General features: G+C 47.1%; 2 protein-coding genes and 1 pseudogene across 2 annotated transcripts; 1 reads left to right on the plus strand and 2 right to left on the minus strand.

Moving 5' to 3' along the window:
- Nucleotides 1-7,891: 7,891 nt before the first annotated feature.
- LOC147612337 (uncharacterized) lies at nucleotides 7,892-106,617 on the plus strand. The gene is made up of 5 exons (XM_086782952.1): nucleotides 7,892-8,257; nucleotides 14,051-14,183; nucleotides 81,841-82,088; nucleotides 105,881-106,064; nucleotides 106,188-106,617. Exons 1-5 carry the CDS (start codon nucleotides 8,136-8,138, stop codon nucleotides 106,377-106,379), a joined length of 879 nt encoding a protein of 292 aa, XP_086639078.1. The 5' UTR covers nucleotides 7,892-8,135; the 3' UTR covers nucleotides 106,380-106,617.
- On the minus strand, nucleotides 95,235-96,759 carry LOC147612338 (uncharacterized; annotated as a pseudogene).
- A 17,177-nt stretch (nucleotides 106,618-123,794) lies between the features above and the next one.
- LOC147612339 (uncharacterized) lies at nucleotides 123,795-125,875 on the minus strand. The gene is made up of 4 exons (XM_086782887.1): nucleotides 125,731-125,875; nucleotides 125,225-125,449; nucleotides 124,836-125,128; nucleotides 123,795-124,550 (listed from the first exon to the last, which is right to left on the minus strand). Exons 1-4 carry the CDS (start codon nucleotides 125,873-125,875, stop codon nucleotides 123,795-123,797), a joined length of 1,419 nt encoding a protein of 472 aa, XP_086639013.1.
- Between the last annotated feature and the right edge of the window lie 18,304 nt (nucleotides 125,876-144,179).

Below are 144,179 nucleotides of genomic sequence, written 5' to 3' on the forward strand. Positions count from 1 at the left end.
AAGTGAAAGGCCTAGTATGAAGTCACATTAGCAAAAGGATTTATCCCACATTGATGTACAAGCCCAAGGGTGTACCTCCTCATATAAAAGGGATCCATTTCAAGTAATGAATCAAATCACTTGCACTTATCTCAAGTACCTTTATATATCCAAACTAATTCATCTTGGTGTCTAATTGTACTTGAGTGCATCTTAATTAACACACTCTCATTATAAGTTTTCTTTAATTCTATCCACCTTAGTTTAGCATTGTGAATAGTATAGGATTAGTTTATCATTAAGTAGATATCATGTCATTAGGAGAGCTTGATCCATGATTCTCAACATGGTATCGTAGCCTAGGTCTAGCTCTCCTAGCTTAGCTTAGCTTAGCTTAGCTATAGCTCATTGGCAACACAAGTGATTTGGGAGAGTAAAGGAGTTGCACCTCCATTGAGTTTAAAGAAAGGTGAGGTGGCGACTAAAGCAACCGAAGAAAGTTAGCATACATAGCTTCTGAATAGCACCTCCTCTCCAAAGACTAGAGACAAGCGCCATAACAGAAAGAAAGAAAGAGAGAGGAATAGCAAGAGTGTGGGCAAGATAGCACTAACAAATTTTAAAATAGCATCTCCAGCGAAGCGTGTAAGGTGGTGGCACCATCAAGACCATGGTAGTGGTGATCTAGCAGTAGCACTGATGAATAGAGGCACATGAGAAGAACAGTCGCCACAACAGAATTGGAAGAGTAAAACAGTTGTCAACACAACAACAGAAGAAGGTGACGCAATGTGAAATCAGACAGGGGAAAGGAAGGAGCGACGATATCTTTAATCGTTTTTGCAGCATCACATTATTGTGACTGTGTGAGAGCTGGAGCAGTCTCGCAAACACCAAAAGAAAACTGGTGAGAAAACGAAAGCGATCACAACTAAAACCACGCCATTAAGTGGCGTAGCAGTAAAGCAGTAGCACAAGAGTAGTACATCAGCAAAGGAAATGGAGAGAAGAAACTGCAGGCACACAAGCAACATGCAAACACTACCGATGCCTCAGCAAGCAAAGGCTCGAAGCAGTGGTGTGGTCTGTAGCAGCGATAAAGTGATAAGGCTGTTAAAAAATATATAATTATTATTAAAAACAAACCCAAAAAAGAGAGGCATGGGGCATGTTCTCAGCACTATATTATAAGCTTTTGAAATGTGTGTTTTGAGTTTGATCATGGGCCTTCACGGTGGCGGTAGCATCAAATATTTATAACCATTATAATTTTCCATGGGCAAATGAGTTCTACATTGACATGTGTTTTCAAATGCACACCAATGGGCATCAACGTCATATTTAATGGTTGGATCATCATTGACAATACTCTTTCATCAAACAAAAAATACACTAAATCTGTCATGTTCCAACCATGAGTCAAGAATCATTGTAAAGAGCGGCCAAATGAGCACACTAACATGTGTTTGTGTGAAAGAAAAGAATGTAACCTGTATAAAAATGTCGCAACCACATGAGTATGCGGGCGTATGTGTGCAAACCATAAATGGAAAAATGCCTATGGCTCTAAAACTGTCCTCTAAAAAATATTGTGTCATACCCTTTGGCACCGATGATGTAGACAAGGTAGAAGAAATACCCAAAAATTTTCACCTCACTCTTAGAAGAGACCTTTAAACCTTAAAGATAGGTCAAGTCTCTATCAAGGGGGGGACCTCACTCTTAGAGATGACCTCTACGCCTCAAAGATAGGTCAAGTCACCATTAAGGGGGATGAAAATATGTTGTAAAACCTCACATCCGACCACCTTGAGTGGCCCAAAGATTTGGCACCAAGGGAGGGTGTTGAGAAATGTGGTGCCAAAGAGCACAAGAAAGAGATAGGGAGTGAGTTGAGTAAGCCAAGAAAGTGCAGAGCCTAGCATGAAACCACATTGAGCAAAGGGATTTATCCCACATTGATGTACAAGCCAAGCCCAAGGGTGTACCTCCTCATATAAGAGGGGGCCATTTTAAGCAATGAATCATATCACTTGCACTTATCTCAAGTCTCTTTATCTCAAGTCTCTTGCACTTATCTCAAGTCTCTTGCACTTATCTCAAGTCTCTTTATGTATCCAAGCTAATTCACCTTGGTTTCTAATTGTACTTGAATGCATCTTAATTAGCACACTCTCATTATGACTTTTCTTCATTTCTATCAACCTTAGTTTAGCATTGTGATTAATGTAGGATTAGTTTAACATTGTGATTAGTATAAGATTAGTTTATCATTAGGTAGATGTCTTGTCATTAGGAGAGCTTGATCCATGATTCTCAACACGTCCCACGAGAGGGAGGCAACTTTATAGCTATCATCTAAACCACTTGCAATGGTCATGCTATCATTACCCTTTACAATCGACCACACATTGCGTTTCCGTATGCTCTTTGAGCTTTTCTTATTTTGGACCTCTAGTTCTAATCCTTTACCCTTTTTAGGGGCTATGACAGCCTTTCGGGCTTACACCTTAGGCTATTTGGCTGTTGGCTTAAAGGTTGAAGTTGGAGGTTTTAGCTTCTTCACTTCCTTGGATGTTTCCTACTACCTTGAACTTGGTTTGAAGCCTTGTGATAGCATCAAGGGGGATTGTTTGAATATTCCTTGGAAACTACCCTCAACTTAATTTGGATCCTTGTGATATAATTAAGGGGATCGTACGAATAAGTCCACCTTGTACACTTAACAAGTTAAGGCTTGCTGATGTTTCGACCCACTAGGATGATTGTCACTCTATTAGGACAATCCTTGAAAGCATGATCAAATCCACACACTTGTAACATCAATGTGGGCCCTTACAATGGAAACATTAAATGAGAAGAGGTGGTATGTGTGATATGTTATTGAAGTCTCTTGCCTTTTGTTGCCATAGCTTCGAACAAGGAGGCATAGTCAATGGCTCGGGGTTGCTTAAGATATCCATATGAATTATATTGCTCATATGACTCATAGCTCTCATGTTCTGGACTCTCGGAGTCCGCTAGAAATACTAGTGTGATAAGAGGGTGGGTATGGCATTGGTGATGGTGGTCTACACAAATCTCTCAATATAGGATTATGATAAATGGGAACTGGGTTATGTACACTGGTTAAGAAGCATTTAGTATAAACAGTAGGGCTAGTGGTTTCTTTGGCACCAGGAGCATAGGTTATGATGGTTATGAATAATGGGTTGTATCATGGTTCCTATGGTGCCAAAGAAGCAACACTGTTGTTGTCTATAGACCTCAACATCATCGGACACTCTGCACTTGTATGGTTTTGGTGGTAGATTATGCAACCAAACCATATCTCTTCATGGGAATAGGTGTGGTTGTCTTGCTTCTTGAGGTGTTGGCTAGGGCTAGCCTTGAGGTTTTCCTTAGGGATATCCCTACCCTTGCTAGCCTCAACAATTTAGCAAAATTTTTGCCAACTTGTCCATGCTACTCATGTCCTTAACTAGGACTCTAGCTGGTGGGGCACCCTTAACTGTTGAGGTTTTGGATGATGCTTCCCCTATCTCTTTGTTTGGGTGGTCCTTATCTTGGAGATTGTCTATTGCCTCGTGTAATATTCATCGAAGATGTAGTTTCTAGACATTTAGAGATGATCATGAAGCCTCTTACTCTTGAGATTGATCATAAATCAATCAATCATATATCCAAGTTCACGCCCTCTCTAGGCTTATGGCTGTAGACTCAGGTACTTTACATAGGCATACTTGGGGCACGAAATTTTATGTACTAGGCCTATAACAGGGTTGATGTTCAAATATTTGGCAATATATGTCCCAATGATTACAAAAAAGATAAGAATTTTCCTTGGAAATTGTAGCTCATACAAATTGTATGACAAGAAAATCCTTAAAGTATATGAGTACAAGTCTTTAAGGTAGTAAAAATTGGTTGGTACAATATTATGAATACTTATCTCTAGACTCACGGCTCACATATCTAGGCTCACGTGTGTTGATTCGTGTCTTTTTTCGTGGGGCTGTGAGCTCGCATCTTCGAAATTGAGAGCTTGTTTAGCCTAGTTTTTAGACTTGATGGAGGGTGATTAAGGATCCTAATCCTATTTTATGGTTTTATGATTAATGAAAAGTAATTAAGGATATTAATTCTAGTTAATAGTTGTTATACAAGTAATTAAGTATTTTTTGTTATTTTTTGTTGGACATGCTTCTAAGCTACCAATTTAAACAATGTATTAAAAAAATGAAATTCATGAACAAAAATTAACTATCCCACTCTAATCCACACCTAATAGAGATTTATGCTTATGTTTTTAGGATGAATTCCACCCCAAATCAAAATTGCTTAGCTATTCCTTTGCTCAATGCAATGAAATCTAAGCTGCTTGGGCTCCAAAATCATGCAACTCACTAAGAAACCAGGGTTTTTCCCTTCCAAGATATGAAAATAGAATGCCCTAATACAAATAAATTCAAAACAAAATCAAAAGCAACAAAACTAACGGCTCCAAAATTGTATGATGTTTTTTGGAGTGTGATCTCATAATGAACACCAGGAAATATTGAGGCAATATTGGGTGATCCCAATAGCTCGGAATGGACAAGCCCTAGACTAGTCCCTGACGATAGCGCCAAATATATTTAAGTTAAGAGCTTACCATAGCCTTGTCGAAGCATGTGTTGCTATGTCTTGCCTTCTAGCCACAAACTGTAACTTCCCTATGTGGGTGCGCTAGCTCGTCCCCGTCGCACCCTCACTCCATTCACACTAGAATGCTCCTTTACTAAATGGGTGGAGGGAGAGCTCTCTATGCCTAGATGGAGGCAGCAAACAAGAGATGGCCCTTCACAATGGTTCTCTCTCACAAAAAGTGAGGAATGAAGTGGAAGCTAAAGCAAGAAGACAACCTACAACCAATAGCATCCATCCATCACATGAAAACCTCCCCTAAGAAGAGAACTTAACCAGGGTAAAGAGTCAACAATGCAACCAAACCTGGCAAAAGCCTAAGAATCAATCGAGCTCCACATACCAAGGTGCAAAACATGTCCACAAACCATGCTAATCAAATGAAATAGAGATGCCCAAGTCAATGTAAGGCCAAACACCAAGGTGCTGAAAAGATTATGTAGTTAGGCCTATGGTGTCCCTTTCGCGTTTCAACATGTGAAGGAATGTGATGTGTGTCCGAGGAGGGTTGCCAATCTCAAACTGACCATTCATAATTACCTCCCCATACAAACTTCACCTCCTTATTGGGAGCTCTTTGAGCATTAGATTTTGCAGGTTCCTTTACATCTTAATAGTTTGCAAGTATATCTTGGTGGCAATGGATAATGTAACAAAGTGGATTGGATGCCCCATTGAGTTGGTCAATGATAGGGTTAAGCACTTTGTATTCGACACCTTGTTAGCTCGTTATTACCAAATATTCCATCGTTTATCTTGTACATTCTACCCCCATTCCCAATGTAGTGCGAGTCAACAGGCAAGTGGAGAGAACTAACAAAAAGAGTACTAGCAAAGTGTTGTGTAAGTTGTTGCTCGAAGTGGCCAAGGAGCACTCTCACTAGTGGGAGCAAGCCTTGTTTGGGTTTCTTTGGGCCTAGTGGACTTCTTACAAAGCAGTAATGCAACACACCCCCTTTCAACTTGCTTTTGGCCTAGAGTCCATGTTACCTTTTGCGAGAGTGGGAAAGCCTAAAGACCCAAGTTTTGGAGCAACCTATGCAACTTGATATATGTAACTAGAAGTATTAGAAGAGACACAATAGCTCACCCGTATTATTGAGAAAAGTGGTGCCAAGCACACCAGTAGGAAATTTCCATAAAATGAATAGACCAAAGATCCTCCATCACCTTAAGGATTTGGGGTCGAGATGGCTAGACCAATTTGTGGAAACCTCTAGTTAAGCACGCATTGGTTTGGACATAACTAGGTTGGGTGATCTTCCCCAAGACTTGGCCCCTCACCCAATTTGTGGAAACCTTTAGTTAAGCACACATTGGTTTGGACATAACTAGGTTGGGTGATCTTCCCCAAGACTTGGCCCCTCACCCAATTTCTAATATCGTATTAGAGCCATGGATTGAAGTGTAACCTTTGAGCCATGAGAGGATCCATGTTGAGCCTCTGAGCCAAGCAGACACATTTAACCTTTGACCTAAGAAAAAGTAGACAAGTTAGCACCAAGGGGGTGGGGGGGGGGTGTTTGAGAAAAGTGGTGCCAAGCGTAGCACTAGGAGATTTCCACAAAATGGATAGATTGGAGGCTCTCTATCACCTTACAATTTCCAACACGTATATGCTACCAAAGTGGAGCAATGGCACTGAAGGCGCAACTGTCACATCAGGCATAGTTCAAAGGCTTTGCCTTGGTTTACAATTCTAAGTATCTTAAAAAGGCTCAAAAAGTGGTGTATGCTTGGCAAGGACCCTTCAAGTTGCAATCCTTCCCACGGGCATGGTGCAGTGATTAGAAACTCTCCAAGAGGCATTATTATTGTTGGTCAATGGGTTGTGTGTGGAGGGTTAGGAAGTGTGGAAGTGCACGCATCACCTAGAAGTTGGCTTTGGGTTAACATTCCCCCATTTTGGGTATAGGTCCATCCTCGAGCCTGAGTAGTGGAGGTATCAATGTGGCAAGGTGATGGAATCTCAGAGGGATTGTTGTTGGGGATTATCGACGGTGAGGAGGCCATGTCACTCTGGTGCCACTCCAATGCCACGATGACTTAGGCTCTAATAATCCCCATTTTGTTCCACTTTTTGACTTGGGTTGCTCACCTTGTCCCCAAGTAACTGTGGCATTGGAGCGGCATCGAAGTCACACAGCCTCCCCTCCCCAAGTAACTGTGGCATTGGAGCGGCATCGAAGTCACACAGCCTCCCCTCCCCATCTTTCTCGTTGACTTCTCCCTTCTCCCCTCCTTCTCTTTCTCGATCTCTTGTCGCCAAGGCTCCCCTACTTTTTCTACCCCTCTGTCCTTTCCTTGAAGCCTAACCCATGCATCCTCTCCCCTTGCTCTCCGCTCCATTCTTCCCTTACAGAAATGAGCCTCCTCTTTTTCTTTTCTTTCTTTTAATTTTTCCTCTTCTTATCAACCAATAAAATTCTCCCCCCTCCCCTTGTTTCTTTTTATCTTATTTTTTTCTAATTTTCTTAATTTTGTTTTTTATTTTTTTATTTTCAATTCCTATTACTCTATTTTATGTTTTTTTTACAAAAAAACTATCCCCCCCTCGTTTCTTCTTTCTATCTTTCCTTTTTGTTTTATTTCTTTTCTAATTTGTTTAATTTTATTTTCATATTTTTTATTTTTTACTCTGTTTTATGTTTTCTTTACCAAAAATATCACCCCCTTGTTTCTTCTTTCTGTCTTTCTCTTTTATTTTTTTATAAAAAATAAAAAACATCCCCCCTTGTTTTCTTCTTTTCATCTTTCCTTTTTTAAATTTTACTCTATTTTATGTTTTCTTTACAAAAAATATCCCCCCCCCCTTGTTTCTTCTTTCCATCTTTCCTTTATATATATATTTAAAATAACTCCGTTTACTTCTTCTCTTTTTTTCCTTTTTTACATCCCTTAACCTCTCTCTCTCTCTCTCTCTCTACGACATTAAAAACTTTTCTCATCGGGTGTGTGGGTAAATAAACAAAATGGGCTAACCTTTCTAGTGTTCAAATGTGGTAGAAGTGGTTAGTTCATGGAGTTGATTTTCCACACATCGTGTGTGTTCCAATCTCACTTCCCATCGGATAGATCGTTTTTTCCTCTTGACGACGTTAAGAGCTTCTTCATTTTTAAGGACTTTTCTTTTGAAACCAAGCAGATTTTTTTTTGTTTTTTTGTTTTTTTTTTGGGGGGCGGGCCTTCCAAGTCAAGCACGTAATTCTCCTTTGGCCATGTCGAACAATGCCCTTCCTCTAACTCCCTTGGCTCGTATCTCTGGCATCATGCAGGTTGCGATCTCCCCACTTGGAGTGTAGTTCCTCGTCGCAGGCCCACCTCAGTCTCTCCAACTCGCACCTCTCATGGGCGCAGTGGATTATCATCATTGACCACCATGATGACACCACTGCTGCCCTGTTTTTTTGGGCGATTGTATCGCTTGATTTACTGGGGAGATGTCACAACAGATTTAAGATAAAGTGGAGATGGACATGGAAAATGGTGCCCAGAGATGGTTCTTCGATTCTAGCTCATGGAAGCCCTCAGCAACTGAGTTTTCTTTCTGCCTTTCTCAGCTCCCTCATCCCCATCAACATGAGGTTACCAAGTACAGTTCTCCGCTCTTGCTTTTCCTTTCAAAAGAAATCTTTTAAAAACTTTCAGTGGCATTGAAATCAATGAGCTTTGAATAAACCAAACACGTAGATATAGTAGAGGCAGCTCCACCCTCCTCAAATTATAATTAATTTGCAGCCAGTATATCAAATTATAGGCGAGATAAAACCTTACATAAGAGATTCTCCATGGTCTGTGGTGTTTCCTGATGACGATCGTGGCTACCTCTCTGTGTGTGTGTGTGAGAGAGAGAGAGAGAGAGAGAGAGAGAGAGAGAGAGAGAGATGCATTAAGCGTCTACTGAAGAACCTAATGTGCCTATGAGACGAAAGTGATACAATAATCTCCATGGCATATCTCATCATGGAATGGAAAACAAAACATAAACATAGAGAGAGTATTTTTTCATCTCTTGAAGCTGAATAGACCTTATGAGGCCCAAGCATCTGGCTCTGATATTTCTGATGCAACATCTCAGCGATGCCTATAGTCTTCCCCTTTTGCAAGTTCATGTCCACACGTCCCTGAAGGACATAAGGGAAGAAGTGTATGTGGATAAAAACAAAAGATGGGCATTCCATGCTCAGTGTCTTGTACCCCCATGGGACATGCCCTATATGTCTTTTCGAGCTTAGGTCTTCCTCACATGCGAGAGTTGAGTTGGATGGTTTGCAAATTGTAGATTGTGCACTCTCTTTGTCAAGTATTGGAATATCCAACAATCTCTTCTTAATGTGGGCTTATGTGCAAAGTGTAGTAGCCCGCTCCCGGCCACCCCAAGAGAGCATCCCCCAAAGAGGAAGAAGAGGGATTATGTAAAAAATGGGCCTTACAAGAACCCCGCTCATTGATGCACGTGACATCATTATTGCAAAGCACCGCTCCAAATAGAGGCGCCGGGTCTAACGCGACGAGAACGGAATGTGATCCTTCGCACTCGATGCAAAGTGGTCTCGCAGTGGTGTTGGATGGACGTTGAAAAGATTTGAAGGACTTCTTGTGCCAAAAAGCCTACCCATAGAGGTCTTCATAGTGAAAAGGCTGGTTGAATTTATAGTTGAATTCCAAGGTGCTTCTTTTGGCAAGGTTACTAAAGATTGCATGGGAAGCATCTAATGGAAACATAAATGGAAACGGCTAATCTATTCACAACGGAAATGGAAACAGTTTTCTATGTAATGGAAATGGATTGAAACTGGGAAATGGAATAGCTATGAAACGGCTTGGCTTTAACATTATTTAGTACGGATGAAAAGTAGAATTGGGAAAAAACAACGAGTAAGGGAAAAATAGCAGAGAAACTTGGAGTAGATGAAGGAGATAATGAGAAAACCTCGGGAATATAAGTGAGGGGTATCTTGAGAGGAACAGTGATAGGAAACATGACTCTAGAGGAATGGTGTTTCTGCATTTGTGGCTAGGAAATCTTCATTCCTTTTTATCATCAGTTGCAAGGTGCCTACTCGGGGTGGACAAACAATAGTTTGCTAGAAGGGGCGGAATGCCACGTCAACAAACAAAACTAATGAAATTCTGAAAAATCTCATTTTAAATGATGAATTTTAAGTAGGATAGGCTAAAACTTTGAGAATTTATGTTATGTATGCATAGTTGAGTGGAAAATATAGAGGAAAAATGCATTTTTAAAAACATTTTGCCCTTTTTTAAAGGGTTTTTGGGCAGAACATTTCAGAACGTTCCCCTTGGCCGTTCCTTGTGGGGGAATGTTCCCCCATGTTTCAGAACGTCCAGGATTGGGAACGGCATTCCCCACAGTAACTATGGTGGCTAGTGACCTGTGCATGCAATGCTCGTGCTTGGCTCCTTTTTTCTTCTTTGAGAGTGGCCATCATGATGGGGTTTTGGGCTGGTTTCTGCTTCTTCCTCACCTCCTTGAAGGTCACATCAAGATCTTTCTTAGTCACTTAAACCCATTTTGAAGTGGCCTCAATCTCCTTCTTTGCCCGACATTTACTTCCTAAATCATTGGTTTGGTTGCCTGCACCCCTTGGAGGAGTTGCTTCTTTGCTTCATGAAGCTCCCTAAGAAGCTTTTCATTCTCCTTTTTGAGCTGGTCCAATTTGATAGACCATGCGTCCTGATGGGATTTCTCTTCAGCCTTGTTGGTGGGGTGTTTCACTTCATGGAGGGTTATGTTAAGATCTGCTATTGCTTTGTTATATTGAACTTTTATAGCTGCCGTTTCCAGATCAGGAAGCTCTCGCGTTTGTAAAATCTCCTTCTCATGATTCTCTTGTTGGAGAAGCAAGATCTCCTTGATTCTTGTTAAAGCATCTCAGAGAAACGTACTTATGCGCCCTGGTTTTTTGTTGTTGGCGAATTGTCCATATATGCCGCTGATTGCTTTCAAGGTGTCCATTCCATTTTAATGTGCGAGTCATTCTGCTGTTCCATGGGGGTTGGGGGGGAAGGGGGGGGCTGGCACAACAAGAACACAAGAGAGGGGGGACCAGGCTGTAGGGGTGTGTAGAGGTGGTGCAGTACACAGGCTGGAAAAGGAGGTGTGCAGATAACAGGGTGCAGGCTGGAGAAGGTGCACAGATGCAGGGGCGCAAGAGGCAGGAGCAGGGGGCTGCAGCAGCAGTTAGCGCCACGAAGCAGCAGCAACAGCAGCGTGTGGGCTGGTGCACACACAGTGGAAAAGAGGGGGGGGGGGGTTGTGTTGCTGCAGACCTACCATGGTGGCTTCGCGAGAGAGAGGAGTTTTAATAACATAGCCAAGCTGGCAGACCATACAATGGCATACATAATCCATATGATGGCATTGAAGTGTGGGGAATGGGACTTGAACCTGGTATCTCTCAATTGGGAGCCCGATGTGTAAACTGCTAAGCCAACACTCCCCCCCCCCCCCCCCCCCCCAAGAGAGAGAGAAAGAAAGAAAGAAAGAAAGATTTTATTAACGTCTTCCAAAAGACCGAACTCGGCCTATGAGACCAAAGTGATACAATAATGTCCATGGCATATCTCATCATGGAATGGAAAATAAAACAGAAAGAAAACATAAACATAGCTATCTCACTGGGGTGATACAAAACTGTCCATGGAAACTCATCATGGAATACTAAGAACATAGAAACATGAGAGCAACATCAGCTCTGAGTACCACTTTCCAAAATATCAAGCATGGGGCTAATGAGTATGGCCCAGAGGTCTCCCTCAGCTATGTCACGTGGAAAGGTAGCTCGATGGCAGTGGAGCATGTCTTGGATCTGGAGAGCTGATGAGGTGATCGTGGCCGACGAGGGGGCCGAGGGCGTCGGGCACGCTGGAGTGCAGATGCTCGGTCCGAGGTAACTCCTCTCGGGCGAGGTAGGTCCAGAGTAGCTCGTGGAGGGTCCACAAGATCCACTATGTCAGTGTCCTCCACCTCTTGGGTCTGGAAGAAACTGGTGATGGTTGGCTGGCGAGGGAGGGGCGGGGTGGCTGGGGCCGAAGCTCTCTCAAGAAGGTGTTCTTGTGTCTGTGGAGCTCAACCAGGAAGAGGCCCAGGCAACGCTGGTCCTGGAAGTCAATGATCTTGGACAGTAGACCAAATCCCTCACACGAAATAGACAGTGAAACCTCCCGCGGATCTCATAGTATACTGGGCAGCGGCATATGTAATGCTCCTCCGTCTCAACCTCTATGTGGCATAGTCGGCAGATTCTCTCCTCTCTGGGTCTCCGTATGAGCTTCTTGGCTCTGGAGATGCGCTCAGCTCTACCTATCTCCACTCTGAGGCGGTGGGATGAAACCCGTATCTAGCCAATTGCAATCCGCATAGCATGGGACATGTGAACACTCAAGTAGCCTGGCTGTTGGATGAATCCATCCTTAGTGAGTGTGAGGAAGTGATCTCTGTAGAAGTGCATCTTCATGGGGAGCTCCGGAGGTGTGATCCATGTGCAATGTGTGTAGAGGTTGAGAAGATCTAACTGGATAACCCGGTTGGTATCCTCATGAGACAGCTGAAGAAAAGGGGAGTCCAAACTGTACTGAAGGGGGGGTAGGCGGTCCATGCGGAGCCCATATACTGAGAACCAAGTGGAAACTAGTGCATACCATACTCTAGAGTGGCCCTCAAGTGCTAGCTGTCTGGAGGACTCCAGGGCAAGCCTCGGGTACCTATGGGGATCCATGTGATTGATGCGATGGAGGTATGTGACTGTTTGGAAGAGTGCATCCACTACCATCGGGGCTACAGCAAACTCTGCCTGGATAATCTGGTGTGGGACTGATGGTTTGTTGCGGATCATACGGGAGAACATCATGACCTGGGGCCTCTCAACTCGCTGCCAATCCTCATCGGATAAATCTGCCCCCAGAAGGCTGCTCCATACATCAAGGCTGGTGTGACGAGGGTGTCAAAAAGCCAGCCCTTCGTCCTGGGTTCCTGGAAATGTGCCTGGAAGCACTGCCGCTCAAGTAAGCTCAAGGCTGCATATCCCCGTGTCACTCCGGCATGTGCAGTGGGAACCATGGTAAAGCGTGGGCCACTGAAAGTGACACCAAGGTAGACATAGGATGAGACAATCTCCACAGGATGTAGTATGGGGATCAATATGCCTACCAATGTGGGACCAGCCCCGCCTAGTCCGTCAATGAAGCTCGAGATCTCATCAATGTAGAGGCCAAAAAGTGTGGGTGATAGAGGGCAGCCCTGTTTCACCCCAATAGTGCTAGAAATCTCCTGTGATATACCTCCTGGGGCTCTCACTTGTCCGGTGACGAACTCATAGAGGGTGATGATGCTCCAAACCATGTCAGATGGGACTCCGATCTCCTGTAGACGGTGTAGGAGGCGGGCTCGGGGTACAATATCAAAAGGTTTCCGGAAATCCCCAAAGCAGCAGTAAATCCTCTGATGTCGTTCGCTACCCTCCTCGATGATGGCACGGAGGATGAAGATGTGGTCAAGGGTAGAGTAGCTCCTCCGAAAGCCAGCCTGTCCTGAGGCTGTGCATCCCTGGCTCTCTGCAAATGAACTGAGCTCCGCCTCTATTATTGATCCGTAGAGTTTGGCCAATGTTTGGCTAATCATGATCGTCCTGTAATTATTAGGATCAAGGGACATCCTGTCATAGATAACGAGACGATGTGCAGCTCCTAGCTCTAAGAAATATCTCCCATACACTGTGACCTCCTCATGGTCCTGTGATGATCGCTGCAGCCTTGTGTCAGTGATGTCCAGCTCATGTAGTTTGATAGGGTCGTCTAGATCGAGTAGGGTGATGCTTTGTGGGGATTTGTGCTTCTTCACCACCTCCACCCAATCTTTCTTAGTGGTCTGCAGTTCTTCCCGCAGCTTATCACTCGCAGCTTTCAACTGCTCCAAGTCTGTCCTTAGACCCTCCTGACCGTAGCCTTTAGGGCTTCCATTTCTGCCCGGAGTTCCCCTATCATTAGGGCAGCCTCTGGCATTCTTGTTTGTTGCAGCTGGGTCTCTAACGTCTACTAGAGGCCGAACTCGACCTATGAGACAAATCAATGTACAACTGTCAATGTCTTTTGGATGTCCAGAGAAAAAAAAAGGACAAAATGAACATGAAATAAGCTATGAAAGTACTGAGCTAGTGGGGGGGTGTGATGGATGGAGCACTACTGCTAGAGGCTCAATATACAACCTATATGCGTAGGCTATACAAGAATGCAATGCAGATCTGTCTAGCTCCAACCAGTACCATAATGGGAGGGAGAGAGAGAGAGAGAGAGAGAGAGAGAGAGAGAGAGAGAGAGAGAGAGAGAGACTTTTTCAGTGATTTTAAATCTGTACTTGCCATAGGTTTATTAGGTTCGAGGACCAAAAACGGGCACTTATTAGTCGTTTGATGCAACACATGCTTATTCATATTCTGCTAAATATTCCATACTCAGATGTTGTCATCTTCCGGACAAAAGAAGGAAAACCATACGTGGTTTGTATTGTGCCTCAAAATTTATTGATGTTTTGTGTTTACTGCCATAAAAGTCTCTTTTCAACTGTTCAATTACAACTTATTTAATGTTATGTTAGGTCTCTTAAACAAAGACGCCAATGTCAGCTCTTTAGCCTTTTTTTCCCATTATGCATTAAAATGCATGTGATCTGCCACATGGTTCTCCGGTGTAGGGTTTGCTTCAGGTGTGGGGCAGGCTCTTACTTATTGCCTAGCCTTGCATCTACTACATGCCCATCTTCTTCTTGTAGTGGGGTTCACATGGCATGGTTCAAATGTCTATCCATAATCCATGGACGATATATAATGTTGCAAAATATGTCACGTGCACACCCTTCGGGGTGCACGGTGACAAGCTGGCATCTTCATCATCATTATATGCAGCATTAACATCATCATCACCAAGAGGGCTTGGGACCCCTGTCGGCAGCCAACAAAGCAGTGTCGGCAGCCAGCAGAGAGACCAAACAGCAGGTGGCAGGCAACTGCAGAAAAGGCAGCATATGTGGGCAGCAGTCGCAGCAGTTTAGGGATTTTATCCATATTTTCATGTCCACAACAGGCCGACAGCCTCTACAGCTGGCCGATTGGATGTCATGTGCACATACATGTGCAGGCTAATCCGTGAAGGGCAATAGATAAAGAACCAGATTAGAAGATCGATTGGAGCTTGTGCTGTTAGGTTGGGGCAGGAGAACTTTGTGGAAAATGACAGGAGGCTGTCGGCCAGATTTGGATGGAGTACTTCTCTGTCGGCTACAGCATGATAATGATTTATTTGTCCTAGACCTGACCGATAGCAGGTTGGCCAATCCATGAAGGTTTTTCCAGCCCTATAAAAGGGCACGCTTGCTCATGATTAGATTCATTCAATCCTTCTTGGATTGGGTCATAGACTAAGGGTAGTTAGGTGTTTTCTACCTTTTCCAAGACAGCCTATGGCTGCAGGACTTGTACTACCTTTTTGTACATTATAATATACTGAATACTCAGCTCTCTCTCCTCTGTATGTGTTTTGCATCAGTATGTTCCCAGATGGTGTTTGGGGCTGAAAGAAGATTCCCAAAGCTTCTGCATGTGACATTGGTATCAGAGCATCAGGTTCAGCAAGGCTATACACTGATTCAGTCCTAGATGAAGGTGCGTGAAACCGGCCTCTGATAGAAACCAGAGTGCGGTAGACTAGCAGTCACCCGTCCACTTGTAGTCTAGATATGAAAACAGAAAAGATTGGGTCTAGAGTGCTCAAATCTGAAAACAAAGCGACACCTGTTGGCCCCAAAGCTTGGCGCCCCTTGCGGTATTTCTTTATTCAATTCCAAAAGTATGAAAGGCTGAATACAACCAAAAATCAGCCAAGAGATTACACCTGTATGTCCAATCTGACGGCCCACAATCCCTCTTAGCACAGAGGATCCATGCACACAGATCTGTGTCTCAAATAACACACTGTGCCTCCCTCTGATCAGCCAAGACCACTAAGCAGGGCAGCCATGAGCATACATCTGGCATAACTCAAGCACATGATTCAACATCTCAGCTCATACATACATGTACTGTTCAACCTCTGTCTCAACCCTTGTCAATCTGCCATACCCCTCCTCTCACAAGGGGCCAGATAGCTCAAATCTGCAACAGACATCAAGCAGTAGAAAGAGAGAGAGATGAACAGATGCGGAGCTTACCAAAATCAGCCCGTGTATTTGCACTGGAGGAAGCAACGGTACCAATCTGTACTTGCAGGCACTTGTTTCCATAACCTTGCTTCACATCTGTGTATGTACTTGTCTTACCCTCCTCCTTGTGTCCAACTCTATGCTGTACTTGACTGTACAGATCTGAAAAACAGCCCTGTACCGGTCTGTACTGCCTCGGGATACGTGCCAGGAGTTGTCCTTGCATACGCCGCCTGCAGCCAGCACTTGTACTCGCCTGTATCTGCGCAGCCAGTTCTGTCCAGCGCCGCCAACAGCAGTTCTGTCGAGCGCCGCCAACAGTACAGCTGTACCTGAGCTGTCCGTACACTGTACGGCAGTCGTACAGTGCTGTACCTGCAGTGTACTTGTCTGCACAGCCTGTACCAGCAACTATAGCTTGTCCAGAACCTGTGCGCAGCTTGTCCAGCAGAGAGATAGGCCTGCAGCAGCTCCTGTGCGTAGCTTGTACCAGGAGAGAACCTGCAGCCTGTCCGTACAAGGCTGTACGGCTGGTTTGCACAGAGAAAACAGCAGCAACCAGAAAATCTGCAGCCGACTTGCTCTCTTCAGCTTTTCCACGCTTCCCCACCAAGGCATGTATGCTCCACGACTCTTTTTCCCAAAAAGAAGAGAGAGAGAGAGGAGAGAGAAGCACACACTCCAAAAGTGGAGTGGCCCCCTCTCCATAATAATCCTAGGGCCCCCCCACTTTAAAAGTTATTAAAGTCCCTAGGGGCCACTAAGGCCTAGGGGCAACTTTAATAAATCATTAAAAGTTTAATGTTCTAGTTCCCCCCTTCACACCTAGGGATGCCCACACATCTTTAACTCTGTCCGGGCACCCCCCATGTGAATCATTCAATATTCTGACTCAGCAACCACCATGCCCACACTTGTGCTGTTCCATTTTCACAGGGCCATGACATACCCCCCTCTTGAAAAATGGCAAGCGTCCTCGATTGCATTCTGGTGTTACAGCAAAATATCCAAAGTGAAATATACAATATGGCAAGATCAGCGTCCCAATCTCTCTAAGCCATGCACATGTATCAACATTCAATGCAAACCAATGGCATAGTAATAGTCCAAGTTGTATACCACTGTGAACCATACATATCCACAAAATCTCGTGTGACTAGTACACATATATCATAGAAGTCCCATAAACAGATGTACTGTCAGCCTCAGTACCTTCGGGTGAGATAAAAACTGCACCAAGCGACCTCTAGATGTCATCTGAGCCTGTCTGTATCAAGGGAGTGGAGGTGCTACCCCCCTCTTGAGCATCAGGTAATGCTCCAGACCCATGCTCTGCTGAACCTGAATGAGCCACAACAAGAGTTGGCTCTAACTCAAAGGCATCGAGATAAAGCTGCAAAACCTGAGGTGAATCTGTTAAGTCACCTTCCTCCATCCACTTCGCATCCCATCGGTGAATAGTTCTTGAACTTCACAAGATAGCGACGGGAAACTTTACCTCGTACCTTCCTTTCTTTATGTGCCAGTATCTGCTCTGGAATCAGAACCTCATCAAGTTCCTCAACTTCCGGCTGAGCCTCATCTGATACATCCTCAGGCACATCCCCACGGAAAGGTCTAAGAAGACTCACGTGAAAAGCATTGTGAATCCTCCAGTGATCTGGTAACTTCAAACGATAGGTTACCTCACCAATCTTTTCCAAAACCTGAAAAGGCCCATAATATCGCATGCTCAACTTAGGGAATAAGCGCTCTTTACCCTTCATCTTCTTGAGTCTAGCCTTTTCAAAGCGCAAAAGAACCCAATCACCCAATGCAAACTGTAAATCACGTCTGTGACGGTCTGCAGCTTTCTTTTGCTTCTGCTGAGTTTTCTGGAGTGCCAACTTAACCCTCCGATAAGCTTCATCCAAACTTTCCACATACTGATGAGCCTCAAAGATCTTATCCTTTGTATGCAAAATGGGTGGCACCTTCTTCCCTCCTTCTACAATCTCAAAAGGCGCCTTGCCTGTGGAGGTATGTACAGTGTTGTTATATGCAAACTCCACCAAAGGAAGATACTTTTCCCATTGTTGCTTGTGCTCTGACACATAACACTTGAGAAGATCCAACACTGTAGAGTTAGCCTCTTCTGACTGACCATCTGTCTGTGGATGAAATGACGATGAAAACTTGAGAGTTGTACCCATGTTGTCAAACAACCCTCTCCAGAACAAACTCGTTATCCGTGGATCACGGTCACTAATGATAGATGTAGGCAAGCCATGATACTTGAAGATGTTCGCCATGAACAACTTCACCATATGGTCCACTTTGATCGTCTTACGCACGGGAATGAAATGAGCCTGCTTACTGAACCTGCATATGATAGTCCAGATGCCATCATTTCCCGTTTGTGTCCGTGGAAGATCAAATACAAAATCCATGGCAATGCTCTCTCAAGGTCTATCCGGAATAGGTAAAGGCTGTAATAACCCTGGTGTCTTCTGACGGTCAAACTTTACCTTCTGACATACGATGCATTGCCTCACAAAGGCATCAACATCTCTTCTCAAGGTTGGCCAATAAAAGAAAGTCTCCACTGCTTTGACCGTGGCGTCAATACCTCTATGACCTGCATACGGTGGAGCATGACTTTCAATCATAACCTTGAGTCGCAATGGCCTGGTAACACACAGTCTGCCATGCATCAATAAAAACCCATCTCTGAGAGAATACTGCTCATGCCGCTGACCCTCAGACATCTGATCATACAACCTTTCAAAGTCCTCATCATGGGCATACTGCTCTTTCATTTCATCAAGCTCATGATGATAAGCAAGTGAAACTGCAGAGACCTGTGGCTTGCGTGACAAAGCATCTGCCACTACATTCTTTTTGCCTTCCACATGCACAATCTGGAAGTGAAACATTGACAAAAAGTTTGCCCAACGCATATGCTTCTCTGAAAGCTTAGTCTGCATGAGGAAATAATGCAAGGTCTGATGATCTGTCTGCACAGTGAAATCAGCCCCAAGCAAGTAGTGTTTCCATGTAGAAAGAGCGTGAATTACAGCCAACATCTCTTTCTCATAAACCTGTAAATGCTTCTCAACATCTTGCAAAACTCTACCCTCATAGGCTATGACATGTCCCTCTTGCATGAGAATTGCACCAATGCTACTTCCACATGCATCACACTGGACAACAAAAGCCTTTCGGAGGTCTGGTAACACCAATACTGGGTCCGAAGTAAGCTTTTCTTTGAGCTTTTTGAATGCTGTAATTTTCCGATCAGCCCATCTAAACGGAGTTGCCTTCTTCGTCAAGGCATGAAGAGGCGAAGCAATTTCAGCAAAGTGCCGTATGTACCGCCTGTAATAGGAACACAATCCTAGAAAGCTGCATACATCATGCACGGTCCTCAAAGTTGGCCAATTAAGTATTGCTTCCACCTTTGCTAGATCCATACGGACTCCATGCGCAGACACAATATGCCCCAAGAAATGTATCTCTTGCAAAAAGAACTCACTCTTCTTGCCATTAACAACCAGCCTTTGGTTTTTGAGTTCTGCAAACACAATGGCCAAATGCCTTCTATGCTCTTCCTCAGTTTGTGAATGCACAATCATATCATCAAAGAATGTGCCCACAAACTCTCTATGAGGCTTGAAAATCCTATCCATCATTCTGTCAAATGTAGCAGGCGCATTTGTCAAACCAAAGGGCATAACCAAGAACTCATATAACCCAAACGTGGTTCGGAATGCTGTCTTATGCACATCCTCGGGTCTAATGCGTATCTGATGATACCCGCTTTTCAAGTCAATACGACTAAAAACTGTGGAGCCCTGTAAGCGGTCCAAAATGTCATCGATCCTCGGTATGGGGAATCGATTCTTGATGGTATTCTTGTTCAGCGCCCTGTAATCAATACACATGCGCCAAGAACCATCCTTCTTCTGCACTAAGAGTACAGGTGAGCAAAAGGGTGATGAGCTAGGCTGTATCAGCCCTTTATTCAAAAGCTCCTGCACCTGACTCATAATCTCTTCTTGTTGGGCTGCACTAACACGGTACGGCGGTCTATTCGGTGGAGTACTACCAGGAATCAGATCAATGGCATGATCTTCTGGCCTCTCAGGAGGAAGTTCTCCTGGCAATGACTCGGAAAAACAGTCTTGAAACCCACATAAGAAATCAGTCCTGTCCTTATCTAACATTGACAAATTAGACTTAGACTCATCATCTTGTGCATCCTTTACATAAATCAAGTACGCGGAAAGATGCTTTTTCATTACTGATGAAATCGCCGAAGCGGATACAATAGGAATAGATTCCCCTTTGAGTTTTCAATCCAATATATGTTCTTTCCCTCTATGAGTCAGAGTGATTTTCCTATTGTAAGTATCCACCACCGCATGTACTCTGTGGCACCATGGCATCCCCAACAAAACAGCACAGCCATCCAAAGGCATGATGAAGAACTCTTCGCTGTCCACATAACCCTGCAAATGAAGCCGAAGCTTCCCAATGATAGGAGCAACGGGTTCTGCATACCCTGGACAAGCCATATTAGCCTCATGTAACGGCCCCATCTCCTCTGCGCGAATCCCCAATCGGCCAGCCAAATCTGGTGAAATGAAGTTGGCTCTAGCACCTGTGTCAAAGAAGATCAAGGCATTCTGATCTCTCACTTTGCCCCATGCCCTGCACAACTCTGTGGCTTCACCACCTGGCTGTTCCCCCACAAGATCAGGAACTAAGCCTGCAGAAGGCTTTTGTTTCTTTGGCTTGGGCTCTCCTTTATTGTCAGAGTCCTTTTGGGACTTTCTTTTGGGACAATTGAATGACATATGCCCCTCTTCAGTATAGTAAAAACACTTATGAGCATCTCTCAAAGCCTGTCTTTCCTCAGAAGTCCTCTTGGGCATTGGCAACTTCTTATACTTTGTCTCTGAAGACCCTTTAGCATCACGAGAAGCATGCCCAAATTTTTCAGCTTTCTTGCCCAATTTCTTACTGGCTTTAAACCCAGATGAACCACCAGTGAGTAACGCATTAGCTGTCATAGCATTTTCAATCATCTGTGACATGTTCATTACTCGTCTTTATACAATTATCTCGTACCTCTTTGGGCAGCCCACAACAATACTTCTCTACCTGCTCAGACAGTGGCACCGCACGATAAGAAGCCACTGGGAGTAAAGCTTCCCAAAAGTTCTTGTTATAATCCTCCAAATTATCACACTTTGAAGCATCCAATTTGTGCCATGCGGTCATTACATCCACCTCAAATGTAGATGTGAGCCATACGGAAGAGAAAACCTGTTTAAATTGGACCCGTGTGGTGGGTGCTATGCCCTGCAAAAGAAGAGTAGACCGCCACTGCAAAGCATTGCCCTTGAGAAAAGTGGCAGCTTTCCTCACCTTAGAGGACTCTGTGTAATTCCCACTAGAAAAAGCAGCATCAAACTGCTGTAAAAAGGTAAGTGCTTTCAATTTATCCTTGGCCCCACTGAATGTATCAAACTTCACTGCAGCTCCCCCTTCCTTGTAATCCTTCGCCTTTCCCATAGGCGTTAGATTATCATATGGAAGTGGTTTTGCAAGATTGCTGCCCCCAACATTCATGCCCATCATTGGGTCAACATTTCCCATTCCCACACCAGGCATACCATACATTCTAGCCATGTTTCCAAACATTCCATTATGCATACCTGGCTGCATACCACCAAACATATTGCCTTGCATCCCAGGTTGCATGCCTCCAAACATATTTCCTTGCATACCGGCCTGCATACCACCATACATATTCCCCTGCATACTAGGCTGAAAATTAGCTCCAAAAGGCCCGTGCATACCCATGCCTCCCTGAGGGTAACCCCCAGTCATAGATTGGAACACCGAGCCACCACCAAAATAACCTGGATGCATGTTCTGCTGAGGAATAGGTGGCTGTCCATAGAAGGAACTCTGAGAGTTTGCACCATAAGCATGCTGCATGTTCGGAAACTGGCCAAAAGATGGTTCCTGTGGGATGGCACCACTATGACTTGTGGAAGATTCTTAGAACGAACCTTCTTCTTCTTTTTATCGGGCTCTGTGCGGGATCTCATAAATTCAGCAAATCTCTCACTCTGTGTGAGCTGCATAAATACATCCATAACACTAGCCAAACGATCTTTGAACCGAGCATCATCATCCTCTTTACCACATGCACATCTTCTGGCTGTGTTACATCCTCATAAGGCTCAACATCTGCAGCCTGTTCTCCTGCATGAATATCCTCAGATACATCTCTCTCAGGAGAAGTCTCTTGCTCTTCTTCTTCATGATAGAAGTACTCATCCTCTGTATCAGACATGTTTGCTGAATTTTCAGCGATGGCTTTCTTCAAAGCAACCACGAGCTCACCCCCTTTAGAAAGTTGATGATTGGTCCCGGCAACGGAACCTTGAAACCGGCCTCTAATAGAAACCAGAGTGCAGTAGACTAGCAGTCACCCATCCACTTGTAGTCTAGATATGAAAACAGAAAAGATTGGGGCTAGAGTGCTCAAATCTGAAAACAAAGCGACACCTGTTGGCCCCAAAGCTTGGCGCCCCCTTGCGGTATTTCTTTATTCAATTCCAAAAGTATGAAAGGCTGAATACAACCAAAAATCAGCCAAGAGATTACACCTGTATGTCCAATCTGACGGCCCACAATCCCTCTTAGCACAGAGGATCCATGCACACAGATCTGTGTCTCAAATAACACACTGTGCCTCCCTCTGATCAGCCAAGACCACTAAGCAGGGCAGCCATGAGCATACATCTGGCATAACTCAAGCACATGATTCAACATCTCAGCTCATACATACATGTACTGTTCAACCTCTGTCTCAACCCTTGTCAATCTGCCATACCCCTCCTCTCACAAGGGGCCAGATAGCTCAAATCTGCAACAAACATCAAGCAGTAGAAAGAGAGAGAGATGAACAGATGCGGAGCTTACCAAAATCAGCCCGTGTATTTGCACTGGAGGAAGCAACGGTACCAATCTGTACTTGCAGGCACTTGTTTCCACAACCTTGCTTCACATCTGTGTATGTACTTGTCTGTACCCTCCTCCTTGTGTCCAACTCTATGCTGTACTTGACTGTATAGATCTGAAAAACAGCCCTGTACCAGTCTGTACTGCCTCGGGATACGTGCCAGGAGTTGTCCTTGCATACGCCGCCTGTAGCCAGCACTTGTACTCGCCTGTATCTGCGCAGCCAAATCTGTCCAGTGCCGCCAACAGCAGTTTTGTCGAGCGCCGCCAACAGTACAGCTGTACCTGAGCTGTCCGTACACTGTACGGCAGTCGTACAGTACTGTACCTGCAGTGTACTTGTCTGCACAGCCTGTACCAGCAACTATAGCCTGTCTAGAACCTGTGCGCAGCCTGTCCAGCAGAGAGATAGGCCCGCAGCAGCTCCTGTGCGTAGCCTGTACCAGGAGAGAACCTGCAGCCTGTCCGTACAAGGCTGTACGGCTGGTTTGCACAGAGAAAACAGCAGCAACCAGAAAATCTGCAGCCGACCTGCTCTCTTCAGCTTTTCCACGCTTCCCCACCAAGGCATGTATGCTCCACGACTCTTTTTCCCAAAAAGAAAGAGAGAGAGAGAGAGAGGAGAGAGAAGCACACACTCCAAAAGTGGAGTGGCCCCCTCTCCATAAGAATCCTAGGCCCCCCCCACTTTAAAAGTTATTAAAGTCCCTAGGGGCCACTAAGGCCTAGGGGCAACTTTAATAAATCATTAAAAGTTTAATGTTCTAGTTCCCCCCTTCACACCTAGGGATGTCCACACATCTTTAACTCTGTCCGGGCACCCCCCATGTGAATCATTCAATATTCTGACTCAGCAACCACCATGCCCACACTTGTGCTGTTCCATTTTCACAGGGCCATGACAGTGCGCACGTCCAAGGTACAGGAAAGTGTGTCATAGGCGGGCACGTGTAATACAGAAAACCAGTGGTCCAAATCACAGCATACATTTGACATCTATCACAACATGAGCATAAATCAACACATCTGTCACATACATCATGTACATATACATCCTGAAACCACATAAGATAATCTTGCACATGACACAGCACTAGGGGCTGAAGTTGGGCCAGCCCCCCCCTAAGGTATCTTTATTACCAACAGAGTGTTCTCTTGTACAAGATGAGGGTGCCCTCGAGTTCCACTCCTCGGCGAGCACGAGATTTATCCAAATCTGTGTAAAACAAAACAAAACAAGCTCTTGGTCACCAACTAGAGCAAGGTAGTCACCAATTGCCCAATAGAGAAAAAAAATCCTCGGTCACCAAACAAGGCCAAAGCAGTCACCAACTGCTGTCCAGATAAAGCCAACCCTCAGTCACCAACCAGGTAGTCACCAACTGCTGTCCCATGAAACCAAGCCCTTGGTCACCAACCTGGGCTTAACAGTCACCAACTGTTCCTTAGTTTCACGGCTCTCCACACGATTGTGCAATTTAGTAGCTCCAAACAGGCCCAAAGCAGCAATTAGACCAATCGTTTTGCATTCCATGAAGTTGGGATGAAGCCTGGCACAACCTGTATCTGCTCCATCTGAAGGAAACCCATGAAGTATGGCTGTGATTTGCTGTAAATCAGCACAGCCAGCCAAAAGAGAAGCAGTAGAGGAAGTCGACCAGCCCTAGGGAGCAAGTATGTATCTTGACTGGCTCTTTGTGGCTTGTGGGGAACCTGACCAGCAATAGAAGAGAGAGAGAGAGAGAGAGAGAGAGAGATAGAGAGAGAGCACTGTCGGCCAGCCCAGCAACCTGTTTTTCAGTAGCTGACCAGCCCTATTGTTCTTGCACAAGGAGGCGACCAGCCCTGTAGCTCTTGTGCATGGAGTCGGCCAGCCTCACCACTCTTCTTTCTGCTGTCCACAGCCCATATGCCCTCTACAGAAGAAGTCGACCTGCTCCATGTGGCTGCCCTAGCTTGCTCAACACCCCAAAAACCCAGAAAAGCAACTCGTGTGTGTCAAAAATAGCCCCCAAGGTCACTTTTAGCAACTCGTGGGTTTTTGGTCCATGCCGGGGTGCCAAATCTAATAATTGGTCCCGGTTCATTAAAATAGTCAAGCCCGATGAACTCTCTTATAAACTATAAGTTTGTCTGCCCAAACTTTAATGAATATGAACGTGCAACCATAAACTTTAGTAAACAAAGAAATAATAATTAAATAAGGTTGAGTGTGCACACTTACCACCTGCAAAACACATAAAATTCACCGCCTTAGTCCCAAATAGGTGTGCACACACGCGTCCACGGGGTGTCGAGGCGTTCCCGATGCCCATGGACATTCACAAGAAAAATACCATGCAATGTCCAGGCAAACAAAACAAGTCACACATGCAAGTGCATTTCACAAGCAAATGCTTGTGTGTGACGATTTGGATTAAATCTCCCAACTTGCCATCTTGTACACAAAAATTGTTGCGACCATGGGCACCACCCATGCTGGATCCAAATGCTGTACTCATTAGAGCCATTTCCCTTGCATGAGTCCAGCTAACTCACTAGGGTCACCAACCCTTGCATGAATGCATAACCACAGTAGTCAGAGTCACCAACTCTTCTTACTGACTTAGAATCACCAACTCTAATCACTCATTAAAGTCACCAACTCTTACATGAGTGAATCCATCATGCTCCAGAAAATCCTTTCGCATGGCACAGATCTCTGGAGGATTGTGACAAAGTGCACATGTACGAGGCCCAAGGAAAAGAACAAAGACATGGAAGAACTTCCCAGGAGGTTGGTTGGTGGTGTTCCACCCAAGGGGAATGACAGTCGTGTAAGTCGGGTGCCACTTGGGCACACCAAAAAAGGCTTTCAAGCAACGGTTCCACGGGAGGTTGATCCTCCAAGGGGAGGACAGACTCAATACTTAGGAAAAGAAGACCAGAGAAAGTGTTTAGGGATAGGGCGGGAATGGAAAGGGGGCTGGATGGAATAGATGCACATATCTTCATTAGAGTTGGAGTGGATTTGGAGATCAGGCAGTGTTTTCAGTGAAAAGGTTGCCAGGAAGGGAAGGATGACAGGTTGGGACTCCATGAATAGACAATGGGATGATGAGTCATCCAAGAAAAGAAGTTGGAATCCCGTCATCAAGTTTAGCAGAGGGGGATGTCATGTGCAGGCTAATCCCTGAATGGTAAGAGATAAAGAACTAGATTAGAAGATCAATTGGAGCTTGTGCTACTAGGTTGGGGCAGGAGAATTTTGTGGAAAAGGAGAGGAGGTTGTCGGCCAGATATGGATGGAGTATTTCTCTGTCGGTTGCAGCATGATAATGATTTATTTGTCCTGGACTTGGCCGACAACAGGTCGGCCAGTCCATGAGGGTTTTTTAAGCCCTTTAAAAGGGCACGCTTGCTCGTGATTAGATTCATTTAATCCTTCTTGGATTGGGTCATAGACTAAGGGTAGTTAGGTGTTTTCTACCTTTTCTAAGACAGTCTATGGCTATAGGACTTGTACTACCTTTTTGTACATTATAATATACTGAATACTTAGCTATATCTCTCTCTCTTCTCTCTCTTTTGTATGTGTTTTGCATCAATGTATTCCAAGATCTTGTTTAGGGCTGAAAGAAGACTCCCAAAGCTTCTGCATGTGACATTGATAACAATGTAACATGCAGAAGCTCGGTGGAAGAATCGATAACTTCAATACTCAGCTATCTCTCTCTCTTCTCTCTCTTCTGTATGCGTTTTGCATCAAGCATGTGCTAGGATGGTGTTTAGGGTTGAAAGAAGACTCCCAGAGCTTCCGCATGTGACATTGGCATCCCTCACATATATATAAGCAAAAGGCATAATTCAGTCCATCATCAAGTTCATTCATCAGATCTTGAAGTCGTCATTTAGCATCAAGTCAATATTAGCATTAGCATCATAGATTTGTTCACATATCTCATCTCAGTTGTAATCATTTGCATCATTAATATAGTTTCATTTGCATTCATCTAAATTCATCTCTACAGTAATTAAGTTAATTAAGGCTATGATTACTATGATCAACCCTCATCATGTAACATTGGTATGAGAGCATCGAGGGTAACCAACCTCAGCGCAATCCAGAGCATATAGTATCTTCAGAACATGTGCAGTCCAAAGCATATAGTTTCTTCAGAACATAAAAATATTCTCTCTCCCGTACCCCGGACCAGCTAGAACGCTTGGTCATTCTACTAAGCCACTCCCACCCAACCTTCATCGTGCATCGGGTCGGCTCCCATCTTCACCCGTGCGACTTCTGAAAGAGTGCACAGAGCGGAAGCAAAGTGGCACTAGAATGTGCTGAACAGAGAGTGCAAGAGAGAGATATGGAGAGAACTATGCTGAATATACTGAAGCAAAACAGTCCCAAGCAAGAGACACAGATAGTCTCATAAGTGAGAGAGCAAATATGTACAAGACTGAATGAGAAAAGAGAGGCCAGCACCCACTATTTATAGTAAGGGAATGCTGGCCGACTGGAGCTGCAAAACAGGCCGACTGGAGCTACTGGACCTGGCCGACTGGTAAATGCCATAAAGGCTGGGAAAAATCCCAAAAAAGTAGTAGAAAAAGGGGTGGCCAGCCCACAAGCAAGGGCCATGCAAAAGGGACCAAATGGGCACCATAAAAGAGCAGAATCTGGGGATGAATATGCTAACACTCCCTCTCAGCACCAGATGCTGAACAAACTCCGAGAGAAGATGAGGAGCCAAGGAAGCCTGAGAAACCGTCTTGGTGAACAAATCTGCAGCACTCTCCGCGGAAGGACAATACTCCAAACGCAAATCTCCAGCAAAAACCCGTTCACGAACATAGTGATAGTGAATCTCAATGTGTTTCGTACGAGCATGAAACACAAGGTTCTTGGCAAAGGCGATGCAACTCTGATTGTCACACCAAAGAAGAGTAGATTCGGTAGGAGGACAGCCAAGCTCCTCCAATAATCTCCACAACCATATCGCCTCACATGCAGCATAACAAACTGCACGGTACTTCGCCTGGGTAGAGGAAAGCGCCACAGTAGGCTGCTTTTTATTGCTCCAAGAAATGGCTCCAGACCCAAGTGAGAAAACACAACCAGTGGTCGAATGCCGTGTATCTTGATCTCCAGCCCAGTCTGAGTCAGACCATCCAACAAGAGTGCGTCCTTGGCCATAAAAGATGCCAAAATCCAGAGTGCCATGCAAGTACCGAAGAACTCTGAGAGCACACCGCCAATGTCCAGAGTGCCACGCAAGTACCGAAGAACTCTGAGAGCACACCGCCAATGCTGCTGACGGGGTTTGGATGAGAAAGAACTCAATAAACTGACTGCGAAGCATGTCCAATCGGGAGTAGGTCAACCATACCAAACAACCGACGAGAACCCGATACTGTCCCTGATCAGTCCCTGGAGAAGCATCAAGTGAAGAAAGCTTCTCACCAATATCCATAGGAGAAGATATTGGTTTGCACCTAGTCATCTGAAATCTGTCGAGAATCTCCCGAGTGTACTTCTGCTCTGAGAGAAGAAAACGCCCTTCGAGGTCTGCCAAATCTCAAAGCCAAGAAAATAATGCAAGAGGCCAAGATCCGTCATCTCAAACTCTGTCTCCAAAGCATCCATAACAGAACGGATCCGCATAAAATAAGAACCTGTAAAGATGAGGTCATCAACATAGACCACAATGATAACAATCAACCCCCTCTCCAAGGAGGATATAAAGGTTTGAATCTGCGTGAGAACGGCGCAAGCCGAGCTTCTGAAAGAACTCATCAATCCGCTGGTACCAAGCCGGCGGAGCCTGCTTTAGACCATATAAAGCCTTCTTCAGCCGGTACACATGATCCTATTTGCCCGGAACAACAAATCCTGGCGGTTGATCAATATAAACCTCCTGTGTAAGCTCTCCATTCAGGAAAGCCGACTTGACGTCCATTGGAAAACGGGCCATCTATGATGTCCTGCAAGTGCAAGAACGGTGCGAATGGTAGTCATCCGGGCCGTCGGAGCGAAGGTCTCATTGAAGTCGACACCAGGGCGCTGAGCATAACCCTTGGCAACCAACCTCGCCTTGTGCTTGTCCAAGCTGCCATCAGCTCGAACTTTGATTTGAAAATCCAACGCACACCAATCACCTTACGCTGCAGAGGCCGAGGCACCAAAATCCAAGTGCCATTCCGCTCGATAGCATCCAGCTCTGCCTGCATAGCACGACGCCAAGGCTCATGTGAAAGAGCCTCGTCTACAGAAGTGGGATCAGAAGGACCATTAATGATTGTAGACATAAGAGCATAATTAACAAGCATGTTGCCCTCGTGAATTTGTTTCCCTGTAACTCTGGAAGAACGCCAAAGAGAACCAGGCGGTGGAGCAGAAGGAAGCTCACGTAACCCAGAATCACGAACTGTCTGAGAATACCAACCAGGTATAGATCTGCTCGAACTCGCCGGAGGAGGAGCAGGGTCATCATCATCTGACTGAGTATGCTCAGCTGGAGGTGTAATAGAAACAGGAGGAGGAGGAGGAGGAGGAGGAGGAGGCGGAGACGGAAGTGAAGGAAGAAGAAGCTCACCACCCCCCTCTGAAGATGTAGGAGTCTCGTTGAACATCACATCACGGCTCACAACAACTTTACCGGCTTGAGGATCATAAAGATGATATGCCTTGGACACAGTGCTGTATCCGAGAAAAGTCATGCGCTGAGACTTCGAGTCCAACTTGGAGCGGTGCTCCTTAGGCACATGAACATACGCCGTACACTCAAATATCTGGAAATGAACAATGGAGGGCTTCTCACCATGGAAAGCCTCATGGAGTTTTGTCGGGAAGAGCAGCAGTAGGAGACCTGTTCTGAATGTAGACAGCAATGGAAGCCGCCTCAGCCCAGAAACGTCGAGGTAATGAAGAATGCTCAAGCATAGCAGGGGCCATCTCCATAATGGTCCTATTCTTCCTCTCGGCAACTCCATTCTGTGATGGAGTATATGATGTAGTAAGCTGTCTCCGAATGCCATGTGTCTTGCAATATTGCTGAAACTCCTGGGATGTGAACTCACCCCCTCCATCGGTCCTGAGAGCCTTGACCGAGTGACCGGTCTCTTTTTCCACCTCAGCTTTCCAATCACAGAAGTGCTGAAAAGTCTCATCCTTGGTCTTCAGAAAGAAAATCCAAGTATATCTGGAAAAATCATCCACCATCACGAGCATGTACAACACCTTACTCAAAGACGCGGTACTCATAGGACCACATAAGTCTGCGTCGCCTCCTTCGGAAAGGCAGCTCGGTGTTGCTTCCCCTGTAAACAAGAGGAACAAGCAGAAGACGCAGCCTTGATGGTCGGTAATCCCTCAACCAACCCATCCTTCGAAGCTTGCTAGCAGAAGCTGATAGCTCAAATGGCCAAACCGAGCATGCCAAAGAGCAGAAGAAGCACCAGAAGAAAGCAGAGCGGTCAACTTGTAGAGACCACTATCTTGGACTCCCTGAGCCAAGATGCTACCAGTCGCCTTATCACAAATGGTAATCTCATAACGAGAAAAGATCACCTACGCACCCTGAGCTGTAAGAGCACTCACTGACAAAAGGTTAAAAGCCAAATCTGGAATATACAGAACGTCAGAGAAGTACCTCTTGTCTTCGTCAGAACGGAAGATGGGGATAGTGCCATGTCCATGCACTGGCACAGAAGAAGAATCACCCAGAGTGATCTCACCTGATCTGGCAGTGAAGTCCTCGAACCAATCTCAATGGGGTGTCATATGAGCAATAGCACCACTATCAACAATCCAAGACCGTGACTGAGAAGTCACAAGAGCAAGTATACGTCGAGTACCTGCTAAGAATCCTTGTCGGAATCCTTGGAGTTCTTGTCAGAACCCCCTTTTCCTTTCTTTTGTTGAGTCTTCCCTTTATCTTGTGCTGCCAAAGCTCCATCAAGGCCACCAAAGGTGCCAGTCCGCTCCTCAAAGCGAGACTCAATCTGCATAACGAAGGGGAGAACTTCCTCCCAAGTAACTGGAACAGAACGAGGAGAAGAAACAAGAGACTGAAAGTATGGATCAAACCTCTCTGGAAGTTTGGAGAGCAGCTGAATAGCCATATCCTCTGTGGAGATGTCCTTGCCACAAACAGCAAGCTCGTCCCGGAGATCTTTCATCTCCGAGATGAAAGCAGATAAAGATGGAAAGGCAGAAACTGATAAGTTCATAAGTTGCTTTTCCAACGCCAAAATCCGACCCGGAGACTTAATCTCATAGAGATCTGCAAAAGCGTTCCAAACTTCATCTCATAGAGATCTGCAAAAGCCTTCTAAACTTCATGTGCAGCATCTGCTGTATGCACATGAGAGAGAACAACATCCTGATAGTTCAACATCAGAAAGGAGAAAACGTGTCGATCATTCGACTGCCAAATATCAATCTGTGCCTGAGTTGCACCACCGGAAGCAAGGGTGGGAGGGGTGGCATTGGCCGGTGTAACAAGCCAATCCCAGAGATCCACGCCACGCAAGGCCGATTTCACCTTCACCTTCACCTTCCATAGGGTGTAGTTGGAACCATCCAACTTGGCAGACTCAGCAAACATATGAAGAGAAGTCGGTGTAGCCATCACAAAAGCTTGGGCTCAATCTCAAAAAATGCACAAACTCTGAAGAAGAAGTGTCCTCCACAGGTACCAAGAGTGCCACCAAAGCCTGCAACACCACAAACCCCCTCTGCAAAGGGGAAAGGCCATTGGAGAGGAAAACGCAGCACAGAAGGCTGCTGTCCTGAAGAAAACATGCCGCCTATGTCCAATCTCCAAGTGGGAAGAAAAACGCTGATCAGAAAACGCCTGATGGCTGCAATTGGAGAAGCCAAACTGGAAGAGAAGTGACCAGAAGGTGCTGTCCAGAAAACGCAGCAGCAAGGGCTGTAGATCTGAGAGAAAACGCAGAGGAGAAGGTGCTGGAAACAGGGCTGAATCTGGGGCAGCAAAGAGGTTGCTAAACTGGGAGCGATGATACCATGAAAGAGTGCACAGAGTGGAAGCAAAGTGGCACTAGAATGTGCTGAACAGAGAGTGCAAGAGAGAGAGAGATATGGAGAGAACTATGCTGAATATACTGAAGCAAAACAGTCCCAAGCAAGAGACATAGATAGTCTCATAAGTGAGGGAGCAAAATATGTACAAGACTGAATGAGAAAAGAGAGGCTAGCACCCACTATTTATAGTAAGGGAATGCTGGCTGACTGGAGCTGCAAAACAGGCCGACTGGAGCTACTGGACATGGCCGACTGGTAAATGCCAGAAAGGCTGGGAAAAATCCCAGAAAAATAGTAGAAAAGGGGGTGGCCAGCCCACAAGCAAGGGCCATGCAAAAGGGACCGAATGGGCACCATAAAAGAGCAGAATCTGGGGATGAATATGCTAACAACTTCCACCTTAGCTTTCGCTTTGGCCAGATGTATTCCATTCATTCAATAGTTGCTTCTGCTCAGATAAATCTAGTATTAAAGATTTAACAGGTCATCATTACAGGCTTTAGCCTATATTTGCATTAGTAACCCTTCGTTTGCATTTGCATAGCATATAGGCTTGCATCAGCATGTAGGTCATTTTGACCCGCATCTCATTTAGTCATGCATTAATCCTTTGCATTCGCAAGGTAGACAAGGCCAACCTTGGTTGTCTTGAAGAAGTTTGACATCCATCATCAAAGGGGAAAGTGGAGTTTTGTGCATCACTTGGTAGCAAGAAGCTCTCTTCAACATTGCCATCAGTTAGCGCATGTCCCGGCAAATAAGTGGGTCTTGCGTATGGCAGCAGGAAGGGGTTGCAACACTCACCTCAGGAGGTACGGAGTTTCATGCTTTCCAGAGAAGGTGCGTGAAAGGTTTCAATAGGCCAATCAATGGTGTGTTGAGTTTTCTGTGCAGTTTTAGGCCCACATCGCTAGACAAGTTCCCGCAATTCAGGACTCTAGGTTCAGGTATTCCTCAGTTGCTCTTGCATAAGCCTCAATCCCCACAAAAGAAGAAGTATGGGGTCAGTGGCGTCATGTTAGCAGTCATCTCCTGTCTGTACATTATCTCACAGAGGGCCTTTGTTGTGGGTGTGCCCGCCTAGGAGCATTGTTCAGTGTTCCTCCATTTTTTCCCCACTTTCTGTGTTTTTTTCTCCTGTTTTCAGCGGTCGTGGGGGAGTAGATGCTGGCTGCCTTTTTTTCTGGTCTGGCCGATTGTGATGACTTGGCCGACCTGAATTTTATTTGGCCGACTCCTGTTTTTTGGCTGTGAGCAGTCGGGACTGCTGTCGGCCTGTTTTGGGTTGGCCGACCAGCAGTCCTGGACCATATATATAAAGGGGCTGCCCCCACACCTCATAGTATTGGGTATTCTACTGGATCTTGTATATAGTGCAGAGTTCATATAGCTTCACTCTCTCTCTTCTACGTTTGCTCTTCCACACACAGTTCAACGTTTTTCATGTTGGTGGTTCTCTTGCGTTTGCTCATCTTCATGTTGGTGTCTTGCTACGTTGTGCTCTCAGCAGTTTGTCTCATATCCGTTGTGTATTCCGACATGGTATGAGAGCCCCAGGTGGCTTGAAGGTTGGAGACATTGGAGAGCTTGCGGGACTGTTTCTTGAAGACCTTGGAGCTTGTGGGAGATTTGAAGAGCTTGCGGGACTGCTGGTTTTTTGGTGCTGATTGGAGATCTCTTGGGCTGTTCGGGACTTGGAGATTGGTAGAAGGCGGCTATCATCGTTGGACAGCCACCTTGCATATTAGTTGCAGCCTCTTCTTGATTTTTTTTCCCACCCACCATCCCTTCACAAGACCAGGTAGACTTGCTTGAGATGGCTGAGAAGCACGTGAAGATCCCTACTCTCCCCACGTTTCCCGTGGACCGACAGTTGGACGGGACCAACTACGGCATATGGAAGGTAATGATGGAGTCTGTATTGGAGTCTTATGACTTGGCTGATTTCATTAATCTCCTATGCTTAAGTGTATTGTTTATGATTTATATCCACTCTTTATGAAGGAATACTCATTTGTTATGGTTAAAACCTTCTTGGAAGGTTAAATCGTAGTTATAATCTCATTTTCTTACCCTAAACTCTAAGCTTATCAAGCTAGAGATGAAGGTTTATGCATAAACTAATTTTTATATTAAAAGTGAAATTTTGAGCATTCTCATTTCATAGAAAATGCGGGGAAACTATGGCAAAAATTTTATCGTAGTTATTGTTGGTTGTCACATGCACTCTGCACTCAGTGCATGGTGACAAACTGGCTCATCATCATCAGTGCAACATTTGTACATTATTAGAACCCAATAGGATGATATTTGTCGTACGCCGTGACCCCATTGTACATCCTCAGTCCCCAGGATAAGTCAGGCACGAGCTACGTAGGTCATTCCTCAGCCTTAGCGGGTCAGTCAGCCAGTCAAGTCTCTTAACCCATTTGGAGAGAATCATTCATGCATGTAGAGTCAGTAGAAGCCTTAGGGTTTGCATCAGAAAGCACTCTGCATTTTGCATAACATGCATTCATATGCCTGTGCATCATTTAGAACATCACAGAAGCCTTAGGAAATTTACTAGGATTTATCTGGTATTTTTTCAATATTTTAGGGTATTTTATTAGCATTTAATGTCATTATAAACATAAAAGTTTATTAAATAAATGACCAGCCAACTTGACCAGTCCCTATTTAGTATAAATAGGCTTCATAGGGCTTAGTCTTCCATTCAGTCTTCAGAAGCTAGGCGCCTTCATCCTCAGCCTTAGGAGCATCCCTGCCTTCAGCCCTAGACTAATCCAACCCTATTGGAGCTTCTGCGTTTGCTTCTCCAGCCAGGAGGTCTTGCGTTATGCTTCCAATCAGCATCTACAGTTTAACGCAGCAGTCCAACAACATCGGCAGTCCAACGCACCAGTCCAAGCACACTACAGTCCTTGCAGAGCTAGGCACAGCCATTCAGGACATAGGTGCCTGCACTTTCAGCACCTTTTCAGGCCCCAGTTCAGCAGGCATCTCTGTGTTTTGTGCATATACCATAGCCAGCAGGTGTTCAGTTCAGTCCAGTCCTGCGTTTACAGTTCCACAGTAGTCCTACCTGTGTTTTCAGTCCAGCATCAGTTCTACAACAGTATTCTGCCTTCTGTGTATCATCCTGTTATGTATGGTGTTGGTCCAGAAGAGACAGCCAGATAAAGAGTATGAACTAGATAGAGCTAGGACTTGGAGCACAAGGTGCAGTATTTGGATCGGAGAAGGACAAGGATGCACTGTCGGCTGCATGGCAGAGCTGTCGGCTGAACCAGATAAGACTTCAGGAGCTGTCGGCTGAGGCGGCTGCTGCAGGCATATCTATGTTTATAGATTTTATGATTATTTTTGTCCAGTAGGCTGGCCGACTGTTGGTCGGCCAGCACTCCAAGAAATTCCAAGAGGGTATAAAAGGCCAAGAAGCTCATTGTGTAGATTCATCCACCCCTTTATGGAGTGGATCCTTAGGGTCCCAGATAGGGACAGATTTTGGTGATGTTCACCTTTTCCAAGAGGGCAGCCAAGGGCTGTAGATTAGGAGTACCTTTTTGTACTATATAAATATACTGAATTTCCAGCATATCTCTCTCTCTCTCTCTCTCTCTCTCTCTCTCTCTCTCTCTCTCTACTCTCTCTTCATGTCTGCGTTTTGCATCATCTCGTTTCCAGTAGTGTTTAGGGCTGAAAGAAGACTCCCAGAGCTTCCGCGTGTTACATTGGTATCAGAGCTGTCTTGGGGATGTCCCCCTCCACAATCCGCACCTGGTGGTACCCACTCTTTAAATCAAGTTTCGAGAACACCTTTTCTCCATTCAGCCTCGCCAGAATATAATCAATTCGAGGCATCGGGAATCTACTCTTGATAGTCAGCTTATTGAGTGCACGATAATCAACACACAAAAGGGAAGACCCTTCTTTCTTTCTTCTTGACAAATAAGATCGGGGCTGCAAATGGCGACACGTTGGGGCGGATGAAGCCAGATTGCAACAATTCTTGGAGTTGGCGGTCCAACTCCGATCCCATTGCCTTGGAAAGGCGATACGGAAACTTGCTCGGGGGTTCTGAGCCTAGGAGGAGGTCAATCTTGTGGTCCTTCGGTCTGGACGGGGGGAGCTGGGGAGGGAGGTTGTCTCGAAGAAAAATCTTCTGGAACTTTTCATGGAGAGCCGAGTACTTCTCGGAAGCACTGGCCATCGTCTGGGTTGTCTGGATGTACATCGCACACTGTGCACCTTTCCTGACCACTCGCTTAGCCTGCAAGTGGCTTATGAGCGGAAAGTTCGGAATTTTTGGCTCACACTTAATGGTCACTGGGGCGTTTGACACATTCCAATTGATCTGGAACGTGTGCTTGTCCCACTTGACATCAGGAAGAAACTTGTGAAACCACTGAATGCCCAAAATTATGTCTGCTCCTACAAGAGGGGCAACCATAAAATCACGCACAAATTCTATGCCTTGAATAACTAACTTAGCACCTAGAGCTTCATACTTGACGCTCGTTGTCATGCATGTGCTAAAACCATCAACCGGTTTGTCCACCGAAGTCAGGTCGAAACGGGCACGCCTAGCGGCCTGTTCCGTGACCACATCCTCCGTGCTGCCGCTGTCAAACAAGACGACGACTCTTTGGTTACCTATGTAGTCAAAGGACTTGAGCAATTTGTTGCGCTCATACTCCTGGTCAGGGGCGCTCAAGCGCCCTTCTGCTTATCTTCGAGCTCCCGGCTAATAATTGCTCCAACTGAAGCACCGGGGTTTGAAGAACTAGGGGCAGCCAGTGGGGTCTGTGTGGGAGCTGAGCTCACCACGGAAGCTGTAGAGGCAGCGGCGGGGCTTTGGAGGCTTCTTAGGACAATCCCGAGAAGTATGTCCTTTTGTATGACAAAAGAAACATCTACCCTCCTCCTTGTACTGAGAAAGCTCCTTAGCACTCAACTTGCCACCTGTCTTGCCTGCCTCCGCTTTTTGGTCTGGAGTAAGCTTAGACGCATTGTTCGAGTTCTTGGAGCCAGAGGCTCTTGGGCTCTGTCCTGGGGAAGACCCCGTCTGGTTTTGGCCTTTGCCCCCTGAGGCGGTACCCTTGGGAGAAGCCGGTTGGGAAGTCTTGGGCTTGCCACCATTGTGCTTCATTTCTGCACTATGCGCAAGCGAGAGTGCGTCTTCAAAGGTGGCTGGCCTAAACATACACACCTCCCATTGGATTTGCATGTCAAGGCCATACAAAAACTGCCCTTTCTTGTCCGAATCTGATAAGCCTAATTGCAAACATAAGGTCGCATTCTATTGGCAAACTGAAGGACTGGTTGCGCGTTCTGACGCGCTCCCCGGAACTCGTCTTCGAGTTGCTCAAGGTAGTGGGGCGGTAGAAACCGCTGCTTAAGGTCGTGGACAAACTCGTCCCACACATAAGCTGCCATACCTAATCTGGTGTGGGCATGAGCCCACTGAGTCCACCAAGGAATGGCCTCACCTTCCAAGTACCAACTGGCTAAGATCACTCTGTCAGTATCTGTCTTTCTAACTGCGGCAAAGTAAGCTTCAAACTGATGTAACCATGAATAAAGAGTTGTGGGATCGAGTTTACCATTATACTTACTGAAATTCATTTTCTCGGGAAAATGATTGGAGGGTGCCGCTGGTGTCAATCTGGCGTCCAAAGCTGCTAGGTAACGCTCGTGTTCCATGCGTCGCATGGCTTCGTTTTCACGTTGTTGGATTTCCAATGCACGCATCTGCAACTCAAGCAAAGAGCTCGGCTGCGGTCGTGACCCCGCGAGAGGGTCCCTGTGTCGAGGATCTGGAATATGGGATACGGAAGGAGAGGGAGGAGGAGATGGAAAACGCGACGCTGGAGAATGGGTACGCTCTTCCATCCAAGATCTGCGCCTACTGCTCGTCCAACTTGGTTGTCTGGTCTTTGATTGCTCGCATCATCTGCTGGAACATATCTGTAACACTCAAGCCTGGTGCCCTAGCTGGGTTGCCTGGTGCACTCTGGTCCCATGGTTCTTGGTCTCTCTCGTCGTCGAAGCTCGCCATAGCAGGGAAACGCACTTCCCTTCCGGAGCGCAATCCGACCATCCACTATCTGTGTGGGAGACGTCCGGAGGCTGAAAACCAACCGTCCTTCGAGGGATAGGAGTCACTCTGAAAGGGGTAGTCCACCGGCGTCTGAAAACCAACCACACGAGCGAGAAAAAATTCTGGTTTCTTTGCTGAATCTTTGCACTTGAAGTAGGCTCTGATACCACTGTAACATGCGGAAGCTTCGGAGAAGATCGGTAACTTCAATGCTCAGGAATCAGCACACTTTTCACGACGGAATTTACGCACAAAACTGAATGAAGATGTGCAGAAAATAAAGAGAAAGAGGGAGAGATGGAGAGGACACAGTATTGGGTCCCAAATACCCTTTGCAGGGCCCCCACCACGGATGGTGTATTTGCTTTATTAGAATGATGTGAATCTGAAAAGAAAATACAGAAATCTTGACCTTTCTTGGCTGAGAAATCTCTGCCCTTGACCTGCAGTCCTTCACCCCTTTGCTTTAGCAACTCCTTGGCTTGTCTAGCCCTTGTTTGCCTTGGCTCTTGGTGAAATATGAGATAAAACAATGGGATTGTGGCTCATCTATTTATACTACTCCAGGATGAGCAGCCAGCCAGCATTAATCCAGGTGGCCAGTTCTAATTCTGTACCATGACTGAATATTAGCATTAAATGCTAGAAAAATTCAATAAAAGCTGCGCTTTTCTTCCCTTGTTGGCTGGGCTTTATGCGCATGATTCCTTAGGGGCTGGGGCATAGTCTTTAGGCTGTTTGGGGACTGGCAAGCATGTATGGGCTGCCCCATACTTGCCCTTACAGCCATAACCAGGCTGTACAGCTTGTATGCTTCCCCTAGTCTGCCCCTAGGGCTGTCCTACAGCTGTCCTACAGCCCTCCATGGCTGGTGGGTTCAGCCAGGGCCTTCCTGGCCCTCATGGGGGTGGTTTCACACCATCCCCATGCCCACACTAAGACTTGGGGTAGCCCTATGGGCTGGCCCCTTGTTCTAAAAGCAAACCCTAACTAACTACACAGTAATCTGGCATCCAATACCATACCAGATACACAGAATCACTAACATCATTCCAGAGGGAGACTCACAGCACGGACTGGCACTGTTTCATGTGTAGGACAGTGCACACCTGACCTTGGACTCCTGTGCAGGACAATGCACACCTGACCTCGGACAACTGAGATGGATCCCTGGTTGACTCATCCTAGACTAGGCTCACATGGGACCAGTTTTCCATCCCAGGTCCTGCACCTTCTGTACAGATATGTCTATGTGGCATCCAAGTGCAGGATGCACGTGACACATCCATACATGCAACAGTCATATGGTGAAGGTAACATATCATTCATAAGCATTTACAGCATAGTTACATAGCTTAGAACAGTCCACCGCAGTCCTTTCTCAGCCTCAGGTGTGCAGCCCTTCCTCATGTCCTTGGGAAGAGTGCATAGGCTCGAGATCAGTATATTGAGGTGTTTCTACAGCCGTGTACAGTTCAGCCAGGCTTCCCATTCTCCGAGATCTTGCGTTTGGCTTATCTACAGTCCACAGTCATTCTCTCTAAAGTAATAAAGCAAATACTATCTCGGTAACGAGATAGGGGGCGTTTTAGTGGGTAATTTGGGACCCAATCTGGTGTAAAGTTCTCATATATCTCTCTCTCATCTCTTTAAAGTTTGAAGTATTAAAGTGGATTGCTAAACTCACGAAACGCAGGATACAGAAGACGTGTGAGCATTTGTGTGACATGATCTTCCAATACAAAGACTTCCGTTGCATATTACATTGGTATCAGATTCAGATTGTCGACACACACCGTATCCTAGCGTGGGGGCATCCTTTGATGGTTAGATTGCGTTCCGGCACGACCACCGACTTTAACATCATGTCTACAGAAGAGAGTACTCATCAGCCGGAAGACGACGTCAGAATATGCAGCGGAAATGATAACCAAACTTAGGTAGACAAGAGCAAGTAGACTGCAGAAAATAAACAGCACAAGAAACACAGAGAGATAGGTGTGTAAACTCTTCTCTATACACAAGATCCCGAGAAAACTGAATGAATAAGTGGTGGGGGCAAGGGGCCTATATATATGCCCCTAGGAGAGTAGTCGGCCAGCATAAAAGATGCCCACGACTGCATAAATGCAGTCGGCCAGCAACAGAAGTGTCCACGACTGAGTGAATGCAGTCGGCCAGCAGTCCAGTAGCCCACGCATCACCTGTGTGCAGTCGGCCAGCCACAGGACTGCTGTTGGGACAGTCGGCCAGCCCTGGAGTGCTCCTGCCAACCTCTGGCAACCCTCCCCACCACTAGAAAAAATGGAAATAAATAGGAAAAAATACGGGGAGTGTGGAAAAATGATAAAACACCTTATACAGGGCGGGCACACCCACAACAGAGGCCCTGGTGTATAAATATAGACAGGAGATGACTTCTAATACCCCCTCTCAGCTCTTGGCTGTGAAACCAACCCAAGGGAGCTGGAGTGCCGCGTGAGCGTAGCCTGAGGTAGAGACTTCGTGAAGAGGTCCGCCGCATTGTCCTACGTCGAACAATAAAGTAGCAAGATGTCACCAGCCAAGATCTTCTCACGTACAAAGTGATACTGTATCTCTATATGCTTGGTCCGGGCATGGAAAACCGGGTTCCGAGCAATAGCTATACAACTCTGGTTATCGCACTGGATGACTGTGGGCTCCCTCTGTGGAAACCCAATCTCGCCTAGCAGCGTCCGCAACCATACAACCTCACAAGCAGCACCACAAGCAGCCCGGTACTCTGCCTCTGTCGAAGAAAGGGCAATAGTTGGTTGCCTCTTGCTGCTCCAAGAAACTGCTCTTGAGCCGAGGGTAAAACTGTATCCTGAAGTAGATCTCCTCGTGTCTGGATCTCCTCCCCAATCTGAGTCACTCCAACCTTGGAGCCTGACTCCATTCCCTCCTGTGTAAAAGAGTCCCAGATCCTTCGTACTCTGCAGATACCGCAAGATCCGCAATCCTGCGTCCCAATGAGACTTCAATGGCGTCTGCATAAAAGAGCTCAACAGTCCCACGGAGAAGCTCAAGTCCAATCAGGTGTTCAGCAACCAGATCAATGAACCAACCAACTTCCGGTACTGCGAGGCATCAACTGGCTCACAAGGATCTGTAACGGTTAACTTTGTGTTCGGGTCCATCGGTGAGGTAATAGGCTTGCAGTTCTCCATCCCAAAGGCCTCAAGCAACTCATGAACATACCGCTGCTGAGAGACGAAAAACCCCCTCTGGGTCTGCCAGATCTCCAATCCCAAAAAGAAGTGGAGTAAGCCTAAGCCGGTCATCTCAAACTCCTTTGACAAGGCAGCCTTCGTCACTCCAATGTGCTCCACATGACCGCCGGTGAGAATGAGATCATCCACATAAAGGATGATAAGCGTGACCATGCCGCGTTCCCGAAAGAGATACAGGTTCGGATCTGCAACCGATCTCTGAAATCCAGTCTGAATAAAGAAGGAATCAGTCTTTTGATTCCAAGCCTTGGGAGCCTGCTTAAGACCATACAAGGCCTTACGTAACCTGTAAACCATCCCTTCCGATCCTGGAACAATAAAGCTTGGAGGCTGCTCAACATATACCTCCTCCTATAGGTCACCATTAAGGAGCGCAGATTATACATCCATTTGATACACGTGCCACCTCTGAGAAGAAGCAAGGGCAAGAACGGTCCGAATCGTGGACATCCGCGCTGTCGGTGCAAAGGTATCCTCGTAGTCGATGCCTGGCCGCTGAGCATAACCTTTAGCCACAAGTCTGGCTTTGTGTTTGTCCACCCTCCCATCAGACGCATATTTGGTCTTAAAGACCCATTTGACCCATTTGACACCAATGACTGACCGCTTCGACGGCCTCGGTACCAACTCCCAAGTGTTGTTCTTCTCGATGGCATCAAGTTCCACCTGCATGGCTTTCCTCCAAGTATCCTGTGAAAGGGCTTCCTTTACGAAAGTGGGCTCTTTATCTCCGCATGATACGAGACATCAAAGCATAGTTCACCTGAAGAAGCTCCACTGTGTTGCTTTTATCTCGGACTCGATGTGATCTTCGAGGGCCGTCCTCTGTGGTCCACTCGGAGGGTAGCTCCGTGACACTTGACTCCCGAAGGGTGTCTAACAACCACCTAGGTACTCGAACAGATCGTGGAGCCTCCTGTGGTCGCGGGGGCTCTACTCCAGCTGCGGGCTCAACCTCCTGTGATGACTGAGGTGGATCAACTGGAATGATAGACTGGGAATCATCATCAGACTCCTCTGGATCTCCAAGAAGTGGCGGCTCCTCAATAGTGGATGCTGGAACATGCTCGTCAAAGACCACATCCCGGTTGACAGCAATCTCGTTCCTATCTGGATCATTTTTTTTTTTCCGGGAGAGAGATCCTACTAATAGTTAACATTACAACTCGCTCAACGTCCTAGCCACGCTGGTGTCGTGAGCTACAAGATCATCTACGCGGCCCTCTTGAAGAGGGCGACGAGCACACTCGACCACAGAGAGCGGAGGGGCTACACTGGAGTCCTCCTGGGAAAGGCGGCCAGAACACGATCGACGCCGAAAGGGAAGCTTATGGAGAGCGCGGATGAGGGGTGCCGCCGAGGGGTCCAAGCAGGGTTTGAACCCAAGACCTTTCGGTCCTAGGCAAACACTTTACCACTTGGACTATCACCTCTTTGGCCGTTCCTATCTGGATCATACAACCTGTATCCCTTGGAAAGAGAGTTATACCCCACAAATACCAGCTTGCGGGACTTGGAGTCAAGCTTCCCCCTCTGCTTCTTCGGAATATGTACATACGCGTCACTCCCAAAGACACGGAAGTGCGAGACATCAGGTTTCCTGCCAAAGTATGCCTCAAATGGAGTCATATGGGGTACTGAAGTCGTTGGAGATCGGTTAATGGTATGGACAGCCGTTGCCACAGCCTCACCCCAAAGTGGACGAGGAAGATCACAATGCTCTAGCATGGTCATCGCCATCTCCACCACAGTCCTGTTCTTGCGTTCAACAACTCCATTCTCCGAAGGCGATCCAGTATTGGCCAGTTCCCTTTTGATGCCATGATCTGCACAAAATCTGAGAAATACAGTCGAGGAGAATTCACCTCCTTTATCAGCCTGGAGAGTCTTGACCTGAAATCCAGACTCTTTCTCCACCATCACGTGCCAATCCTTGAACCGAGCAAAAGCCTGGTCCTTCTGGGAAAGAAAGTAGACCCACGTGAATTTGGTACAATCATCAACAAGCAGCATAAAGTAGAGAGATCCTCCCAAAGATGGTATCTGCTGAGGTCCACACAAGTCAGTGTGAATCAACTCCAATGGTTTCGAAGCCCGCCTGGAAGCCTGCTTCGGAAAGGATTCCTTGTGCTGCTTACCACGTATGCAAGAGCTGCAACGCCCTTGCCTACTACCAACATCTGGCAAGCCAACCACCATCTGGTTCTGGAAAGCTCGCCTCAATGCATCCACATTTAAGTGGCCAAAACGAAAGTGCCACAAATCTCCGACCTGAGAACCTGGCAATGTGGAGAGTGCAGAGAGCTTGTAGATACCATTCTCCACACCGCCTTCCCAAACAACCTGGCCAGTCTCACGGTCCCTTAGAGCAACTGAATGCTCCTCAAATTCCACCCGAAAGCCAGTCTTGCATACCTCATGCACTGACAGAAGATGAAAACCCAGAGCAGGGACATAAAGAACACGGGAAGCATGCTTGCCCCCCTTGCCGTCGGGAATAATCTCCATCCTGCCCTCACTATGTATCGGAATAGTGGAGTTATCGCCAATAAAGATGCGACCTAACTGCCGTTTCAGATCCAGAAAGAAGTCATGGGATGGAGTCATGTGCCTGGAAGCACCACTGTCGAAAATCCATTCCCGGGTATCCTTCGCGGTGAAGCCAACTGCCTCCTCGCTCGAAGATGATGAAGCATCGGAGTCCTCCATCTCTAAGTGCACAAATGCCGGAGTCTTTGCAGCTGAGGCTGAAGAATCAGCACTCTTCCCTGTCCGCTTAGGGCACTTCCTCCAGTAGTGGCCTTTCTCACCACAATCATTACAAGATCTTTCGGCCTTCAGCTTCTCTCGTTCTGAATCAGGCTTCTTCTCAGAAGACTTCTCCGGTGAAGCCTTCCCTTTGCCCTTGTTGTTATTCCGGCCTTTCGACCGTTGGCCAGTTAAGGCCTCCGAACCTCCGCTGTGAGGAGGGTTCGTGAAACGTTCCTCTTGGTCCAAGACCATTGGCACAAGCTTCTCCCAGGTAATGGTGCTGAGCCTGCCACTTGTAATCAACGAGGAATAGAAAGCAGAATACTGAGCAGGCAAGTGGGAAAGCAAAGTGATGGCCATGTCTTCAGATGATATCTCTTTCCCAACTTGTAGGACTTCCTGCTGAAGGGCCTGCAGCATGTTGATGTGTTCCCGCATCGTCAGGACTTTGCAGGGTTCATAACCCGCATTTGCACTTCCAAGGAGATCCGTTTCATGGGTGATACCCTGTTATACAAAGAAGCCAAGTGCTCCCATATGCCTCTCGCCAACGTCATGTGCTTCACATGATTGATCACTTGTGGTGTGCAATTTAGGAAAATAAACGACCGGACCCTGGCGTTGACACGATCCCACATGTGTGCCTGTGCCTCTTGGTCCTTCCTCGTCGATAGTAACTCCCCTTCCTCAGCTTCCGGCCGTGGAACCCCGATGATGATAAAATCAGCAAGGTCATATGACTCCAGCACCGACTCCATCATGACCTTCCAGATGCCGTAATGGGACCCGTCCAACTGACGATCCACTGGGAACGTGGGGAGAGTCGGAATCTTCACGTGCTTCTCAGCCATCTCTAGTAAATCTGCCATCGCGGAGAGTAACCTGAAAGGGTGGGTGGGTGGAAAAAAAAAATAAATCTGAAAACCTGCAAGTGGCTGTCGAGCACCTTAGCCCGCCTTCCTCTTGCACCTCTCTTCTCGAACAGTCCAAAACAGTCCACCAATCAGCAGCCTAACGCTCCCCCTCTTGCTCAGAAAAACTCCCAAGATCTATCTCGAGCCTAGGGCTCTGATACCATGTCAGAATATGCAGCGGAAATGATAACCAAACTTGGGTAGACAAGAGCAAGTAGACTGCAGAAAATAAACAGCACAAGAAACACAGAGAGATAGGTGTGTAAACTCTTCTCTATACACAAGATCCCGAGAAAACTGAATGAATAAGTGGTGGGGGCAAGGGGCCTATATATATGCCCCTGGGAGAGCAGTCGGCCAGCATAAAAGATGCCCACGACTGCATAAATGCAGTCGGCCAGCAACAGAAGTGTCCACGATTGAGTGAATGCAGCCGGCCACCCACAAGACTGCTGTTGGGACAGTCGGCCAGCCCTGGAGTGCTCCATTGTCAGTGCATGAGGTTTGCAAGACTGGCTTCTGGGTGGAGTTTGAGGAGCATTTTGTTGCTCTACAGGACAAAGAAATAGGCAAAGTTGTCTGGGAAGGCAGAGTGGAGAATGGTATCTACAAACTCTCAGCATTCTCTTCTCTGACAGGCAGTCAGATCGATGACTTGTGGCACTTCCGTTTTGGCCACTTGAATGTGGATGCGCTGCGGCGGGCTTTTCAGGACCAGATGGTGGATGGCTTGCCAGATGTTGACAACAGGCAGGGACGCTGTAGTTCTGGCATCCTTGGTAGGCAGCACAGAGAATCTTTTCTGAAGGAGGCTACTAGGTGGGCTTCGAAACCTTTGGAGTTGGTACACACTGACTTGTGTGGACCTATGCAGACCCCATCCTTGGGAGGTTCTTTGTACTTTATGCTGCTTGATGGTTGTAGCAAATTTACATGGGTTTATTTCTTTTCCGAGAAGGACCAAGCTTTTGCTTGGTTCAAGGAGTGGCATGTTATGGTGGAGAAGGAGTCTGGATTGCAGATAAAGACTCTTTGGGCTGACAAAGGAGGAGAGTTCTCTTCTAATGCGTTTGTGTGGAACATGGCATCAAGCGGGAGGTGGCCAATACAGGTTCGCTTTTGGAGAATGAAGTGGTTGAGCGAAAGAACCGAACTGTGGTGGAGATGGCGAGGACAATGTTGGAGCATCGTGATCTTCCTCGTCTACTTTGGGGAGAGGCTGTGGCTACGGCTGTCCATAGCCACAACTGATCTCTGACGACTTCAATACTAAAGATGACTCCATTTGAGGCTTATTTTGGCAGGAAACCAGATGTCTCCCATTTCCATGTGTTTGGGAGTGATGCCTATGTTCACATTCCAAAGAAGTAGAGGGGGAAGCTTGACTCGAAGTCCCAGAAGCTTGTATTTGTGGGATATAACTCTCTTTCCAAAGGCTATAGGTTGTATGACCTAGAGTGGAACGAGGTTGTTGTCAGCAGAGATGTTGTCTTTGATGAGCATGTTCCAGCTTCCACTGTTGATGAGCCGTCACTTCTTGGAGAATCAGATGAGTCTTAGGATGCTTCCCAGTCTATTGTTCCAGCTATACAGCCTTAGTCAGTTGTAGAGGTTGATCCCGAGGTTGGAGATGAGCCCCAGCACAGCAGCAGGAGGCTCCGCGTTCTGTTCGAGTACCAAGGTGGTTGTTAGACACCCTTTGGGAGTCAGGGGTTACGGAGCTTCCCTCCGAGTGAACCACAAAGAATGGACCTCGAAGATCGCAGAGAGTTCGTGACAAAAGTCATTCAGCGGAGCTGCTACAGGTAAACTATGCTTTGATGTCTCGTATCATTCGGGACAAAGAACCCACTTCCGTGAAGGAAGCTTGTTCTCAGGAGACTTGGAGGAAAGCTATGCAAGTGGAACTGGATGCCATAGAGAAGAATAGAACTTGGGAGTTAGTTCCGAGGCCGTCAAAATGGTCAATCATTGGTGTCAAGTGGGTCTTTAAGACCAAGTATACGTCTGATGGGTTGGTGGACAAGCACAAAGCCAGATTTGTGGCCAAGGGTTATGCTCAGCGGCCTAGCATCAACTATGAGGATATCTTTGCATCGACAGCGAGGATGACCACGATTTGGACCGTTCTTGCCCTTGCCTCTTCTCAGCGGTGGCCCATATATCAAAGGGATGTATAATCTGCGTTCCTTAATGGTGACTTACAGGAGGAGGTGTATGTTGAGTAGCCTCCAGGCTTTGAGGTTTCGGGATCAAAGGAGATGGTTTACAGGTTGCGGAAGGCCTTGTATGGTCTTAAGCAAGCTCCCAGGGCTTGGAATCAGAAGATTGATTCCTTCTTTCTACGGGCAGGATTTCAGAGATCAGTTGCAGATCCTAACTTGTATCTCTTTCGGGAACGCGGTTTGGTCACATTGATTATCCTTTATGTGAATGATCTCATTCTCACTAGCGGTCATGTGGAGCACATAGTAGTGACGAAGGCTACCTTGTCAAAGGAGTTTGACGAAGGCTATGGATTTTGTCAATGCTCATGGAAATGTTTATCTGTTACGTACCTAGGATTAGTGGTCTAATCTAGCAGGGTTAGGGGAGCCTTGGGATTAGAGGAAGTAGGCTGATACATGCGGCTAAGGCTCATGGTTAATAATACCAAGTACATTGGCTATTTATGATCGGACAATTATTTATAGCAGCAATAGTCACTGTATAAGTAAGATTTGGGTTATTATTGTTCACAGAGAGTTAATGATGGACGAGGATTACCGTCGAGAACATGATTGGATTTGACGGATCACGGACGGTCATGCCGAAGGCTGAGCTCAGTAGGTAGGCGTTGGTGGTATACCAGTGCTTACTAGCATGGTTCGTGGGATTGGAGCCTTAGCCTGAGGTTTGTGCGCGCGAAGCTACGGTTGGGTGGTGAGCTAGCCTGCACCCCTTTTAGGGGGTTTGTACTAATTATTGGTGTTTTGCGTTTAGGAGATCTGTGGGGTTATAACACTTGGTACGAGAGCAACCTAAACAGAAAAGATCACATGATGCACAGCTGAAGGTCTTAGTAAGCTTTTCCTATTTGCTTTTGATGGTTCCTTGTAGAGACCTGATTGCTCTCTCCCCTGGTTAAGAGGGTTCCATGGGTTTCACACCCACTAGGAGCAGAGGGAGTTTAGTTTGCTTAAGTACCGAGAAGCAGATTTTTGATAGCTTCTTGAGTGGTACTTAATGGTCCAGGATTCTCGAGTTCATGGTAGACCGATTTGAAGAACTAGATCCGGTCGATAGATTTGAAGGACTAGATCTGGATCATGTAGGGGTAATCTGAGAGAGAAACCCAAGATTAGCTGATCCCTGTGGGAATATGTGAATATGAAGCGGAAGCAAGTAAAGATCACACAAGAGAGATTAGACAGCCAAGAGAGATCCAACACTTGAGCCAGAAAGTATTGATTGAATTATGAATGAACAATGTCCATGCTTATATACATATCTGTGGAGGTAGTCGCTGTAGAAAAACAGCTACTAGTTTCGACAAATGGTAAAATGGCCTAAAACCCCATAGCGGATGATATGGAAGGAGAGTCTTCATCTGCAGTGGCCAATCAAGATAATTGGTTCCATCTAAGATGGATTCCTTGGGAAGTTGAGGAATGGATGAAGAGATAGGTCCAAACGCGCCCAAAACGTGTTTTCGGCCATTGGTTGCCCTATAGCTTTACTCCCGCGAAGAAAGCTCCTCAATCAGAGATCGTTTGCCAGTGCCTCCCGTAGAGCTCCCGACGACAAGGGTGTAGTCACCAACACAAATAGGGAAGAGTAGTTGAAGCTCTTACCCTCGTACCACTTCCTGTGGTTCTCTTGCTTGCAGCTCAGCCCTTAGCAACAGTTGGTGTAGAAGCCATGGAACCCTCCTCTTCAAGTGGTAGCAAGAAAACGCTGCAAATAGGAACCGAGGGGCTGCCTTCTCTCCCTAGAAGCTAGGTGAGCGGTTGGAAAGAGGTAGAAGGGTGTAGAAGCTGAGAAGGCTTGGCTAGAAGGGCTTCTTTTGAAGGGGGGGAGGGTGGGAGTGAAAAACGCAGAAAAGCGGCTGATATAGAGGAAAATGCAGCAAGGAACTGCTGTAGGAGAAAAAATGCAGCAAAGAAGTGCTGTCCAGGAGGCAAAAAACAGCCCCAAATCAATGCCAATAAAAAACGCTGATTTGTGGTTGAAGTAGAACGCTGATTTGTGGTTGAAGTAGATCTCCAAAATGCAGCCACCAAGGGAGCAAAGGAGAAAAAATACAGGCTGAAAACTCTTCTTGCTGATCTGTGGAAGAACAAGATCTCTGATACCATGTGAGAATATTTGAATATGAAGCGGAAGCAAGTAGAGATCACACAAGAGAGAGTAGACAGCCAAGAGAGATCCAACACTTGAGCCAGAAACAAAAAAGTATTGATTGAATTATGAATGAACAATATTCATAATATATACATATCTGTAGAGCCAGTCGGCTGTAGAAAAAAAGCTACTAGTTTGGACAAATGGTAAAATGCCTAAAAAAGCCTAAAACTAAGCTATAAAATAGATGAAAAATATGGAAAAAATGCCTAATTACATCAGGTAAATATCTGGATAAAAAGTGGCATAAAATGGAGTAAAATGGGCTAGAGATGTCATGTCCAACAATCTCTTGGGAGGTTCAGATGGAGATACACACCTTGGAGACATATACTTTGGTGTTCCATTTGGTATGCGATATCTGACAGGTTATTGTTTTGGATATGTGAGTGGGTCCGTGATCTTCTTTTGCGAAAAAATCCTGACATGTAGAGAAGAATTTGTTGTAGAGACCATTGACTTGGGAGACTAGAGAGCCTTCTTTGGCTGGTCTTGCCAAGGTAACCTTGACTTTGTTTAGATGAACTCTTGGATGCGGATGTACTTTGGTGTTTATTTCGTGACCCGTGTGTTGCCAAAGTGGGAACCCACGTCTTCTGTGGGGATCCTAGTGATTGTAGGCTACCTAGTGTGTACCAGTAGAGGATGCGAAGGATCAATAGCATGACTTTGATAGTTCCTTCGTGCATCGAGGAATAACATTGATTAGTCCCAGATAGATAGACGCCAATCAGAAAGCTTCGACGAGGGAATTTCGTCAGGTATTTGCTTCGATTGCAATCCGTGCATGTAACAACCAAGTACTAGTGGCCAGATTTGTGACTCCTTGTAGTTACTTATTACTTTCCTGCGCGATCATTGATCTTGCCTATTTTGAGTCACCAACAGTAAACTTAGATCATGTATTTGATCGAGCACATTTCATGGATGTAGTGCACAAGATCATAGGGACGGTTTATTCAGTTATCTTTCGACAGAGAGGTTCCGGCTTTAAGCTAGGGATTCAGTGTAGCTTCATGTGGGTAGTTATTTTTTGATGAGTTTGACTCACGAGGGAGTCTTGACTTTTGTCAAGAAGATTACATTGATGATGTTTCTTTGTGACCATGGATAACTTATTGTTGGCAGCATGGTAAGGATGGGCCGTTGTGTCATATTTTCCTTGAGGTGCACTAGGTTCACTGGTGATACTTATGGGAATGTGCAGATTTGGGTTCTATAGAGTAGAGATCCCTTTATAGACCTAGATTTAGGTTTATCTCGCGGAGTTGGATCGGTACTAGGTTTTAACCAAAGATGTTACCCAAGGGAGACATGATATGCAGACATGTGATATACACAATATTGATGGTATGATCTATGCTTGATTTCTAGATGCCTTTGGCTCACATATGTATTCTAGCCCAGGATCATAACAAATGTTGGATGGCATTTGTTCTTGCATGCTAGAATGATAGCGGGTTTTCCTTAGGGAGCCTTTTGTGTTGGAGATGCAATCCACACTTCTAGAGAGAACCAGCTCACGTGGTGAGACTGGGTTTGAATCTTGGCAAGTTGAGGTTTCTACAAATTGGATTACTGGAGGTCACCTAACACCTTAAGGTTTTAGGGTCTTGGATGGCTAGACCGATTTGTGGAACACCTCAGTTAAGCGCGCTTGCGTAGGAACACAACTGGGATGGGTGACCTCCCGGGAAGTGGGAGGATCCATGTTTCCAACATGGTATCAGAGCCCAGGTTGTGATGTTGGAAGCTAAGACCTCAACCAAAGTGTGGCTTGAGGGGGGGTGTTGGAGATGCAATCCACACTTTTAGAGAGAACCAGCTCACGTGGTGAGACTGGGTTTGAATCTTAGCAAGTTGAGGTTTCTACAAATTGGATTACTGGAGCTCACCTAACACCTTAAGGTTTTAGGGTCTGGATGGCTAGACCGATTTGTGGAACACCTCAATTAAGCGCGCTTGCGTAGGAACACAACTGGGATGGGTGACCTCCCGGGAAGTGGGAGGATCCATGTTTCCAACATTTTGGATACACCTTTGTTTCATCTCAAATTTTGAGATGAGAGAGGTTATCACTTATTGCATGTAAAATGGGATTCTTGGATAGAACTTGATTATCTGATGATTTTATCTTCTGGATGGGTCTTGAGTTGATTTTAGTGCGTAGATACAAAGGTGGAGGTGGGTATTATGGTTGGTTCCTTGGGAGAGTTTAGCAACTTCGTATGGGATTTATGGTTTCCTTCAAGAAACGATACTATTCCGGGTAAAGGTAGGATTCCTTAAGACTATCCTCCCCAGTTTTGAACTCAGGCTCATCAATTATTCTCACTCGATTAACCAACGGAACGAGCCACATGTGGGGATTTCATTTTGTTGGGATGACAGAGGATACCCCATACAGGTACTCCGATTTGTCTCATAGGCCGAGTTCGGTCTTTTGGAAGACGTTAATAAAATCTTTCTTTCTTTCTTTCTCTCTCTCTCTCTCTCTCTCTCTCCCTCTCCCTCCCGCTGCGCCCCCCCCCTTCCGCTGCCCCCTTCGCTCTCCCCTCCCGCTGCGCCCACCCCCCCCCTCCCCGCTGCGCCCTGCGCCCACCCCTCCCACTGCCCCCTTCGCTCTTCGCTCTTCGCTTTCCCCTCCCGCTGCCTGCCTGCTTGCGCCCATCTCTCTCTCTCTCTCTTTCTCTCTCCCTCCCGTCTCTCTCTCTCTCTCCATCACACCTGTTCGCCTGCATTCGCCCCCTCTGTGTGTAGCCCCTCTTTCGTCAGGCCTCTGTCACTGTTCACCTACATTCGCCCCCTCTGTGTGTAGCCCGTCTCTCTCGTCAGGCCTCTCTGTCACCGATTCGCTTCGCGCCCTTTTCCCCCACCTACCCTTGCTCAGGCCCCCAAGGCAGCAACATAATGGGGACTTGAATTTCGTCCATTTCTTCTCTTTCTCTCCCACATATTTACCTGCTCCTTTCAAGCATTCCCTCCCTCTACAATGGGAGGGTCTGTAGATGACAAAATCAGCCAGCTTGATCATATCCTTAGGGATCTTATCAAGGACCAGAAGAAGACATTGGACAGCACCATCACCGCCATCAAGAAGGACTTATTGACGCGTGATAGTATGCTCCAAGAACCCTGAGGGAACTCAAGCACAAATGGTCTCTTTATCTACTTGCTGAAAACTTGATGAGTGAATGATTTATGCAAGGGACTAAGGGCTGCTTATATATATGTTTTTACTGCTGGTCGGTGGTATCATGCTGCTGTCGGCCTGCTTCGTATGTCCATGACTAGTGAAAGTACAACATTAAATGCCATTGCCTAGCATTAATGTTGGCATTAAATGTTGGTCCAACATTAAATGCTAGCGATTGCATTATATGCTGGAATGACTGTTTACAGTCTCTGAATGCTGTCCGACTGGATGATTGAGGGGTATATGGTGTGCGACCACCATACACAAGGCATGTCCCAAGGTGGGGAGCCTTATGGGCTGGCCCATGCCCTAGATGATGCCTATATGCATATGTAATGCAACTATTCTCTGGGGTTGAGCTATCAGGTATTACTGTCCATGTTATGCTTTATGCTGATGACATCGTCTTGGTATCCGACACGCAGGTTGGGCTTCAAAGACACCTTGTGGCTCTTGATGACTTTTGTGCACAGCAGGGGCTCACAGTGAACCTTGGGAAAACCAAGGTTATGATCTTCCACACTTCACCCGCAGTCAGGAGCCACACTACTCTCACATTAGCAGGAGGGCGGGTCGAGGTGGTGAGCTCTTATGTTTACCTTGGCATCACATTTGCCAGCTCAACTGGATGCTTCTCCATGGCTCAGGCAGTCCGAGACAGAGTGACCGGGGGTATGTAGCTCTTGTTGGCCTTGAGCGTCAGTGTCATCAGGTACATTTTCAGGAACCCCGCACGAAGGGGTGGCTCTTTGATACATTAGTGACACCAGCCTTGATGTATGCAGCAGCGGTTTGGGCACCAGGGCTTGTAGCCTCCACATGGGTACAGCTGGAGAGACCACAGATCTTGATGCTCTCGAGGATGATACGCAGCAAACCATCCGTCCCGCACGACATTGTTCGAGCTGAGTTTGCTGCACCACCTATGGCAGTGGAGGCATTGTTCCAGACGATCTCCTTTATATACAGGATGAGGGAGATGCCCATGGAGAGATTATCCCGCCGAGCTTTTGAGGCATCCAGACAGCTGGCCGAGGCTGGACATACTGGATCTTGGTATGCACAGATGCTACAGTGGTTCTCACATCATGGGATAGACATTGAGCGGTTGCCACCTTTTCAGTATGATCAGTCTGCTCCACGGGGTTACCTCTCTCTCAATGAGAGGAACAGAGTGATGAGACAGGACATATGGCAGCACTACATACAGGAGACATGGACAGCACCAGAGAGCCCACTACCACCGAAGATGCTGAACTACAGAGACCACTTTATGAGCATCTCAGGGGATGGGTTTATACATCGACCACGGTACATGGATGTATACATGCCACACAGCTCTCGCGTTGCTATTGGACAGCTACGAGTCTCATCACATCAGCTAGAGATAGAGGCTGGGAGAGCGGCACGGGTTCCTAGAGCTGAGCGGATATGCAGATTGTGCCGCGAGGAGGTGGAGACTGAGGATCACTTTGTATGTAGATGTAGAGCCCACCAGGGGGTCAGAGATAGATATGCAGGATTGTTTGAGGAGCACTGTTCACTACATCAGTTGATGGAGGCCTCGGACCAGCGACAGCTTGGCAGACTACTACTAGAGCTTCATAGTTCTCGAGAGAGACTCCTCCAGACACCCGCTCCCACTAGGGGTGGGAGACAGTCCCAGCTCACAGATTTCTTCCAGAGAGCTATGCCAGTGCCAGCTGATGTACCACGTGGGGTGACCGCACAGAGAGTAGAGGAATTGAGAGCCAGGAGGAGACCTAGACAGACTGGACATAGAGCACCCCGACTCCGTCACCGAGAGATAGCAGCTATCCGAATGAGACACCAGATGGAGACAGAGGAGAGGCTAGCTCGCTTTCATTCAGACTCAGGGTACATGTTCACGCCATTCACAGCCTCAGCATCGGCGATGTATGATATCTTATATCCCTCTTATGGCACTGGATGGAGTTAGACATAGATCTGCATAGCATGCTTGTACTACCCCTTCAGCATATAGAGATGCATCTTGCCTTAGCACTCCATCCACATCCCCACCCCCCCTTATATTGTTTGTATATGGGCTCCACCGATCCATGATGATTCACAGTTGTATCCAGACACATGCACACTTTTTCTTTTCTTTCTTTTCTTCCGATGACCGGAAGAACAAATGTATTATTTTTTGTCTCATAGGCCGACTTTGGCCTCTCGTAGACGTTAATATATCTTTCTTTCTTTCTTTCTTTCTTGTAGTCTCTCGCATATGGATTCCTTGATCTTATCTTGATGATGATTATTCAAGCCTAATGCTTCCTTTTATAGGCCCAAAGTGGGAAAAGTCGTATTCAAGTCCGCTTCCTCCCACAAAAGAATGTCCTAAAAGTCATATTTTGTGTCAAAACGGTGCCCCAAAGGTGTGCCATCCGGGGTGCATGCTCCGGGCGCTTCTAAGTGCTTGTAGGGTTGCGAAATCAGGTCCAAATCTGCCCATAGGACTACTAGCAAGAATAATGTTACAACCCCATGGATCTCCTAAACGCAAAACACTAGTGATTAGTACAAACCCCCTAAGAGGGGTGCACGCTAGCTCACAACCCAACCGTAGTTTCGCGTCCACAAACCTCCCCCAAGCCAAAGGCTAAGGCTCCAACCCCACGAACCATGCCAGTCATCACTAGTATACCACCAACGCCTGCCTACTCAGGCCTTCGGCATGACCATCCGTGATCAGTAAAATCCAATCATTTTCCTGACAATAATCCTGGTCCGCCGTCACAAACCACGGAGTGAATAACTCTCTATGAACAATAATAACCCAAGTCCACTTATATGGTGGCTACTGCTGCTATAAATAATTGTCTCGTCATAAATAGCCAGTATACTTGGTATTATTAACCATGAGCTGTAGCCGCCTGTATCAGGCTGCTTCCTCTAATACCAAGGCTCCCCTAACCTTGCTGAATTAGACCACTAATCCTAAAGATTAGTACTAGGTACGTAACATAATTCCCCTCCTCATATGTTTCCACTCTTCGAAACAAAATCTGTCTAAGAAAGAAATCTGTTGTAAAAGCAACTGGCTCCCAAGTCGAAGACATTCCCAGTCTTGAAAATACAGGGAAACTCAAACTACATCTGACAACTAACTAAATAATCCGGTTCACCATTCATGCACTTTCCACTCATAACTCTACCATAAGAACTAACTACATTTACAGCCACTATCCCTACAGCTATCTCAATGGAACTAAAAACAAACTAACCCAAACAAAAGTCGTGAGGAACACAACAATCCCTCAATCCAACACCCGAGGAAACGGATAATCTGACATCACAGAGACAATTGTCGTAGCCAGTCAAATTACCTATCCTATCAGGATTGGGTAATTCCTCGTACCCAGGGGATAAAAATACCTTCCCTCTCTGAGAACCACAAAACTATCAGATATTTGAACACTCGTCATAAATGACCTCTTAAAGTGTTCCTATCAATACCATATCCAAGCCAAAACACCCACGATATAACTCTCTTGCTATACCATATTCTCTACCAAATGCACAATTGTGAAATTGGTCGTACATTAGGTCAATTCTTTCTAGGGAACTACATCTTCGAGTTCTTATTCTCAAGGGAGCTTGGGTTGACACCCATACCACACATAACCTATTCATTATCATAGGCAGATCCTGACCAATCAAATGATCTCTTCGTGTTGATATTGTGTAATGTTCCACCAAAACTAATGGATCCTCTCTGCTGCCTGGCAAACTGAGAACAATCATCATAAAAGGAACCTATCTCAATCGAACACTGACCGCCTAAAGTATCCAAATACTTCAAGTCCCAACTCAACCTACTGTGTCAAGGCAATTAAGATGCAAGTGAAATCTTTCCAACATCAACACTCTCTACTGGAACTGGGTGGAGCTAATATAATCCCACCAGTCAATACCTCACAACACAACTCTATATAACAACCATAAAAGGTGATAACCTAGACATCTGCCTCGTCACATGCATGGCCTGTAAACCATACATCTGCTACTAATAAACTGGACATCTGCAATATCAGAGGCTAATGCACTCACCCCATGAACTAGGCATCTAGCAATCCTAAATCTCGATAATTATCCCCTCAGAAGCTAAAACATTTGGCTCAACGGAACCCTATAAACCCGCACATGTGATACATCCTGGCGTCCCATACCACCAGAATATACCCCATATAAGTCTTACAATCCATCACTCCTCAGCTTGCAAGTCTTCCTCCAAAAGATTTCTTAAGGTTGCTAGTAATCTCTTTCGACATACAAATTGAATCTTCTTAGAAGAATAAATCTATCCGAGAACCCTGCTGATCTCAATATCAGCAAAATCTCATCTGAATCCGGATCTCTGGAAAATATATGCGCGCCTGCCAAGATCCTCAAAACTATCTTACTAAAGAAGCTTTACCTAGCATCTAGCAAAGCATAACTGCATTACCCAAACACATCTACAAAGCAAAGAAGCTTCACATCTAGCAAAGCATAACCGCTTTACTCAAAACATACTATGCAACTACATAACACTCTCCACACATCTGCAATTCTCAATCTTGTTCTTCCTTCCTTCTTGTAATTGATTTCTCAAATCGACTATAGCTTCTCCTTAGTCCACCAGAAATCCACCAAATAGGAATATATATGTATTTGGAAACCTGCATGTAGTGGATCCTAGAGTCCCATACCACCAAGACACATAAGATTAAGTCAAGAGTGATCAATTCCTTCCCAATCCTGCCTTCACACAACCAGACTCCCATCTAAAGGACACTGACTTTCAAGTTAGCCCACCACATGGCCTATATGATATACCCTCTTACTTCCTCCCATAATTATAAGGCTACCATAAATATAGAACACTCGTCTATGCCAATCTTCCCTCAAATAGAGATCATGAGGCTATCGTAAGTGTAGAACACTCATGACAATCCTGTCTCAAGTAAAATTGTGCCTATAGCAACTCACTGGCCCAAATCGTACCTACATAAGGCTGGCCAAATCCTGATTATGCCGCCACATGTAAACCCTACACGTGCAAGTTAAGTACAGAACAAAAAAACTGAATCTGGGTGTGCAGGGGATGGAGCTCTACTACTAGGAGAATGCAAAGCTATATGCATGGAGTATACAATCATGATATGCAACCTAGCTAGCTCCATCCTGTACCATACTGGGGGTATAAAATGGTATACATCAGTGAAGGGGGTGTCCATAGCTCCCTGAAGAACATGCCTGGGTGTGCTCTAAAGCGAGCCAGTCGCTCCGCACCCTCTCTGTGAAATTGAGCTCTGATCTCTGTCATCTCTCTTTGGTATAGGCGTGGTGTCCGAAAGCGAGGTGTCCTCTGTCTCCTGCGGGCTCTAAGTGTCTCTGCTCTCTGGAGAGTAATTCCCTGCCGTGTAGGGGCTGGGAGGGGGATGGATCTTTGAAAAAATGTAGTAATCTGTGTCTGTCGCCCCCCCTCTGGAGCTGTCTGAGCCTGTAATGATGTCTCTCTGTGGCGCTGTATGTCTAGAATGAATCTCCCCAGTATGCGTTGGTCTGCTGCCTCAAAGATCTGGCGTAGGGAATGTGGCTCTCTGAATAAAATGGGATATCTCTCTTTGATGGCTGTATATGCTCTGCATCTGCATACATAATGCTCCTCACTCTCCACCTCCTCTCTGCACAATCTGCATACCCTCTCCTCTCGGGGGATCCGTGCTGCTCTGGCAGTCTCAATCTCCAATCGGTGTGATGAAACTCTGAGCTGACCTATAGCCACTCGGGAGCCGTGTGGTAAAAAGCCCTCCATGTATCTAGGCCTCTCTATAAATCCATCATCAGTGATACTCATGAAGTGATCTCTGTAGTATAGCATCTTCGGTGGAAGAGGCTGTGTAGGCGATATCCATGTCTCTTGTGTTAGAGCTGCCATAGATCCTGTCTCAATACTCTGTTCCTCTCACTATGAGAGAGACGGATATGTGGTGCATCCCTGTCATACTGGAATGGTGGTAGATGATCCATGTCTAGGCCATGCTGTGAGAACCAATGTGTGACCTGTGCATACCATGATCCTCTGTCTCCTGCCTCAGCCAGCTGTCTAGATGACTCAAAAGCTCTGTATGATAATCTGTCCTGTGGCATCTCTCTGAATCTGTCTAGCAGGCATATAGTCTGAAATATGGCCTCTACCATCATAGGAGGCGCAGCAAACTCTGCTCGGATAATGTCATGAGGTACTGACGGTTTGCTGCGTATCATGCGTGCCATCATGAGGGCCTGTGGTCTCTCTATCTGTGTCCACCAATGGTTAGCAAGGCCTGGCGCCCATACTGCTGCTCCATACATCAATGCCGGTGTGACTAATGTGTCAAATAGCCACCCCTTCGTCCGGGGCTCCTGAAAATGCGCCTGGTGGCACTGTCTCTCTAGCATAGCCAATGCTGCATATCCCCGTGTCAATCTAGCTCTCGCTGCTGAACCCATGGTGAAGCGTGTGGCTGCCTGCAGAGAAGGTAACCCCTAGGTACACGTATGATGTCACCACCTCCACCTGGCATCCTGCGAGAGTGAATGTCAGCTAACTCCTGCCCTGTCTCGATGTATGAAAGACCATAACCTTGGTTTTCCCAAGGTTCACAGTAAGACCCCTCTGTGTGCAGAAATCATCGAGTGCATGTAGATGCTGCTGTAGACCACCTGGAGACTCAGACACTAATACAATATCATCAGCATAGAGCATAATATGTACTGAGGTACCTGCTAAATCAACTCCATCTCCGCCTCCCCGTGTAATGAAGTCAGCCACCTCATTAATGTATAACCCAAATAGCGTGGGGGAAAGTGGGCATCCTTGCTTCACACCAATGGTGCTAGCAATAGTCTCGGACATACCTCCTGGACATCTGACTCGCCCAAAAACCTGCTCATATAATGCATAGATGCCCCATGCCATATCTGCTGGTATGCCAAGAGACTGCAGGCGCTGAAAGAGCCTCTCTCGTGGTACTGTGTCAAATGCCTTGCGGAAATCCACAAAGCAGCAATAGAGCTTTCTCTTCCTCACTTTGGCCTGATCAATCATACATCTCAACGTGAATACATGGTCAGTGGTAGAGAAAGCTCTCCTGAAGCCTGCTTGCCCTGATGAGCGTAAACCTGCTCGCTCAGCATATAAGCTAAGCTCTTGCTCCAGCACTGCACCATAGAGTTTGGCCAGCACGTGGCCAACCATAACCGTCCTGTAGTTGCTCGGATCGAGCATATCCCCTGTTTTGTGAATTGGCACAATGGTGTGCATCGTCCACTCCGCAGGCAAACCCTCTGCTAGTGCCCTGTTAAATAGGTGTGTAAGAAAAGGAGCTAAAGAATCTACTGCATATATGAGATGCTCACCCTGCAGGCCCATATGGTCGGCGGCCCGTCCATGCTGTAGGCGGCGGATAGCTTCCTGTACCATCGAGTGGGTAAAGAAGCTAGCTGTGGTAGGTCGAGGCACAATGGTGTGCATCGTCCACTCCGCAGGCAAACCCTCTGCTAGTGCCCTGTTAAATAGGTGTGTAAGAAAAGGAGCTAAAGAATCTACTGCATATATGAGATGCTCACCCTGTAGGCCCATATGGTCGGCGGCCCGTCCATGCTGTAGGCGGCGGATAGCTTCCTGTACCATCGAGTGGGTAAAGAAGCTAGCTGTGGTAGGTCGAGGCACCTGTGGTGGCTGAGGTATAGGTGGCTGCTGTGGGGCATGGTATAGACCCTCTGCATGTGTGCCATGTCTGTGGGTCTGCAATAGGTGTCGGGGTCCGGGGCTCTCTGAAGTGCCGCCATGAGACATGGCTATCTCTACTCACGAAGAAATGAAAGATCTCTAGCTCGTGTATCTCTGCGAAGGCCCGCCTTTTGCGGCGAGTAAGTCTCCTCATCTCTCTCCTCGACTCGTGCTCTGTGATGGCTCCCAAGGCTCTCTGTATGCGGAGCCGTGAGTATAGGGTTCTGCACTCGTCATCATACCATCTAATCTGGGGCATAGTCCCAGGTCTCGCAGGCTCTCCTGAGTGTACACGATGTGGGAAGCTCTGTAATGCAGCCGTGTGTAGGAGTGATGCTAGCTGGGCTGTAATGGTATCCATAGATGCCAGGGGATCCATGAGTAGGAGCCCATCCTCTACTCTGCCAGTGTATATGTCTGCCATGTCATGTGTGAAGTAGATGGTAGTGTGTGGCGTCGGTATGTGGGGGACTGGTGATACTGGTGATCCGGCTAGTGAAAATGCCAAGTATGTATGATCTGCCCCAATAGGACGAGGTGGAATGGAGAATGAGGTGACAAGCTGTGATGCCTCCAAAGACCCCATAATGTAGTTTACCACCGTGCCTCGGGTCCGTGTATGACCCCCATGTGGGAAGCATGTCAACCCTCCTGATCCCGGCCACTGTAGCATCCCGTTATAAATAACGAGATGATGCTTGGCTCCCAACTCTAGTATGTGGTCCCCATAATGTCCTCTGTCTGGTCCACTGTCCTCTGATGCCCGACTAGCCCCTATCTCCTCTGGATCCACAGGGTGGAGGATCTCCATGTCATCATAGTCATACACCTCACACTGTCTGCTATGTGTGTGGGCATTGAAGTCGCCCGTAAGAAATACTTCCCCTAGTGTAGAATAATGCATAATCTCCTCTGACAGACAAGTGTATGGCGAGGCTCCTGTCTCCTCCTCCTGTGGCATGTCCTCTGTAATGACATAGGAGGATCTTGATGGAGAAAAGTAACATAGAGCTATGTATATAACCCTGTCCTGTGAGAGCTGTAAGCTGATCCACATGTATCTGGCCTCTGGATCCTGTGCTACCACTCTCAGTCTCCCCTGTAGCTCCCGTCTGAATAGGACTGCTACTCCCCCTGACCCTCTCGAGGTACCCTGGCGTGTGGTCCTCCTGTATGCTGACTCCCACTGGAATCCTTCTACTCGAGGTAGCCCTCTCTCTGGGCTCTGATGTGTCTCTGTCAGAAGTATGATGTCTCTCCCCACCATAACATGCTCCAGTCGTCCAGGCTGCACCCATAGTGAACCATTACAGTTCCATACTGCTATGTGTATCTCTGTCAGTGGCCTGGTCTGTGACCCATAAGCCCTAAACCGCTAATCCATGGGCCGGCCATCGATGATGACCCGACCATCTCGATAGAAGGCCTTCTTGCCTTCTCTCCTCGCGTGTAAGACTTGTGGCATGCAAGTTCTCCTATGCTCAAGCTGCATCCTCGTGAGATCATCATCCAGGAAAATAGGAGCTCCCTCTAAACCCCGTAGTATGACCCTCTTCCTCATGAAGGTGACCCTCTCCGTCTCTCCTGCAAACTGTAGGATGAGGGCTCGCTTGCGTGTTGAGTCTTTCCCGGCTCTCCATGCTTTGGTGAAGGGGAGAGGGTGCTCTTCCTTGTAGCCGAGCTTCATGCATAGAAGCTGTCCATCTTTCTCGGGAGTGGAGTCCGGTGTCTCGGCTATACCTGTGACTCGAATGTTGAGGCGGCGGGCATGCCTCATCTTCTCCTCCTCAATGGTAGTGTGAATGATTTGGTGTTCTTCCCTTTGAGTCTCCTGCCTCACTTCTTTACGGATGTTCTTCTTCACCACCTCGACCCATCCTGACTGCTTGGCTTCGAGCTTTCCCTCCATGTCCTTTGTGATCTCCTTGGAGAGAGAGAGAGAGAGAGAGAGCAACGTTGGTGGGTCGCAAGAGCTTCTTTGTAGCATGCAATAGGTTGATTGTCGTAACACGCAACAAAGCCTTCTGTAAACCTGTGAGTTTATGCAATCAACTTTATTTTAAGAGAGAAGAGTAGAGAGAGAGAGAAGATGATAGTCGACACCAGATTGGGTCCATTGAAGGGTCCCCCCTTGCAAGCTTGAGTATGTGCTTGTTTTACTTTGGAGAACTTCGTACAATGATGACTGTGGACTACCAAACACAAGGATGATGAAGAGCGAAGTTGCGAACACAAGCTAAACCATATGAAGCCACTTATGTGAATCCACAACTGCGGAGGTATGCACATATGCTGGCTAAAGATGAGAGGATCTTCTATGCTGCTTGGGATTGAAACATGGAGTGCTTGAGGTTACATAAAATGCTGAGCTAGTGTGTTAGATAGCACCACAGTGCAGGGTGCATGTGACATTCCCTCTTACCTGGCTTGGCGGTAGGTTCATGGCTTCCAAGTAGTCTGATAATATCTGCGGGTCTGGAAGAATTCTTCATCTAGCCAGACGGCTTCATGAGTGCCTCGGTCCTTGAACTTTGTGTAGAATTGTGTTTGTTTGCAACTGGAACCTTGCATATGTGGAGGAGGATCTGCTCGGCTCGATGACTTTAGCTTCGTCAACCATCTCAGGCCGTTGCTCAACTGAGACCACTTGCAATATTGGTCCAACATAGGGCTTCAACAAAGAAACATGGAAGACATTATGCATAGTCTAACTGTCTGGTAGCTTTAGCTTCATGGAGACATCACTTATTTTATTGATGATCGAAAAAGAGCCAAAGCTTCGACATGAGAGCTTGGGACAATGCTTGCCCAGTTGCTTCAAGCTCTGGTTCATGATCTGGAGCTTTGGCAAGGCGCTCTTTTACTGAGTCAATGATTCTTGAAAATGATTCTGTGGTCTTGTTGGCCTCCAAGGAAGGCAACACCATCCTCATAAGAATTGACGAGAAACGATGGCCAAATGCTGCGTCATAAGGAGTCCGGCCAATGAGTATCGTTCAAGATTACTTGTACCAAAGGAAGATAATGCTTCCACTTTGATTGTTGATCATGGCAATACGACTTGAGAACATCCAATGCCAGCGGATTATATATTTCTGTTTGGCCATCTGTCTGAGGATGGAATGCGTTGGACAACTGTAACTTGGTCCCAAAGTTGTCGAATAATGCTCTTCAGAAATGTGAACTTAACTTGGGATCCTTGTTAGATGTAATTGTTCTTGGCAAAACACATATGGGATACCAAAGGCGAAGAAACAAGCGAGCAATATCTTCTGCTGTGGCCGTTTGCTTGCACGGAATGAGCATGCAAAACTTACTGAATCGGTTAATTTTCATGCATTGTGTGTTCCTGGATCCAAACGCTGCTAGAAGAGCCCTATAAAATCCATGCTGATATCGTGGAAAGGTCCTTTGTGAATTTTCATTCCTTCTCATTTTTGGCTAATAAAATGAATGCTCTAACTTCTCCAAATGTACTGTTGATGACCTCCGACAAGAGGATTATGGGCATCGTGAAGAAGTGCCTATCACTTTTCCCTTATCACGGTTCTTGTAAAACAATCTACTGAGTCTCCAAAGAATCCTCATTATGTACCTTCATATTGTCTGAATCTTTTCCTTGTATTTCGAGCACAATGGACTCTTGTAGAGTTTGAATGGCACCTTTGTGACTTAGAGCATCGACAACGGGTTTATTCTTGCCAGGGATGTATTCAATCATACCTCCAAACTGTTGGAAGATCTGACTCCACTTGGCTTGTTTGTCACTCCATTGGGCACTAGGCATGCTTTGTAGCCATTTAAGTGCCGGATTATCTGTGCTAACTGTGAATTCCCTCCCATAAAGGGTAGATTTCCAATGCTTAAGAGCCGTCATCACCCCCAATAACTCTTTGTCATATACTAAATAATTATTTTCTGCGTCATTCAATTTATGGCTATATAAGCCACTAGGTGCCCTTCTTGCTGAAGGACAACTTCTATGGCTAAATTGCTGGTATCAGTGATCACCGTAAAAGGATCATCCGAAGAAGCCAACTTGAGAGCCGGAGACTCGGAGGCAACTTTCTTCATTGCATGGAATGTCTTGAGTGGTTTGCCCATAACGGACACTTTTTGTCGATGCGTCTTCACGCTCTTGAGCAAGTTTGTAAGAGGTGGTGCAAGGTTTGAAAATTTGTCCATGTGAGAACTGTATGCTTGACAGGGTCCTGCAAAGAGCGGATTTCCTGAGCATTCTTGGGAACATCCTTTTTAGGTTTAAGGCTAATCTCGTTTGCACTGATGAGATATCCTAGATAGTGGATTTCCACTACTCCAAATTCACTCTTTTTTGCATTAATATAGAGCTCATTGTCTCGCAATAGTTGCAAGACCTTTTCAACATCCCGTTCATGCTGCTTTGTAGTCGCAGAAAAGATGAGTATATCATCTAAAAAGATGAACACACTTTCCTATGAGCTCCACAAAAACCTTGGACATCATCTTGTTAAACTTTGTCATTGCATTGGTGAGCCCGAATAGCATCACCACAAACTTGTAGTGGCCGTGTTCAGTTCTAAAGGCTGTTTTTAGAATAAAGATTTGAACTTGATGATAGTCACTTTTGAGATCTATCTTCGAAAAGAACTTAGTACCATTGAGTCGCTCAAGAATATACTCAATCCTGGGCATTGGAAACTTGTTTTTGACTATGAGCTTATTGAGTGCCTTGTAGTCTAGGCATAATCGTGCAGACTTGTCTTTCTTTTGTACAAATAAAATAGCTGCAGAGTAAAGGGTGAGAATGAGGGCGAGATAAATCCAGCTCAGAGTAATGCTGCACCAGTTCGCTCTCCAATTGTCACATGCGGAAGCTCTTGGAGTCTTCTTTCAGCCCTAAACACCATGTGGAACAACCTGATGCAAAAAGCAAGCAAGAGAGATGGAGAGGAGAGAGAGATGGCTGAGTTTCAGTATATTCTATAGTACAAAAAGGAAGCACATCATGGCTAGCCATTGGCTACCCCATCAAAAAGGTGAAAACACCTAATCTAATGTCTAATCGATGACTCAGTCCACTCAAGACTGAATGAATCACAAGAACTCAACACAATGCTATTTATAGCCATGGAAAACCCATCTGGACTGGCCGACCTGTTGTTGGCTACCTTCATTTGCTGCAACCGACTCAAATAAGTCTCCATTAAAGTTGGCCGATAGCCTCTTGGGTTCCTCCAGTGTGTTCCTTGTCCACACCTAGCTGCTGCAGTTCCTAAATCAGGTCCAAAACCTTGTCTTTATCTGTTGCCCTTGAAGGATCGGCCCTGGGATCAACATATGTACATGTGCATGCACATGACACCAGTGCCTTAGAAAGGCGATAGAACTTAGTGGGGCGTTCTGTCTCGGGGACCAACTCAATGTGATGATCCTCAAGGCGACTGGGTGGAAGGTGAGACAGGAGATCATCCTTCAGCATAATATCTTGATACTGTGTGAGGAGACCATCCATCCTTTGCTTCAAAGGGGTTGCTGGTTGAACAACAGACTGCTGGCTATGAACATAAATCAAAGCACATTCGGCTCCTTTTCTGATGGCTCGTTGGGCTTGGATATGGGAGATGAGTGGAATGCTGGGAATGCTCCTATCCCCGCGAATCAAGATAGCCTTAGAAACACCATTAACAATTGTGAAAGTGTCCTGCCTCTAGTCCGGAATGGTTGCATACTCCCTAAACCACTGAATGCTGAGAATCATATCACACGCCAAGAGAGGTGGGACAATGAAGTCCCGCTGAAATGTGGTCTTTTGGACCTTGAATTCAAATTGCTGAAGGTTGTAACGTGCAACAAAGACTTCTTTAAACCTCTGAGTTTATGCAACTCTAAGAGAGAGTAGAGAGAGAGAAAATGCCATGCACTCTGCACTGTAGTGCATGGTGACAAGATGGCTCATTATCATCAGTGCAACATTGTACATTATTAGTACCTTTTAGGATGATAATTGTCGTACGCCGTGACCCCATTGTAATCATCAGTCCAGGATAAGTCAGGCACGAGCTATGTAGGTCATTCTCAGCCTTAGACAATCAGTTAGTCAGTCCAAGTTCCTTAACCCACTTGAAGAGATGCATTCATGCATGTAGAGTTAGTAAAAGCCTTAGGGTTTGCATTAGAAAGCACTCTGCATAATGCATAGCATTCATCCACTGCATTTAGACCATTGCAGAAGCCTTCAGATATCATCCAGCATTCATCATAATTTATTCAGTATTATTCCCATAATTTACAACATTTTTTGGGCATTTTTACATCATTTATTTATTTTATCCAAGAAAGACGTAGTCGGCCAGCTCTGTAGCCAGCCGACCAGCATCATCTGTCCATATAAATAGCTGAGCATATAATCCATTCATTCATTCATATCATAATCAGCACTGAAGCACTCAACGCTTCAAGCCTTCAGCACAAGGAGCATAAGCGATTGTAGAATTCAGCACATCAGCTTTCAACGTTTTCCTCATCAGCGTCTAGGAGCATCAATGCTTGAGCAATTCAGCCTCCATACAGTAAAACACAGCATCTACAGCATTCAGCCTTCAGTACCCCTTGCGTTTTCAGCATTCATTCAGTTTTCAGCACCCTTATATGCATTGTTTTGCTACGGCCACTTGGTGAAGGTAAAACTCAGCATTCATACTCATTTTCAGCATTCATACATAGTTTAGAACAGTCCCAATCAGCCCCTTCTCTCAGCCTCAGATTTGCAGCCTTCCTGCATCCATTGGGAAGAGTGCATAGGCTCGAGATTGGTCATCATTGGTGCCGTACTCTTGGTCGTCTGAGATGTTGTGTTTGGCTTATTGTTGGTCCACCGTCAGTCTCTTCAAAATAATAAAACAAATACTATTCCGGTAACGGGATAGGGGGCCCTTCAGTGGGTAATTCGGAACCCCATCCGGTGTACAATTTCCATCTCTCTCTCTCTCTCTGCTGTTCGCATTCGCCCCCTCTGCCTGCGCCCCCGTTTCCCACCCGCTTCGCTCTGTTCGCATTCGCCCCCTGTGCCCCCTTTTCCCACCCGCTTCGCTCTGTTCGCATTCGCCCCCTGTGTCTGCGCCCGTTTTGCCTGCGCCCCCTTTTCCCACCCGCTTCGCTCTGCCTCCCGCTGTCTGCTGTTCGCATTCGCCCTCTCTGTCTGCTGTTCGCATTCGCCCCCTCTGCCTGCGCCCTCGTTTCCCCACCCACCCTTGCTCAGGCCACCAAGGCAGCAACATAATGGGGACTTGAATTTCATCCATTTCTTCTCTCTCTCTCCCACATATTTGCCTGCTCCTTTCAAACATTCCCTCCCTCTACAATGGGAGGGTCTGTAGATGACAAAATCAGCCAGCTTGATCATATCCTTAGGGATCTTATCAAGGACCAGAAGAAGACATTGGACAGCACCATCATCGCCATCAAGAAGGACTTATTGACGCGCATGGGGAAGCTGGAGGCCGAAGCCGAAATATGGAAGGAAGAGAAGCTTACCATGCAAGAGGAGTGGGAGAAGGAAAAGCTCGCCATGCAGGAGGAAATCAACCTTTTGAAGGGCGAAGTGGCATCCTTACGCGATCGTCCACGGGAGGAAGGAGAGACTCTTGAGGTGGACAAAGAGGCAATCAAAGAAGAGATCACCAAAACCCTCACCCACACAATCGAGGGGAAAATGGAGGCGGCCCGCGAAGGATGAGTAGAAGTGATGAAGAAGAACATCAAAAAGGAGGTGCAAGAAGATGTACAAGTGATGAAGAAGAACATCAAGAAGGAGGTACAAGAAGATGGGAAGAAGGCACATTATAGGGATGGTCACATCTACATTGATGGGAAGAGGGTCGAATAGCGCCATCTGGCCTATGAGACACGGAGGAAACAACATGAGAACAAAGAGATACACATAGCAATCTGGAACTGTAAATGGAGTCCTATGGACACATCCAGGGAGACTTGAGGAGGTGATGGAGAGCCGGGATATTATCTTGATGACAGAGACACATGAGAGCCCGGAGAGGGGCTTACCACGGGTTGAGGGTTATCAATGGGAGTCAGCTCACCGACAGGGGATGAGACTGGCCACCTCCCGAGGTTCAGGAGGTATTGCAGTGCTTTTCAGACATGGGTTACATGAGCATGTTCGAGTCGTAGCACGAGACTCGGAGGCGAGATACATGTGGATTAGCTTACGCCTCTCGGAGACCAGATGGATTTATATCGCCCTTTGCTACTTTCCTCCGAAGGGGTCGCGGTTTGCCACCACCGAGGAGCCGGGTGGAGGAGAGGCTAGTGAGTCTCCATACTCTGTCTTATCTGAGGAGATCTTACACTATTCGACACTGGGAGAAGTCTTCTTGATGGGGGACTTCAATGCACGGACTCAGAGTAGAGAGTGCGAGATCTATGACTTTGAGGATCCCCTGAGACTAGAGCCGCTAGCTACAGAGGATACAGGGACCACTCGGATCTCCGTTGATGGAGGAGCTGACAGCACTGGATATGGGCAACATTTGCTGGAGCTTGGGGCCCGACACCATCTCGTTATTTATAATGGGATGACTCAGTGGCCAGATTCAGGTGGGTTGACTTGCTTTCCAGTGGGAGGTGGCAGTAGTACAGTGGATTATGTGATGGGATCCTGGGAGGCAGCAGATATGGTGTCTCACTTCACCGTACCACCATGCCCCATTGGGGCGGATCATACATACCTTCAGGAGCTTATTGGAGACCCACCCACCCATCATACAGCCACCACGCACTATTTTTCACTTCACTCAGGACCTAGCCGAGGTGTACGACTATCATGTTCATGATCAGCTATTTGCCTTAGATCCATCGGCACCCATGGCCATGCTCACCTCCCAGCTCTCACATGTACTGGACTCCGCAGCCGCGAGGAGTTTCTCATACTACATACAGACAGGACGGCCACCTACATCTGGGAGCATGCCCCAGAACCGATGGTATGATGATGAGTGCAGAAACCTTTACCGCAGTCTCCGAGTGCAGAGGGCCCGCGGGGAGATCACTCGGAGGCAGGCAGGCAGGAGGATGCATACTCTCACCCGTCGTAAGCGGCGAGCTTATGAGGAGGCTCAGTATTGGGACACATATCACATGCTCATGAGCAGAGATGCTGCTGCTGCTTGGAGGAGACTCAGAGAGCCCCGTCCTCCCACACCTATTGCCGATCCTCAGACCTGGCAGACATATGCAGAGAGACTTTATGATGTGCCTGCACAGCCCCCTATACCACAGCCCACAGAGCCATGCTCCACAGTCTCCACCTTCTTCACCCCACCTATGGTTAGGAGGGCCATATGCCGACTCCAACATGGACGGGCTACAGATCATACAAGATTACAGGGAGAGCATCTCATCTATGCTATTGATACATTGGTACCATTTCTCGCTCATCTCTTCAACAGAGCTCTGTCAGAGGGGTTTCCGGCTGAGTGGACGATGCACACTATTGTGCCGATCCATAAAGCGGGAGATGTACTAGACCCCGGGAACTACAGGACCATCATGATTGGCCATATATTGGCCAAACTATACGGGGCAGTTTTGGAGGCAGAGCTGAGCACTCATGCAGAGGTTGGGGGATTGAGAGCAGTAGGCCAGGCAGGCTTCCGTCGAGCCTTCTCGACCATCGACCACATTTTTACATTGAGGTGCCTGATTGATCAGGCCAAGGCACGGAGGCAACGGCTCTATTGTTGCTTTGTGGCTTTCCGCAAGGCATTTGATACTGTGCCCAGAGAGCGCCTCTTTCGGCGACTACAGACACTAGGCATACCTTCACACATGATGTCTTTGGGAGAGTCCGATGCCCAGGAGGCTTGTCCAACACAGTTGCTAGCACCATTGGTGTGAAGAAGAGGTGCCCGCTCTCCCCCACGCTCTTGGGCTCTATATTGATGAGGTGGTCGATTACATCACACAGGGAGGAGGCTCTGGGGTTGAGCTATCAGGTATTACTGTCCATGTTATGCTTTATGCTGATGACATCGTCTTGGTATCCGACACGCAGGTTGGGCTTCAAAGACACCTTGTGGCTCTTGATGACTTCTGTGCACAGCAGGGGCTCACAGTGAACCTTGGGAAAACCAAGGTTATGATCTTCCACACTTCACCCGCAGTCAGGAGCCACACTACTCTCACATTAGCAGGAGGGCGGGTCGAGGTGGTGAGCTCTTATGTTTACCTTGGCATCACATTTACTAGCTCAGCTGGACGCTTCTCCATGGCTCAGGCAGTCCGAGACAGAGTGACCCGGGGTATGCAGCTCTTGCTGGCCTTGAGCGTCAGTGTCATCAGGCACATTTTCAGGAACCCCGCACGAAGGGGTGGCTCTTTGATACATTAGTGACACCAGCCTTGATGTATGCAGCAGCGGTTTGGGCACCAGGGCTTGCAGCTTCCACATGGGTACAGCTGGAGAGACCACAGATCTTGATGCTCTCGAGGATGATACGCAGCAAACCATCCGTCCCGCACGACATTGTTCGAGCTGAGTTTGCTGCACCACCTATGGCAGTGGAGGCATTGTTCCAGACGATCTCCTTTATATACAGGATGAGGGAGATGCCCATGGAGAGATTATCCCGCCGAGCTTTTGAGGCATCCAAACAGCTGGCCGAGGCTGGACACATTGGATCTTGGTATGCACAGATGCTACAGTGGTTCTCACATCATGGTATAGACATTGAGCGGTTGCCACCTTTTCAATATGATCAGTCTGCTCCACGGGGTTACCTCTCTCTCAATGAGAGGAACAGAGTGATGAGACAGGACATATGGCAGCACTACATACAGGAGACATGGACAGCACCAGAGAGCCCACTACCACCGAAGATGCTGAACTACAGAGACCACTTTATGAGCATCTCAGGGGATGGGTTTATACATCGACCGCGGTACATGGATGTATACATGCCACACAGCTCTCGCGTTGCTATTGGACAGCTACGAGTCTCATCACATCAGCTAGAGATAGAGGCTGGGAGAGCGGCACGGGTTCCTAGAGCTGAGCGGATATGCAGATTGTGCCGCGAGGAGGTGGAGACTGAGGATCACTTTGTATGTAGATGTAGAGCCCACCAGGGGGTCAGAGATAGATATGCAGGATTGTTTGAGGAGCACTGTTCACTACATCAGTTGATGGAGGCCTCGGACCAGCGACAGCTTGGCAGACTACTACTAGAGCTTCATAGTTCTCGAGAGAGACTCCTCCAGACACCCGCTCCCACTAGGGGTGGGAGACAGTCCCAGCTCACAGATTTCTTCCAGAGAGCTATGCCAGTGCAAGCTGATGTACCACGTGGGGTGACCGCACAGAGAGTAGAGGAATTGAGAGCCAGGAGGAGACCTAGACAGACTGGACATAGAGCACCCTGACTCCGTCACCGAGAGATAGCAGCTATCCGAATGAGACACCAGATGGAGACAGAGGAGAGGCTAGCTCGCTTTCATTCAGACTCAGGGTACATGTTCACGCCATTCACAGCCTCAGCATCGGCGATGTATGATATCTTATATCCCTCTTATGGCACTGGATGGAGTCAGACATAGATCTGCATAGCATGCTTGTACTACCCCTTCAGCATATAGAGATGCATCTTGCCTTAGCACTCCATCCACATCCCCACCCCCCCTTATATTGTTTGTATATGGGCTCCACCGATCCATGATGATTCACAGTTGTATCCAGACACATGCACACTTTTTTTTTTCTTTCTTTTCTTCCGATGACCGGAAGAACACAGTTGTATTATTTTTTGTCTCATAGGCCGACTTTGGCCTCTCGTAGACATTAATATATCTTTCTTTCTTTCTTTCTTTCTCTCTCAAATCTGTTAAAGTTTGAAGTCTTAAAGTGGATTGCTTAACTCGCGAAACTTAGGATACAGAAGACGGTGTGAGCATTTGTGCGACAGGATCCTCAAATTACGAATACTTCCACTGCATGTTACATTGGTATCAGATTCGGCTTGTCCACACACACCGTATCCTAGCGTGAGAGCATCCTTGGATGGTCAGATTGCGTTCTGGCACGACCATTGACTTCAGCATCATGTCTACAGAGGAGAGTACTGATCAGCCGCCGACATCTCCCCTGAAGGAGACCTTGTCTTCTGATTATAGCAGACACCATAGCTCTACTCAGAGCTCAGAACTAGCTTCTCATGGAGCACCTCCAACTCTTGGAGGCAACAGCAGCACGTCCTCCTCCGCCTCCAGCAACCCTCGACTACATCTCCCTCTTCTTTCAGATGGAACAACAAAGAAGAGAAGACGAAGCTAGACGAAGAGAAGAAAAAGCAGAAGCTGAAGCAAGAAAGCAGCAAGAAAAAGTAGATAGACGAGATTGAGGAAGCCCAACGTAGGATTGAGGAAGACCGACGTTAGGCTGAACTTGCCGCTCGGGAGCACAAACGAGAGCGCGATTGAGAACGTATGTTACTTGAGCACCAAAGGGAAAAGGAGGCCATGCACTTTAGATACGAGCACCTCTCTTCAGTTTCCCTAGCCTCAGGTGCCACCAGCCAGCAGCCCGCGACATCGACTACCGTCATTTGAAGTCAACTGAATTTTAGTAAGTATGATGGTAAGTGTGATCATTTAGCAGTTAATCAGTTTATTCATCCTTTTATTGCTCATTTTCCATTAGCTAGGATCACAGATCCTCAGGACAGAGTCCACGCAGCGGCTCCCCACCTTACAGGTGAGGCAGTCACGTGGTGGTAGCATTGGTCTAGTCTTCATACAGACCAGACCACATGTGTCACATCTTTTAGTTGGGAATCGTTTGTTCATGACCTAAAGACCAGATTTCTCGCGCCCCAATATATGACCGACCTGGCAGATGTGTTTTATGGACTCAAACAGAACGGGTCAATAGTGCTTTAGTTTTTCGGAAAGGTTATAACCCTAGCACAACAGTTAGGGTCATCTGAGCAGGCCAAGATGGATGAATTCATCCGTGGATTAGATCCTAACATCCGGTTCACTGTCCGCAACTTTGAACCCAGTACATATGACCGGGCTTTGACTCTTGTTCAAAATGAAGAAATGAAGATGAATGGAGGCAAGCCCAAACAATCATCACAGTCCAGTACCAAACCCCAGCAACAACAATCTACTGCGCAGCCAGGGAAAGGTAATGCATCTTCTAAAGATACTAAGAAGGACGACAGTAATAGCTCTAGTTCAGGGGGTAAGAAGGATAAAGAATCTAAGCCTAAGAGAAGCCCTGAGGAAAAGGCTAAAGCAGGCATCACTGGAGGTTATCTTCCTCCAGAGGAGCAAAGGAAATACCAGTTAGGAAATATATGCTTTTTCTGTCATATCATAGGGCATGGTAAGAAGGATTGCCACAAATGGCAAGCGGAGCAAGCCTCCAAAGCACCTTTTGCCACAGTTGCCACAGCATCTCCAGCTCTTCCAGCCCCGCCTCAGCTTTTACCTTCTATGCATCCTATGCCATCTGTGGTATTTGATGCTAAGCAGGAGGGTGAGAGTGATGTTGCACAGAAAAGCCTCATCCGAGCTTATGGCTCTGCCAAGGGCCGACGGTTTGTAGTCCTATTCGACATGGGTAGTTCTGAGGACGCCATCTCTCCCCAATTGGCTAACAAGATGAGCTGCACAGTAGTGCCATATCATTTGGATGTGGATGGGTTCACACCTGGTCTCTGCACCCATATATCTTAGAAGGCACAACAGTTTGCCTTTGAAGTTCAAAAGGCCTCATTCCAACGAGATTTCATTGTCTCGTCTCTATTGGGGGGTGACATGATCTTAGGAATCCAGTGGGTTCGTCAATACGAGCCTATTCCCGATTGGGGAAAGGACACTTTTACTATCTGTAAAGGTTTTCTTGAGCCTGTCATGATTCGTGGGGATAGAAGCATTCTTGGCATCCCATTGATTTCGCAACTCCAGGCCCGATGAGCTATCCGCAAGGGAGCGGAAGGAGCACTACTTTATGTTCGTGCTCAGACAGCCTCTACCTCATCGGTAGCCCCTATCTCATCTTCAGTCCCACAGTTAGTAGACCTCCTGTCCAGACATTAGGACATTATACCTAGTGACGATCTTCCGCTCAGTCTCCCTCCATCACGTCTTGAGGACCATCATATCGATTTGGTCCTTGGATCAGAACCTCCTAGCAGGTTCCCCTATTGTCTTTCCAAGACTTTAGAGGGCGAGCTAGAAAGATAGTTATCTGAGCTCCTCCGAGCCGGATTCGTTCGGCCTTCTTCCTCACCATTTGTTGTACCCATCCTATTTGTCCAAAAGAAGGACAAGTCTGCACGCCTTTGTGTAGACTACAGGGCATTGAATAAACTCACCATTAAGAATAAGTTTCCTATGCCAAGGATTGAGTACATTTTGGAGCGTTTAGATAGTGCAAAATTTTTCACTAAGATCGACCTCAAGAGTGGTTACCATCAGGTCCTCATTTTTGAAGCTGACATTCCAAAAACAGCTTTTCGGACAGAGCGTGGTCACTACAAGTTCATAGTCATGCCTTTTGGGCGTACAAATGCACCAGCAACCTTCAATAAATGATGTCCAGGATTTTTGCAGTCCTCATTGGTAAGCGTGTCTTCATCTTTCTTGATGACATACTTGTATTCTCAGCCATTGCGGAGCAGCATGAGAAAGATGTGGAGAAAGTCTTGCAACTTTTGCGACATAATGGGCTCTACATAAACGCCAAAAAAGTCTATCTTCGGCGTTAAAGAGGTTTAATACTTGGGCTATATCATCGGTTCCGATGGGATTCGATTGGATCCCTCAAAGGTTCAAGAGATCTTGGATTGGGACATCCCTCAGATCGCCCAAGAGATCTGTTCTTTCGTAGGTCTTTGTCAAGCCTACAGCACCCATGTTCACCAGATTTCCAACTTTGCAGCATCTCTCACCGACTTGCTCAAGGGAGTGAAGACTCGTAAACAAAAAGTCTCAGTTACAGGCAAGGCGCTTGATGCATTCCGTGCACTCCAGAAAGCTGCCTCAGAAGCGCTTGTTTTGAAGTTAGTATCTTGGGGTTGAGGTCATTACCGATGCTAGCAATGTAGCCATAGGTGTAGTTCTCCAGTAGGACAATAGACTCGTGGCCTACTACAGTCAAAAGTTGGATGTCGCCGAAAAGAATTATTCAATTTATGACAAGAGCTTTTGGGTGTGATCACAGTGCTCAAACATTGGAAGCCTTTCCTTTATGGACAGGTTTTCACAGTCAAAACAGACCACCAAGCACTTAAGTGACTTCAAACCATGCCAAGTGCCCAGTGGAGTGATCTGCAAGCCAGGTGGAGTCAACTCTTTCGACAATTTGGAGGAATGATCGAGGACATCCCTGGTAAGCATAACCCAGTTTGCAGATGCTCTTAGTCAAAAGGCTAGCATCTTGGCAGTGCAGGAGTCTACCATTCTCGAAATCATGGAGAAGGACTTAGATAACATGAAAGACCAGTATGTTGACTCCCCTGAGTTTGGTACTCTGTATAATTTGGCTCTCACTTTTGAGCCTGGCCATTATTCAGTACAGAACGGTGGGTTGTTCTTCAAGAACCATCTTTGTGTCATTCGGGAAAAGCGATCAGCTCTTCTCCATGATGCCCATGACTCCTTAGGTTGAGGACATAAAGGTACCAACAATACCCTCGAGAAATTAGAAAGGTCCTTTTATTGGCCAAAAATGAGGCCTGATGTATATTCACATGTACAAGCTTGTAAGATTTGTCAAAAAGTTAAGGTTCCACATACAAAGAAGGTTGGGTTACTTCAATCTTTGCCTATCCCCGATGGACCTTTTATCGACATATCTATGGATTGGGTTACTTCAATCTTTGCCTATCCCCGATGGACCGTTCATCGACATATCTATGGACTTTGTAGGGCCTCTACTAGCATCCACCGGATCCCGCAACACTCAGTGTTTTACCATTGTGGATCGCTTCAGTAAGTTCTGCATGCTCATCCCATGTAAGCATACGGTCACAACTGAGGACGTAGCCCGTCTTTTTCTCAAACATTGGTACCCTATTTGTGGTTTGCTTAGCACCATCACCTCAGATAGAGATTCCAAGTTTACCTCGCATTTTTGGAGGACATTGTTCGAAAACTTTGGAACCAAGCTATAGTTGTCTAGTGCATTCCATCCACAGACAGACGGCTAGACATAAATCTATAACTAGTTGGCCTTTGATGTTCTCAAGTCATATTGTCATGACCAACAGTCCAAATGGAAACATTATCTTCCATTGGTCCAAGCTATCTTGAACGATACTCATTCATCCAGTGTCGGACGGACTCCGTATGAAGCAGCCTTTGGTCGCCGTTTCTCTTCTCTTTTGACGAGATTGATGTCTCCATCTCTTGAGGCTAATAAAACGACGGGAGCATTTTCCGAAATCATTGAGTCAGTTAAGGACCGCTTGACCAAAGCACAGGATGTTTATAGCAAATAGGCAAATAAGTCTAGACGAGATGTCACTTCAAGGAAGGGGATTGGGTCTATCTGCGTATCATTAAACAAAAATTGAAACAAGTGGGCAAACGTTGTCCCAAGCTTTCTTTCCGTAGTTTTGGACCTTTTCCAATAGTTAAAAAGTGAAGTGATGTCTCCATGAAGTTGAAGTCGCCTAATAGTTGGATGATGCATGATGTTTTTCATGTTTCTTGGCTAAAACCATATGTTGGACCTGAAGTATTTGATGTTTCAAATGAACATCAGCCAGGCGTGGTAGACGAAGCAGAAGTCATCGAGCCTGAGCAGATCCTTCTTCATCATTGGAAGCATGGTTCCGGTCTACGAAGTTTCGAGATCGACGTACACACGAAGTCGTTTGGCTAGACGAGGAGTTCTTTCAAGAGTACCCCCAGTTGTTGGCGGACTTCTTGGAAGCCATGAACCTGCCGCGCGAAGCTAAGCAAGAGGGAATATCACATGCACTCTGCACTGTAGTGCATGGTGACAAGATGGCTCATCATCATCAGTGCAACATTATACATTATTAGTACCTTTTAGGATGATAATTGTCGTACGCCGTGACCCCATTGTAATCCTCAGTCCAGGATAAGTTAGGCAGGAGCTACGTAGGTCATTCCCAGCCTTAGACAGTCAGTCAGTCAGTCCAAGTCCCTTAACCCACTTGAAGAGATACATTCATGCATGTAGAGTGAGTAGAAGCCTTAGGGTTTGCATTAGAAAGCACTCTGCATAATGCATAGCATTCATCCACTTCATTTAGACCATTGCAGAAGCCTTCAGATATCATCTAGCATTCATCAAAATTTATCCAGTATTATTCCTATAATTTATAGCATTTTTTGGGCATTTTTACATCATTTATTTATTTTATCCAAGACAAATGCAGTCGGCCAGCTCTGTAGCCAGCCGACGAGCATTATTTGTCCATATAAATAGCTGAGCATATAATCCATTCATTCATTCATATCATAATCAGCACTGAAGCACTCAACGCTTGGAGCCTTCAACACAAGGAGCATAAGTTATTGTAGAATTCAGCACATCAACCTTCAGCGTTTTCGTCATCAGCATCTAGGAGCATCAACGCTTGAGAAATTCAGCCTCCATATAGTAAAACGCAGCATCTAGAGCATTCAACCTTTAGTATCCCTTGCGTTTTCAGTATTCATACAGTTTTCAACACCCTCATATGCATCGTTTTGCTACAGCCACTTGGTGAAGGTAAAACTTGGCATTCATACTCATTTTTAGCATTCATACATAGTCTAGAACAGTCCCAATCAGCCCCTTCTCTCGGCCTCAGATTTGGAGCCTTACTACATCCACATTGGGAAGAGTGCATAGGCTCGAGATTGGTCATCATTGGTGCTTCTACAGCCGTGTACATGTCAGTCCGACTCTTGGTCTTCCGAGATCTTGCGTTTGGCTTATCGTCAGTCCACCGTCAGTCTCTTCAAAGTAATAAAGCAAATACTATTCCGGTAATGGGATAGGGAGCCCTTCAGTGGGTAATTCGGGACCCCATACGGTGTACAGTTTCCATCTCTCTCTTTCTCTCTCTCTCTCTCTCTCTCATAGGCCGACTTTGGCCTCTCGTAGACGTTAATATATCTTTCTTCTCTCTTCTTTCTCTCTCAAATCTCTTAAAGTTTGAAGTCTTAAAGTGGATTGCTTAGCTCGCGAAACTCAGGATACAAAAGACGGTGTGAGCATTTGTGTGAGAGGATCCTCAAATTACGAATAGACATGAGATTGGGTCCCAATTACCCAGTGCCCACTAACCCCGCCCCCGGGCCTTGCAAGCAAGAGTATTTGCTTGTATTACCTTGGAGAACTTTGTATAATGATGAGAATGATGACTGTGGACGTCCAAACGCAAGGACGAGGAAGACCGGACGTAGGTTGAACCATATGCTGAATCAATAGCACTCTAGAAGACTCTATGAAGTCACTTATGTAAATCCAGAACTGCTGAGGATATGCACATATGCTGGTTGAAGATGAGAGGATCTTCTATGTTGCCTTGGACTGAAGCACAAAAGTGCTTGAGGCTGATTGTTGAGGGAACTCAAGCACACATGTTATCTTTATCTGCTTGCTGAAAACTTGATGAATGAATGATTTATGCAAGGGACTAAGGGCTGCTTATATAGATGTTTTTAAAAGCTGCTGATCGGTGGTTATCATGCTGCTGTTGGCCTTCTTCATCTGTCCATGACTAGTGAAATTAGAGCATTAAATGTCATCACCTAGCATTTAATGTTGGCATTAAATGCTGGCCCCAATGGTTACAGATGCCCTTTTTCAAACTGTCACCTATATTCAGCATGTTTACACACTTGACAGAGATCGCCTCCCACGACTAGCACTAGAGTCCTCTATGCAATTATACTGCGAGAGGAGTCTAACATTAAATGCTGGCCGACTGCATTATATGCTGGAATGGACTGTTTACAACCTCTGAATGCGGGCTGATTGGATGATTGAGGGGTCTATGGTGTGTGACCACCATACACAAGACATCCCCCAAGGTGGGGAGCCTTATGGGCTAGCCCATGCCATAGATGACGCTTATATGCTTATATATGATTCTGTAATGCAACTACTGGGTTGACTTTGACATGCCTAGCCTCAGATGACTTCTACATGCTTGTTCTCCAAGTGGGTTAAGGGATTGACCCTGACACCTAAAGCTGGGAGATTGACCTACGTAGCTCATGCTTGACATGTCCCAGACTGGGGCTCACAATGGGGCCACGACATATGACAAATAATCCTAAAAAGGGTCGAGGCATCTGCCTCCCTCTAGAATAGCTTTCAGAAGTATGATTCTTACCCTTGTGCCATTAAGAGATATAAAGGTCAGTCTCCCACTGTGTAGTCGAGTGGTTAAGGGGTTGACATCTTAAATGTGGAGTTTGTGGGTTCATCAACCACTGCTCACTACAGATTGGTGCAACATGATGAATAAGGGGCTGGAGTCGGGTCAATGTACCCCAAATTTTCTTGGGACCAGGGATTGATGGAGTTGCACACACCAGGGCTAGAGTTGCTTGGGAAACCATTATCAGGCCTAAGCAGGAAGGGAGATTGAATATCATTGACCTTGAGGTGCAATGTAAGGCTTTGCTTTGTAAGCTTGTTGTTAGGGGCTTTCTTCCGGGCACTGAGCCGTGGAAGGACTTTCTCATGCAGCAGATCACGAAGCGTGTCCTTGTTTGCGGAGGTGAGTGGACTCTCAGCTCATGCTTTATTTTTTCGGATGTAGTTCACCGCTCCCCTTCATCCCTCCTGGTAAGGTCCCTCCTACGGGCTTGGGACTGCCTGAGGAGTTTTTTGGTACACATCCCCCCGCGTTCAGCGGAGGAAGTGAACCGGCATCCCATTCTGTGGAATGATTTGATCTTAGATGTGCATGGTAGGCCTCTTGGGGCATCTATGCATATTCTTTGGGCTGGCTGGGAGACCCTATGCCCCATAGTGCTAGCTTGGAAGAGGCTTCAGAGCCTCACCGAGGTACAGAGATTGGATTTCACGTAGTATTTGAGAGGCTCTAGCTGGAGGATTGCACAGATGGATGCAGCCATTCCCAACCACTGGATTACTGGATCTTTCTTGGAAGGCCGTCATCATTCTTGGTTTGGGGTTTTTTCTGGGACAGGTGTTCCTCTTCAGGTTATGGATCTCCCCTTGCCTAGGGAGGATGATGTACCGGTATTTTTTTTCTGTACAGGATGGATGGCGCTGGAAAGATGTGACGTGCAGGACCTTATTGAGGGCCCCCAGATTCGTCCAGTCAGAGTTGTTGGTAGGTTAGGGAAGCACGTCTTTGTTGACCCCCCTCCCCCCAAGGGATGATCACAGAGAGTGTTAGTCTTTGGTTGTATTGTGGCTGTCCTATCACACATTTGCATTGGGACCCCGGTGAGTGGGAGTGGAAGGATGCTTGTAACCTGTTGAAAAGCATGCCTTTTTTCAGTTATACGGTGTGGAATGCCAGACATCTTATCTTTGGACACATTCAAAGTGTCCCTACTCTTAGACCCCATTGGGAATCTTACGGCATTTCGACTGACATTCAGAGGTTATTTTGGCGGAGATTATGGCATTCTTATAGGAAGCCACAGATTTCCTCCTTTATCTGGGTTTCTCTTCATGGTGGCCACCAATCAGTGGAGGTCTGTTACTGGTGCTTGCCCAGCATGCCCTAGATGTGCAAGAGTTTCGGAGTCAGTTTACCATTGTTTATGGGAATGCAGGGAAGCACAGAGGGTTTGGTCTGCGATTGCACACCTCTTTGGTAGGATTAAGAGGGATGCTATCATTTCTTTTGGTTCTATCATTTGGTTGACACAGTCTGGGCATGATTCGAGGGGACTGACAGGAGCTTGGTCATTATGGTTAGGCAAGGAGTTGCTCGGCAGTGTTGTCTTCAGGATTTGCCACTTTCACACTTTGTCCCTCCGACACGGAGGTTAGATAGCTCTTGGGAGATTATTGCTAACATCTCAACCTGGAATATCTGGAAGTCTAGATGCACCGAGGCCATTGAGGGTACTCCCATTCTTGTTTCTCAGTGTCTTTGCAGGATTTGGAGTGATATTATTCACACCATTATGGCTACCTGGGCCAGAATCCAGGGATCTTCGAGGGTTGCGGAGAGGAAGCGCGGCCAGTTTATGAGAGAGTGGGACATTGGTATCTTTTTCACATATTCTCATTCGGGACCCTATTGGCAGCACAGGGCTCCTGATTGGTTGAGATCTCCACCTTGCTTAGTGTGAAATTTCCATTTTGTAAATTTTTTTCATACTTAATAGAAGTCTCCTTTCTGAAAAAATAAATAAATTTCTTGGGACATAGAGATCAAGTCTTTTATGGGAATTGGGGGAATGGTTGGGGATTTATGATGAGGCTTGTTTTTCATTTGCTGTTTGGGTTATGAATGTCAAGAAATTTGTATTAACATATGAATTTTGTTGACATTTGTACAGGTAAATTCTTTAAAAAGCACATCTTTTCCAAATTTAAATTTCAGTGTTTCTCACCATGGAGACTATGTTGCATTGGCCTCAGAGCCTGTTTGCCTCGTGGGATTGGATATTATGGTTGCCGATGCTGAAGAGCAGGGAACAGCAGAGGAGTATATTAAGAGTTTTAGGTCATGTTTCACAGGATTAGAGTGGAGGAATATCCATAGTGTGGGACCTGAACCTGGGCCCTTGGTTGACCAATTTAACAGGTATCCATCATTTGCAAAAACGGGTTTCTAGATTCAAAGAAATTTATGAAGGTTTTTGGTCATATTACCAAGTATAAAATGTGTGTGTGTGAGAGAGAGAGAGAGAGAGAAATAAAGTTATATTAACGTCTTCAAAAGACCCAAAGGTCTATGAGACCAAAATGATGTGTACATAGTGTCCATGAAATCTCGTCATGGATGAAATAAGAAAAAGCAACAGAAAACTAAAACTGAAAACTGAAAGCTAAGATCTGAGGCTCTGAAATTATACAAAATGAAAAATCTAGATCCTACTATGCCAAGAAGAGGGTACAATAAGTGATGGGATATGGGAGAGCTCAATAAAAACAGTCAATCAACCCTATATGCCGGGCAAGGGCCCATCCAAGATGTCCATCATGGGTGATACAAGAAGGCTAAAGATGTCATGTATCCACTATGATGTACTCTGGTGCCTCCCTACCCATCCCTCTAGGCTGGAAAAAACTGGTGATGGTAGGCTGAGAGGAGTGTTGTTGGGGGCGAGGGTCTCTGACTAGTGACTGTTTGTGTCGGCTGAGCTCCGGTAGGAAGAGTCCAAGGCACCTCTAATCTGGGTACTTCATGATTCGGATAAGGGTCCAAAGCCCTCTCTAAATAGACAATGAAATCTCCCTCTGATCTCATAGTAGACTAGGCACGGGCAAACATAGTGCTCCTCGGACTCAACCCTTGTCTGACAGAGTCTACATGTCTTGTCCTCTCTAGGTATCTGCTCAGCTCTGCAAGTCTCTATTCTCAATCTATGGGATGATACCATAAGCTGGCCAACGGCTATCCTCATAGCATGAGACATGAAGGCATTGAGATAACTTGATGTATGAAACCATCTGGTGTGAATCTTAGGAAATGATCTGTGTAGTACTGCATCTTGGTAGGCATTGGGCCTATTGATGTGATCCATGTGTTACATGTGTATAGCCCTAGTAGATCGTATTGGATCACATGGTTCCTATCCTCATGTGTGAGCCTAGTGTATGGGGAATCTGGATCATACTGAAATGGAGGGAGCCAACCCTTTGTCCTCAGCTCTTGAAAATGCACCTGGAAACGTTGCCTCTCCAGTAAGGCTAGAGTTGCATATCCAATAGTGAGTCTATCCTCTGTGTTACATGCACTGAGGTTGATCGTGGTAATGCGCAGCGTGGCCTTCTTTATACCTTTATGCGGTGAGATTCTTTAGCATCCAATTCAGAGATTAGAGAGAGAAGAGAATGAGAGAGTGAAGTAGGCGACACCTTATTGGGTCCCAAATACTAACCCCCGCAACCCCCCCCGCAAGCAGGAGTATTTGCTTATATTATTCTTTGGAGAATGCTTTACAATGTTTAAGTAAACAAGCGATATGAATGCCCAACGCAAGGACGAGGAAGACCGTACGTCGGCTGAGTATCCATCAATCCAAGGCTCTGCTGAAGACTCTTCGGGCCACTCTAGATAGCTGTAGGACTGCACATATGTTGGCTGAATGCTGAAGAAATTCTCCCTAGTTAGCCTAGAGAGAAACTGCTGTATGCTTTGCTGAATTACTGAATGAATGAATGAGGGATGAGGTGACTGCCAGATGTCATTAGGCTGCTGGTCGGCCAGATGGTAGCTGTCGCCCAGTTCTGGTGGACATGAAAAATGCCTAAAAATAACATTAAATGCTCCGCATAGTTCCTGCTGCCCACACGATCGGCTGCCTGGGGACAAATAGCTACTGGCCGACAGGGAACATGAGGTTTCCTCATGCTGTTAAGAAGAGGTTCAGGGCTGTAAATCAGCCCTTAACCTGATTGTCCAATGAAACACCTACCATGGGCATGCATCTAGTGCAAAACCTAGGCTAAGGCTGACTCCACTTGCACTTATCTGATGAATTCTCCAAGTGGTTTAAGAGGACTGGATCTCTAAGGCTCGGAGAATGACCTACGTAACTTGTGCTTGACTGTCCTTGGACTCAAGGCTCACAATGGGGTCACGATGTACGATAAATATTCCTACAAAAGGTACTACTTTTGTACAAAATGTTGCACTGATGTTCATGCCAATGTGTCACCCTGTACCCCAGTGCAGGGTGCACGTGACACTTTGCCACTTGTCTCATAGAGAAGCGTGGACTAGTAAAGGTAGCTCCGAGATAGACATATGAGTGCACCACCTCAACCTGCTACCCATGTAAGTGATCTCTGTACGGCCTGCAATTGGGTAGGAGGTATGGAATACCATAACCTTGGTTTTCCAAAGGATGGCTGATAGCTCCCTTTGTGTGCAAAAGTCCTGTAAAGTATCCATGTGCTTCTCTAGCACCTCCTTAGAATCTGAAATGAGTACAATATCATGAGCATATAAAAGGATGGAAACAAGAATACCTCCTAGAAAAGCTCCTCAGCCTCCATTTTTGTCAATGAAGTCTGAGTTCTCATCTATGTAAAGTCCAAAGAGGGAGATAGTGTGCACCGATGGTGCTAGAGACCTTCTCAAATAGTCCTCTTGGGCATCTCACTTTGCCAATAACTGACTCATATAAGGCAATGATAGCCGAGATCATGTGAGATGGGACGTGGAGATGCTGTTAGCGCTGTAGGAGATGGGCACGAGGCACTGTATCAAAAGCTTTGCGGGAGTCCACAAAGAAGTAGTATAGTTGGCGGCCATCTCCCAGCCCAATTGGAGTCGCAATATCCCACTAAGGATTCACCAACATGTACGTAATTCCATACTCAATGGTACCGTTGATGTACCTGAGCACACACATTGTTGCATTCCAATGACTTTCCCTTGGTTTATTGGAGAACCTGCTCAACACACCAACTACATAGCAAATGTCTGGTCTAGTATTGAACAAGAAAATCAAACTCCCAACAAGCTTCCTGTACATCTTGATGTCATGAGAAGAAAGCCTAGAGTTTACCTCCATTAGTGTACTTATTGGCTTGCAGTCTGTCATACCAAATGCCTTCAAGATCTCTGTTGCATACTTCTGTTGAGAAATGAAGATCTTGTCAAACTCCTGCCAACAAACCTCGATCCCCAAACAATAATGCAAGAGCCCCAAGTCTATCATCTTAAACTTGAGCCAAACCTTTCTCGTGTTTGTTGAATCAAGTCTTCATGGTTGCCAGTGATAATCAGGTCGTCCACGTAGAGAACAACTATCATATATTTGCCATCCTTTTTGAGTACATACAAGTTAGCATCAGATGCACTTCTAGAAAAATCAATATTTTTGAAAAAAGTATCTATTCATTGGTACCATGCCCTTGGGGCTTGTTTCAGCTCATATAAAGCCTTCTTCAACTTGCAAACCTTATTTTTTGATTCGGGCAGCTCAAACCCTGGCGGCTGAGCGACATACACCTCCTCCTTGAGATGTCCATTCAAAAAAGCTGATTTTACATCCATTTGAAAAACTTGCCACTTCTTATTAGCAGCCAACACAAGTACTTTGCGAATAGTGGTCATTCGAGCTGTCGGGGCAAAGGTTTCACTGATATCAAAACCTTCAACCTATGAAAAACCTTGTGCACCTAGCCTAGCTTTGTATTTCTCCAATGAACCATCGAATTTATACTTATCTTTTCACACCCACTTGGTGCCAATTACCTTTCATTTTGGTGGCCGATCAACCAAATCCCAAGTTTTGTTTTCGATGATGCTGCCATACTCTCACTGCATCGCTGCATTCCACTTTGAATCTGCCAAAGCTTCTTCTACATTTGTGGGCTCCTTCACTAAATCCATTATCTCAGCCATCAAGGCTATATTGACAATGTGTTCATAAGACTTTCTCTGCTCCTCCATTCTCTTTGATCTGCGTAAGTCATCTGGTGAAGTTTCTGCAACATCAGGTGGGGGGTTGCGATCATCAAAGAGATGCCTTACCCACGTAGGAAGTGGCTGTCCTTTAGGTGCAGGAGTAGGCCGGTGTGATTTTTGAGAGTCTTCATCATCAAAAAACTCCTCCTTCAGTTTTTCGGTGCTTGGGCTGGGCACATGGTGGATTATTTCTCCATTTGATGATAAAGCGAACGGATCCCTGTCCTCCACTGAATGTGGATGCTCCACAAACACCACATCTCAGTTGACCATTATATTCTAAGTCTCTAGATCAATAGCCAATATGTCTTCGACTCTGTAATGTATTGCTTTTGGCAGCAAGCTTAGTTCTATTTGCATCTGGTATATGCATGTAACATTCACAACCGAATGTTCAAAAATGAGAACATAAAGACTTCTTACCCAAATAGGTCTCATATTGATTCCTTTGAGGACTTTTGTGTAGGATCTATTGAGAATGTAAACTGCAGTGTTGATTGCTTCAGCCCAGAAAGAGTCTGGTAATCCTTTCCCTTTCATCATGTGGTTGCGGCGTTCCGTAACTCCATTTTATTGAGGCCTATGTGCAGCAGTGAGCTGGCGCTTGATGCCATGCTCCTTGCAGTATTCATTGAATTCACCTGAAGTGAATTCTCCTTCTCGATCCGTCCGAAACTTCTTCACCTTCTGTCCTGTCTCATTCTCCACAAATTTATACCACTGTTTAAACTTGCCAAAAGCTTCAGCCTTATCACGGAGGAAATAAACCCACATCTTTCTACTATAATCATCGACTAACATCATGAAGTAAGAAGATCCCTCTAATGCGGCAGTAGACATCTTACCACAAAGATCAACATGTACTAGCTCTAGAGGAGACTTTGCTCGATTGTAGCTCTCTTGTGGAAATGCCTTCCGTTGTTGCTTGCCCATCATACAAGCTTCACATGGTTCCTGCAATTCTGCAAATGCAGGTAAATTTTCCACCATCTCTATTTTTTGCATCTCCTTTAGCACAGGAAATCCGATGTGACCAAATCGCTCATGCCAAAGTTTTCGTGTCATTGTCTGCAACACAGCTGTAACAGCACTCAGCTCGTATAAATTGTTATTCTTCACAGCTTTGCCAACTGTCTTCCCATCAGCATCTAGAATCTCTGCTCTTGTTTTCTTGAAGCGTACTTCAAAGCCATGATCTGTTATTGCAGAAACTGAGAGCAGGTTTCTCTTTATCTGAGGCACATAGAGCACATCAGACTTCTTTTCTTCACCTCTAGCTGCCACAAATGGGATGGTTCCAGACTCTTTGGCTAGACATTTAGCATTATTATTTTTTTCAGAAAGGAGACTTCTATTAAGTATGAAAAAATTTTACAAAATGGAGATTTCACACCAAGAAAGGTGGAGATCTCAACCAATCAGGAGCCCTGTGCTGCCAATAGGATCCCGAGTGAGAGGACGTGAAAAAAGATACCAATGTCCCACCCTCTCATAAACTGGCCGCGCTTCCTTTCCGCAGCCCTTGAAGATCCCTGGATTCTGGCCCAGGTAGCCATGATGGTGTGAATAATATCACTCCAAATCCTGCAAAGACACTGAGAAACAAGAACGGGAGTACCCTCAATGACCTTGGTGCATCTAGCCTTCCAGATATTCCAGGCTGAGATGCTAGCAATAATCTCCCAAGAGCTGTCTAACCTCCGGAGGGACAAAGTGTGAAAGTGGCAAATCCTGAAGACAACACTGCCGAGCAACTCCTTGCCTAACCATAATGGCCAAGCTCCTGTCAGTCCCCTCGAATCTCAGCTGAGGCCCAGACTGTGTCAACCAAATGATAGAACCAAAAGAAATGATATCATCCCTCTTAATCCTACCAAAGAGGTGTGCAATCGCAGACCAAACCCTCTATGCTTCCCTGCATTCCCATAAAAAACAATGGTAAACTGACTCCGAAACTCCTGCACATCTAGGGCAAGCTGGGCAAGCACCAGTAACTGACCTCCACTGATTGGTGGCCAAACCACCATGAAGAGAAACCCAGATAAAGGAGGAAATCTGTGGCTTCCTATAAGAATGCCACAATCTCCGCCAAAAAACCCTCTGAATGTCAGTCGAAATGCCGTAAGATTTCCATGGGGTCTAAGAGTAGGGACACTCTGAATGTGTCCCAAGATAAAATGTCTGGCATTCCGCACCGTATAACTGAAAAAAGGCATGCTTTTAAAGGGGTCACAAGCATCCTTCCACACCCACTCACCGGGGTCCCAATGCAAATGTCTGATAGGGCAGCCACCATACAACCAAAGGCTAACACTCTCTGTGATCATCCCTTGGGGGGGGAGGGGGGGGGGTCAACAAAGGCGTGCTTCCCTAACCTACCAACAACTCTGACTGGACGAATCTGAGGGCCCTCAATAAGGTCCTGTACGTCACATCTCTCGAACTGCCATCCATCCTGTACAGGAAAAAAGACCGGTACATCATCCTCCCTAGGCAAGGGGAGACCCATAACTTGAAGAGGAACACCTGTCCCAGAAAAAACCCCAAACCAAGAATGATGACGGTCTTCCAAAAAAGATCCAGTAATCCACTGGTTGGGAATGGCTGCATCAATCTGTGCAATCCTCCGACTAGAGCCTCTCAAATGCTGCGTGAGATCCCATCTCTATACCTCGTTGAGGCTCTGAAATCTCTTCCAAACCAACACTGTGGGGCAAAGGGTCTCCTAGCCAACCCAAAGAATATGCATAGCTGCTCCAAGAGGCCTACCATGCACATCTAAGATCAAATCATTCCACAGAATGGGCTACCGGTGAACTTCCTCCGGTGAACGTGGGGGGATGTGTACCAAAAAACTCCTCAGGCAGTCCCAAGCCCGTAGGAGGGACCTAACCAGGGGGGATGTAGGGGAGCGGTGAACTGCATCCGAAAAAATAAAGTGTGAGCTGAGAGTCCAGTCACCTCCGCGAACAGGGACACACCGTGATCTGCTGCATGAGAAAGTCCTTCCACTGCTCAGTGCCTGGAAGAAAGCCCCTAACAACCAGCTTACACAGCAAAGCCTTACATTGCACCTCAGGGTCAATGATATTCAACCCCCCTTCCTGCTTAGGCCTGATAATGGTTTCCCAAGCAACTCTAGCCCTGGTGTGTGCATTTCCATCAAGCCCTGACCAAAGAAAGTTCCGAATAAGGCGACAAAGCTGGCCAATGCAGCCCTTATGAAAAATCCAGCACGAAGCGATAAACCGAGTCGTGGCTAGCAAAACTTGGTTAACCACCAAAGCTCTAGAGGCCAAGTTGAGCTTCCTCCTACTCCAGTGATGAAGTTTGCTTTTAATGCTTAAGAGCATTGGAGCAAAGTGTTGTGCAGGGGAGATGTCAACGCCCACCTGACAACCAAGGTATCTGGCAGAGCATCCTCTCTCAATCTAGGTAAAACCAACATTTGTACCCCAATCTACAAGAGGAGAATCACTGATCCAAAAACCAATTGACTTTTGCCAATTGATAGAAGCTCGTGCTGCCAAACAAAAGGCCTCCAAGGCTGTGCGGAAAGCACATAAACAAGCATGTGAAGCCTCAAGGAACAACGCCGTATCAGCTGCTAACTCAGAGTCCAAAAACTCTTCCTCCGTACATAAAGGCAGCCTGAGACCCACAACACTAGGGGCAGCCCGAAGAAACCTGCTCATAGCCTCAGCTACAATGAGGTACAGTAAAGGGGCAAGGGGACAGCCCTGCCTCACTGAACGGGAAATTTGAAAACGCTCACCGCGTCCCCCACAGGCTAAAATAGTGCTATGAGCCTCCCTGTATAGGCAAGACACACCTTTGATCCAGTTTTGGGAAAACCCCATGTATGCCTTAGTGCCCTCCAAAAAATCCCAATCCACTCTGTCATAAGCTTTTCAAAATCAAGCAAAAGAATGGCAAGAGGCTGCTGACTAGACTTTGCCCACTCGACAGCTTCCCAGAAAGAAAAGATGTTATCAAATATACTCCTTCCTTGGAGGAACCTATTCTGGGTATCATGGATAGTCCTTTGGAGAATCGGCTGCAACCTTATACTCAAGGCTTTAGCTAAGATTTTATATGCAGATCCAAGGAGGGTGATGAGCCTCCATTGCTGGATGTCAGTCTTGTCCCCACTCTTGGGGATAAGGTGAATCAGCCCCTCCGTGAGGTATGGAGGCATCATACCCGACAACCACATTTCCTGAAGGGCAACAGTGATAGCATCTCCAATATGATCCCAAAAAAGAATAAAGAAGGCGGGAGAAAGACCATCATCCCCTGGGCATGAACCACTGGAAAGAGCATGCAGTGCATGAAGGAATTCATCCTTCGAGAAAGGGGCATCCAGGGAAGAACACATAGCATGTGTAATGAGCCTGGGCATGCACTCCCAAACTTTCTGCCGTGCCACATCTCTCTGAGGGGAGGGCACCTCTGCAGTCAACAAAGACCGATAAAATTCTGAAGCAATACCCCTCACCTTATCAGGCTCAATCTGAACCTCACCCTGTGAATCCTGCAAGTACCTCACAGAATGCCTGCTATGGGAAGGCCTGTGCGCTGAAAAAAACTCTTTGTTGCATTTGCCACCCATCTGAGTCCAAAAGGCCTCGTTCGCATGAAAGGCGAAGTTAGCCCTCCTGTCCATGGCCAACTGTAGCTCTGCTCTAACTGTGGTCAAGAGTTCTGTAATCCAAGTCGCATGTGGATGCTTTTCATGTTCCCTCTGAAGAGCAGCAATCCTACACCTAATAGCTCTCTCCTTGTCCAGAGCCTCCTTCTTCTTAGACAAGGCAGTGCTATGATAATGATGGCTGGTCATGTGGTAGTCCCCTCTCCTGGCTCGGTGTGTCTCTGTGTAGAAGATGATGTCCTGTCCTGTGAAAGTCTCCCTGAACCCCTCAATGTCTGACCACAAAGTCCTGTTGCAGTTCCAGAGTGCCATCCTCAGATGTGTGGTCGTATAGACTATGTGTCCCTATTTGGGACGTCTGTTTGTGACGATGACTTGCCATCTCTGTAAACTGCCCTCTTTCCCACCTTACAGGCTGTGGCATGCTTATTTTGTTAGGCTGCACCTGTGTGGGAGTGAGGTCATCACCAAGATAAATTTTCACCTTTGCTGCTCTATGATCCAAGAATGCTTACCGGCTGGTGGTGTCCTTGAATTTGAGTAGTAGTGGGCGGGCACATGTGGTGTCCTTACCTTCTCTCCATGCATCCGTATGTGGTGTGCCTTCTATGCCCATTGTCACATGCACGCCCGTGCCATGGCTAATCCTCTGCATGAGCAGGCTTAATCCTTGTCTAATCATCAGTTAAAGTCAGCATCTAAGTCATCAGTTCAGTGGCATCATCATTAGCCTCAACATAAGCATCAGTAGTAGCAGCACATCGGCACCATTAGATCATCAGCATCAGCATTATCCTCATCATCATTACCATCTTCATCATAAGTATCAAGGGCTCTAGGGCCCTGTCGGCAGCCTATAGCCTCAGCAGCAGTCCCCAGGCAACAGGCAGCAGCATTGATGTCAAGGCCAGTAGGTGTGGGCATACAAAGGAGCCAAGTTCAGCATTTATCTCAGCATAAGGATAATTATTTGTCCAAGAACTGGCCGACTGCATTCAAGCTGGCCGACCAGCCCTTCTCATCATATATAAGCAGTCCTCATAATTCAACAATCATCAAGTCCTTTTCAGTAGTTCGTTCATCATCAGTCCCTAGTAGAAGTCTTGTAGAAAAGGGCCAAGGTCACCCCTATGGGGCTGAACAAAGGCCAAAGTCATGTACAAGCATTAAGCAACCTTTTTGTACCATATGAATAAAGAAAAACCCTGACACCAATCTCTCTCTTCTTCTCTCTTCTTTGTCTTAATCATGTTTAAATCAGCATCTTGTTCTTAATCAAGCTTATTGCTGTGGATCAGTACAGCAAGGCTTCCGCGCATGCAACGCCCATTTTTTGACATAGTATGGCTACGTTTGCCTTGGGAGACTCCCCTTCTTGGAGCCCAACCACACGCACATGTAATACCCAAATCTCCCTTCTCTTATTCTCCTCAATCGTATCATGAATAATAGTGGGCGTGTGTGGTGTCCTGTGTCTTGGTGACCTCTGTCCACTCCTCCTCAACTTCTTTCTTCACTACTGCAGTGCACCCTCATTCAATCTCCCTTTTGGTCTCCACAATGTCCTCCTGAAGCTTCACCTTGAGGTCTGCAACTTCAGAGAGGATGGAGGGACTGATTTCTCCTTCTTCCTTCTTGTAGTCGTGTATTTCTCCATTCAGCTTGGCAATCTCGTTCTTCATTCCATCCAATTGTCTAGCATGTTGTTCCTTCATCTTAGCCATCACCTCTCGTATTTGTGCCATCTCCCGTTCATGGTGATCTTCTTGGATTTCAGCAGCCGTAGGCAGTCTTTGGTAAGCACACCGTGTCCTTTTGATTCTGTACTTGCATTGACTCGGGCATCATTCTTGTGGAGCACTTTTTTTAGTTACCCTTGCAATCCGTCCCACCTACTCGATCTAGTCATTTTTGGCTTGGGCTACTTCTTGCCTTTCTCAAGTTAGGCTCAAGGACACTAGTGAAGACGGGAGTGAGCCCAACGCACGATGAAGTAAGGGTGGGAGTGGCTTTTGGTTGACGGTTCAACCATTGGTCTGGAGTTGCGAAAACCAGTATAGCTGCAAAAGTGATGGGGCGGCGAACAAGATGCGGAGAAAGAAAGATATATTAAGCGTCTACTAAAGACCCAATGGGCCTATGAGACCGAAGTGATACAATGATGTCCATGGCATATCTCATCATGGAATGGAAAAGAAAACAAAAAACTTAAATATAGCTATCTCACTGGGAGAGAAAGAAAGAAAGAAAGTTGTATTAACGTCTTCAAAAGGCCAAAATGACCTATGAGACCAAAAGGTTACATCATATCCATGAGGTGAGAGAAATGAAATGAAATGATATATTAACGTCTTCAAAAGCCCAAAATGACCTATGAGACCAAAAAGGTTACAACAATTGGTTGATCTGATACAATGTCTGTGTAAGAAAAGCTAAAACAACTAAACAACTAACTGAAACTGAAACAACAACTATGGGGAAAAGTAAGGTACTAGGAGCTCCTAATGGATAACATCTGGGAAGGAAAACTCTAGCAACAAAGGTAAGCATCATATACATCACTATCCAAAGATGTCTCTCATCGGTCAATGGCGGATATCCTCAATGTCCTCCATGGTGAGTACTCTGACTGGACGTCTCCCATGCCGTGCTAGTATGGTCCTGATCCTCTATTGTAGTCTCCGCGCCGGTGTCGAGATGGGCCTCTCATCCTGGGGTGCCAGGACCGCCTCAGCTCTATAGCCTGATCAATTAGTGTACCTCTGGTGCGGCTATACTCTGGGGCTAGCTGCAATGCCTGCTGGCCTGACTGCTCAATCTCTGGTCGAAAGAAGTCTGTAATCTGCCTTTGTAGGTGTCTCTCTCTCTCTGATCCCCTCCCTCTCAAGAGACCCTCTCCATGTCTATGCAGCTCCAACAAGTATAATCCGAGGCATCTCTGATATTGGTGTCTCATGACTCTGGAAAGTGGTACGAAACCCTCTCTAAACAGGCAGTGAAAACGGCCTCGTATATCATAATATATTGGATAGTGACATATGTAATGTAACTCTGTCTCTGGCTCCATCTGGCACAACTGACAAATCCTGGCCTCAGCTGGTACTCCTTTGAATTTGCTTGTCTCAATCTCTAGCTGGTGTGAGGATGTGCGCATGTGACCAATAGAGCAGACCGTACCCCATGAGAAAGATGAGTATCGATGTAGCTGGGTCTAATCACAAGCCCATCCTCCGTGAGCTAGAGAAGATGATCTCTATAGAAAGCCATCTTTGTACCAAGCTCGTGTGTCGGCTGTATCCATGTCCTCCTAGTGTCCCGCTGAGTCAAGTCCTACCTGATAAGTCTAGTAATCTTTGCCCGTGTGAGAGAGAGGGAGGGTGCATCCAGGGAGTACTGAAATGGAGGTAGCCTGTCCATACTAAAGCCATGCAGCTGGAACCAAGCTGTCATCTATGCATACCAACATGATTCGTCTCCCTGTGATGCCAACTGTCATGAAGACTCCAGGGCTAAGCGAGCATATCTGTCTCTAGGGAGAGCCCAAGTGCTATGTATAAAGGAGACTGATCGAGTGAGTGCCTCTACTACCAATGGGGGGGCAGGCATCTGTGCACGGGTAATATCATGTGGTACGGAGGCCTTGGCCCTAATCATCCGGGAAATCATAGAAACCAAGGGCCTCTCCATACATCTCCATCCATCAGTGCGACCAGGTCGGCTGTGGCGATCCACTGAGGGTCCCCATATCTCCACTCCATACAGCATGGCTGAAGTGATCAAAGTGTCAAAGAGCCAGAGCTTTGTTCGAGGTTCCTGAAACTGAACCTGCGAACACATCCTTTCTAGTCTCCCCAATGCTGCATAAGCTCTGTTCAATCTGGTCTCCGCTGCTCTCCTCAAGGAAAATAGTGGGCCACTAAAAACCACACCAAGGTAAGTATATGCGTCTGTATACTCCACTTTCTCCTGACCATATGTAAAGGTGGGTGCTGACCTTCTAACCCACTGTGCTCGGGTGTTAAACACCATCACCTTGGTTTTACCAAGGTTAACAGACAATCCACTGTCCTGTGCAAACGTGTGCAATGCATCCAAATGACGCTGCATCCCCTCTCGAGAATCTGAGATCAACACAATATCATTAGTATACAATAACAGCGGAATCCATGTCCCTGCTAGCTGTGCTCCTCTATCACCCTCCCGCTCTACATAGTCCGAAACCTCATCCACATACATCCCAAATAAGGTGGGAGAAAGGGGGCAGCCTTGTTTCACCCCAATAGTGGAGTGAACCATCTCAGATATACCCTGAGTAGTACGTACCTGCCCCACAACTGTCCTATATAAAGCCATGATTCCCCAAATCAGCTCTGTGGGCACTCCCATCTCCTGTAGTCTGCGCATCAGTCTGGCTCTTAGAATTGTGTCAAAAGCTTTGCGGAAATCCACAAAGCAACAATAAATCCTCCTGCCATATGATCTGCTCTGAGTGTCAAGATATGGTCAAGAGTGGAGAAACCTCTCCTGAACCTTGCCTGCCCTGATGCACGTATGCCCTCTCTCTCTGCCCATCTACTCAACTCTTGCTCAAGAATAGATGCATATAATCTAGCCAATGTGTGACCAATCATGATGGTACGATAATTCCCCTTGAAGATAGGCACAATCGTGGACATATTCCAAGTCTCATAGCAATAAGCTCTGCAAGCATATCTCTGGCATGAATAAAGTGCTCTGCTACCAAACCATCATGATCGTATGCTCTCCCAGTCCTCATCCTGTCAATAGCTTTCTTTACCATCTCAGCAGTAAAGAAAGCACATGTCTCTGGGCATGGCTCCGATGGGTCTGGCGCATGGGCGCCTGTCCTGGTGCTGTGTACAGGGATGCTGCATACTCACCCCAAATCTCTGTGGAGGTAATGGCTGGTGATGGTGAATGCTCATGGAATAGTCTCCATGCCTCGCTTGAGTCCTGACTCATAAATAAGTGATACAAATCCCTCTCTAACCGAGCAAGATAAGCCCTCTTCTTCCGTCGCACTAGGCGCCGGAAGGTAATCCGTGACTATCTGTGAGTGGTAACACCCATGAGCACTTCTCTCTGTAATCTGATCCTCATCTCTCTGCACTCCTCATCATACCAGCTGTTCTGGGGCATGTTCCCAGATCGTCTCCCTGTAGGCTGACTATGGGGATATGCCTCTAATGCTGCAGCATGAAACGTCTCTATCAATATCTGAGTGAGCTTATCTAATGGCCGTCCCGGCTCCTCGGCACATAAGCGTCTGTATATCTCATCCGTGTACATGGTGTCAGTCTCCCTCGTAAAGGTATAACGAGTGTGTGTGGAGACCTGTCCCAATGGAGGGGTGCTGAATTGAAATGTGAGAGTGAAGGACAAGATAGCATGATCCACTGCTACTCCAACCGGCCTAGTGCCTACCATAAAATCCTGAAAAGAGGGAATGAGACTGGGTTGAGCCATAACATAGTCCACTGTACTAGCACCATGCCGATGTGGAAAGCAAGTGAAACCGCCCGCTGCCGGGAATCTTTGTAGGCCATTCAGGATGGCCAATCCATGTGCAGTCCCGATGTCTATCAAAAACCGCCCATACTCAGTGTGTTCCTCATCCTATGAGAGTCTAGATAGGCCCATATCCCTAACATCAAGGTCCCTCAACATCTCCTCTGAGGTATCATAAAATACTGTCTGGTTATGGGAGGTCCTGGCATTGAAGTCCCCCAGGAGAATGATGTCACCATCCCTGGAGAACTCCCAAATGTCATCATCCAAAATAGAAAAGGGAGACTGCCCGCTAGGTGATGCATACACTGATGTACTAGGAGCAAAATAGCATATAGCAATGTAGAGATATCTGCCCGTCTTGGCCCTCAGTCTAACCCACATGTACCTAGCCTGCTCATCTCTGCGGACTGTATGTATTAGTGGCTGCAGCTCCTCTCTAAACAATACTGCCACTCTCCCTGAGCCCCGTCCTCTATGCTTTGAACAAGTCTCCTGTCTACAAGCTGTCTCCCATCGGTATCCACTAACATGTGGCATGGACTGTCCAGGAGCCTGAGCCTGATGCGTCTCAGAGGAGAAGATGATGTCCCTCCCAGTGAAACTGTCCTCAAAAGCCCCTACATCAAGGCGTAGAGATCCATTACAATTTCAAGTTCTCTAGAGATGGTAGAGTGGTGATTATGAAGAGGCGCTCTTCATGACGGCGCGAGACCTATGGGACTACACTCAAAGTTGAAGGCCACTTTCCCTCTCTCTCAAGCTGCGAGAGTGTGAGGTCATCTCCAAGAAATATTCTCGTCTTCTTGAGTGTAGGACATCTCTTCAAGAAGTCCTTCTTCGCTTCCATGGAGGGGAAACGTGTAACTTGGTTGAACACAATGCTAATCAATACACTTAAATACACTAAGAGTTGATGGACACTTGCTCAAAATACAAGAAGTAAATTGCTAAATTGACAAGACACACAATGAGCCGGAACGGCCGACCCCTCCCTCAAATAAAGTATATTGATCTTGGGAGAATCAAGTACATAGTGTCATGGGCATTTCTAACCAGATTTTCATACCAATGCATATGAATACAGTATTGCGAACAAGTGGTTGTCGATGTAGACTTGCAACCCACACTACCCTCTCAGGTGCCCATGTTCCCTACCATCTGCTCTCTATTGTTCCACCAACACATGGTAGCAACAATATGCAAGAGAGCACGTAGGACAAGTGAACACTACATAGGGTATGTGATCTTGTAATCCCGTTCCTCCCTTCTGCTACTTGCTCGCATATTTAAGCATAAAAGCTTACCAATAGCAAGTAGGAGTCGATGACAGCGGAAGTCTTCGCGATGGAAGTCCTTGGAGTGTTGAGATCTTTGATTTGTCGCCTTTCTTCGCGACAAAAGTCTTCAAGAGGATGAAGGCAACCTTGGGAAAGCTTCCCCTATGGTTCAACTTGAGAAAGGGTTTTCAGCAAAAAGACCAGAAATTACAGCAAAAATGAGAGCTGTTTTGCTGAATTTCAGTCATTGGGAGTGAGCAGGAGAGTGATTAGCACTTGGAAACACTCTTGGAAGCTTGGAAAACACCCTAGCAAGTTGGGTATGGCTATGGAGAGCTTGGAAATGGAGAGAAATGGTGGAAAAACAGAGTTTTCAACCTCCAAAAATCTTCATGAAGAGAAAACACGAATTTTCTCCTAATAAGTAAGTGAATTGGGGTCCAATTAGGTGAAGGGACATGGGGAGATGCCCATTTATGAGTAAAAGGGGAGGATCAGGACCTGGACATTGAGTCTTGTCTGCCTCGGGACTTCAGTGAGTGTGAACTTGGAAGTGGTCATAATTTATAAGTGACTTTTGGGCGACCAAACTTTAATGAAGTAGGAACGCACTCACTTATTAATATTGGCTAAGTCCTAAGGGCTATTTGAGTCTAGATTGGGTACTACTTACCACCTGTTTAGATGCCACAGAACCATGTCAGCAGACAGTTTCACACGCACGGTTCATGGGCAAGCGTCCCCTTACCGGAACTACACATTGGTCAAGCAAGCATGAAAACAGCATGCAATTTCAATTGCAAGCAAGCACATAAAGATGCTATGCAATGCAGCATTGGTATGGACAATCCCCATTCATGAGACTATACCAAAATAGACGTGCTCCAAGCAAGTACACGAGGTACCAGACCCAATGGAACACCAATCCACCAAGCATTTCCGGGCATGTACACGGAGGCACAAGTCCCAACAGAAAGCCATGTCTACAGTATCACATGAGTGGCATCAATCCCCGGCATAAACAACTACCATGGACACCAGTCCAATGTACATACATGATAAGAAAGCACGGGTGGACTAGCTTGTGTCTAGTTTTTGCAGAAGGTGAGAGTGCATTTATTATATCTAACACATGTGACAGGTTATGAAGACATCGGTCAAAAAAAGGCATCAGTCAAAAAAAGGCATAAAGATGTTGCTGGATGAGTAGAAGGCACCACATATTTGAGGAGACCAGATTCACGAGCACCAGATGGGGCTAGTACCACGATCATATGGAATATTTGTACCCCCAATTGAGGACAACTGTGATATAAGAGAGAGGGAATGTAACTATTTGGCCCTCCGAGCTTTCACATGAAAGAACTCATGCCCGGACACTTGGACAGCTTGATGGATACATGGGAACAGGGTTCCTAAAGTTGGCATTGGACAAAGCACCAGTCTTGGTGAAAAAAGCAAGAAAAATCAAAAAGTCAAACTATGTTGACCAAAAGCTGAGGGCACCATTGGAAACAAGACATCAAACTGGATCAAAAAGCTAAAAGCCACTTTTCCAAAAAGCAGCCCCAGGGCCAAAAAGCAAGGCCCTAAAGCTATAAAAGCACAAATCAAGAACTTTGGCTATTATTAATAATATTTGAAAGAGAAAAAGCAAAAGCAAGAAGATAAAGCAAAACAAAGCATGGCAAAAGCAGGCACCCCCAACAAGTATATAAGAAGCTTGCACTCTCTTGGAGATTCATAGAAGAATTTGTGGAGAACCACCGTGGAGAATCATCGTGTGAGCAAGGAGCGTCATCATCATCATCTACCTCTCTGCCTCCTTGCACCACCCCGCTCTGCCCCTGCCGAGCCAATCTTCGCTGAGTGCCACCTCGGCTGAGCGGCCTGCTGCCATTGCCCCAGAGTTGCCTCCGCCGACTGAACCACCACTTCCGCCGGAAGAACGCCTCTTTCGGTTGAGCCATTAGCGGCGCTGCCGCCCTAGAGCCGCCCGCCGCCGTTTGTCTCGCTGGTTTGCACCACCTCGTGTGCGCTGCCTGCCACCACTAGCAGTGCCGCTTGCGCCTCCTGTAACACCACCTACGCCGCCTTTGGAGGGCTGCCACCATCTAAAGGAACGCTGCCACCACCTCTTGGGGAAAGAACCTTGGGCAGCCTTGCACCATCTTTCTCTCGTCTTTCCAACATCTCTACCTCGGTGTGTGCCTTTGAGATTCTTTGTCCGGTCTTGGTGGGTCATCCTCGTGGTGAGAGAGATCATGTGCCTCGACACCGCCGACCTCGACATTGGCACTCTTGTTTGATATTGTATTCATTTGTTGTATTGGTCCTGGCTTGTAATAGCCCGTGGATTGTTCCTAAAATAAATTCTTGAAAAGGGGGTGGGACTTGTTCCCCCGCTCAATGTGGTGTACTTTGTGAAACCCCTATACCCATTTCTCTCTTCCCCTTCTCTCTCTCTATTTATATCTCTTGGACACGTGGTTGAAACCGTCACTGCACGCTCCGTTGGGCTTACAGGTTGAGAGGCTCAATTAGGGTTTAGGGGTGAAATAAAACGTAGCAGATGCTTCAATTCTGATGCAGGAGTTTAATTTTGGTCAAAGCCCCAAATTTTATGGATGTATAGGGCTTTAATTTGATGATTTTACTTAAAAATCAGAAAAGCCCTAAATTTTGAGATGCTGCATTAGCTTTTGTTCAATTCAGAGAACTGAGTTTGCAGAAAGCCCTATTTTTTTTTCCGAGAAAAGATCCTTTCATTAGTTATATAAAAACGCCCGTAGGGCTACAAAAGATCCTCTCTTGCTCACAAGAAAAACAGAGCAGTGAACAAAGCAAGGTAGCCCGGGAGACTCTCCCTAGGTGCTGCAAGATACAAGCATCAGTACAAAGAACTGAGGGGCTAAATCATACAATAGGAGGGGGGAAAAGTCAAACAGGTGGCCTGTAATGCCAACGGGGGGATCCTGTGTGTAGGGTATAGAAGGGGCCGCTGCGCCAGGTGGTGTGAAAGGCCTGGCACCACAAGATTGCCTCATCCGAGTCGCCCCGGATGCGGTCATACTGTCCTCGCAGGGTGTGGATCAACTCTTGCCAAATCCCCCGTACAGTCTCTGGTGCTGATGTCACAAATCTGATGCTGATGTCACATGTATAGGTGCAAGCAGCCCATGGTGGAGAGGCTTGGTCAAGCCATTGATGATGCGGAGACCTGCGGCGGGGAGCTGGACTCGCGTGTGTGCCTCAGAGTGAAGATGGCCTCGGTACCTTTGGCAGCACAGAGAGTAGGTGGGCTCGAGTTGAGGGCGAAAACAAGCCTGACCTGGCAAGGGGTCCGGGTGCCCTGCACCGCCTAGTGGGGCGGCAGCTCTCTTTGCCCCCCACCCCCCCCCCCCCCCCCGCGCGGTCCGCCCAGCCGGCTGAGCAGTGGCGCTCAGCTCAACCCTGCCGGCACGCTATCATGGGGGCTGCCAGGCGGGCGGTGCAAATGGGTGGAGCTGGCGATGCAGCCCAGACATCAGAGCAACGTAACACGCGAGGTCCAGAAGCGACGAACCCAGCTCTAATACCAAATGCTGGATCAGGCCCTAAGGTGTAGGCCAGTAGAGCTGCTATGGATGGAACTCCATCATGACTGTGGGTAGAGAGAGAGAGAGAGTGAGGTAATGATTGCACGACTCAGTATGATTGATTTATTGATATGAAGTACACCAAGTACATGCTTTTATAGGTTGCAAACCTTATCTTTAGACTCACATAAATCACACTCACATATGGCAACATGACACATGGCACACTTATCTTAGGCACACTTACGCACACATGGGGTGTTCACACCCATACAACCACATGTGGATGGATACACATACTAACAGGTATACGAGGTGGACATACAAGACATAAGAGACTCTGAATTACCCAATAGAGGAGAGGGCACATGTGAAGCAGGCTTGCGCTGGTAGCGCAAATGAGATGCGGAAGCGGCGGAATTGACGGGGGCTAGGGGGCGATGAACGAGATGTGAAGCAGAGAACGTAACGAAGGAGGACGGGCAGGCACAGAGCAGCGCTGGCAGCACGAATGAGATGCGGGAGAGAAAGAAAGAAAGTAAACAACTAAACAACTAACTGAAACAGAAACAACAACTATAAGGAAAAGTAAGGTACTAGGAGCTCCTAATGGATAACATCTGAGAAGGAAAACTCCAGCAACAAAGGTAAGCATCATATACATCACTATCCAAAGATGTCTCTCATCGGTCGATGGCGGATATCCTCAATGTCCTCCATGGTGAGTACTCCGACTGGACGTCTCCCATGCCGTGCTAGTATGGGCCTGATCCTCTGTTGTAGTCTCCGCGCCGGTGTCGAGATGGGCCTCTCATCCTGGGGCGCCAGGACCGCCCCAGCTCTATAGCCTGGTCAATTAGTGTACCTCTGGTGCGGCTATACTCTGGGGCTAGCTGCAATGCCTGCTGGCCTGACTGCTCAATCTCTGGTCGAAAGAAGTCTGTAATCTGCCTCTGTAGGTGTCTCTCCCTCTCTGATCCCCTCCCTCTCAAGAGACCCTCTCCATGTCTACGTAGCTCCAGCAAGTATAATCCGAGGCATCTCTGATCCTGGTATCTCATGACTCTAGAAAGTGGTCCGAAACCCTCTCTGAACAGGCAGTGAAAACGGCCTCGTATCTCATAATATACTGGACAGGGACATATGTAATGTAACTCTGTCTCTGGCTCCATCTGGCACAGCTGACAAATCCTGGCCTCAGCTAGTACTCCTCTGAATCTGCCAGGCTCAATCTCTAGCTGGTGTGAGGATGTGCGCGTGTGACCAATAGCAGACCGTACCCCATGAGAAAGATGAGTATCCATGTAGCTGGGTCTAATCACAAACCCATCCTCCGTGAGCTGGAGAAGATGATCTCTATAGAAAGCCATCTTCGTACCAAGCTCGTGTATCGGCTGTATCCATGTCCTCCTAGTGTCCAGCTGAGTCAAGTCCTACCTGATAAGTCTGGTAATCTCTGCCCGTGTGAGAAAGAGGGAGGGTGCATCCAGGGAGTACTCAAATGGAGGTAGCATGTCCATACTAAAGCCATGCAGTTGGAACCAAGCTGTCATCTGTGCATACCAACATGATGCGTCTCCCTGTCATGCCAACTGTCATGAAGACTCCAGGGCTAAGCGAGCATATCTGTCTCTAGGGAGAGCCCAAGTGCTATGTATAAAGGAGACTGATCGAGTGAGTGCCTCTACTACCAATAAGGGGGCAGCCATCTCTGCACGGATAATATCACCACTCTCCAAAATGTCAAGCACGGGGTTGACGAGTATGGCCGAGAGGTCTCCCTCAGCTATGTCACGTGGAAAGGTAGCTCGATGGCGGTGGAGCATGTCTTGGATCTAGAGTTGATGAGGTGATCGTGGCGACGGGGGGGTCGAGGGCGTCGGGCACGCTGGAGTGCAGAGGCTCGGTTCGAGGTAACTCCTCTCGGGCAAGGTAGGTCGAGAGTAGCTCGTGGAGGGTCCACAAGATCCACTATGTCGGTTTCCTCCACCTCCTAGGTGATGGTTGGGTGCCGAGGGAGGGGGCGGGGTGGCTGGGGCTTGTGTCTCAAGAAGGTATCCCTGTGTTTGTGGAGCTCAAGCAGGAAGAGGCCCAGGCAACGCTGGTAGTCAATGATCCTGGAGCGTGGACTGAATCCCTCACGAAATAGACAGTGAAACCTCCCGCGGATCTCATAGTATACTGGGCAGCGGCATATGTAATGCTCCTCCGTCTCAACCTCTGTGTGGCATAGTCGGCAGATCCTCTCCTCTTCGGGTGTCCGTACGAGCTTCCTGGCTCTGAAGATGCGCTCAGCTCTACCTGTCTCCACTCTAGAGGCGGTGGGAAGAAACCCGTATTTGGCCAATCGCAATCCGCATGGCATGGGACATATGAACACTCAAGTAGCCCGGCTGCTGGATGAATCCATCCTCAATGAGTGTGAGGAAGTGGTCTCTGTAAAAGTGCATCTTCGTGGGGAGCTCCGGGGGTGTGATCCATGTGCAATGTGTGTAGAGGCTAAGAAGATCTGACCAGATAACCTGGTTGGTATCCTCGTGAGATAGCCGGAAAAAAGGGGAGTCCAAACTGTACTGAAGGGGGGGTAGGCGGTCCATGCAGAGCCCGTATACTGAGAACCAAGTGGAAACCAGTGCATACCATACTCCAGATTATCCCTCAAGTGCTAGTTGTTTGGAGGACTCCAGGGCAAGCCTCGGGTACCTGTGGGGATCCATGTGACTGATGCGATGAAGGTACGTGACTGTCTTAAAGAGTGTCTCCACTACCATCGGGGTTGCGGCAAACTCTGCCTGGATAATCTGGTGTGGGACTGATGGTTTGCTGCGGATCACATGGGAGAACATCACGACCTGGGGCCTCTCAACTCGCTGCCAATCCTCATCGGATAAATTTGGCCTCGAGAAAGCTGCTCCATACATCAAGGCTGGTGTGACGAGGGTGTCAAAAAGCTAGCCCTTCGTCCTAGGCTCCTGGAAACGTGCTTGGAAGCACTGCCGCTCAAGTAAGCTCAAGGCTGCATATCCCCGCGTCACTCTGGCATGTGCTACGGAAAGCATGGTAAAGCATGGGCCAGTGAAAGTGACACCAAGGTAGACATAGGATGAGACAATCTCCACACGATCCCCTCTATATGTGAAGCTCAATCTGGATGTGACGGGGCGGGAGGTATTGAAGACCATTACCTTGGTTTTACCAAGGTTAACAGAGAGGTCCCGCTGAGTGCAAAAGTCATGTAAGGCATCCAACTGTCTCTGAAGCCCTTCGGCTGAGTCTAAGAGGAGGACGATGTCATCTGCATAAAGTAATATGGGGATCAATATGCCTGCCAGTGTGGGACCAGCCCCGCCTAATCCATCAATGAAGCTCGAGATCTCGTCAATGTAGAGGCCGAAAAGAGTGGGTGAAAGAGGGCAGCCCTGTTTCACCCCAATGGTGCTGGAAATCTCCTGTGATGTACCTCCTGGGGCTCTCACTCGTCTGGTGACGGACTCATAGAGGGTGATGATGCTCCAAACCATGTCTTGGCCAAGTGTGGCCAATCATGATCGTCCTGTAGTTATTAGGATCAAGTGGATCTCCGGCTTTGAGGATGGGGGGTGATGGTGTTGGTGGACCAAGAGGGTGGAAATCCTTCACAAAGGGCTCTATTGAACATGTAGGCTAGTAGGGCAGCTAGGGTATCATGGGCATGCGAGATGTACTCGGCAGTGAGTCCCTCATGATCCTAGGCTCGCCCATTGAGTAGTCTACGAATGGCCTTGAGGACCATGCCCTTTGTGAAGAAGGTGGAGGTGGTGGGACGGGGATCTAGTGGTGGGGGTAGGGGTGGTTGATGGGGGATATGTGCCATGTGTCCGGGCAGGTGATAGCTGTGGGAGGGCGATGTTCTCGGAGTTTCCTCCAGGTCTCTTTGCAGTTCGGCCCTAAGAAAAGTCCGTATAACTCATCCTCTTTCCGAGCATAGAACTCCCGTTTCTTGTGTTTGGTGAGCCGTTGAGAAATCCATTGCGCTTGGCGCTTCGTGATTTGCCCAATCCGTACGTCATGCTTAAGACGGGAGCATGTGGCCCGACATTCAGCATCATACCAATAGTCTGGGGCATGGAACCACAAGGTGGCTTGGCGGTAGACCGCCGCGTGCATATGAAAGAAGCGGTGGCGGATGTGTGGACTATGGTGGTGAGCTGTGCTGTGAGGGTGGATAGGGGGACAATAGGTTCCACATCCTGGAGTTGGCGGTAGATGTAGTTGGAGTAAACAAGGTCAAGCTCGTGATCAAAAAGGACGTGAGTGTAATGTGAGATGGGAGGTGGTGGTGGTAGAGGTACGGGTGGTGTGCAGGTAAGAGTGAAAGAGAGATAGGCATGGACCACAGTGCTAGTACCTCCTGAGTGAGGGAAGGAGGTGAGGGTGCCAGAGGAGGGCCATTGGGACATCCCGTTATAGATAACAAGACCATGTGCAGCTCCCAGCAATATCTCCCGGACACTGTGACCTCACGGTCCTGTGATGATCGCTGCAGCCCTGTGTCAGTGATGTCCGGCTCCTGTAGTCTGATAGGGTCGTCTAGATCGAGTAGTGGGACCTGCTGACTTCCCGTCCTGGCGTTGAAATCCCCGAGTAGGAGGACTTCCCCCAAGCTGTGAGAACTCCATGATATCCTCATATAGTGGTAGTGAAGGAGGACAGGCGGGCACAGGGCGGCGCTGGCAGCATGAATGAGATGTGGAAGAGAGAGAGAGAGAAAAGAAAGAAAGATATATTAACGTCAACAAAAGGCCAAAATTGGCCTATGAGACAAACAAGTAGTACAATGATGTTCCTCCAGTCATCAAGAGGAGAATGTGGAGAATGTGGAGAGAGAGAGAGAGAGAGTTGCTGATGCTGCCTTGTTTTTACCTTCATGAACAGATATTGGTGCATGAAGGAGTCATATATCAAAGCAGTAGGAGTTGGACTTGGCTTTGAATTGCAGAGGGCAGAGTTCTTTTTCCAAGATGGAAATGTATGGAGCAATGTCGCATACTTAAGGCTTGATGGAGTAGTAAAGAGGGATTGGTGCTTCCATCTTTGCCATTTTGGCAATAACCATTGGGTGCGCAATGTATACTGTTATCATAAACATTTATACAAAGCATTGATGTATTTGTATGGTGTTGATCCTTAGCTTCGTTTGTTAATTTATTAAGCGTTTTATGTATGTGCATGCTTGTTTTAGGTGTGTGTAGCAAGAGGTCCTCCTGCAGCTGCAGTGGAAAGCTTCAAAGAAACTCTACACATTGTAGACATGAATGCTGCAACCATGGCTTCTGCTATGGGGATGAACAACAAGCCTTTCTCACAAGTTACAATAGAGGATCTCCTCCCATGTTCCATATCAGACAAATTTTTGAAAATTAGGGAAAATTAAGTTTTCCTCTGCTCGTGGATTATATTCAGTAAGTCTCTTCTCATAGTCCTCTTCTTAAGCTGATTGGTTTGTTGCCATGAATGCCCACAAAGCACTAATGACCTCAATCAGCTCAGATATGAGAATCATACAATGCTATGAGTGTCAGACTCAGACTGCACTCAATTGTTAGCTTCTGCTTATCAGTGAAGGCTTCAATTCACTCAGTTCATTGTGCTCTCAGTAGGATCCATACAGAACTGGCTTCTTTTATATGAACCAGAAGAGCAATTTATTTCCACATCGTGCTTCATCTCTATCGATGTAATTTGTTTGGTGTGATCAAAATACTACGACGAATTATAGTGATTAGGTCACCTAATGCAAAATTAGTTCCTGAGAGGCCAGCAACCCGTAATTCATTCACCAACTATTTACCAACTACGCAGTGCTGAAGAAGGAAGACTTTATCTTGATATACTATAAAGCCTATGCACAGGGGTATGTTGCTTGCATCTTTCAAAAATGACATCACGATCCAAGGCAAGAGTACATTTGTGGATGTTAAGATGAAGCAAATTTAACTTCTTAATCCACTGAAAGACCCTGCTATTAGTTAAGAGAAAAAAACGTCTTACGGCGTAATACAACTCTGTTCATGACAGTGAAAACTGAGAAAAGAAGAGAAGGGGGGGGGGGGGGGGGACGAGCAAACCGGTGGCCCATAATGCCAGGTCCTCTTTGGAGTAGAAGGGTCCGGTGCTCCAGGTGTGGTGGAAAGCCACCCACCATCTCTGCATGCACTCTAAGTCCCTTGTTAGGTACTCCACGTGCCCCCTAAATAGGTGTTCACACCTATACAACCACATGTAGATGGATACTCACATACTAACAGGTATACGAGGTGGACATACAGGACACAAGAGACTCCAAAAAATCAGCGAAGGTGATATCTTATGAAGTGGCCTTCATGCTTCCGGTGATTTGGGCTCATTGGCACCACGTGATGCAAAAGATCACAGTGGCCATACTTGACGTGATACAACAGATCATAGTCAAGCTTGCAAATGGACCTTGACCACACATAAGATTCCTCAGCCCTCCTAGACTACACACAAGATTAATTTTCAGATTTTGGGGGGACGTCCCGCGCAGACAATCCAAATCAAACACATAAAGAGATAAAAATGGGCTACAAAGCCTAGTCTGTATCTATCTCTTACAGAGATAGTGAAACCGGCCTCTGATAGAAAACCAGAGTGCGGTAGAAGCAATCACCTGTCCACTTGTAGTCTAGATGAGAAACAAAACACAGATTGGAGCTAGAGTGCCCAAATCTGAAAACACAGCGACACCTGTTGGCCCCAAAGCTTGGCGCCCCTTGCGGTATTTCTTTATTCAATTATAATAAAATGAATGGCTGAGTACAACACAAAGACCAGCCAAGAGTTTACACCTGTAAGTCCAATCTGACGGCCCACAAATCCTTCTCAGCACAGAGGATCTATGCACACAGATCTGTGTCTTCAAACAACACACTGTGCCTCCCTCTGATCAGCCAAGATCACTAAGCAGGCCAGCCATGGGCATACATCTGGCATAACTCAAGTGCATGATACATCATCTCAGCTCAAACATACATGTGCTGTCCAAAACTCTGTCTCAACCCTTGTCAATCTGCCATACCCCTCCTCTCACAAGGGGCCAGATAACACATATCTGCAACAGACATCAAGCAGTAGAAAGAGAGATAGATGAACAGAAACAAGGCTTACCAAGTTCAGCTCGTGAAACAGTACTGGAGGAAGCAACAACACCAATTTGTACTTGCAGGCACTTGTATCCACAACCCTGCTTCACACGTGTGCTTGTACTTGCCTGTATCCTCCTCCTGATGTTCACTCTTATGCTGTCCTTGAAAATACAGATCTGAAAATCAGCACTGTACCCGTCTGTACCGCCTTGGGATACGTGCCAGGAGTTGTACTTGCACAAACAGTCCACTGTCCACTCTTCTACTTGCCTTTATCTGAGTTCACAGTCCTGTCCAGCATCAGTTTACGCGGCCTACAGCAGTTGCACTTGCTGTACCTGACTGTCCGTACACTGTACGGCAGTCGTACAGTATGGTACGGGCTGTGTACTTGCTGGCACAGCCTGTACTGGGCCTGTGCGCAGAGTATCCAGCAGTGGGCTGTGTACTTGCTGGTACAGCCTATACTGGGCCTGTGTGCAGAGTATCCAGCAGTGGGAACACAACGTTTGCAGCAGAAATCAGCAGCCACCTGTACTTGCACTGTACAGACTGCACACGTGGGAAGTGCAACTGTTCATGCAGAAGAAAAACAGCAGCAGTACACAGAAAACAGCAGCCGCCTTCCTTCTCTTGTGCTTTTCCACGCTAGTCTTCATGTGCTAGAGAAACTCCTCCACTTTAGCTACACGACTCCCCAAAAAGGGAAGAGAGAGAGAGAGGAGAGAGAAACACTCCTCCCCCAAATTAATCCCTAGGGCCCCAAACTTTAATAAGTTCCTAGGGCCACTAAGGCCTAGGGGCAAACTTTAATAAACATTAAAGTTTAATGTTTCTAGTTCCCCCCTTCACACCTAGGGATGTCCACACATCATAAACTCTGTCCGGGCACCCCCCATGTGAATCATAAAATATTCTGACTCTGCAACCACCATGCCCACACTTGTACTGTTCCATTTTCACAGGGCCATGACATACCCCCCTCTTGAAAAATGGCAAGCATCCTCGATTGCATTCTGGTGATACAGCAAAATATCCAAAGTGAAATATACAATATGGCAAGATCAGCGTCCCAATCTCTCTAAGCCATACACATGTATCATCATTCACTGCAAACCAATGGCATAGTAATAGTCCAAGTTGTATACCACTGTGAACCATACATATCCACAAAAATCTCATGTGACTAGTACACATATATCATAGAAGTCCCATAAACAGATGTACTGTCAGCCTCAGTACCTTCGGGTGAGATAATAACTGCACCAAGCGACCTCTAGATGTCATCTGAGCCTGTCTGTACCAAGGGAGTGGAGGTGCTACCCCCCTCTTGAGCATCAGGTAATGCTCCAGACCCATGCTCTGCTGAACCTGAATGAGCCACAATAAGAGTCGGCTCTAACTCAAAGGCATCGAGATAAAGCTGCAAAACCTGAGGTGAATCTGTTAAGTCACCTTCCTCCATCCACTTCGCATCCATCGGTGAATAGTTCTTGAACTTCACAAGATAGCGACGGGAAACTTTACCTCGTACCTTCCTTTCTTTATGTGCCAGTATCTGCTCTGGAATCAGAACCTCATCAAGTTCCTCAACTTCCGGCTGAGCCTCATCTGATACATCCTCAGGCACATCCCCACGGAAAGGTCTAAGGAGACTCACGTGAAAAGCATTGTGAATCCTCCAGTGATCTGGTAACTTCAAACGATAGGTTACCTCACCAATCTTTTCCAAAACCTGAAAAGGCCCATAATATCGCATGCTCAATTTAGGGAATAAGCGCTCTTTACCCTTCATCTTCTTGAGTCTAGCCTTTTCAAAGCGCAAAAGAACCCAATCACCCAATGCAAACTGTAAATCACGTCTGTGACGGTCTGCGGCTTTCTTTTGCTTCTGCTGAGTTTTCTGGAGGGCCAACTTAACTCTCCGATAAGCTTCATCCAAGCTCTCCACATACTGATCAGCCTCAAAGATCTTGTCCTTTGTATGCAAAATGGGTGGAACCTTCTTCCCTCCTTCTACAATCTCAAAAGGCGCCTTGCCTGTCGAGCTATGTACAGTGTTGTTATATGCAAACTCCACCAAAGGAAGATATTTCTCCCATTGTTGCTTGTGCTCTGACACATAACACTTGAGAAGATCCAACATTGTAGAGTTAGCCTCTTCTGACTGACCATCTGTCTGTGGATGAAATGACGATGAAAACTTGAGAGTTGTACCCATGTTGTCAAACAACCCTCTCCAAAACAAACTCGTCATCCGTGGATCACGGTCACTAATGATAGACGTAGGCAAGCCATGATACTTGAAGATGTTTGCCATGAACAACTTCACCATATGATCCACTTTAATTGTCTTCCGCACGGGAATGAAATGAGCCTGCTTACTGAACCTGCATATGATAGTCTAGATGCCATCATTTCCCGTTTGTGTCCGTGGAAGATCAAATACAAAATCCATGGCAATGCTCTCCCAAGGTCTATCCGAAATAGGTAAAGGCTGTAATAATAACCCTGGTGTCTTCTGACGGTCAAACTTTACCTTTTGACATACGATGCATTGCCTCACAAAGGCATCAACATCTCTTCTCAAGATTGGCCAATAAAAGAAAGTCTCCACTGCTTTGACCGTGGCGTCAATACCTCTATGACCTGCATACGGTGGAGCATGACTTTCAATCATAACCTTGAGTCGCAATGGCTTGGTAACACACAGTCTGCCATGCATCAATAAAAACCCATCTCTGAGAGTGTAATGCTCATGCCGCTGACCCTCAGACATCTGATCATACAATCTTTCAAAATCCTCATCATGGGCATACTGCTCTTTCATTTCATCAAGCTCATGATGATAAGCAAGTGAAACTGCAGAGACCTGTGGCTTGCGTGACAAAGCATCCACCACTACATTCTTTTTGCCTTCCACATGCACAATCTGGAAGTGAAACATTGACAAAAAGTTTGCCCAACGCATATGCTTCTCTGAAAGCTTAGTCTGCGTGAGGAAATAACGCAAGGTCTGATGATCTGTCTGTATAGTGAAATCAGCCCCAAGCAAGTAGTGTTTCCAAGTAGAAAGAGCGTGAATTACAGCCAACATCTCTTTCTCATACACCTGCAAATGCTTCTCAGCATCTTGCAAAACTCTACTCTCATAGGCTATGACATGTCCCTCTTGCATGAGAACTGCACCAATGCTACTTCCACATGCATCACACTGGACAACAAAAGCCTTTCGGAGGTCCGGTAACACCAATACTGGGTCCGAAGTAAGCTTTTCTTTGAGCTTTTTGAATGCTGTAATTTCCCGATCAGCCCATCTAAACGGAGTTGCTTTCTTCGTCAAAGCATGAAGAGGCGAAGCAATTTCAGCAAAGTGCCTTATGTAACGCCTGTAATAGGAACACAATCCTAGAAAGCTGCGTACATCATGCACGGTCCTCAAAGCTGGCCAATTAAGTATTGCTTCCACCTTGGCTGGATCCATACGGACTCCATGACCAGACACAATATGCCCCAAGAAATGTATCTCCTGCAAAAAGAACTCACTCTTCTTGCCATTAACCATCAATCTATGGTTTCTGAGTTCTGCAAACACAATGGCCAAATGCCTTCTATGCTCTTCCTTAGTTCGTGAATGCACAATCATATCATCAAAGAATGTGCCCACAAACTCTCTATGAGGTCTGAAAATCCTATCCATCATTCTGTTAAATGTGGCAGGCGCATTTGTCAAACCAAAGGGCATAACCAAGAACTCATACAACCCAAACGTGGTTCGGAATGCTGTCTTATGCACATCCTCGGGTCTAATGCGTATCTGATGATACCCACTTTTCAAGTCAATACGACTAAAAACTGTGGAGCCCTGTAAGCGGTCCAAGATGTCATCGATCCTCGGTATGGGGAATCGATTCTTGATGGTATTCTTGTTCAGCGCCCTGTAATCTATACACATGCGCCAAGAACCATCCTTCTTCTGCACTAAGAGCACAGGTGAGCAAAAGGGTGATGAGCTAGGCTGAATCAACCCTTTATTTAGAAGCTCTTGCACCTGACTCATAATCTCTTCCTGTTGGGCTGCACTAACACGATACGGCGGTCTATTCGGTGGAGTACTACCAGGAATCAGATCTATGGCATGATCTTCTGGCCTCTCAGGAGGTAATTCTCCTGGCAATGACTCGGAAAAACAGTCTTGAAACCCACTTAAGAAATCAGCCCTGTCCTTATCTAACATTGACAAATTAGACTTAGACTCATCATCCTGTGCATCCTTTATATAAATCAAGTACGCGGAAAGATGCTTTTTCATTACTGATGAAATCGCCGAAGCGGATACAATAGGAACAGATTCCCCTTTGAGTTTTACATCCAATACATGCTCTTTCCCTCTATGAGTCAGAGTAATTTTCCTATTGTAAGTATCCACCACCGCATGTACCCTGTGGCACCATGGCATCCCCAACAAAACATCACAGCCATCCAAAGGCATGATGAAGAACTCCTCACTGTCCACATAACCCTGCAAATGAAGCCGAAGCTTCCCAATGATAGGAGTAACGGGTTCTGCATACCCTGGACAAGCCATATTAGCCTCATGTAACAGCCCCATCTCCTCTGCGCGAATCCCCAATCGGCCAGCCAAATCTGGTGAAATGAAGTTGGCTCTAGCACCTGTGTCAAAGAAGATCAAAGCATTCTGATCTCTCACTTTGCCCCATGCCCTGCACAACTCTGTAGCTTCACCACCTAGCTGCTCCCCCACAAGATCAGGAACTAAGCCTGCAGAAGGCTTTGGTTTCTTTGGCTTGGGCTCTCCTTTGTTGTCAGGGTCCTTTTTGGACGTTCTTTTGGGACAATTGAATGACATATGCACCTCTTCAGTACAGTAAAAACACTTTTGAGCATCTCTCAAAGCCTGTCTTTCCTCAGAAGTCCTCTTGGGCAATGGCAACTTCTTATACTTTGTCTCTGAAGACCCTTTAGTATCACGAGAAGCATGCCCAAATTTTTCAGCTTTCTTGCCCAATTTCTTATTGCCTTTAAATCCAGATGAACCACCTGTGAGTAACGCATTAGCTATCATAGCATTTTCAATCATCTGTGACATGTTCGTTACTCTTGTCTTTATACAATAATCTCGTACCTCCTTGGGCAGCCCACAACAATATTTCTCAACCTGCTCAGATAATGGCACGGCACGATAAGAAGTCACTGGGAGTAGAGCTTCCCAAAACTTCTTGTTATAATCCTCCAAACTATCACACTTTGAAGCATCCAGCTTATGCCATGCGGTCATAACATCCACCTCAAATGTAGATGTGAGCCATACGGAAGAGAAAACCTGTTTGAATTGGACCCATGTGGTGGGTGCTATGCCCTGCAAAAGAAGAGTAGACCACCACTGCAAAGCATTGCCCTTGAGAAAAGTGGCAGCTTTCCTCACCTTAGAGGACTCTGTGTAATTCCCACCAAAAAAAGCAGCATCAAACTGCTGTAAAAAGGTAAGTGCCTTCAATTTATCCTTGGCCCCACTGAAAGTGTCAAACTTCACTGCAGCTCCCCCTTCCTTGTAATCCTTCGCCTTTCCCATAGGCGTTAGATTATCATATGGAAGTGGTTTCGCAAGATTGCTACCCCCAACATTCATACCCATCATTGGGTCAACATTTCCCATTCCCACACCAGGCATACCATACATTCCAGCCATGTTTCCATACATTCCATTATGCATACCTGGCTGCATGCCACCGAACATATTGCCTTGCATCCCAGGTTGCATGCCTGCAAACATATTTCCAGCCATACTGGATTGCATACCACCATACATATTCCCTTGCATGCCAGGCTGAAAATTGGCTCCAAAAGGCCCATACATACCCATGCCTCCCTGAGGATAACCCCCAGTCATGGATTGGAACACCGAACCACCACCAAAATAACCTGGATGCATATTCTGCTGAGGAATAGGTGGCTGTCCATAGAAGGAACTCTGAGAGTTTGCACAATAAGCATGCTGCATGTTCGGAAACTGGCCAAAAGATGGTTCCTGTGGGATGGCACCACTATGACCCTGAGGAAGATTCTTCGAACGAACCTTCTTCTTCTTTTTCTGGGGCTCTGTGCGGGGCTCTGTGCGAGATCTCATAAATTCAGCAAATCTCTCACTCTATGTGAGCTGCATAAAAGTATCCATAACACTAGCCAAGCGATCTTTGAACCGAGCATCATCATCCTCTTTACCATGCACATCTTCTGGCTGTGTTACATCCTCATAAGGCTCAACATCTGCAGCCTGTTCTCCTGCAAAAATATCCTCAGATACATCTCTTTCAGGAGAAGTCTCTTGCTCTTCTTCTTCATGATAGAAGTACTCTTCCTCTGTATCAGACATGTTTGCTGAATTTTCAGCGATGGCTTTCTTCAAAGCAACCACGAGCTCACCCCCTTCAGAAAGTTGATGATTGGTCCCGGGGACGGAACCTTGAAACCGGCCTCTGATAGAAAACCAGAGTGCGGTAGAAGCAATCACCCGTCCACTTGTAGTCTAGATGAGAAACAAAACATAGATTGGAGCTAGAGTGCCCAAATCTGAAAACACAGCGACACCTATTGGCCCCAAAGCTTGGCGCCCCTTGCGGTATTTCTTTATTCAATTATAATAAAATGAATGGCTGAATACAACACAAAGACCAGCCAAGAGTTTACACCTGTAAGTCCAATCTGACGGCCCACAAATCCTTCTCAGCACAGAGGATCTATGCACACAGATCTGTGTCTTCAAACAACACACTGTGCCTCCCTCTGATCAGCCAAGATCACTAAGCAAGCCAGCCATGGGCATACATCTGGCATAACTCAAGTGCATGATACATCATCTCAGCTCAAACATACATGTGCTGTCCAAAACTCTGTCTCAACCCTTGTCAATCTGCCATACCCCTCCTCTCACAAGGGGCCAGATAGCACATATCTGCAACAGACATCAAGCAGTAGAAAGAGAGATAGATGAACAGAAACAAGGCTTACCAAGTTCAGCTCGTGAAACAGTACTGGAGGAAGCAACAGCACCAATTTGTACTTGCAGGCACTTGTATCCACAACCCTGCTTCACACGTGTGCTTGTACTTGCCTGTATCCTCCTCCTGATGTTCACTCTTATGCTGTCCTTGAAAATACAGATCTGAAAATCAGCACTGTACCCGTCTGTACCGCCTCAGGATACGTGCCAGGAGTTGTACTTGCACAAACAGTCCACTGTCCACTCTTCTACCTGCCTGTATCTGAGTTCACAGTCCTGTCCAGCATCAGTTTACGCGGCCTACAGCAGTTGCACTTGCTGTACCTGACTGTCCGTACACTGTACGGCAGTCGTACAGTATGGTACGGGCTGTGTACTTGCTGGCACAGCCTGTACTGGGCCTGTGCGCAGAGTATCCAGCAGTGGGAACACAACGTTTGCAGCAGAAATCAGCAGCCACCTGTACTTGCACTGTACGGACTGCACACGTGGGAAGTGCAACTGTTCATGCAGAAGAAAAACAGCAGCCGCCTTCCTTCTCTTGTGCTTTTCCACGCTAGTCTTCATGCGCTAGAGAAACTCCTCCACTTTTGCTACACGACTCCCCAAAAGGGAAGAGAGAGAGAGAGGAGAGAGAAACACTCCTCCCCCAAATTAATCCCTAGGGCCCCAAACTTTAATAAGTTCCTAGGGCCACTAAGGCCTAGGGGCAAACTTTAATAAACATTAAAGTTTAATGTTTCTAGTTCCCCCCTTCACACCTAGGGATGTCCACACATCATAAACTCTGTCCGGGCACCCCCCATGTGAATCATAAAATATTCTGACTCTGCAACCACCATGCCCACACTTGTACTGTTCCATTTTCACAGGGCCATGACAGATAGATCGGAGAGTTCAATAAAAAGGGCTTTATTAGGTGCTGTCGTAGAAGTCTCTAGCTTTTCTAGTTCTTCCTCCTTTGAATTCGCATCTTTTGTGATCAAGTTTGCATGGCTCTTCTCTTATTCCTTGGCCATTCTCTTAAAGCACTTGCCTTCAGTATGCCCTAGCTTTCGGCAATATGTACACTTCACTGCCTTGCTTGTGAATTTTCTTCTTTGTTTCGAGAATAAGCTTTTCTCTATGTCGAGGATTACTGTCTAGGCCAGCGGCTATGCCTTGCATGGATGAGGAAAAAAGCACTGTCTCTAGGAATCAAGAGTAGTAGTTGCCTAAATTATGATCAATTACCCTATGGGTGATTTGATTTTTAGAAGATCACGCTCCCCCTGCGGGATAGGACTAGGTCTTACCTATGAATCGTATCCTTGAATCTCTGCATGGTCAAGGTGTCGATGATGAATAGGAAATTTTCTCTAAGTTAAGACTTAGTGGACCATCTTAAGTGTTTTCCCTATTTTGGAAGGGGGGAGCCTCATTCAAGACCCTAAGATATGCAATAGGATAGAGCAGATATGGGTGGGATTGGATTTTCTTTCAGGCTCTGCTACGTGCACATTGGATGAGGGCTTAGGGAAGATCAACAGTTTCTTGCAGAAGGCAGCCTAGAGCCAATTAGAGGGTTTTTGGGAGTAGGAGAGGAGTCTGAGGAGTAGTCTTGCCTCTTTACAGCGGCTTCATGAGAGGTCCCCGGATAGCCAGTGGATCGAGAGTCAGTTTGTCGTTGCTCGCATGGAGATTAGATCCATAGAGGAGAGAGGGGTGGAGTACAGGTATCATGCCAGGTCCTCTTTCTAGACTCAGGCCGACGACATAGTCATAGGGGATTTCCTTGAGATAGTTAGACCCACTGATCACAGGTGCCATGAGACTCAGGCCGACGACATAGTCATAGGGGATTTCCTTGAGATAGTCAGACCCACTGATCACAGGTGCCATGCCAAAGAGGCTCTTAGAGGGCTTGATTCACTTAATTTCCTAGGAGGGTGATGACAGATTGGAGATCCGACAATGGAGACCCATCACTCTTCTAGGGACAGCCTATAAGATCTTGGCCATGGCCATCAGCAGGAGACTTCATCCTTTTCTCCCAGACTTGATCCACGACACTCAGACCGGCTTTGTTCAAGATTAGAGCATTCTGGACAATAGCTTTACCTTCTGGGAGGCGACAACTTCGGCCAGGATGCGGCAACAAGACCTCATTGTGCTACTCCTAGACTTTGAGAAAGCTCATGATAGGTTGGATTGGAGCTTTCTGGAGGACATAATGAGCCGGATGGGATTTCCCATGAAGTGGATTCGTGGAGTCTCAGGACTTTGCTCAATCTCACATAGCCAGGTTCTCATTCACGGAGCCCTTGGCGAGAGATTCCCCCTCCCCCGCTCGGTTAGACAGGGCTGTCCTCTGGCACCGTACCTCTTCCTATTCGTCATCGAGGCCATGAGTAGTTTTCTCTCCACCCAGGAGACCGGGCTTCAGGGATTGTGTCTTTCCCTCTGCACGCAGGAGGAGCTGCTGGACTCGGAGTTTGTAGACGACACAATAGCTTTCCTTGCAGGAGATGTGGGGAATCTATAGAGATTTGCGGAGGCTATTGAGATTTTCTGTTGCGCATCAGGAGCATAGATCAACTGGCACAAGTCGTGTGGTTTTTGGGTAGGCTCAGCACCCGCCCCGACTTGGCGACCAGTTGAGGATTTCCAGTGGATCTCGAGGGGCACTCCAGTTCGTTATCTCAGTTGCCAGGTTGGCATTGATATCTCTCCCGAGCAGCAGCTCGCCCTGCTTCTTCTTGGAGGATTTTAGTTGTTGCACCTTGTAGAGGGTGAGGGTGATTGGTTTTTGGGCACGGGAATGGCATATTGATCCAGTACCGGCCAAGGTGGCCAGGGAGAGATTATGGCGGCTATGGATATGGGAGTGCTGACCTCTCACGTGCCTTTCGTGGGACCCGGGAGAGTGGACTTGGCATGATCCAGCGGATCAAGAGGAGACTCTGGATGCCCCCCTTCTTTGCATATAATGTGCGGCTAGGCCAGAGGATCTAGATGCCTGAGATTGGTTGGACGCTGGCAATAGCAGCACATTGGCAGTCTCAGGGCCTCTCACAACGTTTCCTATTAGATTTCTGGAAGAGACTTTGGGACAGCTTTCGGCCTAGAAAGATCACCCTCTTTCTTTGGCTGATGGCACATAGGAGTTTGGCGGTCGGTACTTGGCTGTTAGTTGGCGATCGACCAGCGGCTTGCTCGCGGTGCGCGGCCACCCCCAAGAGACTCAGTGACATTGCCTTTGGGATTGCCCGAAGGCTCAATAGATTTGGCAACGGATTCTCCGCATCTTCTCTATGGACAGGGCATCGACCCGGATCATCACATGGGGCAGTGTCGCTTGGGCCACAGAGGCTGGAGTGGTCAGGGCTTATGAGGAGGATGGGGGAGGGCTAGGCCTTCAGGTCTCTCACCTTCGTATTGCAGCAACACCAGTCACAACCCCACCTACAGGTGACTGGCGGCCAGGCTCATGCCAGAGATGGGAGATTTGCAGTAGTGTAGCAGCCTAGCACATTTGGTGTGCTAGATGCAGTGAGGCCATTGACGGTACCCACACTCCGCCGGCGGAGACCATTAGGAGCATATGGCTTGATATCATTCACACCCTCCACGGTCAGTGGGGGAAGTTACAGGGAGGTTCTGACCACATGTAGAAGTGGCGGGAAGCTTTCTTGAGACTTTGGAGGCCTGGCCCTTTTCTCATAGATAGAGGCGGCGGCTCCATTTGGCATTATAGACCACCCGTGTGGTTGTTCCCCCCCCCCCCCCCCCCCCCCCCCGGTGTATGAGATAGCCTTCTCCTCACAGAGCGGCCAGCCGGAGGAGAAGCGAGTCTTCCCCTTATGATCAGTTGATTCCCGCCCTTAAATGAGGCGAGTTTGTATTTAGCCTTTTGTGGTTGTATCTAGCCCTTTGTGGATGTTTTTCTCTAACTAATTGAAGAATCTTTCCCCAGGAAAAAAAAAAAAAACCCAGGCGAGCTGCCATCACTGATTTTAGCCGACTTATGCAAAGTGCGAACATAGCCATTCCTCTCATTGATACAGACATTGCAGCGAGAGATGATGATGATGCAGTGCCAGTCGCCGCTATGGTCACCGCCATTGTAGAGCCAGAGCTGAGAGTATGATAGCGAAGACAACATGTTGACAGAAGGAGCTCTCATTTTGGTAATTGTGTTGTTGTTGAATGTTCAGAAATGTTTTTTCATTCATTTTTCTGTATATATATGTACACTATATAGTATATTTTTTATGTTTTTATGGACCTTACGTATGTGACGTATCTCAAAATCTCAACCTGTACATGAATGCGCACCTTACCTTACCATACCTTTCTACGTTGACCTTCGTACTGGTTATCGCCAGATACATATATCTGAGGAGGATGTCTTTAAGACAGGTTTCCATACGTGATATGACCATTATGAGTTTCTCATATTACCTTTTGGGCTCTCGAAGCTCTTGCTACTTTTTAGCAGATGATGAATGATCTCTTCCGAGATTATTTAGGGAAATTCATTGTAGTGTCCCTAGATGATATTTTAGTTTATAGTCGTACCCTCGAGGAGCATGTTGAGCATCTTAGGGGTAGAATTCTAAGACGGGATCAACTGTATGCTAAACAATCCAAGTGTTAGTTCTTCTGTAAGGAGCTCACATACCTAGGTCATCGGATTTCTTGGGATGGTATGAGCATTGATCTTGAGTAGATTCCGAAGGTGTTGGATTGGCCAGTTCCTCGGACAGTGAGGCAACCTCGGGCATTGTTGGGATTCATTGTCTTTCTTAAAAAGTTAGTGAAGGATTATTCAAATCTTGTTATTCCTTTCACGAACCTTCTTTTAGGACGAGGACGTAAGTCCAATAGTCCTATTACCTATAATGAGAGGCTTGATGTTATGCCATAGCGTGGGAGGTGCACGTGATATCCGCCTTCATTTTAGGCCAATAAAATGTCATTTTACTAAATCATAAGTTCTTTGCCCCGCTGTAGGAGAGTCATGATCAAGTACTGAGTACCAGCCACCCTAACAGGTGATACGACTGTTGAGCCCCTGGTCTAAAACTGTGGAGCTCCCTACCTAAACCAGCTGCCAATACCGACTGAATTGCCCATTGGTCCGACACAGCCCTCTCGGGGAATCATATGAGTCAGCCCAAATTTGGGTGACACTCAAAAGATTCACCTCTCCAATCCAACTCAAAGCACCTGCAACCCGGTTCAAACAGCCCTTCCTATACTAAATCTCTAGGACACAAAAGATGTGAGAGTCCTCCTTGCCCCATACCCCATGTATGATGTACTGCACCACACCATTTCCACTTGGTGGAATTAGTAGTATACCACCTATCATGATTGTATATCTATAGCATGCTAGAAAATGACTACATAGTGAGCTGCATATGACTAGGATTAACTTTTCATTTCAGTTTTTCTTTCCATGATACTTCGGACATGGACTTGTATATAGATTTGTCTCATAGGCCAATTTGGTCTTCCGTAGACATTAATATATCTTTTCATTCTTTCTTTCTTTTCTACCCACCACCATACCTTCCTCTGAACTAACAAATGTACTTGATCGACTCATGGTTAATGAAGACAACAAATTTGGAACCATATAAATAGTCTCCAAATTTTCAATGCGTGTATCACTGTGTACTATTCTTTCTCTTGAGTATGCCACATGACCTCGCTATCATAAAGCTTCTTGCTTTCAAAAACAACAAGGCAGCCCCTATCGCATAATGACTGGCTTCAGTCTCAACCACAAATGGTTGGCCAAGATTTGGTAAGGCTAAAGTACGTGCTTCTTCCACCTTAAGCTTGAAAGTCTAGAGAATTTATGATATCATCATCATCATCATCAGCATCGTGGAGGGCCAGGGTATCCAATCGGCAGCCATACAGCTCTCACATAGTAGTCTGTGACCATTTGGGGCACACCTAAGCAGGCGGGCAGCCAGGCGCCAGTGTGAAGGCCAACAAATGGGATAACATTGAAGTAAGCGCAACGTTTTAAAGAGCATTTATTGCATATTTCTTGTCTAGAAGCAGGCCGACCAGCACCCTTTAGCATATATATAAGCATAATAGTTGCATTATTCATTCACCATTCACCCTTTTGAAGAAGTAGAAGTCAATAGAAGCATGTAGAAGACTAGAGGTCATCCCTTTGGGGTAGACCAACAACCTTGAAGATGTATAGACTTTTCATGTCACCTTTTTGTACCATATAATACAAGAAAACCTTGACACCAACTATCTCTCTCTTCTTCTCTTTCCTTTGTCTTAATCATGTTTAAGCAGTAATTAGGCTTCGGACGGTGGATCGGTACAACAAGGCTTCTGCGCATGCAACATTGATATCATAGCATTTAGGCTCAGCCACTAAGCATAGTCTCAAAGAGACGCACAGATCCATCAAAAGAATGTAGCTAGGGTAGCAGATGGAGTGGTGTGCAACAGGCGAAGCTGGAGGGAAGCATTCTCTGGGGGTATGTACTTAGAACCAATACATCATTAAGCTCTCAGATTAGTTCCAAAGGCCTAGCAACAAGCATGATCAATTCCCGCAGGTGACCCGCCTGCTGTGTTAAGGGAAAGGGATAGCAAGCATGGGGACAGTAGTGGAACAGATGCTCAATTCTTCAGCAAGACTTGGAAGTGGAGATCAGAAGTAGAAGATGATGAGACAAAGTGTCAAAGTCAAAGTAGAAGGTCAAAGTCAAAAGTCAGTAGTCCAGGGAGGAAGGATGACAAAGTGTTCACCCTGTCATCAAGTTTAGTAGGAGGGGATGTCACGTGCACACCTGTTCCATGGCATAATCCTCAACATGAACAACATGATCCATGATTAGGACAACCGTTAGGACAGCGTGTCACAAATACGAAAACGTGTGCACAAAAAATCTTATCCCATACATAACATCATGGCATAACACATAGGAATCTGACAATACATAATCATGCTTTGAAACCACGGAAACAACAATATGAAAACCTACACAAGACACAGCGCTAGGGGTTGAAGTTGGCCCAGCCCCTACCTCAAGTATCTTTATTACCAACATAGTGTTCCAATACAAGAAAGCGGGTGCCAGAGAGTAAACACTCTACAGGTTGGCACTAGATACATCTAGAATATGATGAAAACAAATTAAACAGTTGCTTGAGGCCTCAATCTCAGCCTTCCAAGACTTCCTTGGGCACAGCCATACGCTAGTACGTGATCACACCCTCTAGTAGTAGTGCTGTCCCGAATAACCAGCCATGAAAACCCTAGCACTGGCCACCCGAAGGTTCCACCCTTAGAGCCACATGCTTCACGCAGGTTTAGATATTGTTTGCCTTCAATTTGTGACGAAGAACCTTGCTGCATTGGACTGAACAGTACTGTTTTCAGCCCACAAACATGCTGTACAGGTAACCCCAAGAGATGAGATGGATGCCATGTTGTTTGCCTTGAACCTAGAGCCTTTGGAGCATCAAAACTCAGCCCTGAAATCTGCTGTACAGCAGTCGACCAGCCCTGTAGAGGAGCTAGAAGTAGTCGCCCGCTAAGAGAGAGAGAGAGAGAAAGAGAGAGAGAGAGAGAGAGAGAAGAATCGCTTCTATCTATAGCCGCTATGGGAGCAAGCAATCAGCTTTAAATCAGCCCTAGAAAGAGTCGACCAGCCCTGGAGAAGCTGTCTAGCATGCCAAACTGACACTTGTCAAGAACCCTAGAGTGTTCCACTCCAAAACAGCTGGAAGGAGACGCCTAGCTGCTTTTTGGCTTCTCCACCTCCCAGATTAGCAACTCCTGGAGTCAATTCTCGCATGATGGGCTGCCCACCTTGAGTAATGGGCAAGTTTCATTAAAAATTGATGCACTTGATGTGAATACTTTATAAACTGTCCGCCCAAACTTAAGTGTATGAACACTTTATAATTTGTCCGCCCAAACTTAAGTGTATGTGAACACCTCCACTCATAAACCTTAGTATAATAAAAAGTATAATAAAATTTAAGCTGCAAATTGAGTTTGGGGTCACTTACCACCTGCAAAACACATAAGACCATTGCCTCAGTCCCAAACGCGTGTGCATACACACATCCACAGGGTTTCCAGGCATCCTTGGAGCCCATGGACAATCACAAGAAGAAATACCAGGCATTGTCGAGGCAACTAAGACAAGTCATTCATGCATGTCAAAACACACACAAATGCTTAATGCACAATATTTTGGATTCCATCTCCCAACTTATTCATCTTGTACAGAACCTGTCTCGGGCACCACCCATATAGGTACAAAGAATGCTCACCAGGGTGTCCACCCTTCCATGAGACTTCATGAGCATGCCAGGAACTCTCATCAGGGTATCTACCCTGCCATGAAGCCCTTCCACATGTACTAAGCCATGCCAGGAACTCACACTAGGATATCAATCCTTCCATGGAGCCCTTCCACATGTAACAAACCATGCCTGGAGCTCACACCAAGATCGCAATCCTTCCATGGAGTCTTTCCACATGTACTAAACCATGCCTGGAACACACACCAGGGTCTATATACCTACCCTTTCATGGTGTTCCTCCACATGTGTACAGTCAGAAATATGACATTCTACCCGGCTTCTAATCAGTTGTCCGCATTTGAAAAGCGGCCAAATAAACCTATAGAAGATCCGGATAATCCTTGAAGTAGTCTTCATCTACCCATTTCGCATCTAGAGCAGGGTAGTTCTTAAACTTCACAAGGAATCTGCAGCTAAGCCTGCCACCAACAACTCTCCGTTCCTTATGAAACACAGTCTGTTCTGGTTGAAGCACTTCTTCAAGCTCATCGATTTGAAGTTGGTCCTCAATAACCAGCTCAAGCGGCTGAAGACGCACATATTTTTTGAGGAGGCTAACATGAAAAGAATTATGTATGCGCCAGTGCTTAGGCAAAGCAAGCCTGAAAGGCACCTCATTAAACCGTTCCAACACTTGGAATGGCCCATAGTACCTAGGAGACAACTTTGGGCACTTGCCTTCCTTGCCAAGTTGCTTCCGAAGGCGTGCCTTCTCAAACTTGAGAAGCACCCAATCATCCTCTTTGAAATCCACATGTCTGCGATGTTTATCTGCAGCTTTCTTATGTTTTTCCCGAGTTCTTTGTATGGCTGTCCGTACATGCGAGAAAGCTGTATCCAGATCTCTAACATACTCATCCGCAACAAAGATTTCATCCTTCGTGCGAAGGATAGGTGGAAGCGCCATCCTGCCATAAACAATCTCAAAGGGTGCTTTTCCAGTGGACATGTGCACCGTATTGTTATAAGCAAACTCCACAAGAGGCAAGTACTCCCAATCTGATTTTCGCTCAGCCACATAGCATTTGAGCAAATCAAGTGCAGCTGAATTTGCAATTTCACTTTGTGCATCTGTCTGAGAATGATAAGCTAATGAAAAATTTAGCTTTGTGCCCATGTTATCAAATAAAGCTTGCCAAAACAAAGTTGTGGTTCTCGGATGTGGATCACCTACAACAGTCTTGGGCATACCATGATGCTTGAAAATCTGTCCAAGAATATTCTTGCCATGGCTATGGACTCCCATGGCTGATTTGGAGTAGGCGACAGTTGAAGCAAACTGGGTGCCTTATGCCTGTCAAACTTCACTTTTTGGCAAACCATACATTCGGTCTTTGCGCATGTTTGGCTAGAAAAGTACCTCTCCAAAGCGTGCGTAGTGGCAAGAATTCCCCTGTCCTGAATATGGCGGTGCATGGCATTCATCCATCACCTTAACCCATAAATCCTTATGCACACATAAGCGATTTTGCATCATCAAATATCCATCCCGTATGCAATAGTTCGGGGTGGAAATGCCCTTCTGTAAATCAGCCCCTACAAGCTGAAAATCATCATTCATATCATATGAATTTTGCATGTCAGAAAGATCTTGATGATAGACAACAGTGATAGCATGCACTTGTGGCCTTCTAGAAAGTGCATTTGTCTTCTCTGTATGCAAAATTTGAAAATGAAACATAGAGAGGAAATTTGCCTATCTCATATGCTTCTCTGATAATTTAGTTTGCGTCAAAAAGTACCGCAAACTCTGGTGATCTGTTGTGACAACAAATTCAATCCCAAGAAGATAATGCTTCCACACAGTAAGGGCATGAATCACTACCAATAACTCTTTTTCATAAACGTGCAAGTGAAGCTCTGCATGTTGAATACAGCTGCTTTCAAAAGCTATGGCATGACCTTCTCGATTCAAAACAGCTCCAATGTTGTCTCCACATGCATCACACTCAACCGAAAAGGGTTTATGTAAATCTGGAATAATCAATACCAGCCCTAATACGATACAAGCTTTCAGCTTATGGAAAGCTTCCTTTTCGTCATCATTCCACTTAAAGATAGCTTTCTTCTTAGTGCGATCATGCAAAGGTGAGGCAATATGCACATAACCCAACTTTTGACTTGATGAACAAACTTCAACTCTAGCCAATCCTGGTGGATAGCCTATATTTTGCTTAGATCCATGCGTACCCCATCCTTGGATATGATATGACCAAGATAATGAATCTCAGATAAGAAGCATTCACTCTTCTTACCATTTATGTAGAGCTTATGCTGTCTAAGATCTTCAAAAACTATCACCAAATGTTGTCTATGCTCTTCTTCATCCTTTGAAAAGACAATGATGTCATCAAAGAATGTGTCAATAAATTTTCGGTGTTTCTTGAATATGCGGTCCATCATTCGATTAAAAGTGGCAGAAGCATTAGTAAGGCCGAAAGGCACTACCAAAAGCTAATATAGCCCAAAAACGGTTCGAAAAGCCATCTTATGGGCATCCTAAGGTGCTACTCTGATTTGATGGTAGCCACTTTTAAGATCAATGTTGCTAAAACAAGAAGCTTCTCCGAGTTCGAAAAGTCGTCTTATGGAGATCTATGCGCGGAATAGGAAACCTGTTCTTAATCGTGATTTTATTCAAGGCACAATAATCCACACACATGCGATACGAACCATCCTTCTTCTGTACCAATAAAAATGGCGAACAATAGGGAGAAGAGCTAGGGCATACTATTCCTTTCTCAAGCAAGTCGCTAACTTACATCATAATCTCCTCTTGTTGGCTGGCACTCACCCGATAAGGGGGTCCATTAGGAGGAGAACTACCTGGAATTAGATCAATGCGATGATCTTCGGGTCTCAACATATTCAACTTCATCTTTGACAATAACCAGTAAGAACAAGTAGACTTTTTCATTACTTTGGGAATATGTACATGATTGACAATAGGTATGGTGCTTTTTGGAGCACCAGCATCTATGACCACTTCTCTACCTCTATGCAAAAAGGTAATTTTCTTGGACTTACAGTCCTTTGGCTCCACACGAGCATGCCAAGGCATTCCCAACAATACATCACATCCCGTGAGTGGAGCAACCAAAAAGCTGTCATGATCTAGATAGCCCTGGATATGAATGTGAAGTTTCCCAATGATAGGAGTTACATTAGCCCCTTTTTCAGCAAAAGCGGCATCAACATTCATTTACATACCATAATCTGATACATAAAACCCAATAGCTGTGGCCATCTCTTCAGTGATGAAATTATCTATGGATGCATCATCAAAAAGAAAGAGAGCGGGCTGATCCTTCAATTGTCCCCAAGCCTTGCATATGGTTCTACTCTCAGCAGGTTGTCTAGTATTTCTCTGCACATCGGGAAGAGAGCGGGCTGATCCTTGAATTGCCCCCAGCCTTGCATATGGTTCTACTCTCAGCAGGTTGTCTAGTATTTCCCTGCACATCGGGAATCACATTCACATTAGGCTTCTCTTCCTTGTCCCCTGCATTCTTGGGATTCTTTGGACACTTAGGATACAAGTGGTCCATTGCCGCAACCAAAACATTTTCCATCTCGTATGTAATCAAGCCTCTACTGTTTGGACAGTCCATGATAAAAAAAATCTATTCCCTGGCTTCTTAAACGAGCCTGCCTTTGTGTCCGAGGAGCCGTTTCGGTCACTTTTATGGGGCTGTCCCTCCTTTTTGGTCATAACCAGCCCTCTTCTTGCCTTTGTATGGATCTGAAAATGGCATGTTTTTGGGCAAAACATGCAACTGTTCCGCCACAGTAGCCGATGAATGAGCTTTTGAAGTGTCTGATTTGAGTACACCTCAAGGTTGTCGTGTATTACAAACTGTAAGCCTGCTTCAAACTTTCTTTTCTTCTCTTCTTCATCAAGAGACAAGAAGGGAGTTACTTTCAGCAGCACCTTCTAAAATTTGGCCACATAAGTCTGCACAGACTCTCCTGAAAGACCACAGGACCATGGCTAGGGTTCTATGTAGGTATGGCTATGGTGGCTGAAAGGCTAAGGCAGCCATGATGTAGAGAGAGAGAGAGAGAGAGAGAGAAAGAAAGAAAACTATATTAACGTCCTTTAGAGGCCACATCTGACCTATAGGACTAATCAGATACATCCATGTGATTACATTCCACTTCGGGGGCAACAAAATGAAAATAGAGATAAAACTAAAAATAGTTCAAATTCCCTACATGACCGTAGGAGAATCCTAGATAACATGAAGGATTTCTCTAGCAGCTACTCTTCATTACTACCATGTTTGGTTGTCCTGAAATCTGCAATAACAGCTCTACCTCTACGGTAGACTGCCCATTTTCCTTGTTTCCTTGCTTCGTATTCTTTATTGAGTTCTTGTTTCCTGTTTTTTAGTCAATGATATATTAACGTCTCTAAGAGGCCATAATGGCCTATGAGACCAAAACTGAGAGTACATCTGAAGTTGGTGTCTCATCAAAGAGAACAAGACTAAAAAGTACAATAAATTGATTGTCCTACAGTTATAAGAACAGAACTGGAAGACTCCGAGATGATACTGAGTAGAAAATACTTGAAAATACTGGAAAATGTATATCGGGTAGATCCATGTATGCTGATCAGTTGAAGTGTGGCCCTCTTCTTAGATCAAGTATCTCCGCCATGGGGCTGTCTAGAATGGAGAGGTCGTAGAAGCGAGGTAGGCGCCTCCGATGCCGAGCAATAATGGCTCTGATCTGGCGATGTTGAGGATGCCGTGGTTGGGATCCTGGTGGGCGTGGCTGACGAGCACGACATAAGATAACTGCTCTATCAGTGGTGACTCCTTGGGAGCGTGGTCGGTGCTCTGATGGCCGAATGGAGGAGGTATCAGGAGGTGTGTGGGCTAGGTTGCTAGTGCTGGTGCCGAAGAAATCTGTCAGGGTCCTCTTTCTAGGTACATCATGGCTCGGCCTCCTGTCTGCCAAGAGGGTCTCTCTATGTCTCCTGAGCTCAAGTAGAAACAATCCGAGGCATCTCTGATCCTCCAACTCCATGACCCCGCGTAACGGTCCAAAACCCTCTCGGAAGAGGCAGTGATATCTCCCTCGGATCTCATAATAGACTGTACATCAGCAAATGTAGTGTTCCTCTGTCTCTACCTCCTGGTAGCATAGCTGACAAATGCGGTCATCCACGATCTGATGCACATATCGCCCTGTCTCAATCCGCAGCTGGTGTGATGAGGTCCGGATGTGTCCAATGGCACAACGTATCCCATGTGATAGGTGTACATCCATGTACGCCGGGCGGGTGATAAAATCATCCGGTGAGAGGTGTAGAAAATGGCTCTTGTAATGAGTCATTTTCGTGCCCAAGGGCTCAAGGGGGCTAGTCCATGTCCTCTCTGTGTCCACTCTGATGATATCCATCCTGATCACGCGGTTTTGCTCTAAGCGGGTGAGATCCAAAAATGGGCAATCCAGACTGTACTGAAAGGGTGGTAGTGCCTCTATCCACAAACCATGTAGGTCAAAACATGATCTCATCTGAGCGTACCAGCAATGAGTATCTCCATCCTCTGCCAACTGTATGGATGAGGTCAATGCCAATCGGGAGTATCTCTACTGAGGGAGCTCCCATAGCCGCTGTAAAAAGGTAACTGCCTGGAATAGGGCCTCGGTTACTACTGGTGGGGCACCCAGCTCAGACTGAACAATCTCATGTGCTACTGATGATTTGCTCCGAATCATGCGGGCAATCATCATAATCAATGGTCTCTCCATTTGCCTCCATCCCTCATCTGTCCCTCTCTGAGATCTGTGATGTATACTGGGCCCCCAAATTGGAGCTCCGTACGGGAGGGTTGGTGTGACAAGCGTATCAAATAGCCACAATTTGGTGCGTGGCTCCTGAAACTGTATGTGTGCACACTGCCTCTCAAGTGCCCCCAAGGCTGCATGCCCTCGAGCTAATCTAGCTACTGCTGCCTCCTTCAGGGAGAAACGCGGTCCTGTGAAAGCAACTCCCAAGTAGACATATGACCTGACGTACTCTACCGGCTCCCCTCGGAAAGTGAACTGAGGCTCTGATCTCGTCACCCATGCCTGTGTGGTGTTAAACACCATAACCTTGGTTTTCCCAAGGTTCACTGTCAGATCTCTATCCGCACAAAAAGCCTGTAATGCATCCAGGTGTCTCTGTAGTCCTCCCGGAGAGTCTGAGATTAGAACAATATCATCAGCATATAACAAGATGGGTATCAACACCCCTGCCAGGCATGCCCCTGGGCCTCCCAATCTGTCTACATAATAAGAGACCGCATCAATGTACAGTCCAAAGAGGGTGGGCGATAACGGGCATCCCTGCTTCACCCCTATCGTGCTAGTCACCCTATTAGATAGTCCGCCTAGAGCTCGGACTCTGCCTGTCATCACAGACTCATAGAAAGCATATATCCCCCACTGCATATCCTCGGGTACCTCAGAGAGAGAGAGAGAGAAATGAAATGAAATGATGTATTAACGTCTCTAAGAGGCCATTATGGCCTATGAGACCAAAACTGAGAGCACATCTGAAGTTGGTGTCTCATCAAAGAGAACAACTAAATGAGACTAAAAAGTACAATAAACTGATTGTCCTACAGTTATAAGAACAGAACTGTAAGACTCTGAGATGATAATGAGTAGAAAATACTGAAAAATGTATATCAGGTAGATCCATGTATGCTGATCAGTTGAAGTGTTGCCCTCTCCTTAGATCATGTATCTCCGCCATGGGGTTGTCTAGAATGGAGAGGTCGTACAAGCGAGGTAGGCACCTCCGATGCCGAGCAATAATGGCTCTGATCTGGCGATGGTGAGGATGCGGTGGTCGGGATCCTGGAGGGCGTGGTCGACAAGCACGACATAAGATAACTGCTCTATCAATGGTGACTCCCTGGGAGCGTGGTCGGTGCCCTGATGGCCCAATGGAGGAGGTATGAGGAGGTGTGTGGGCTGGGTTGTTGGTGTTGGTGCCGAAGAAATCTTTCAAGGTCCTTTGTCTAGGTACATCATGGCTCGGCCTCCTGTCTGCCAAGAGGGTCTCTCTGTGTCTCGTGAGCTCAAGTAGAAACAATCCCAGGCATCTTTGATCCATCATGATCCTGTGCCTTTCCATTCTGTAACCTGTCTATCGCATCTAGCACCATCCGCATAGTAAAAAAAGGTGCTGCTAGCCGGTCTAGCTCCCAGTGGAGGGGGGGCGGGGGGCTATCCTGGTGCATCATATAGCTCTCTAGCATAAGTATGCCATGCCTCAGGTGCAGTAATCGGAGTACTAGGCTGTCTCTCTTGAAACATCTTCCATGCCCTCTTGCTATCCTTCCCCATGAAGAGTTGGTAGATCTCCGCCATGGGGTTGTCTAGAATGGAGAGGTCGTACAAGCGAGGTAGGCGCCTCCGATGCCGAGCAATAATGGCTCTGATCTGGCGATGGTGAGGATGCGGTGGTCGGGATCCTGGTGGGCGTGGTCGACGAGCACGACATAAGATAACTGCTCTATCAATGGTGACTCCCTGGGAGCGTGGTCGGTGCCCTGATGGCCCAATGGAGGAGGTATGAGGAGGTGTGTGGGCTGGGTTGCTGGTGTTGGTGCCGAAGAAATCTGTCAAGGTCCTTTGTCTAGGTACATCATGGCTCGGCCTCCTATCTGCCAAGAGGGTCTCTTTGTGTCTCCTGAGCTCAAGTAGAAACAATCCCAGGCATCTTTGATCCATCATGATCCTGTGCCTTTCCATTCTGTAACCTGTCTATCGCGTCTAGCACTATCCGCATAGTAAAAAAATGTGCTGCTAGCCGGTCTAGCTCCCAGTGGTGGTGGGGGGGTGGGGGTCTATCCTGGTGCATCATATAGCTCTCTAGCATAAGTATGCCATGCCTCAGGTGCAGTAATCGGAGTACTAGGCTGTCTCTCTTGAAACATCTTCCATGCCCTCTTGCTGTCCTTCCCCATGAAGAGTTGGTAGATCTCCTCCTCTAGCTTATCCAGATAGACTCGTTTCTTCCTCCGCACAAGGCGCCGAAAGATTATCCTAGCCTGTCTATGCGTGTGAGACCCAATGGCAATCTCACGCTGTAGCTGTGCTCGTGTCTCACGACACTCATCATCATACCAACTGTTTTGTGGGGCAGTGCTGCGGGGGTGGGTGGAAGGGATCATAGTGCAGGGAAACGCATATGAGGCGGATGCATGTAGTACACCTGCCAATCCTCTCGTGATCTCGTCCAGAGGGCTATGCGGGTCTAAAGCGAACAAGCCATCAGATACTGCATCTTGGTAAACCGCAACTATCTCACGTGTAATTTAATATCTCGGGTACCTAGGTAAATGAGTGGCTGGCCCATCTCTCGGGGATCTACCTACTAGTGTAAAACTCAGGTATGCATGATCGGCTGCTATGCCAATGGGCCTACTGGAAATCGTGAAACCCCGCACATCAGGTATCAATGAAGGAGATCCCATCAAGTAGTCCACTGTGCTCGCTCCCCCTTTAGAGTTCCAGTGTGTGAGAGCATTTGATCCTTGCCATCTCGATAATCCATTGTATATGACCAACCCATGTGCACTTCGGAGTGTGAGAAAATGCCTTCCATAATCTGTAATCTCCCCCTCATCCTATGTTGATCTCTGCAACCCTACATCCTCTGTTGTGATCTCCCGGTACATAGCCTCTTGAGTATCATACAGCTCTGTCTGCTCTGTGCCTATACGTGCATTAAAGTCTCCCAATAGTAATATGTCTCCCATGCTGGCAAACCTCATGATATCATCATATAGTAGTATATAGGGTGACTCTCCTGATGGTGCAAACCTGGAGTGGGCTGGGGGAAAGTAGCATACCGCCACATATAGCTCGCGAAGCCCCTCTTTGCATATTCGGACCCACATCTGCATCGCTATGTACCACATGTATTTTGTCACGAAGCTCCTCCCTGTAAAGTATTGCCACTCCTCCAAATCCTTTGGTACCTCCCACTGTGTGTGGCTAAGGGCAGAAAATTGATTCCCATCTATAACCCTGTACGTCAGGAAGCCTCTTGTTTGTGCACTAATGGGTCTCCGTATACAAGCAATATCACTGTGTCTAAAAGTATCCTCAAAGTATCCTGCATCTGTCCTAAGGGCTCTGTTGCAATTCCACACCGTGAATCGCAAGGTCTCAAAGGTGCGCCACCGTCAACCGGGCCTCCTCTCCGTAATGATGACTCGGCCATCTTTGTATACCGCCCATTTCCCCTCTTTCCTTGCCTCAAGCACACGCGGCATGTGTTCCTTCCGGTGTGCTATCTATGCCAGTGTAAGGTCCTCATCCAAATAAATCTTTTCCCCCTTAAGGGCCATCCTTTTGGAGAGGAAGGCCTCCTTCTTCTCCAAGTCACCAAACCTGATGATCAATATCTTCGCCCTGGTTTCATCTCTGCCTACTTGCCATGCTCCGGTAATGGGTACATCAATGGCTCCAATTTTTGTTGCAAGAGCTTTTGCATCCTCTTGGGGATTTCCCTTATCTTCCCATCCAACTACACATACATGTAAGGCACATGCCCGTCTCTTGGCTTCCTCTTCCAATGTAGCATTCATCACTTCTACTTTATTGACTGGTGTATCCTTCTGTTTTTTTACTACTTCGATCCATGGGTTGACTTCCTCAATTTGTTTCTTTGTGACACTGGCAATTTCAGCCCATGAATGCATTTCCTTCTCACCTGCAGCCACTTTTGCCTTACATGATTCCAAAGTGTTTTGCATTTCTGTGATGTCTTTTTTGTAGTTAGCCATACATGTCTTCAAAGTGCCTTCGTACGATGCAACTGTTGTGCCAATCTCTTGGAGCATGTCATCCTTCCATTTTTGCATCTCTTTTTTCATTTCCGTGTGCATCAAGGCTTGGGCTAATTCCATCTCAACCCGTACTTGGGCTTGCATTTCTCCCTTCAATTGGACATATATCTCTTCCTTCAGCGTTTCGTATATGACTTTCCTTTGGGCATGCATCTGCTCGGTCCATTCCTTTTCAAGCTCCTGTCGCATGGTGTTCATCTCTGTCCTTATGTGAAGCTGTATCTCCTCATAAAGGGCCTCATCTTGTCGGGCCATCTTCGTAATCCTTCGTGAGCCAGGGGACATGATTCCTTCCCTCGGTCTTCTGCAGTAGGCATTTGGTGCCTTCGTGGGGGTGTGAAGGTTGTCTCACCATCCTGTTCCCCCTCCAGGGGTTGAGACATGTTTTCCCCTACTAGTTGCTGCCTTGGGGGCCTGAGCAAGGGTGGCAGCCTACAACGGCGAGCAAAGCAGAGCAGCGAGCAAGGGTGGGTGGGAAAAGGGACGGTGACCTGCGCTCAGGCAACGAGGCAGGCTACAGTGGCGGGCAGAGCACAGGGCAGCGAGCAAGCCTACAGAGGTGCACACGGAGGTGGGCAGAGGCGTGCAGGTGGGTGCGCATAGAGCAAAGGCGTACAGGTCATCTCAGCCGAGAAAGAAGAAAGAAAGAAAGAAAGTCATATTAATGTCCGCGGAACGCCTTGAAGGCACATGGGACCAAAAGACATGACATCACAATCATTACAATCCACTTCAGGGTGCACTTAGGTGCAAGTGCGCATAAGCGCGAACATTGAAAATAAAAATAAAAAAAGCTAAGGGTCAACTACCATGTGTAATATGAATGCTTGTGGTATGTAGGAGAGAGCTAGTTAGTGGGGTTATAGGCTTCCAGAAGTCTTCAATTATTGCTTTTCCTTCACGGTAGGCAGCCCACTTTCCAGCTTGGCGGGCTTCTCGAAATTTAGCAAGTTCTGCACTTTTGTTTTTGAGCTGCATAGGTGTAAGCTCGTCTGCTAGCCACAGCTTGGTGCCTTGGAGTGCCTTAGATTGTCGCAAAACCTTGATCTTGTCCTTCTTGGTTTCATAGCATAGGATGGCCTGTCCCCCTTTTGGGGTAATGAGATATGGATTGCCTATGTCAATGGAGGAGAGAACCTGCTGATTCTCCTCTTCTAGATGTCCGTATCGGGGATGTAGTCATCTGCATCAATCTCGGTTTGCTCCCTTACCTCTTGCTTGTCCCAACCCTGTGGGAGTCCCCCTACCCGAACGTCTCGGGCAACCAACACTTGAAGTTTTTCTTCCTTGATGGTGGAAATAACATCTAATTTCACATGTTGTTGCATACCTTTGGTGGCGTCAATGAACTCCTTCTTGGCTTCTTTGATCTGCTCTTGAACTTCTTGAACTGGGTGAGGCTTGCCCTCGAGAGTGGCCACCTTGGCCTCAACTTTGCTGAGAAGCACTTCTTCAAGGCTTCGTTTTCTTCTCGTAGCTTGTCGATCTCTGCTAAGAGAAACACCTCCCACAAGCTCGAGCTGTGACTGGTCAATGGCTTGGTCGGTGTGGCGAGGGCACTTGCATAGGTGAGTTTCCTCGGCATTGTGGTAATGGCCAGCGTTTGTTGGCCTGGCTCTCCCAACGTACCACAGTCTTGTTACAGGGCGGGACATAGCATGGAGGTGACTGCTATGGCCTGGTGGTGCCCTACACCAGGCCCAGTGTGGCGAGGCTCAGGCAGGGCTCAGACGCGCGAGCAGCAGAAAGCGGCAGTTAGGTGAGGCTCAGGCAGGGCTCACGCGCGCGAGGGAGAGAGAGCAGGCAAGCAGGCACTCGTGGCGGGAGAGAGCAGGCGCAAGCGAAGGGGAGGGGACGGAGCAGCGTGAGACAGTCGCGAGAGAAAGAAAGAAAGAAACCTCCCGTGCCATGGTAGTCAGGGTAAGACTGAGGTAGTGAGACTAGTACTTTTTTTTTTTTTGAGAAAAGATCCTTTCATTAGTTATAGAAAAAACGCCCGTAGGGCTACAAAAGATCTCTCCTGCTCATAAGAGAAACAGAGCAGTGAATACAACATGGCAGCCCGGGAGACTCTCCCTAGGTGCTGCAAAATACAAGCATCAGTACAAAGGACTGAGAGGCTAAATCATACAATAGGGGGGGGGAAGAGCCAAATAGGTGGCCTGTAGTGCCAACGGGGGGATCCCGTGTGTAAGGTGTAGAAGGGGCCACAACTCCAAGTGGTGTGAAAGGCCTGGCGCCGCAAGATCGCCTCATCCCGAGTCTCCCCGGATGCGGTCGTACTGTCCTCGCAGGGTGTGGATCAACTCCTGCCAAATCCCACGTACAGTCTCTGCTGGTGGCTCCAATCTCCCCTCAAAGACCGTAAAGCACCGAGCCCTCCAGGTGAACCAGATGGTGAGGCTGCTGAGGAGCTCCCATCGTAAATCCCGCTCCTGTGTCCAGCTGGCGGACGAGAAATCCGGTGCCGGAACCAGGCGAGGTTGGCCCCTAATAAATCTGATGGCCTGACTGCCCTGCTCCATCTCATAGCCCATAGCAGGCCCTGACGAAGTCGACCAAGCAGCGGCACCCCACGTAAACATACCCTCTGGAGAGAGGGGAGCCAGAATACGCAGTATCCGCAGCCAAATCTGCTGCGCCTGAGGGCAATCCCAAAGACAGTGTCTCTGTGTCTCCATAGGGTGGCCGCATCGGACGCAGGCCGCCGGAAGACCGCTGTAAACAAGCCAAGTGCCAACTGCTGAGCCCCTGTGGGCGACCAGCCACCACTGAAAAGTCGAGATCCTGCGGGCCTGTCGACTAGCCCAGAGCTGAGCCCAAAAATCCTCCAGGAACTCTTGTGAGAGTCCCTGTAGCCGCCAATGCCCCGCTGCCGCTGGAGAGACCGTCCTCCTCGCCGTCAAAATATGCCGCCCCAGCCGAACAGTATACTGGAAAAAGTTAATCTCTGTGGCCTCAAGGGATGCATAAGGATCGTGCCACTCATACTCCCCGGGGTCCCACTGTAGCCGGGCCAAGGGGCGCGCTGCATATGCCCATATGCGCCAATCCAAGAGCACATCAGCAAGATCGGGGTCTATATGCCACTTCCGAGAAGCGGCGGCCACTACCCGAATCCTCTGAGAGGTGCACTCTGCAACCAAAGGCGACTCCTCCTCCACTCGCTGGAGTCTGCCCTCATCCTGAATCTCATAGTAGAGGCAACTGCCATCCTCAGTGCAAGCTCTGACAGCAATCATGATCTCCAACTGTGTAAAGGCTCCCATCCACCGTGGGGTCACTGGCTCGAGAGGCGTGAACCACTCCTCTGTGAGTGCCTCCTGAATATCATCTCTCATAATCAACCCCCCTTTGAAGTGACTCAGCCTCTCCACCTGGATCTCCTCTGGGAGACTGCAGAAGGCCTACCAGTCTCCAAAACTACGAGCTGGGCCTGCCGCTAAAGGCCCCCAGGCTAAACGAGGCCGAGAACCCAGCATATGACCCTACTCTGTGCGAACCGCTGGGCTCCAGATGAGCGGCTGTCTGGCACGCTCCTCAACACAAGGAGGAGGTCGCTGAGAGAGCCCCAGTCTCAGCAGCTCCCAAGCTCTCAGGATACTCAAAGCAAATCTGTCCTCCCATCCTCAACTGAGGCCTGTCCTCCTCATCTCTATGAAGATCCAGCGAATCTCTGGTGCCCAAGTGCCCCCTGCTGGGGGCGCTCGAGCCTGCAGCCGCTGCAAGAGCTCTTTCCAAGGCTCACCGCCTGGAAGCAACCCCCGAACAATAAGCTTCCCCAATAAGGCTCTGCTCTGATCGACTGGATCTATAATGCCCAAACCTCCCTGAGCCAGCGGAAGTGTAATAACTGCCCATGCAACCTTTTCCCGAGCTGGCTGACCGTCCTGCCCAGACCACAGAAAGTTCCTGATCAGCCTCTGTACCTGGCTGATGCAAGAGCTCGAGAAGATCCAGCAAGACGTAATGTACCACATGGTCGCTAACAGCACCTGATTTGCCACCACCACCCTCCCAGCCAAGGATAGTCGAGCTGTACTCCAATACAAAAGCTTCTTCCGAATGCTCAGAAGAAGCGGGGCAATCTGCTGCTCAGGTGACAAATCTAGGCCAATCTGGCATCCCAAATACCGCACTGCTGTGCCTGGAGGAATCCATCTAAAACCGGGGTCCGGGTTCCATGCCGGAGTGGGAGCACTACTGATCCAAAAGGCCACTGTCTTGCGCCAATTGATCAATGCTCCCGAAGCTGCACTAAAAACCTGGAGCGACTTGCTCTGCCCGAAGAAGATTGGCCTCTTGGCCATGCAAAAATAAGCCCGTGTCGTCTGCAAACTCAGCATCAAGCAAGTCCTCCCCCCGGACTGGGAGCTGAAGTCCTCTCAAACCAACCTCCTCTGCCGTCAAATACATGCTCATAGCCCCCGCAAAGAAGAGAAAAAGAAAGGGGGCGAGGGGACACCCCTGAGACGGACTGATCAAGTCAGCTCAAAACTCGGCCCCTGTCCTCCTGCAATCAACACCTGGCTGCGAGCTGTGGAATACAGAGCCGCCACCCCTCTGATCCATCCTGGCTCAAAGCCCAGGCGAGGCATAGTGCCCTCTAAGAAACCCCAATCAACTCTATCGTATGCCTTCTCAAAATCGAGAAGCATCACGACCAAGTCCTCGCCAAGAAATCTAGCTCTAACCGTCGCCTCCCAGAACGTAAAGATGTTGTCAAGGATACTGCGCTCCTTGACAAATCCTGTCTGAGTAGCATGAATCAACTCCCCTAGGAAGGGCTGGATCCTCAAACTCAAGGCCTTTGATAAGACCTTGTAGACAGTATTGAGGATCGTAATAGGCCTCCAATGCCGAATATCATCTGATACTCCCTCCCCCTTGGGGATAAGATAGATCAAGCCCTCTGAAAAGCTCTGCGGCATCACCCCAGTGTCCAAAACATGCTGAAAGCCCCTGCGGAGGCCTGGCCCCAAAAGGTCCCAATAGCGCATAAAAAAGGCCGGCGTCAGTCCGTCCTCCCCTGGGCAACTATGTCGCGGCAGGACCCTCAAGGCCTCGGCAAGCTCAATCTCTGAAAGAGGCGCACCAAGAACCGAACGCATACGATCTGTGACCCTCCTCTGCACGTGGGCCCACACAGTCTGTCTGCAAGCATCTCTGTCCTCAGTGGCTGGCTCCGCTGAAAGCAAGTCTCTATAAAAAGCAGTGGTCATGGCTCTGATCTCCTCGGGCTCAGTAGCTACCGAACCATCCGGTCTACCAAGCTGACGGACTCCTGCCCGAGCATGGCGAGGTCCAGTGATCTCAAAAAACTCACCAGTCACTCTATCACCAAGCTGCGTCCACTGAGAGGCCTAACGACGATAGTAAAACTCATGTCTCTGCTCCTCTGCCTCTCTAACCTCCTGGCGTGCCTGGCTCAGCTGGGACGCCAACCACTCACATGCCGGCTGCTGCTCCTGGAGGCGTTATAACGAGGCAAGGCTGCGTCTCAGCCGATATCCCTCTCGCGAATCTCTCCCAGCCGTGTCAAAGCTACAGCGTGGAGAAAAGAGCTAAGCTCGATGAGTCCCTGGGCACACTGGCCTGCTGCATCCTGGTCAGAGCACTGACTATCATGCCAGATCCTCTCAATGTCCTCAGCGAGACTGGGATCTGTAAGTACCTTCTCTGGGATCCTCAACTGCAAGCTGGGCTCCCGTGTCCTCTCCTCCCATGTCAGGATAACTGGCGCATGATCTGAAAATGAGGTGCCAGCGAGAATGCCGACGGAGCCCCCTCGCTCCCCTAACCAGTCGCCCACATAAAAGCGATCAATCCGTGATAGATTAGTCCCTCCCTGCCGACGATCCGACCGAGAGAAACTAAGACTGTCCTGAGAACGGGAGAAAGCCCCATGCTGCCATGCATCAGTGATCCTCAGTGTCATGCAAAACCGATCCCAAGCTGCAAGCTCCGTGCCGTGCACTGTAACATGACTGCCTCCCACCCTATCGGCCGAGTCCTCAAGCATGTTGAAGTCTCCCCCGACACACCAATGTGCGGCCTCTGGCAATGCATGCGTAACCTGGGTCCAGAACTCTGCTCTGGCACTAGCATGATTAGGCGCATAGACGTTGAGCACGCCCAATAGCTCATCATGCATCCTCAGAATGACATACTGTGCTCTACCAGGCACAATGATCCCTCGATCCACAATGGCCTGCCGCCATACATCTGCAATGACCATGCAAACTCCTCCCTGTCCACCCAAAGGACCAAACCCTGCAGACCAAAAGGTATCCCATCTACCGGGCATCACCGAACCATATCTCCAGATCCTGCTTTCACCCAAGTGGTGCTCCTGCATCATCAAAATATCAATGCTGCCACCAACCAAGCATCTCTGAAGCTCCTGCCTCAAGTAACCTCGATAGCGTATAAAATGTGCTCCGCCCAGGCCCTGTACATTCCATGAGATGATCCTCATGGATGACCTGCTGAGGTAGATGTTGTCTCAGCCGTGCGGCGGGCCTTCACAAGCGGCTTGGATGGAGAGTAGTCCCCATCCGAGCGGCTGCGAATCTGCCCACCCGGTGTACTGCAAGAATCCCGAATCAGGCGCCAGTGGCTGTGGCCCATGGCGACCGCCTCCCGCTCTGACAGAGCAACCTCGTGTATACATACATATCCAGGGTCGCGAGCTAAGTCTGCCACTATACGCACGACCAAATGACGAATCCCTGAGGCATCCACACTCCCGGGATCCAAGAAAAAATGAGCCAACTCCCAGAGCCGGCCTATCACATCTGTCACCTCCAGGTCGCTCACATGATGTGAAAACTCAACTGCCTGAGTCTTCAAAGTGCTAATAGCGAGCTCTAGAGTCCACTCCCGGTCGCAAGGGCCACAGAGAGGGAACGAGAAGGCCACTGCTGAATCAAGTGCCTCCTCCCCGCGGGCCAGAGGTATCACTACATGAACGCGGATGGGTGCTGGCTCATGGGGGCCCTCTGCTCCAAAAAGCCGAGTGAAGGCGTAACCGAAAGCCTCCGATCGCTGTCTAACACCGAGGCGACTCAGCCGACTGCGGATAGATGATATCCGTGAAGCCCGGATCGGCATGGCAGGTCTCCTCTGTGGTGCTCGAGCGATATCGGTGCTCAGCGCCCTCCGGACTGCGGGCGAGCGCCAGGGGACTGCCAGGGTCTCCCGGGAAGGCGAGGTGGGTGGGGGGGGCAAGGGGGGCGGAGAGGGAGCCGCTGCCGAGACCGGAGCAGGGGCGGGAGGAGGCGAAGGTGGAAGCGAGGCAATGGGAGGGGATGGGGGTGGGGGTGGGGGGGGTGAAGGAGGGGGTGCTGGCATCTCCTGGTCCTCAGTCGCTACAGGGGTCTCCTCCTGGAGGGGAGCAAAGCTGTTCCTCACGGGAAGCCAGTGAGGCTGAGCGTGTGGCTGCTACTACAACGGTCTCTGTGCGTGCTGCTGTGACTGTCTCCCTTGGCGGCGCCCTTGTCCAGGCTGCCACTCCGAGGTCTCTTGTGGCCTGAGCAGGTGTCCCGGAGGCAGCCTGCCGTGCTGCATCTGTGGGCAGGCCATCAGGGGCTTGCTACTGTGGTGAGGGTCGAGGTCTCCTGCGAGGGCAGGCCTTGGCCAGATGGCCGACCTGCCTGCATATGAAGCACTGGTTCGGGAGCCTCGAGAACTCCACTCTCTGATCAATCCATCCCCCCCCTATCCTAGGTAGCTGAATGACCTTAGGAAGGGAGGAGATGACAGACACCAAAACTCTGACGGAGGGTAGCCCAGCTGCTCTGGCCACCAGTGAAGCTGCTGTGGGGCCAGTCTCGAGTACCAAGCCCACCAATGCTCCTAGCCGAGAGAGAAGCGGAAGATACTCCCGGCGGAGTCCAGGGAAGCAAACTGTAACATGAAAAAGGCGCTCTCCTTGCTCAGCCGCTGCTGGATCAAAGCCATGCTGCCAAGGTTTGAAGAAAGCCCGAGCACCCCTGATGTCAAGGGGACTCATGGCAAGGACCTTGGCCACACTTTGGGCGGTCTCGAACTCGATCTGATAATGTCCCCGGCCAAGAAGCTGTACGTCCAGGATCTTGCCCACATCTGCAAGCAGGCGGGCCTGGAGAAGATCCCGGATCTCCCCTCTGCTGGGGCGAGTGCCGACTATACGGCAGATGGTGGAATGGGCCTGAAGGCGTTCCACCTCTGCGGTGAGGCTCGCTTCCTCTTCCGGCGAAAGAGAAAGCTTGATGGGGGTGTCCTCGGTGGGCGGGCGAGGGGGCTGCGGATGAGTCCCTCTGAGGCGAGGCGGGAGGAGTCTCCATCAGAGTCTGAAGCTCAGGCGTAGGCGAGGCGAAAGCGGAAGTCCTGCAAGAAACGGGCTGCACACAGAGAGGCGGAAGACCGGAGGAAAAAAAAGAAACAAAACCCCAGGGGGGCGGAAGACAGCACGAAAAGGGAGGGGGGGGGGGGGGTAAAAAACCGGCGAAGGAAAAGCCCGAGGGGGGGGGCGGCAGCTGCGCGAATGAGGGGCGGGGAGGAGAATGCTGGCGGAAGGGGGCGATGCAGAGGTGAGATGGGCGCAAAGAAGGGGATGAGGCGAGAAGGCGAGGAGGCGATGAGGGAGGGGGTGAGGGGGCGAGGGGGCGAGGAGGGTGCGCAACAGCGAGGGAGGGGGGGCGCAGCAGCAAGCAGGCGAAGGGGTGGAAGAAAGAAGGGTGGCAGGCAGAGCAAAGAAGGAAGGGGGCGCAGGAACAACAGCAGGCGGGGGGGGGGGGGGGGGGGGGGGGGGGGGGGGGCGGCGCAAGAGCAAGCGCAATGGCAGGGGGGTGCTGGTGTGCAGGTCGCGCAGGCAGGAGATGGGGCGTAGCTTCAGCGAGCGTTTAGTGAGACTAGTACTTAGTCACCCCCCTTGTTCGTAACTAGGATATAGAGAAAAAGGAAGCCTTTTATAAAACTGAAGGCAAACACACACAGATACAATCAATTTTAGGGGCACTACCCAGGGCAGAGAACCCTTATTTGATACACATTGATAAAGGCAGCTAGAATGCCCACTCATGATCTACCTCATCGAGGGAGACTTGGGCCATTGCTACAAATATGTTCTCCTCTTCAGCAGGTTCCTCTTCATCTTCAGCAGCAAAATGTGTGTTGTTTCTCTTGCTCTTTCTCCATTTTTTTAAAGCAGTTGGCCTCCTTATGCCCCATTCTCTTGCAGTACCTGCACTGAATCTTCTTGTTGGTCCTCCACTTCTCTCCCACAAAAGCTTTGTCATAGTTTACATTGCTGCTTGCTTGACTTTCTTTGTTTCTTCTGTCTTTTTCAAGCAGCAAGGCTACCATATCTTCAAATGATGTTGAAGCTATGTGCATGACTTCGATGGTTTGTTGAAACCAGGTAACATCTTGCATACTTTTGGTGAGAACTGCCACCTTGTCCTCATCATCAGGCTCACACTTAAGGCTAGTGAGTTGTTGAACTAGTGGGTAGAAGTTGGCAAGATGATCACTTAATTCTTCATTATCTAGAATTTTCAAATCATAGAACTTTAACTTCAAGAAAACCTTAGAATTAGTGATTTTGTTACCAAAAAGAGTCTCCAGTTTGTCCCAAATTTGCTTGGCGGTTTGCATGAAGTCTATGTGATGAACAAGAGTGTCTGCCAAAGTGAGACCGAGCAATAGCTCTGTCGTTGCGTTGTCGCCAGAGCTTCTGCTTTTCTGGCTCGTTGGCTCCTGGGTATTCATCATCTCTGGAGATTATGTGCCCTCCCTCATCAAGAGAAGCTGCATCTTGGTCTGCTAGGTAGGGAACCCAGCACCAGAGAACCTATCGATTGCAGTGGTTGATAGAGCCATAATGCTGAGAGCCATAATGTTGTTGTAGGGGGCTGGTTTTTGCAATAGACTTAATTTTTCCGGCTATTGGAGGCTTCAATTAGGTCAATTTCTTTGATTTTTAGAGAAACCCCCAATTTTTAGGATTTGTAGAGACTTAAATTTTTATCAATTTTGCTGATTTTGTTGAAAATTAAAAATGCCCCAATTTTTTTAAGTGTTGGGCTTCAATTTTTCAACAGAAGCAAAAATGCAGAAATGCCCCAAATTTTTCTTACTGTTGCAAGTGCCAATTGTTGATGTGAGGTACAGTTAGTACTATTGATGTAGACAAAGCTTCTAAATTTGTTGAGGATCTGCTACTGATGGAGAAGTAGGAGCTGTTGTTGATGGATTTGCCGGCTTCTAGGCTATCACGTAAGGCTTTTAGTAAGCCTTATGTAAGGCTTTTAATAAAGCTTAGAGTAAGGGTTTAAAGCCTCAAGCCTTACAAGGCTAAAACAAAGGACACGCGGCAGATGCTAGTGGGTGAGCGACAGGCAGCCAGAGGTGGCAGAGTGGGAGCACGCACGAGGGGGAGAAGAGATCGTGAAGAAGGGAAGGCCACAAGTGGCGGACACAGGTGCGCAAGAGACTATGCCAAGGAAGAGGTAGCGAGCAGTAAGAATGATAAGGCCTGATTGAACTCTTGAGCAACAGGTCTCAGGTTCAATGTGTAGGAGTCAAGACTGGACAGTGTGTATATATATATATATATATATATATATATATATATATACAAATATGTTAAAAATGTTTCAAAGCACCTTATGTTGAACCCAGATGCTATCTTACATATTTTGTGAGAGGGTCCCTTTTTCACGGGGCAAGGGCCCCTCCTATGGGGTGGTCAGCTGCAATAGGACCAACAGGGTGGTGCCTTTCTGGCCTTTTTTCACCCAGCCTTGTGGTGTGGTGTGGTGTGGTTGTTTGTGGAACGCATATGGTGTGCATGTGGT

The sequence above is a fragment of the Cibotium barometz genome, chromosome 45, assembly GCF_041138505.1.
Source record: "Cibotium barometz isolate CiBa-2024 chromosome 45, ASM4113850v1, whole genome shotgun sequence".
Lineage (NCBI taxonomy): Eukaryota > Viridiplantae > Streptophyta > Polypodiopsida > Cyatheales > Cibotiaceae > Cibotium > Cibotium barometz.

Coding starts and splice junctions, on each gene's coding strand:
- LOC147612337 (XM_086782952.1), top strand. CDS start 8,136: ATGGACATGGAAAATGGTGCCCAGAGATGGTTCTTCGATTCTAGCTCA. Junction 8,258..14,050: donor CATCAACATGAGGTTACCAA/GTACAGTTCTCC, acceptor TACTTGCCATAG/GTTTATTAGGTTCGAGGACC. Junction 106,065..106,187: donor ATTTTGGCAATAACCATTGG/GTGCGCAATGTA, acceptor TGCTTGTTTTAG/GTGTGTGTAGCAAGAGGTCC.
- LOC147612339 (XM_086782887.1), bottom strand. CDS start 125,875: ATGGACCGCATATTCAAGAAACACCGAAAATTTATTGACACATTCTTT. Junction 125,129..125,224: donor TGTCACAACAGATCACCAGA/GTTTGCGGTACT, acceptor TTTTGCATACAG/AGAAGACAAATGCACTTTCT. Junction 124,551..124,835: donor ACTACGCACGCTTTGGAGAG/GTACTTTTCTAG, acceptor TATCATTCTCAG/ACAGATGCACAAAGTGAAAT.